At 42.8% G+C, this 144,179-nt stretch overlaps 1 protein-coding gene and 1 pseudogene across 5 annotated transcripts; one reads left to right on the top strand and one right to left on the bottom strand.

Annotated features, from left to right (window-relative positions):
- The first annotated feature begins 25,790 nt into the window (after window positions 1–25,790).
- EIF2AK3 (eukaryotic translation initiation factor 2 alpha kinase 3) lies at window positions 25,791–93,643 on the top strand. 4 transcript variants are annotated; one of them, XM_079940216.1, is made up of 17 exons: window positions 25,792–26,353; window positions 41,197–41,326; window positions 59,955–60,149; window positions 62,198–62,331; window positions 63,977–64,211; window positions 64,793–64,955; window positions 65,930–66,070; window positions 67,040–67,162; window positions 68,416–68,636; window positions 69,012–69,124; window positions 72,448–72,570; window positions 75,184–75,333; window positions 76,984–77,761; window positions 80,024–80,191; window positions 84,108–84,209; window positions 91,111–91,173; window positions 92,502–93,643. In XM_079940216.1, exons 1-17 carry the CDS (start codon window positions 26,025–26,027, stop codon window positions 92,700–92,702), a joined length of 3,369 nt encoding a protein of 1,122 aa, XP_079796342.1. In that variant the 5' UTR covers window positions 25,792–26,024; the 3' UTR covers window positions 92,703–93,643. The 4 variants fall into 4 exon arrangements, 3 of the variants coding, with proteins under 3 accessions (XP_079796344.1, XP_079796342.1, XP_079796343.1); XR_013830947.1 differs by lacking the exons at window positions 63,977–64,211; window positions 64,793–64,955; window positions 65,930–66,070; ... (8 more) ...; window positions 91,111–91,173; window positions 92,502–93,643 and adding an exon at window positions 61,037–61,124 and having other exon boundaries at window positions 62,198–62,237; XM_079940217.1 differs by lacking the exons at window positions 64,793–64,955; window positions 65,930–66,070; window positions 67,040–67,162; ... (7 more) ...; window positions 91,111–91,173; window positions 92,502–93,643 and having other exon boundaries at window positions 64,021–64,149.
- Window positions 93,644–122,526: 28,883 nt separating this feature from the next.
- LOC307196016 (small ribosomal subunit protein eS21-like) lies at window positions 122,527–122,779 on the bottom strand (annotated as a pseudogene). The gene has a single exon. The product of its transcript is annotated as a small ribosomal subunit protein eS21-like (transcript).
- Window positions 122,780–144,179: the final 21,400 nt, after the last annotated feature.

Genomic DNA, 144,179 nt, shown 5'->3' on the forward strand with positions numbered 1-144,179 from the left:
CCCTGCATCGGCAGGCGGACTCTCAACCACTGTGCCACCAGGGAGGCCCGCCTTCTCTCGCTTTTTATCTTGGTTGTGTCTTTTGGCTTGACACAGGTAATGACCATATTGAGATATCACTTCACACTTATTAAAACAGCTAAAATAAAAATGGGTGACAATACCAAATGATGGCAAGGATGTGGAGAAAGTGAATCTCTTACATTGCTGGTGGGAATGTAAAATGGTATACCCTCTGGAAAGCAGCTTGGCAAACTTACTTTAGTTAAAAAAACTAAACATGCAACTAAAATATGACCCAGCGATTGCACTCCTGGACATTTAGTTCAGAAAAATGGAAACCCACGATCACACAAAAACCTATGTGTGGCTGTGCATCAAAGCTTTATTTGTAATACTAAAAACTGGAAACTAAACTAAAATACTAAAAAACTAAAATACTAAAAACTGGAAACAACTAAAACGTCCTTCAGTGGGTGACTGGTTAAACAAATGTGACACATCGTTTCCATGGAACTTCACTCATCAATAAAAAAGAATGAACTATTGATACATACGACAACATGGATGGACCTCAGAGCATTACACTGAGTGAAAAAAAGCCAATCTCGAAAGGTCACATACTGTATGATTCCGATTCAATAACAGTTTCAAATGACATCATAGAGACGGAGAGCAGATTAACGGTTGCCGAGGTTTAGGAGTGGTGGGAGGGAGAGTTGTGAGTGCGTGTAGTGTAAGTAACTGACAATTATACGACTTTTTTGATTGTAAAATGTACGCGACTGACGTTAAGCTTTCGATTGCTGCGGCATCTACTTCAAAGTCATTCATCTTGAGCAAACACGCTGCTTATTACACAAGCAGTTAAGGAGCCAGGCTGCCCCAACCATGAAGTTCCCCTTTTGGAAAGGCCTGGCTGACCTCAACAACTGACCATTTGAGTGAGCGACCCCGTTTTCCCTTCCCACACTTTAATTCCGAAAAGAGTAAACCTGAGAAACCCTAGGCAACCCATCCTCGAGCCCAGTAAAGGCAGAACCCCAGGTCCGTACTCTCTTTCTCTCTCTCTCTCTCTCTCCCTGTGACCTTGCTGTGTGGCCCCAGACATGCCGTGTGCCTTCCAGGACTTGTGGGTAATAAACCTTGTTTTTACAAAGTTCCCTGATGGTTGTTGACAAGGTGTGTCTTGTCATCATAATAAGAACCACAAGGGCCGGTCCAGACACAACACTGGTTCCAAAAGGGGGAACGTCTGAGGGGGCTTGTCCAGAACATTATAGCCTTAGGATTTCTAGCCCACAGCATCACTACCTGTAGGCTGAGAGGTACACAAAACGGCATGATTTTCAGGGGTGTTTGTGGTGATGGAACAGTTCTGTCTCTTGATTGCAGTAGTGCTTACGTGAATTTTTACGTGATAAAATAAAAAGTGCACACACATGTACTGTAGCAATATCAATTTCCTGGCTTTGCTACTGTTACTGTAGTTAGGTAAGGTACAAAATGTTTGCAACTTCCTGTGAGTCTATAAGTATTACAACATAAAATGTTAAACAGATATAATATGTAAACTACACTACAATAAAGTTAATTTTTAAGTGATCTTTTAATTGTTTGGCAAAATGCAGTGTAACAGCCTGAATTCATGCTTTGGAGCCAGGAAGAATTGTGCTGTACCCATTATTTTCTTGTTTAATCTCGGAGTAATGTCTTAACCTCTCTGAGTATCCGTTTCATCACGTGTAAAATAGATATAATACTACCCATATTACAAGGTGGTTGTGAGGTGAAGAAATCTATATAGAATGTTTAGTTCACGTTCAGTATTCCACAGATTTTAGTTTTCTTTATCTTTTCCTTTATCCCATTATGAGATTTATTACATAAAAGAATTCAGAAATCATTAAAACATCTGTCAGGTTTCTCTATTTTAGTGGTTAGAAATATAGTCATAGCGTTGGGACTCGCCCAGCCCTTACCTTTCCTTCAGGAATTCTATGCCCAATAAATTCACTCAACCCAGAAATTGTGGTTTACCAGGGAACAATGCTAAGAGTTACCACCAGGTGGCAGACCATCCTCTCTACTGAAAGATCAATTTGGTCACCAGAGGTGATGGTAACTCACTATATTTCTACTATGAAGTCTTGTATTTACTGCTGTGAAGAATTTCTGGAACAGCCCAGTTTCTCCAGATTTTCTGGCCCTGAGATTTTGAATATGATCCAACCCTGTACTCAGTTAAACTTGGTTCAACAGTATATCAAATATTTATCAAGCTCATATGACAGATAATGTGCGAAGGGCTGAGGGACCAGAGCCGTAGGCTGTATGGCACTGTTGCTTTCAGATTGTGTGTGTGTGTGTGTTTATTGCAAGGTGGATTTCCATCAAATCCTCCTATATAAATCACACAAGGTATTGCAAAAAGCATTTATTCTACTTTGCACCCAAACTGCTGTGGCCTGGGCCAAGGTAGAAAGAATAAGACCAAGTGGGCAAAAGTGATTCAGTTGGATTTCAAACCAACTACTGTACCTTTTCAAAATATCTGGGGTCGTAAGGTAGACAATCTGTCCCAGTTTTCCCAGGACTTTCCCAGCTTTAGATCTGAAAATCCCACATCCCATGAAAGCCCTCAGTTCCAGGCAAAATGGAACGGGGTAGACAAGTGCGCACAGCCTGTACCTCAGGAATGGATACGCTGCAGTGACTGTGACGGGTTTTCAAGGGAAACAAGGCTCAGGGCTCTGTGGACAATTGCCTCTGTGGCTAGTGTGTTTGATCTCGCAGGGAACCAGAGCTGGAGCAGACAGGCATCCCGTGATGATGACTCACAGCACCTGAGAACGGCAGCACCTGGGGAGGGCGGGCAGCAACCATCCAGCCACCCTCAGGAGAACCTAAGTCTAGTCCGGGTGAATCACGAGGCACTGTCACCAGCGTCATGCCTTCCTCTAACCTCAGTGGGATGCAGTCATTTCCTGTGTCATACTTAGGCTCTGATAGAACAAATACAGGTGTTTATAAAGATAAGTCTTCCTTTGTCTACTCTTTGGTTAGCCTGAAGTAACGTTTGTATATGAAATGAAAGATAAATGACCGAATCCTCTTTTTTTATAGGTCACTGTCGCTTTCAACATGGTCCTAATTGACAATGCCCCATCCTGATACTTTTACCCTTGTATTTGGTCACCAATATATTTGCATTTCTCCCTCACTCAACTGCAAGCTTCCTGGGGGTAAGAGTGGTATCAGTCATCCCCAGAGATTCTAGTTCTCTACCTGACATATAATTGATGGCCAAGACTGTTTGTTGAATGAGTGAATGACTGTATTCTAGTCCAGGATTTTGTCTGTGTTTTTACCTTTATGCTGCTACCTCAGATACCTTCCAGGTGGGACTTCTCTCGTACTTCTCTGACCTTGAATTAGAGACAGAATGGAGCCTTCTTTTTTTTTTAAAGATCCGTTTTTTTAAAAATTTATTTATTTTACTTATTTATTTTTGGCTGCGTTGGGTCTTCGTTGCTGCACGCGGGCTTTCTCTAGTTGTGGCAAGCGGGGGCTACTCTTCATTGTGGTGCGTGGGCTTCTCATTGCGGTGGCTTCTCTTGTTGCAGAGCACAGGCTCTAGGCCTGCAAGCTTCAGTAGTCGTGGCACGCAGCTCAGTAGTTACGGCTCGCGGGCTCTAGAACACAGGCTCAGTAGTTGTGGCGCACAGGCTTAGTTGCTCCGTGGCATGTGGGATCTTCCTGGACCAGGGATCGAACCCGTGTCCCCTGCATTGGCAGGAGGATTCCTAACCACTGCACCACCAGGGAAGCCCTGGAGCCTTCTTAATAAAACCAAAACCCAGGTTCCAAACTGGATATAGACCAAGAATCTCCATGTGAAGTGCAGGCAGCTGGGCCCTGAGGTTGCACCCTTGTTCAGACTCCTTGGTCTTTTTCCTCGCTTGCCCAGCTGTGAAAAAACTCTTCCTATTAGACCTTCTGAAAGAGCTGTGAGCAAACAATCCCTACTTCAAGAAGGAGTGGGCAATGATATCAATACTTAAGTATGAGGGCTCTTTTTTTTAACTTATGTAAAAAAAAAAAAGCTTGTAGATCTCTACTAGTTAGCAGTTGTTTTTTCCAGTATTTGTGAACCAAATGAAACTCACAATGAAATATCTGCTATAAATTCTTCAGTGATTTTAAATATCTTTGAATTTTATTAAAGATGCCATTTCTACATTTATTGGATTGTCATATATGTGTGTGATACATTGTTTATTCTACCTACAGCCAAAGGCTTGGTGATGGCATGGGTTTTCAGAAGTCTGGCAGTAATTCCTTGGTTCCTAAGGTTGGGATCAACATGTGAAGAAAGAGGAGGTAGCTTGGATCCAAGTTACAGCTTGACCCCAAACTCAAGAGACTCCCCCATTCACATAGGATCCTGGGAAAATAAGGGAGTTTCCCCTTCTTAATCTCTTAATGCTTCCTTCGTTGATACCAGTTATGAGTCTCCCCACCCTTCTAGAAAGATGTTCCTTCAGGATCCCCCAAAGAAACATTTGATACCTCCAGGAGTTCTTAAGGGCTAGATGCCAGTTCAAAGGTCTTTGACTTTGAAAAACAAGAAACAAAAGGTGGGGGACTTTCACATATAGGGGAAGTCCATGTCCTTACAAGGATCCTGGATACCCATCGGGCCTGTGCATGGACGTCCTATGGCTCCGCCACTCGTCTCCTGCATCTGTTTTGACCCCACTTTGCCTGTGTTCCAGATGTTACCCTTGGCTCATTCAGTGTTACTGGTTTGCTATCTCTTATTATAATTTGGATACCTGGTGTCTGGGTCAAGGTGTAAGCTCAAAGAACAGAACTGGCTTATGCAAAAAGGATTTAATTTGGAATATTTTAAAGCCTACAGCATTGTTACAAGGCTTGAAGGCACAGGGTCTAGAAGGTTGGACTTTCAGGAACAGCTCCCAAATCCATGCTGAGGAAATGGACCACCAGAGACTCTGCCGCGTTGGTAGCCTTCCTCGCCCCCCTGCTCTAGAACACTTGCTACCATCCACAGAGCAAGATGGGTGCCTCTTATCTTGTCACCTCTCCCACTTAACTCAGTCCTGAGTTCAAATGTCACCTGAGTACTTAGGATCAGAGGAATGGGAATCAGATTCAGAGCCGTAGATGCAATGGGAAATGTGGTTTTTAGGTTTCTTGTCTCTACCATACAGGAAGGCACCCTAGAAGAGGCTGGAACTGTTGGGGAGGGACACAATTCACAGTACCCCCTGCACCTGGCCACACTTCATCTTGGCTTTTACCCCCATTGGAAATCTGATATCCCACCCAGATTCTCTGGGACCTTGTTTTATTTGTTTGTTTGTTTGTTTATTTATTTGGTTGTGCCGGGTCTTAGTTGCAGCAGGTGGGCTTCTTACTTGCTGTTCGCTGGCTCCTTAGTTGCGGCACGCAGGCTCCTTAGTTGTGGCATGTGAACTATTGGTTGCAGCATGCATGTGGGATCTAGTTCCCTGACCACGGATCGAACCCAGGCCCCCTGCATTGGGAGCACAGAGTCTTATCCACTGAGCCAGCAGGGAAGTCCCTGGGACCTTGTAAATCTAATGTGAGCTATGGACCAACATAATCAGCACCGCCTGTGAGCTTTTAGAAATGCAGACTCTCAGGTCTCACCCCTACTTAATTAGAATCTACATTTTAACAAGGTCCCTAGGTGGTTTGTATGAATATTAGAGCTTGAGAAGGACTGGTCAGACACTGGTTCTCAAATTTGACTTCATGTTGGAATTACGGAGGAAGATTTAAAAACTACCAGTGCCTGGGGTGCGGGAGGGCTGGATTGGGAGTTTGGGATTAGCAGTTGCAAACTATTATATACAGAATGGATAAACAACAGGTCCTACTGGCTAGCACAGGGAACCATATTCAATATCCTGTGATAAATCATAATGGAAAAGAATAGGAAAAAGAATGTGTGTGTATATATATATATGTATGTATAGAATGTGTGTATATATGTGTATAGAATGTGTGTATATGTGTATAGAATGTGTATATGTATAGAATGTGTAAATATATGTATACACGTATATAACTGCTGTACGTTACATATGAATGTTGCTAAGAGAGTAAACCCTAAATTCTCATCACAAGGAAAAGGTGTTTTCTACTTCTTTAATTTTGTCTCTGTATGAGATGATGGGTGTTCACTAAACTTACTGCGATCATCATCTCAAAATGTATGTAAGTCAAATCATGATGCTGTATTCCTAAACTTTCACAGTGCTATCTGTGAATTCTCTCTTAATAAAGCTAGAAGAAAGAAAGTGGTGTTCTGGGTTACAGGGTACATACATCAATACAGTGTCTTCTCCAGAAATGTTTGTACAACTGGTATTTCATTGAGAGCTGGACAGATCCCACCTGAAAAGACTTGAAGATGAACCACGTAAGTGAACAATGTTGTTCATTTCCCAAAGTGTAGCTACACCGCCCCTCCCCCACCTCCCTGGCATTAACCTCACCGTGGCCTTCTTTAGTCTATAGTGAGACCATGTTAAGTTAGATGATGTAAGATTTAAGTGGTCCCACCCTCCTTAATTCCCTGTATCTACGCTGTTAGTAACCAGAATTAGAAAAGTTAACATTTCACAATGGATCTATCATGCCTGAGCTAGTTCACTGTGTAAAATAAACAAGCAATTATCAAAATCAGTTTGGGTGACTAGTCACCAGGCACTATTTAGTGACAGAGGCCTGGCTTCCAAAAAAGTTCTAACATTGGCATCTCTGAAGAGGAAAGACTGAAAGAAAAAAAATGCAAGAAATAAAAAGAGAAAGAAAAGAAACGGGTAAGATTTTAGAATGGGAAGCGAGAAGTGAAATTTAGAGAATATTTAGTAGATTAAATCATGAAACTTCACCCCCAAAAATAGTTTGAATGGGGCTTCCCTGGTGGCGCACTGGCTGAGAGTCCGCCTGTCGATGCAGGGGACACGGGTTCGTGCCCCCGTCCGGGAGGATCCTGCATGCCGCGGAGCGGCTGGCCCCGTGAGCCATGGCCGCTGAGCCTGCGCGTCCGGAGCCTGTGCTCCGCAACCTGTGCTCCGCAACGGGAGAGGCCACAACAGTGAGAGGTCCGCGTACCGCAAAAAAAAAAAAAAAAAAAAATAGCTTGAATGAATCCGAGGTTAAGAGTCTAGGTAGGTCTAACCAAATCACTATGGCTGAAAATATTCTCTGTCACATTGGGACCCACAGAGCATCACACATGTTCCCTGGCTGTGTATGGCCTATTTTTTCCCATTATACATTGATGTCCCCAAAATCTCCTGTCATGCCCTGATCTCAGTTTTTTGAACATCAAGGCTGTTGGATGGTGTGGTTGTCTTCCTTTATTGTCTGGTAGTGAGAAACTTACTTTCCATTTCCATGTTGTCATTCTATTGAGTTTTTAAATAAATAAACATAAAGCTTTCAGTGTTTGAAGAATGAAGAAACTCTTTGGAAAAGGGGTTTTAATACAAAATTACAACAGATCATGCAAACCAAAGCTGGTTTGATGGGTTGAAGAGAAGGGCTCTGTCTACTTTATACACTACCTCGGCTGTACCTGAGTTAAGAGTTTAGTTGGGGTCTGGCCCCTTGGATGTCAGATGGCAGAGAGGGACAGGCAGCCCGAAAGTCACTGCAAGTGACCCAGGAGCCTGGCAGAGTGAACCCAACTCCACATCACAACTGATTGTGTTGGTTCACTTTGTGTGTCAACGGCTACGCCATTGTACCCAGGGTTTTTTTGTTTGTTTGTTTTGTCAAACACCAGTCGAGATATCACAGTGAAGGTATATTTTAGATGAAATTAATATTTAAATCAGTAGACTTTGAATAAAGCAGGTTACCCTCCATAATGCGGGTGGGCCTCATTCAATCAGTTGAAGGCCTTAAGAGAAAAGACTGAGGTCTCCAGAGGAAGAAGGAATTCTGCTTCCAAACTGCCTTTGGACTTGAGACTGCAACATCAAATCTTACCTGGGTCTCCAGCCTGCCATCCTACTCTGAAAATTTCAAACTTAGTCTCCCAAACCACATGAACCAATTCCTTCAAATAACTCTTTCTTGGGCTTCCCTGGTGGCGCAGTGGTTGAGAGTCCGCCTGCCGATGCAGGGGACACGGGTTCGTGCCCCGGTCTGGGAAGATCCCACATGCGGCGGAGCGGCTGGGCCCGTGAGCCATGGCCGCTGAGCCTGCGCGTCCGGAGCCTGTGCTCCGCAACGGGAGAGGCCACAGCAGTGAGAGGCCCACGTACTGCAAAAAAAAACAAAACAAAACAGGATGCTAGTGTGTTTAATGCTCTGAGAAGGGGAAAAGGTATAAAAAAGGGGAAAACTATGACCTGGGCACCCTGCAGTTCTCTTAGGAGCAACCCCTCTGAAATGAGCTTCCCTGATGGCCAGAAAGGAGACAAATATGACCAAGAGTCATCTATAAGGTCTCGTGAATGAGGGCAGGCAGCCTGCAGAGCGGGACCATGTGAGTTGGGCGTGGGTCTGAGCATGGTCCCTCTAGCCCTTTTGTTCTCCTAAAAGAGAGGAAAAGGAGCTTAACTAGAACCACAAACTGGCCAAGCCTAGGGAGCTCTGGGACTATACCTGTAAACATCCCAGGAATATTTGCATGGAAGAATCTCCAGAAACCCAAGATTCCTCTTAAGAGGCGCTGAGCATTGAGTTTTTAAAATATTACCATCATGGAACTTTATTTTGAGGTCACTTGCTGTAGGGTTTGAACATGTGAGTTATATTTGCCTGATACTAAATTGGTTGGACAATATTCTGGTACAGATAAAAAAAGCTACCTATAGATTCATTGCTGTGAGATGGACTCGAAAAATTGAATCAGTTTCTCATCCATATACTCCCCTTTTTTTTCTCTCCCCCTGGATTAAGCAGAATCCGATCAGTTTCTTGTGACATCTCAGAGACTTTAAAATAATTGTGCTTAATGAACCTCCAGGAGATTCCAGGACTAGAGTGGACTGGCTTTCGGAAACTTATTTATCTATGTGACCCTTTTTTTCAAGAAGCATTTCTTGAGATTAGTGTTTCATGGGACACATGAAATAACTATAAAGTAATCTTGTATAAAAGACGCTTTTCCTATGAATCCCCAGTTTTCTGTTCTTTTTGCTTGCAGAACAAAGCTCTCAGTCTGACATGAGAGGCCCTTCACGCTCTGTCCCCTGCTCTATAGCTGCATCTCCCACAATTTCTGATCAGTGATGCAGCCCAATTCACCACTCCTGGAACCCATCAAGTCCATGCCCATATTTTGTTCACGGAAGAAGGATTTATTTGGTTTGTATGACAAGAAAGGCATATGTACAAAGTCCTATCCTCGTATGTGGGCACAAAGGGCCTTTTGCATTTAAAAAAGAAATAAGTAAGGCTACCAGTTCCGTGAGGCCCTTACAGCTCTGGGAAACGTAATATGAACTAAGAACCAGGCATAAGAGCTGGGGTTTACATTCAAAGGGCTTTTCTGAAAGCTTCTGTCTTCGTGGTTTTGGTTATTTATATGCTTTGGTTTTGCAGAGGACCAATTAGAGTTTCCTCCTTTAACCATCACAGACAAGCAGAAGGAAAAAACAAAGTCTCTGGTGTTACCACAAGCTAAGAAATACACCCAAATGCCTGCAGAGTGATACCATACCGTAGTCAAGGCTGGACCAGAGTTGAGTAGGCGCCTGTAGACGCCCTTCCACGGCAGAAGTTTGCTGTGCTTGAAAAGTTTCCCTTCAGAGAGAAGATTCGCTCTCCCACCCTGAAAGAACCTTTAGTTGGGGGTTATCTCTGCTCCCCGCTGACCTGCTTATGGCTGGCTACCTGGTACACATTCAAGTTCATGACGTGCTTGGCCTTTTGACTTAGAGAAAATTCTGAGGAAATGTGGGAGGCCTGAGCTCTGTGTGGAAACCACCCTTCCTGCCTTCTTTTCAGAACTAAGATCAAGAACTTAGTCCCCCCCTTTCTTATGAAAGGGGGACTTCCCTTAACCTTCCCAGTGGTTAAGACTCCGTGCTTCCACTGCAGGGGGCATGGGTGAAGGTTTCGGGGAACTGAGATCCCACATGCCTCTCAGGCAAAAAAAAAAGAAAAAAGGTTTTCTTATGAAAGGGCAGTTTTCCCCCGATTTAGCAAAGAGGGAGATGGTCATCGGAGAGGTGGTCAAAGGGATAGGGTGGAGAGGACAGTCTTCCACCTTACAGCCTCTCTCTGATCTCCACTTTTTAGCTTCTGCCAATTCTACCAAAATAAACTGGCAAAGGAAGCACAGATCCTCCGCGCCCCACCCACTGGCAGCCTGGCCACAGCCCCATCTGCCTTGGGGTTTCAGAAAAACAGATCCATATCTGAGTCACTGTTGGCCTCTCTGAGTGAAACAGGGGCTGGCCTCCAGGGTCAGGTGATTGTCACACTACTGAAAACGTAATCACCGAGCCAATAGGAGGAGTTTATTACAAGCACACATTCCCTGCTTCTGGAGTTCAAGAGCTGCAAGGAAGCTGCTTTCAAAGTGAAAGGAGGATTCCAGGATGCTGCAGGCTGCTGGGAAAGGAAGAATATGGAAACATCTCCTTACCTCAAAGCACAGCTGCGAGAGAGGAAGCCTGAGTTTCTACAGATGGACAAGAAGAGCAGACTTAGCGGGCTGACAGCCATCCACTTTGCTCAGCCGTTGTTGATCATTTGTCTCAGAATGTGGTTGTGAGGGGAAGGCTGTAAGGTGCGGGGCAGTACTGGCTGTGACTCCTGTTCCTGGGGGCGGGGGGGTCTCTGAACTCAGCACTAAGGGAAGGGTGGGGGCCCCCACGGTCTCAATTCCAGAACAAGTGCAGGAAAACACCACTCTTTCTAGTCATTCATTTAATCATTGGTCATTTCACCAATATTTATCATTTATTTATTATATATATATTTATTTCTTTATTATTTTTGGCCGCGTTGGTTCTTTGTTGCTGTGCACAGCTCTCTCTGGTTGCGGCGAGCAGGGGCTTTGTTGTGGTGTGCAGGCTTCTCATCGCAGCAGTGTCTCTTGTGGAGCACGGGCTCTAGGCACGTGGGCTCAGTAGTTGTGTCACACAGGCTCAGTAGTTGTGGCGCATGGGTTCGTTGCTCCGTGGCATGCGGGATCTTCCCGGACCAGGGCTCGAACCCATGTCCCCTGCACTGGCAGGCAGATTCTTAACCACTGCGGCACCAGGGAAGCCCAGCCAAATACATTTTTAAAAATTTAAAAAAACCTGATGAATAAAGATAACAGCCACCCGTTCTTCAAATCTCAGCATCAAAGCTTTAGAAGGTGAAAGCCAAGAATTACACAACATGTGACAGAGGCATCAAAATTATAATTGAAAGACACATTCTAGTTTCTATTTTTACTTTTTGGCTCTTGAGAGAAAAAAAAGCCTTAGGACTGGAGGCACCCAGAAAAGACATCTTGAAGTTGATCTTTAGCTGCAAATTTATTGTATATTTACCGATATCTAAGGAAGAAAATGTCATTGCTTCCTGGATGAATCACTCTGGCGTTGAATAACTTCCTTAGCTTTCACCTACATCTAGTCTCCTGAGTTTATCTAAGACGCTCTGGTTTGGTGATCAGGAGTGTTATTATTCTACATTTTCACAATTCAACATCACCGTGCGACAACCCTCAACAAGCCATATAAGCCTCTCAAACGGGGGGATTTATGTGAGTCGGTGGGCTCAGGTGAACTGGGGGGACTGAAAACACAACCCTCGTCCACTGGGCCAATGGATGGAACCTTCTTTGTCGTGAGCAGGTAGCAGAGCTCTTGCCTTGAGCTACCATGAGTCACTGCATGTCCTCCTGTCCAGGAATCTTTCGTGTTGTTTATTCTCTGTTTTTACGTTGAAATCTGCTTTTTAATGTCCAGGTATTTATTATTTATTTATTTATTTATTTTAATTGAAGTACAATTGATTTACAATGTTGTGTTAGTTTTGAAATGGAGCAGGACCCTCTGGTCCTTGCCCCCAACGTCCTCAGTCTGCCTTTTGTCTATGGAAAAACTTTAGCCAAAGAATAAGTTTAGTCAGAGAAGTGAGAAAATGCAGAAGCAAAGAAAAGCAAACAGGACAAAATAATAATAGGTTAGTCAGTAAGCAAAGTCAAGGCCCTTTAGTTCCTTCTTAAGGGCTATAGATAATATTCTGAGCCATATCCTCTGAGCTGTCTTACAGGTACTACAACCCCCATCAGGTGGAAGAAGTTAACTACATGATGACCAGACTGTAGCCATGACACAAGCGGCCGCAATTCCGAGAATTGGCCTCAAGGAAATGGGAATAAACCGACCCCGGAACTGAAGATTAACCGTACTTAAAACAATCAAGAGAGGGCTTCCCTGGTGGCGCAGTGGTTGAGAGTCCGCCTGCCGATGCAGGGGACACGGGTTCGTGCCCCGGTCCGGGAAGATCCCACATGCCGCGGAGCGGCTGGGCCCGTGAGCCATGGCCGCTGAGCCTGCGCATCCGGAGCCTGTGCTCCGCAGCGGAAGAGGCCACGGCAGTGAGAGGCCCGCGTACCGCAAAACAATCAAGAGGATGCTGATCAGACCACCGCGTGGCCAACTTCAAGATGACTGTCAGAGCCGACTGACAGTCGGGTGGGGGGAGGAGTTGGCCTTTGGACAGGAGTCCGCCCTCCCCACCCCCTTCCCATGTTGCCAGCATCTAAAATAAAGCAAACCTTCCTTTCCACCAACCTTGCCTCTCTATTGGCTTTTGAGCAGCGAGCAGCCAGACCCAACTTTCGGTTACAGTTTCTGCTGTACAGCAAAGTAATTCAGTTACACACACACACACACACACACACACACATACATTCTTTTTCAGATTCTTTTCCATTATGGTGTATTATAGGACATTGAACATAGTTCCCTTTGTTATACAATAGTACTCTGTTGTTTATTTTATATATAGTAGTAGTTTGTATCTGCTAATCCCAATCTCCTAATTATCCCTCCCCCTCTTTCCTCTTTGGTAACCATATGTTTTTTTTCCATGTCTGTGAGTCTGTTTCTACTTCGTAAGTAAGTTCATTTGTATCATATTTTAGATTCCACATATAAGAGGTATCATATGCTATTTGTCTTTCTCTTTCTGATTTACTTAACTTAGTATGGTAACCTTTAGGCCCATCCATGTTGCTGCAAATAGCAGTATTTAATTCTTTTTTATGACTGAGTAGTATTCCGTTTTGTGTGTGTGTGTGTGTGTGTGTGTGTGTGCGTGTACACCACATCTTTTTTTAAAATAAATTTATTTATTTAATTTTTGGCAGCATTCGGTCTTCGTTGCTGCGCACAGGCTTTCTCTATTTGCAGCAAGCAGGGGCTACTCTTCGTTGCGATGCACGGGCTTCTCATTGCAGTGGCTTCTCTTTGCTGCAGAGCACGGGATCTAGGCACGGAGGCTGAGTAGTTGTGGCTCACGGGCTCTAGAGCACAGGCTCAGTAGTTGTGGCACACGGGCTTAGTTGCTCCAAGGCATGTGGGATCTTCCCAGAGTGGGGCTTGAATCTGCATACCCTGCATTGGCAGGCGGATTCTTAACCACTACACCACCAGGGAAGTCCCTATACTGCATCTTTTTTCTCCATTCGTCTGTACATGGAATGTCCAGGTAATTTTAAAACCTCCATTGAACAGGAAGAGGCAGGACAGTCATGGGGCCTCTGTTTCTCTAGTGCAGCTCTTGTTTCTCAGCCTTCACCAACGAAGAGAAAATCCAGGGCCCAAGTCATAACCCCAGAGATTAATCCTCTAAGGCCCACTAAGTCTTCCTGGAACTCTAGCTCCACGGTTGGCCATGCTAAGGCCCCACCCTAGAGTTCTTCCTCTCCTCAGTACTAGACGTTTGTTGTTTTTGTCTGCCCAGCCTCCATCCCCTCCTTGGCTGATAGAGGAACACTGATTTCCTGTAGGGTCATTCCCTTCCCCCAAATTACCATATGATCTAGCAATCCCGCTTCTGGGTCCATACACAAAAGCACTGAAAGCACCCATCTTCATAGCAGCATTATTTACAATTGTTAAAATGTGGAAGCAACCCAGGTGTCCATAAATGGATGAATGGATAAGCAAAATATGTTATATACATACAATGGAATATTACTTGGCTTAAAAAGGAAGGAAATTGTGAAGTATGCTACAACATGGTTGAACCTTGAGGATACTATGCTAGGTGAAATAAACCAGACCCAAAAAGAGAATATGGTATGAGTCCACTTATATGACGTACTTAGAATAGTCAAAATCTTGGAGACAGAAAGTAGAATGGTGGTTGCCAAGGTTATTGTTTAATGAGTGTAGGGTTTCAGTTTTACAAAATGAAAAGAAGTCTGGACATGAATGGTGGTGATGGCTACACAACATTATGAATATGTTTAATGACATTGAACTTCATCCTTAAAAATGGTTAGAACAGTAAATTTTATGTTATGTGTATTTTACCATAATAAACAAAATTGGGAAAAAATCTCTTGGGAGCTTTTAACCAGTCTGATGCCCAGGCTGCATCTCTGACTCATTAATTACGTTAGATTCTCTGATGGTGGGATCCAGGCACCTATATATATATTTTTAAAGCTCCCCTGGTAACCCAAAAGTGGTTAAAGTAGTATCCTAGTACACTAAAGGTAAAGTATACGTCACTTCTCCCTTCTCAAACTTTTCTGGAACAACACTGAGTGGAATATTCATTAGGACCACCTGTACATTAATAAAATATAAAAACCTATATTATTTACGGGGTTATTCTCTTGTATCATCTTTCTCCACCCCCTCCCACTCTTGCTTCTTTCCCTCTTTCCCTCTTTCCCTCTTGCTTCTTTCCCTCTTTCTCTTCCTTTCTGCCAAGTATAATTTGTGTAAATTCAGTGTTTATATGATGCTCTGTTCCTCCTCTATCAATTTGTCTTCCAAAACAGAGATTCACGCTTTCACTGCCTTCCCACCTCCAGTCTGTATCTTGTCTCAAGTTCTAGGTCTAGTTCCTAACTTCCTGCCCCCTCTCCTTTACCTTTCATTCCGGAGGAATAGAGCTCTCATCCAAATAATATGCCTGAGGACCTCCCTTGATTTCCAGTATTCCTGAGATGGCCGTGCCCACCAAGTCCTTCTGGAATCCTCATTTTCTCATATTTATTGCATAGTGTTGGGTACTCAGGGCTTAGTAAAACACGTCCATATGTAGGAGGCAAGTTCCCTGGGGATATGAGGGTGAAGACCTCTACACCAGGGCCTTGATCTTTTGAGGAGTTCCCCTCCATCCTCTCATTGTTGGCAACAAAGTTTACTCAACCAGTTGACGACAGGGAAGAAGTCTTCTTTGGGCTCTCTGTAAATGTGTGTGGGGTTAGTTGTTGCCTGGGCTCGGTGGGTGTTAAAGGCAGGACTATTAAGGGGGGTAGAAATGGGAAAGCTCCTTCTGTGCACCAGGCCCCATTAGAGGCCCTAGGGACCCAGTTTTGAAAGGCACAGTACCTGCTCTAAGGAAATCACAGTCTAAGGGGCAGGCAAGTAATTAGACAGGTGATTAAAATACCTTATAGTAAGTGCTGTGCTAGAAGTGAGCATGGGTATTATGGAAACTAATAGGGTTTTAAGGGTACCAAACCTACCATGGGAAATGAGGGAGTAGTCAAGGAAGGCTTCCTGTAGGAGGCACCATGAGGACGGTGTTTTATTTTTAACTTAAAAAATATAGAGGTAACATAGGTTCACTGTAGAAAATTAGAGTGAATTAAGAAAGGACACTGAAGATAATCATAAACACCTTTTTAAAAATGCTCTAACTTGGGCAAAGTTGAAGGGAGTTATGAGACTAAACTTGTGATCGCACATCCTGTCCTGGGATGCCATGCTTGGTGACAGGTGCCTGAAAATGCTGACAGAGTGCTGTGCTGAAATCGGTGCTCTGCAAAGAGGCAAGTTCCCTGGGGAGACGAGAGGGGCGAGATCTGGATCCCAGGCTGTGGTCTTTTGAGGAGTCCCCCTCCATCCTCTGACAACAAAAGTTACCAACCAGTGAAAATCCTGAGGGGTCCTTTGGCCTGAAGTGTGCCTTAGGCCTTATTTTATTTTATTTTTATTTTTTAACCAAGAAATGTAAAGTTCTTTTCAAGCCAACCTGAGGATTACAATCTGGGAGACAGTCTTTCAGAAAGCTCCGAGGACTGTTCCTGGGCACCTACTTTAACAGATACAAAAGGATAAACATTTTAAACTCTCCTTCCTGGTTGCACAACTCTGTCGATATATTCAACCATTGAATGCTACACTTTAAATAGGTGAATTGTATGTTATGTGAATTACATCTCGATAAAGCTGCTAAAAGAAGCAAACAGTCTTCCTCCTATCCTCCCACCCTGGTGCCTTGGCCAACCTGTTTGTTCTTCCAGAAGCAACCTTGGGACCTGTTTTCTTCTTCCAGAGAGATACAGATATAGATAGGTATAGAAATAGATATTTATTTATATAGAAATACATTTACATATATAGAATGAATATATCTATATCTATATATCTAGATAGATAGATAGATAATCACCCTCTTTTTAATACAAAATCCTAGGGCAGAGTCCTAAAAGAATTAGGGGCCATAGCCTAGGAGAGAGATTGGGTCCGACTACCGGGACAGAGAGTAACAGACGCTGTGGTCCCAGAAAGGAGGCGCAGGCAGGCAGGAGAGCTGTAAATTGGGTTATCAGACAGTGAGTGGAGTTGGGGCCGTGTTGAAAGGTGGGAAATACAGCAAAACAGAGACTACAAGGAAGCCTAGGGCTTATCTGTGACACACAGGATCTCTGGTCTTTTGCTGCCATAAAAGGGGACCAATATACCCTAGTTTGCCCAGAACTTTACCTGTTTTAAAACAGAAGATCCCGGAAAATCCCTCAATCACAGAACTGTTCAATCATCCTAGCGGGTTGATCCTCCCCCGCTCCCCACTAGGAGATGGTGAGTTTTATTTTATCTTGCCAGAATAGAGGTTTGATTTGCTCTCGAATGTTCCAGGGCAGAGAGAGACTAGGAGAATGCAGAGGATGTAGAGGTCTATTCGTTGTAATCATCGCCCTCATTTTCATGTTCACTATCAAAGGAGAGAGTAGCATGACTGCTTGCAGAACTGAACCTGAAGCCTGGATTTTCTTCAGGTTTCTTTGGCTCAGGCGCCTTTTTTACCATCCTTCCCACCTTACTCCTCTGGTCGTCTTTGTTCCCTCCCTGTACTGGATTAGGGCTGGAGTTGCCACGCTGACCTCTTGGGACGTTCACCCATCTATTTTCTTTTCACCTTCCCTGCGGGTCCTTCCTCAGATGGCTGAGCCGGAACTACTGTTGTTGCTCTATGTCTGAGCTCTGAGATCAGCTTCCCCCAAGCATTCTTCTTTGGTGGAGGGGCTGGCATTACCTTTGGAGGCTGCTCAGGTATGGGAGGCTTGGAAGTTGGAGAGCGACAATCTTCCTCCTTATTGAATGTTTCCTTTTCTAAAGACTTCTTTCCCTTTTCTTCGTGCGTTTCTACCAGATGCGGCTGAGGTCCGTCTGTGATGACTTACTTCCTCTCCTCAACCCTTCCCTTTCCTGAGTCTCTTTACTTGGGCAGCTTTTGTGTCTCTCCCGAGGTTGAAGTTCTAGTTTGGGGGAACGTGTCTAGCGACTGTGTCAGTTAGGCTTTGCCCCTCTACAGACAGAGGCTGCTCGTCTGGACTGCAAGATGCTAGCAGAGGAATCATCTTCCTTGGGAGTACCCTGAGGCTTTACATTCACGTTGGGTCTGTGGGTGGGAGGACCTCTATCATCATGCCTATTTTCATCTCGGGAGCTCCAGGACCGGTCATCTCGTCTGTCATAGTGGTCCCCTCTTTCTCTGTAGTTATCATCCCTATGGTGCATGACCAAATGGTCTTCCTGCCACTGCCTGTCCTGTAATCATAGCCTCTGTCAGAGTCTCTACTGCCTCAGTCATCATAGCAATCCCAGCCCCCATATCAATCCATATCCCAGTGTGAACCATCCTACTACTCATCCTGACACCCATCATGGTATCAGTGTGAATCACAATGATCTCAACATCTGTGTCCAAAGCTATCGTCACTTCTTCTGGGCAGGTAGTCATCAAAGCTGTCTGCAGCAGGATGGGCCCTACGGTGTATACATGTTTTGTCAGAATACCGATTTCTATCTTGGCCAAAAGAATGATCCTTCCTGTATTCATCCTGTACTTGATCAGCAATGTCCATTTGAAATCCCCTGTTCCCTAGAAACACTTCACTGTTGCTCAGCATACTGAGCAAGGAATCCAAACTCAGGTCCTCAAACTCAGTATAACCAAAACGTCTCAACCTCCTTGCTGGGTTCACGGGGTAAATGCATTGGACTTGGGGTGACAATGATGAATCAATGCAGGTTCATTGATTGTAGCAAATGTACCACTCTAGGAGGGTGCGGATTTTGATAGAGGGGGTGGTTGTGGGTATGTGGGGAGAGGAGGTATTTGGGAACTCTGTACTTTCTGCTCAGTTTTGCTGTAAACCTAGAGTACTAAAGTACTAAAGTCTACTTTTTAAAAATTTTAAGTCATTTTAAAAATCAGCTTTTCCAGATATAATTCTGATTACATCAGCTTTCTTTTTGCTACTGTTTGCATGTACAAGTTTTGCGTGTACACCTTACAGGTAAGGTGTGTCTCTTACCATTATCTAGTCTGATAAGCTTTGTGTTATAGCGGGAGGACTTATCCCATACATGTTTAATGTAGATACTGATATATGGGCATTTATAACTACCACTTACCGTTTTTTTTTCTCTACCTGTCCCACCTGTTTCCTGTCCTCTTTTTCCTATTTTCCTGCCCACTTTGGATAAATCACATATTTTTATTTATTCCATTTCCTCTCTCTGTTAGTTATACAACCTTTTTTATTCTTTAAGTGATAACCCTAAGATTGTAACATGCATCCTTGACCTAATACAGTATAACATAAATTAGTACTTTACTTTCCCAGACAATGCGAAGATCTTTGACTACATTAACTGCATTTGCTTACTCCCACATTTTGTGCTATTGTTAAGTATTTTATTTTATTTATTTATTTTTAATTTATTTATTTTACTTATTTTTATTTTTGGCTGTGTTGTGTCTTCGTTGCTGTGCACGGGGCTTTATCTAGTAGCAGCAAGCGGGGGCTACTCTTTGTTGTGGTGCACGGGCCTCTCATTGCGGTGGCTTCTCTTGTTGCAGAGCACGGGCTCTAGGGGCACAGGCTTCGGTAGTTGTGGCACGAAGGCTCAGTAGCTGTGGCTCACGGGCTCTAGAGCACAGGCTCAGTAGTTGTGCTGCACGGGCTTTGTTGCTCTGTGGCATGTGGGATCCTCCGGGACCAGAGCTCGAACCCATGTCCCCTGCATTGGCAGGCACATTCTTAACCACTGTGCCACCAGGGAAGCCCATGTATTTTAATATTATGTACATTTAAATTCTATGTAATACTTAAAGCTCCAAAAGGCATTAGCATTATTCTACAAAACAATAATTTTCATTTATATTTATCCCCAAATTTACCCTTTTCAATAATCATTAGTTCTTGTGCCCTTCATTTTCAGATTTCCATCTTGGATCATTTTCTCTCTATCTGAAAAACTCCCTTCAGTATTTATTTTACTCTAAGTTTGCTGACAGCCAGGTCCTTTTATTGTTTTTAAAGTTTTTGTATTGCTTTCATTTTTTAAAAGACGTTTTCACTGAGTACAGTATTATAAGTTGTCAGTTCATTTCTTACACCACTTTAACATTGTCATGTCTTCGTCTAAGTAATCTGTCAATCTTACTATTGTTCCTTTGAAGGCAATGTGTATTTTTTCCTATGGTTCTATTTTTTTTTTTTTTTTTGCTGTACGCGGGCCTCTCACTGTTGTGGCCTCTCCTGTTGCGGAGCACAGGCTCCAGACGCGCAGGCTCAGCGGCCATGGCTCATGGGCCCAGCCGCTCCGCGGCATGTGGGATCTTCCCGGACTGGGGCACGAACCCGTGTCCCCTGTATCGGCAGGCAGACTCTCAACCACTGCGCCACCAGGGAAGCCCCCCATTTGTTTATTTTTGTTTTTATTTCCATTATTCTGGGAGACAGATTGAAGAAGACATTGCTGAGATTTATGTCAAAGAGTGTTCTGCCTATGTTTTCCTCTAGGAGTTTTTTAGTGTCTGGTCTCACATTTAGGTCTTTAATCCATTTTGAGCTTATTTTTGTGTATGGTGTTAAAGAATGATCTAATTTCATTTTTTTTCTTTTTTTTTGTTGGTCCAGTTTGCCCAACACCATTTGTTGAAGAGACTGTCTTTCCACCATTGTGTAGTCTTGCCTCCTTTGTCATAGATTAATTGACCACAAGTGTGTGGGTTTACCTCTGGGCTTTCTATCCTGTTCCATTGATCTATATTTCTATTTTTGTGCCAGTACCATACTGTTTTGATGACTATAGCTTTGTAGTATAGTCTGAAGTCAGGGATCCTGCTTCCTCCAGCTCTGTTTTTTCTTTCTCAAGATTGTTTTGGCTATTTAGGGTCTTTTGTGTCTCCATACAAATTTTAAGATGTTTTTGTTCTAGTTCTGTGAAAAATGACATTGGTAATTTGATAGGGGTTGCATTGAACCTGTAGATTGCCTTGGGTACTATAGTCATTTTGATGATATTGATTCTTCCAATCCACGAACATGGTCTATCTTTCCATATGTTTGTATCTTCTTCAATTTTTTTCATCAGCATCTTATAGTCTTTGGAGTATATGTCTTTTGTCTCCTTAGGTAGGTTTATTCCTAGGTATTTTATTCTTTTTGATGTGGTGGTAAATGGGATTGTTTCTTGAATTTCTCCTTCTGATCTTTCATTGTTAGTGTATAGAAATGTGACAGATTTCTGTGTATTAATTTTGTAAACTGCAACTTTACCAGATTCACTGATGGGCTCTAGTAGTTTTCTGGTAGCATCTTTAGGATCTTCTATGTATAGTATCATGTCATCTGCAAACAGTGACAGTTTAACTTCTTCTTTTCCAATTTGGGTCCTTTTATTTCTTTTTCAGTACTCTGGTTCTGACTCCAGCCTGTAAGTTTCCACTCATCTTTCTTTGTGTTTCTGCCATTGCCATGAGAATAAAGTGTCTTGGCTACATCATTCAATCCTCAGGCACAGGGTGTGAAAGCGTAAATTTTTTTAAAGCCACTTCATTGTTGGGATGGCTCCTTATTATCATTATGGCAATAGCCCACGGACACAGCATATTTCACTGTATGGCAAACTCTGCTGGGTGCCTACCTATATAAATTCTTTCATTTATAAATGCTTTGAACAGATATTTCACAAAAGAAGATATATAAATGTCCAATAAGTACATTAAAAGATGTTCAAAATCATTCGTTATCAGGGAAATGCAAACCAAAACCACAATGAGATGCCATTGCATATCCACTAGAATAGCAGATGTTAAAAGACTGACAATATCACGTGTTGGTGAGGATTTGGAACAACTTGAACTCTCACACATGGCTAGTGGAGTGTAAAATGGTACGACCACTTTGGAAAACTATTTGGCAAATTGTCATAGAGTTAAAAATACATCAATCACATGAGCCAGTAAGTTTACTTCTAGGTATTTACTCAAGGGTTATAAAAACCTATGTTTCCACAAAAGAGTTGTACATGAAAGTTCATAGCAGCTTTATTTATTTATTTTTAATAATATTTATCTGGCTGTGCCGGGTCTTAGTTGCGGCACACGGGATCTTCTAGTGGCAGCATGCAGGTTCTTAGTTACACCATGTGGGATCTAGTTCCCTGACCAGGGATTGAACACGGGCCCCCTGCGTTGGGAGCGCAGAGCCTTAACCACTGGACCACCAGGGAAGTCCCAGTAGCTTTATTTGTAATAGCCAACAATTGGAAATATCCCGATGTACACCACTAGGTGAATGGATAAACAAACGTGGCCTAGATACAATAGAACACTCCTCGGCAGTAAAAATGAACAAAGTATGGCTGCATGCAACAACATGCATGAAGTTAAAAGTATAAGGAGTGAGAGAAGCCAGACACAAAAGAGTCTATACTGTATGATGACATTTATTAAAAATTCTAGAAAATCCATTGTGACTGAAAACAGATCAGTGATTACCTGGGGGCTGGGGAGTGAAAGGAGGGACTAACTGCAGAGGGATGTGAGGATGCCCTTGGGGGTGATGAAATATTCTGTTATCTTGACTGTGGTGTATGCATTTGTCGAAACTTATCCAAGCATGCGCTTTCAGTAGGAAGACTTTATCGTACATGTACTATACTTCGATAAAGCAGATTACAAATTCCCTCCTCATCATCACTAGCAGAACCCCAGTTTTGTTCAGAGTGGCAGTATGCTATCCTAGCAGACTATGTGACATAGTCTTGACCTTTGAATTGTAAGTGGAAGTCCTCTACTTGGGGCTTCCAGGGAAGTTCTTTAAAAGAGGGCAAATTCAGGTGGTAAATGTCTTCTGTTGTTCCCCTTTTCCTACCCATAGTAAAGAAATGATATTGGGCATGCCATCCTGAAATCATGAGATGACAAGCACGAGGAACAAAAGTCATACATGAAGAGTGGAAAAACAGAAGGAGCGTAAGACTAAATAAACCAATGTGGCACTGCCGTGTCACTAAGAAAAATAAATCCCTTCCTTGTTTCAGCCATTATGTGGCCTTTTTTTTTTTATTAATTACAACCAGATACAATCTCAACAGATACAGACATTCTCTGTTCATGGACTGAGCTTATGATACTAAAGCTCTAACCTGTTTTCCTGACCTTCTTGACCAAGCTGTTTTAGAATCTTAATTGTTCTGGGCAGCCCTGGCTCAGGGACGGAACCACCAGCTTCTTTTCCTGGCTCAGACTCATTGATCAGCATCACGCCTGGTCCCAACTTTTCATACACTTCCCTGAGGTGCTCAGACTCACTTTCCAGAGCTCCCATGCAGTCACTGCGGCTCTGCTCGCTGTTCTAAAACTGGCAGACTCTCTTTCCCCTCCCAGTTATTTTTTTCCCACTCGGATGACGATGACTCAGGACTTTCTTCTTTTTCCAAAATGGAAATATTTGCATGGTTTTTTTTTTTTTCTGAGTATGAAGCTTGACTCTCCTGACATTTTCCACCACTGCCCTTCTGCCTGTGCCCTTTTCATCATAGCACTTGTCTTGGTTTTAATAATATATTATTAGTGTCTGTCTCCCTAACTAGATAGATATTAAGCTTCAGAAGGGCAAGGACCATGCCTGTTTTGTTCACATCTTTATTCCCATTACATGCAGGTGGCTACATGGTACTCCCTAAATGGTAAGTGAACACATGAATGAACAAAACTTCCACATCATTTACAGGTGGCAAGCAGATCCCTAATTCATTAGCTCAGATTATTGCTCGTGACATGATCATTTTTTGAAAAAGTTACAAAACCGTGAGGACTAGGTCCACTAAAATATATATATCAATACTAGCTAATTTCAAATGAGCCATTACAAGTAGTCAACAATCATTTTTCACCTCAGGTTAATTTTCTGACACATCCCTCTTATAACCTCTTACTTAGGAGATCTTATCTCCTGTTTTGTTGAGTAGATAGTGATCAACTAGTTTGAGCTCTCTCATCTATTTTCTCTTCATTGCAAAGTAATTTATTCTCTAGGGGTACTCTCTAATCTCCACTTTCAACATGGAAGGCATAGCAGTCTCTGTTTTCCCCAGATACTCTGGGATCTTGCTTCCTTAATTGCCCCCTTCTATCTACAGCAACTATAATCTCTTCCATTTATCCCTTTCCCTTCTGTCCTCAGATATTCATTCATTCAAGAAATATTTATTAAACACTTACTAAACACTTTGTATTGTTTTTAGGCTCTTTGAATACATCAATGAGTAAATGTTCATGGAATTTATATAGGAGTGGAGGGAGACAGACAGTAAACACGTATGTAGAGTTTTTAAGATTTAAGGAGAGAAATAAAGCAGGGGAGGAGTTTAGGAAGGGTGGTCCTGAGAGTCTTCACTCGGAAGGTAACAGAGCCTTGAAGGAAGTGAGGGAACAAGTCTCACGAGTATCTGGGTGTTACGGGCTGAATTGTGTCCCCCCTCAAATTCATATGTTCAAGTCCTTACCCCCAGTACCTCCGAATGTAACCTTATTTGGAGAGAAGACTTTCAAAGAGATTAAGTTGAAATGGGGGTGGTAATGAGGGTTATGATTTGGCCCACGTGGAAGCAGGAAAACCAGTGAAAAGTGTTTTTATATAGGAAAGACTGATGTGCTGGGTTAACTATAGCTGATAAAATGAAGATGGAGAATTGTGTTTTGAATTTAGCAACGGTGGCCACAGCTAGAGCAGTTTGGTGGAGTTGTGTGCCCCAAAGCCCGACTGTAGTGTGTTTGACAGGAGAGAAGAGGAATTAAAGACAAAGAGTTCAGAGTTTCGCTGTACTGAGCAACAATGAAATGTGGGAGGTGGAAGGCGAAGTGGGGGGTTTTGCTTCTTTTGCTTTTGGACACAAGAAATTAAGAGCATGTCTGTATGCCGGTATCTTAAAAAAAAAAACTTCAGAATTCTGATGGGGTCATAGCCTCCCAGCTATAGCTGCCCAACCAGTCTTCTAATCTTTGGTGCTCTTCTTTTGAAAACACTGCTGAAGAATCCACGGAAGTTGGTTGTTCCTAAACCACAACTCTTATCACTTCACTCAAAAATCTTCACGGTGTCCTTAACTGCATGAAAAGTTCTAAAGCCTTAGCCGAACATTCAAATCTTCTCCAGTTTGGCCTTTTGCGGTTTTAACTCTTTCTTTGCTCTATAGTGAGGTACAAAGCATGGCAGACCAGGATCAGAAGGCTTGGATGAAAGTCACGGTTCTGTAAATAACTAGCTATGTGACTTTAGAAAAATGACGTAAGTGCACCGGCCCAGGGCTCCTTCTCCTTTATAATGAGGAAGGGGAGTGTCGGATAGACTGGATCACGTAGGTCACCGGCATCTCTAACCAGCCGTAAATCTCAACACCGTCGCGGAAAACGCAGGATCGTCTCCCCAACTCACGTTACCCCTTCCACTTTCAGGAACTACACGTTTTGTGCGGTCACTCATTTTTCCTGCTCTTCTTTTGCCTATCCAAAAGAACCAGGTTTTACAGCGGTAACCCCTTGAAGGTCGGCCGCCTCCCCGCCACCAGGGACTAGCCTCCCACACTCTTCCTTTCACTTGGGACTTTTCTCTCCACACTCAGAATCCGCCACGTATTAGGTGCCGCTTCCAACCAATCAAGAAGAAGTTTTCTCAGACTTTTGAGGGGCATCCGCTTCCACCACTGATCTTCAAGTGTTCTCTAGCGCCTCGCTTTGAGGGGCGAGGCCAACCAGCACAATGGCCAATCTGCTCTGGGGAAAGGTATTCTGGGAACTGCGGAGCTCATCAATCAGGTAAGAAGGTTGCCGGGAGGAGCGTTTCTCATTGGTAACCGCGTCCGGAAGAGGGCCGGGCCTCGGGCTAAGGAAGTACAATTTGATTGGCAGGCGTGCTGTTGACAACCAGGGAAAGCCCACCTTCTCCAACAGGACTAGCCTGGGAGCCCAGAGTGGCAGAGGCCGCAGCCAATCAAAGAGCAGATACGCGGAAAGTTTGCTCAATGGGCGATGTCCGAGGGAGGCTGTCACTCAGGTGGCGGTGGCTGAGGCCGGGCTAAGACGTGGCCTGAGAAACGCGGCTGGACGTCCTGACCGTCGGGGCGGCGGCTGGGGTCCCTAGCACGTCCTCGCCCTTGTCCGGGGCTCCGAGCGGCGGGAGAGGCGGGCGCCGGCGGCTGCACCTCCATGCCCGCGCGCGGGGCGGGCCGCTGATGGAGCGCGCCGCCCGCCCGGGGTCGCTGGCACGGGCGCTGCTGCTGCTGCTCCTGCTGCTGCTGCCACCACCGCTGCAGCTGGGGCTCGTGACGGGGACGGTGGCCGCGCGGCGCGCTTCCGACTTCCCCGCATCGACAGTGGAGGCGGCGTTCGGCCTGGGGGCCGCGGCCGCTCCAACTTCGGCCGTGCGGGTGCAGGCGGCGGGCGCCGTGACTGCGGCGGAGGTGACGGTGGAGGACGCCGAGGCGCTGCCGGCGGCCGCGGGGGAGCAGGAGCCGCGGGAGCCGGAACCGGACGACGAGGCCGATCTTCGGCCGTGTCGCAGGTGAGGGGCGCGGGCAGAGCACCCGGACCGCTGACCCCGGGAGTCTACTTGTTCATGCGCGTGCGCCGCGGAGGATCTGGTGGCCGCGGTCCCCCCTCGGCCACGGCCTCTCGCTGGCGGAGGACTGCTGCTGACCTGGGGGAGAACGCGCGGCCGCCTTGCCAGCCCCTGGACCGGAGACTGGCCTCGCTCCGCTCCCCGGCGCCCGATTCTAGCTCCCAGGCGCAAGCAGCATCCTCCAAGGTACCTGGAGGATGCTCGGAGAATGGAGGTCGAGGTGGGGGAGAAACGTCACTTTCCCTCTTGCATTGCTTTCGAGCTTTACTAGTACCCCAAGGGACTTACAGACCCCATTTGTTTTCTTTCGTGAATTACCTTATGTCTGTGCTGGTGTGACAGCTGTTTGGGGAAAGGACTTCACAAAGAGATTTCAACGTTTCCCTTTAAACATATCCCTGTAGTGCCCACGGACCAGGGTTGAGGTCAGTGTTTCTGTAATTGAGTTCTGCGGAACACCTGCATCAGAAGCACCTGGGGATGCTGGTTACCTGTACAGTTTTCTAAGTCCGACTCCAGATTTACTGAATTAGACTTTCTCAGGGTAAGAACCTGGAATCTGCAAATTTAACACGCACTCCAGACAATTCTTGAACACACTAAAGTTTAGGAGCTATGGGTGTGTTCTTGAATTTTGGTAGTTCTTTGATATTTATAGGGTTTACTATATAAACATTTAATATATAGGGCTGTCTTGGTTGAGTTGCTTCATCTCCTTAAAAACGTTATTTCAAGATACATGTTTTAAAGCACTTTTCAAAGTTTGGACACAAATGTAAGGCATTTTAATGGTAAAATATTTTGCAGATGACTAAGCTTAGCACACCCAGGGGGAAAGTGATTTAATAAATGGAATGATAACAGGAGCATTAGATAAATTAATCCAGAATCTGGATTAGAATGTATTGTAAATTTACAATGTGGTAATTACTAGATTATGACAAATGAGGTTTAATTTTTCAGTTAAATATCAGAACCTTGATATTTTGCCTGGAGACTACCATACCTAGGATACGTACTAAAATTCTAGAAGCACCCCTTGAATGTTTATATGTTGATGTTTTTAAAGTGGCAAACATCTGGCAAAATTTTCATAGGTTTTGCTAATGAGTTAGCTATCCAGAAAGAGTGTTTTTGTTTCTCTTAAAGAAACTCCTGAACCACTTGCTCAAAGTAAGTTACATGAAGTAGAGAAACATGTTTCATTTTTCTTAAAATACACATCCACTGCAGCAGGTATTTATTGGCACTTAAGAGGCCCCCAGGATGCCCTGGGGTTACAGAGGTTAGGCAGATAGCCCCTGTCCTCCAAGAGGAATTGCAGTTCAGCAGTGAGGATTAAATAAGGGGACCCGGGCTTCCCTGGTCGTGCAGTGGTTGAGAGTCCGCCTGCCGATGCAGGGGACACGGGTTTGTGCCCCGGTCCGGGAAGATCCCACATGCCGTGGAGCGGCTGGGCCCGTGAGCCATGGCCGCTGAGCCTGCGCGTCTGGAGCCTGTTGCTCTGCAGCGGGAGAGGCCACAGCAGTGAGAGGCCCGCGTACCGCAAAAAAAAAATAAATAAATAAATAAATAAATAAGGGGACCCATAATGACTGTACAGGGCAGAAGCCATGCAAATTACGTGCCATCAGTGTCCCAGGGTTTTTGTAGTGTTCAGTGGGTGGGGTACCCAGGTGAGGTAGAAGAGAAGATGAGAAAATGTTGTGGCAGAATGAGTTGTTTCCTGAAAAGTGGGTAGAACTGTGATGGGCAGAGGCTGGACTTGAGGAGACAGCAAGAGGTGCAAAAGCTGGGAAGTATGTTTAGGGAACATTATTTTGTTTGTATGCATCTCTGTGTGTGTGTGTGTGTGTGTGTGTGTGTGTGTGTGCGACCTGTGCGTACGAGAGAGATACAGACATGTGTGCTGGGCAGCGAGGGATAGAAGATAAGGCTAGAAAAATAGGTTGGGGCACATTGTATGTATACAGCCATATGCTAGTAACATCGTCATCACTTGGGAACATGTTAGAAAATCCAGAATCAGGCACCGCCCAGATCCACTGAAAGAGTATCTGCGTTTTAACAAGATCAGCGTCAATTCACATACACACTACAGTTTGAGAAGTCTTGGTGTAGAGTATCTCGAATGCCAGACCTGATTGAAGTTTGTGCTTAAGGAATATTTCTCCAGCAATGCTGTGTACTGAAAACTTGAGGAAAGGATACCAAAAGGAGCGTGTTATAGCGGTGCCGATGAGAGGTGTACTGTCCAGTGGATATAGAACAGAAGGGGTAGATTTGAGAGATCGGAAGCAGAACCTTGGTTCCTGGCAAATGAATTGATTCCTCCTCCCTGGGTACCGCCGTCTGAAGATGGAGAACGGGGTGGCTAAAAGGTGAGAGCACAGGTGGGAAAGTGGAAAGATTTAGGAGAGCAGGGAGGAAAAGGTAAGGGGTTTGGTGTTGGACGTGGTGACTTGGAGGTGCTGGCAGGACATCCAGAGGGAGAGATTAGGTAGGAATAGGAAACAAGCGACTGCAGTTGGAGAGATGTCAGGGCAAATGGTTGAAACGGTGTGAAGAGGAGACTGATGATAAAAATCTCAGGAAATGCCTTATGTTTTAGAGAAGATGAGCCAGCAAAGGAGACAAAGATACAGCTGGCTAGGCTGGAGGCGTAGGGTGAGGACTGAGAAGATGAGGGATTTGGCATGAGCACAGTTATAGGAGTTAAAGAGTCATCCTTTTGGGGAATTCCCTGGTGGTCCAGTGGTTACGACTCTGCGCTTCCACTGCCCAGGGAACTAAGATCCTCCAAGCCACGCTCTGCAGTAAAAAAAAAAAAAAAAAAGATTCATCCTTTTTGGCTCCACTTCCTTAGTCCCTCACTGTTAAACCTGATGGGACCTCTGCCTCTGATCTTTATACATTCAGAGGGTGGGAGCCTATACAGACAGGTTGAAAAAAGAAGGAATAGAAGAGGAGGCGAAGGTAGTTGGCAAGCAAGAGGACCACTTCTTTCTCAGAAAGAAGAGTGAAAATAGAGGAATTTTGCCTGCCAGAGAGTAAGTGATCTTTGGCAAACAGAATTGGCTGGGAAGAGATAGGCCAGGGTTTAAGGGTCTTCCTGGTAACTTAAGATAGTGTGGAAAGTTTGAGAAATCTTTTTTTTTTTTTTTTTGCGGTACGCGGGCCTCTCACTTCTGTGGCCTCTCCCGTTGCGGAGCACAGGCTCCGGACGCGCAGGCTCAGCGGCCATGGCTCACGGGCCCAGCCGCTCCGCGGCATGTGGGATCTTCCCGGACCGGGGCACGAACCCGTGTCCCCTGCATCGGCAGGCGGACTCTTTCACTGCACCACCAGGGAAGCCCGAGAAATCTTGAGTAAGTAGATTGGCAGAATCAACAAGAGATAAGTATGCAGTGTTTGTAAAACTTTTGTTTTTAAGTGCTCTTCAGAAAAAAGTAAAAAAAAGAGAATATCAGTTCTATAATAATAGACCAATATCCTGTTTATTTAAAGAAGGAAGATTAGGGGAACAAATTTGGATTAACCAAGCCTTTATTGCAAACAGCTGTGAAAAACCATGGTCCTTGCAAAACTTTTTAAAAGAGGGAGATGGGGAATGAAGGTCTTTGTTTTTGCATGTTGTCTTTTGATGCCAAGAAGCAGAATGAGTCTCGCTAGTTTATTTTTTTTTATCTTGATGAAATTTTGATTGGTTTCAGTCTAAATGCTTACTCTGCATCTCAAACATGTGAATGAGTGAGTAAACTACTTTTTTCCCCTTTAAAAAGTAGCTAAAATAAACTTGTTTTTCTGGTAGCAGTCTTGTCAGTGCTTGTCCTGTTAAATATTACATTTAGTTGAAATTTAAATGAGATGGTCAGTGCAGAAAATTGGGAAGAAAGTCAAAATCTCACCTCACTGTTTGGTTTTATGCACGCACATTGGCATAAGTTGTGAGTTACCAGTTTTCCGACTTCAGCACAAATAACAAGCTGCAAAGTGTCACTTGGGGTTCTTGTGATGGGATGAGCATCTTCATATTGACATCTGACAGCCCCGTAGTTGTAAAGCACTAGTTTTAACTATGACACTAATTTGTAAAATATGTGTTCCTTTTGCCTCTGAGTTCTCTCTAACAAAAGTATTACTAAATTTGACATTCATCTAATGGTGCTTCTTTAATTAGTGCACCTGTAAACTGAAATTTTTGGATTTAATGAGTTGTAACCTGAAAATACTTTGCAAATGTAAGATGATTTAATTTTATTTATTTATTTATTTTGGGGGGGTACGCGGGCCTCTCACTGCCGTGGCCTCTCCCGTTGCGGAGCACAGGCTCCGGACGCACAGGCTCAGCAGCCATGGCTCACGGGCCCAGCTGCTCCGTGGCATGTGGGATCTTCCCGGTCCGGGGCACGAACCCGCGTCCCCCGCATCAGCAGGCGGACTCTCAACCACTGCCCCACCAGGGAAGCCCCTTTATTTATTTTTTATACAGCAGGTTCTTATTAGTTATCTATATTATACATATTAGTGTATATATGTCAGTTCATCCCACCACCCGCCCCCGCCCCCTGCCACTTCCCCCCCTTGGTGTCCATACGTTTGTTCTCTACATCTGTGTCTCTATTTCTGCCTTGCAAACCAGTTCATCTGTACCATATTTCTAGATTCCACATATATGCGTTAATATATGATATTTGTTTTTCTCTTTCTGACTTACTTCACTCTGTATGACAGTCTCTAGGTGCATCCACGTCTCTACAAATGACCAAGTTTTGTTCCTTTTTATGTCTGAGTAATATTCCATTGTATATATGTACCACATCTTCTTTATTCATTAGTCTGTCGGTGGGCGTAGAGCTTGCTTCCATGACCTGGCTATTGTAAATAGTGCTGCAGTGAACATTGGGGCGCGTGTGTCTTTTTTTTTTTTTTTTTTTTTTTTTGTGGTACGCGGGCCTCTCACTGCTGTGGCCTCTCCCGTTGCGGAGCACAGGCTCTGGATGCGCAGGCTCAGCGGCCCTGGCTCACGGGCCCAGCCGCTCTGTGGCATGTGGGATTTTCCCAGACCGGGCCACAAACCCGTGTCCCCTGCATCGGCAGGCAGACTCTCAACCACTGCGCCACCAGGGAAGCCCTGCATGTGTCTTTTTGAACTATGATTTTCTCAGGGTATATGCCCAGTAGTGAGATTGCTGGGTCATATGGTAATTCTATTTTTAGTTTTTTAAGGAACCTCCATACTGTTCTCCATAGAATTCCCTTTTATTTCTTTCTCCTCTCTGTCCTTTTACAAATTGATCTGATCTGAATCAGTGGTACAGAAATCCGTGGTCTTCCTCAGATCTTCAGATTCATAATCAAGTCTTTTTTTTTCTAAACTAAAATGACTATTGAATAATAGAGTCTTAGGATACACTGTTGAAAGGGAACTCAGTTATCTGCTCACTTTTCTGACCCCAGACTTTTAAATTTGACTACAAATCACACTGAAGAAAGAATTTGTGCATAAGTATCAAGGCAGGCTGTAAGCCAAAATAAACATGCTTTAGGTGAGTAATGGATTAGCCTTCCTGTCTATAATTGTCTTTTTTAAAAAATTTTTTTTAAAATTTTTGGCTGCGTTGGGTCTCCATTGCTGTGCATGGGCTCTTCTCTAGTTGCTGCGAGTGGGGTCTACTCTTCGTTGCGGTGCCGTGGCTTCTCTTGTTGCGGAGCACGGGCTCTAGGTGCACGGGCTTCAGTAGTTGTGGCTTGCGGGCTCTAGAGCGCAGGCTCAGTAGTTGTGGCTCACGGGCTCTAGAGCGCAGGTTCAGTAGTTGTGGCACATGGGCTTAGCTGCTCCGCGGCATGTGGGCTCTTCCCGGACCAGGGATCCAACCCATGTCCCCTGCATTGGTAGGCAGATTCTTAACCACTGCGCCACCAGGGAAGCCCCTATAATTGTCTTTTTAGCTTAACTGACACCTGGACTCTGGATATGATATGTGACAGGATTGAGGAAACGGTTCTGTATTCACACTCCTGGGCGCAGAAGGCGACCTGTCTTTATCAGCTGCTTGAGCTGTGGCTTCCACATGTTCCTTCATTTCCTAAGTACTGCCTGGAAACTCCATCTGCTTTTTTTCCTTTTTTTGTAAGAGAGGAGCTGCCTGTACATTTTTATTACAAAACGTTTTAAAATACAGAAAGGAGAGCTGGTAGGTTTCAGAACTAAATGTGAGAGGGGAGATTAATTTTTAATTTTTTTCACGCTGCTCTGTCACTAACCATTTTATTTAAAAGGTTTCCTAGGATAAAGCAGAAAAGGTGCTTTGAAAAATGTTTTAATCTAACTGGAAAATGATATCTGCCGCTCTCATGTGGTTTATAACATTGAAAACATAGATTGTATTTCTTTAAGGTTTAGGTGATATGTCAAAGTTATATAGTTAGTAAGTTTCGGCACTATGTTTGGATTTGGGGCATGGCTAGTCTTGTGACAGGTTTAAATAAAGGAAGTTTGATTCGAAGATTTACTTAGTAGGTGAGGACTAAGAAGTAAAGTACAATTAGTACGTTTGTTTTTCAACAAGAATCTGTGCTTCCTTGAGTGACAGCATGTATTTTAGGAAGAGGATTCTTGGTTACATCAAAAGAGCAGATTTAACCCAATCACATTTTTAACTTTGTGACTTCTTTTTCCCCACAACAGGAAATGTACAATTTTAAAATAAGCAGTTGTTACTGTAGAAACCATTTAATTGATACAATGTTCTACTGTCACCTGCGTCTGTTTCACCTGGGAAATTTATACAGGCGTTAAGACCCCTTCAAAGTTACTGTATGAAGGAATTCAGCGTTTACTTATCAGACTCGGATAAACTTAATTGTAAATAGCCAGGTATTCTGGGTGACAGAAGTCAGAGCAAACAAAATTTTTTTAAAAATTGGGTATTCATTGTGGCCTAAGGTCATTTCTGCTCGGTTAAGGGCAAAATCAAAGCAGTAGCAGGATATGTGGCATCTTGATGAGACTCCTGGGAGGAATAAAAGCTGCACATTATAGTAATATAGGAGTTGCCACTTACGCAGACATATGGCTAACAGAACGATAGAGTTAAAAACCCTGAAGTTTAGGCTTCAGAATTCTGTCCAGAACCTCTTCTTCTGGTGCCTTAGGCAAGTGCATCTTTTCACATCTTTCTTAGCTTCTTTTTTGTTTTTGTTTTATGTGAATAGTAGTATCTGCCCTAGCAAGAGTTATTCATTCAACCAACATTTATTGCATTTGATTAGGGGCTCTGCACTGTTAGGTGCTGAGGGTAGATAAATGGGCCCCTGGGCTGTCCTGGAGTCCCAGGTCTGAGAGGGAGATGCATGTGTTAGAGAATTAGCTGTACTAGAATGGATGAAAAGTGACATAAGAAGAGTTTGAGAGTGAAGAGAATGGAGACGTCAAGTGAGTGAGTCCTTGAAAGTGAAGTGTCAAGGACAGTCTCAGCTGCAGGGATGACGTGAGCAAGGGCTCAGAGTAGTGGTTTCTGAGCCAGGGCTCCTAGACCCCTATGCACCTGCCTATGCGGGATCCATGAGATCGCCCTTATTTTCCAAATAACCTAATGGAAATTGGACATTCACTGAGGAGAAGGCTAATTAAAAAGTCAAGTTTCTCAGTTTTGAACTGGAATTATACCAAACTTAATTAGTAATTTTAGCTACTTCTTTCCAGAAGCCTTGAATATTTTGATTGGTACTTAAATAGTTCCTCTAAAGATGGGGGGAATTCATTAGAAGTGATGTTTTAGGGGCACCTGAAATCATTGAAGACATACGACAAAAACCAAATTAACAAGGGAACTTTGTTCAAAAGGTTAGAAACCTAGGTTATGCCAGATTACGTGCTATACCAGGCAGTGTGGCCTTTATTCACTGGGCACAGGGAACTTCGGAAGTTTATCAGATCTCTATTATAGAAACAAAACTGTTGGGAAAAAAACAAAAAAGCGGTCGGGAGAGCAAGGGGGACGAGACCAGGGGCAGAAAGTCTTTTTTTTTTTTTAATTAATTTATTTATTATTTTTGGCTGCATTGGGTCTTCATTGCTGCACGCGGGCTTTCTCTAGTTGCGGCGAGCGGGGGCTACTCTTTGTTACGGCGTGCAGGCTTCTCATTGTGGTGGCTTCTCTTGTTGTGGAGCATGGGCTCTAGAGCGCAGGCTTAGTAGTTGTGGCGCACGGGCTTAGTTGCTCTGCGGCACGTGGGATCTTCCCGGACCAGGGATCGAAACCGTGTCCCCTGCATTGGCAGGCGGATTCCCAACCACTGAGACACCAGGGAAGCCTGGCAGAAAGTCTTTCTGAAGATGTTCTAATGAGACATGTGAATCTGTTGTAGGACAAGGGCAGTGAGACTGAAGAAGAATGAAAAGATTTAAAGGAAACTATAGAAGTAGAGCCCAGAGTACATGACTGTTGTCTAAATGTAGAGCAAGGGTGGATCTGATTTCTGATTTAGATGTTCAGTGATGGGATGGATGCAGAAAGCTGGGAGAGGGAAGGGAAGTTTTCTGAAGGCTTTGTGGTGATGCCCTGCTGAAAATGCAGAGATAGTGTTCTTATATATACATAAGACATACGCATATTTTATTGTTGGATTTTTTCTTTGTTTTGAAAATGAAAGAAGTTGACTGTTCTTCTCTGTATATACCTCTAGCACAAGTTACGACATATTCAGAAAAAATACAGCTTTTGTATTTGGTTATAAGTAGCTGTCAGATTACACATAGAGTAAGCAGCGGGCTTTGGATAAAGCTGGAACTCCTCGGCCCGCTTGTTAGAGATTGAGAGCTGTCGGGATGGCAGGTGAGGAGGGGCGAGGACTGGGCCAGAATGGGAGGCAGCCAGTGTCCCAGCTGCCACTGCAGGGATGCCTGATGAGGGGATGAACCTGGCCATCGGATGAGGTCATTGCAAACCTTTCTTGAGAGGATCTTTGAAGAATGGGGTTATGGGTGAGAGAACGGTGCTTGCTGTTGAATCATCGAAACAAATGCCTTTGTAAACCGAAGCAATGTGTTAAGTGAGAGAAGTTTCAAAAGGGTTTGCTGACAGAGTTGATCAATAGACCGTCTTCATCCAGGTAATGGATTATTTTTTTTACTCCTAGGCAATAGCGCTTTGAGATAAATCACTCTTTGCCAGACTGACCTTATCCTGAGACTCACCTCAGGTACTTGTTAAGCTATCGTCTCCCAACCCTGTTCTGGGGAGGGGACCTGTGAACCTTTACTGGTTGTTTCTTTTTTGTTTTTTTTTTTGCGGTGTGCGGGCCTCTCACTGTTGTGGCCTCTCCCGTTGCGGAGCACAGGCTCCGGACGCGCAGGCTCAGCGGCCATGGCTCACGGGCCCAGCCGCTCTGCGGCAAGTGGGATCTTCCCAGACCGGGGCAGGAACCCGCGTCCCCTGCATCGGCAGGGGGACTCTCAACCACTGCGCCACCAGGGAAGCCCTACCTTTACTGGTTTTTAACAAGCACTCCAGATTATTTTGATAATCAGGCAAATTTGAGTTATGCTGAGCTGAGTGAAATAGTCCTGTTTTACCCATGAAAAAGCAATTCGAATGGAGCCGCGAGCAGAACAAGAGCAGAGCCATGGGGCTGGGCACACAGGGCTGACTTCAAAGCTCTGATTCTTTCCACAGGAAATGCTGCTTCTGCAGTTCCTTTGATCTTTAAATAAGTTAAGAGTTTTTCATCTTGCTCATAGAAACCTCCAAATAGGGCGAGTGGATCGTGGGGAGATAAAGGGCCTTAGATTCTCCCTGATTTTTGGTGGGGGGCGGTGGCAGGCTCATTATTCAGCTCTCACTGATGTTTGTTCTAAATGCCATATCTTATTGCTACCTCTGACTGTCCTGCATACACCCCGAGGACTTTGTTTTTCAGCAGAGCCTGTCTCCTGGTTGCTTCTCTCTCCAAGAATGTGATAAGGTCTGACAGTCTAAATCGTTACATATCTCCTTGGCCGAGTGGTGCTGCCCAGTTCCAGCCATGGCAGAGGGAGAAACTCCCTTCCAGGGATGTGCTTGGGACAGAACCCATAACTTGTAGCAGAGGAGAATGAAGAATTTTTTTTTTTGATACCTGACAGGGTTTGTTATGGGAGTTTCTGTTATTCCCATTAAGAGAGGTGAAAAGAATTATGGATGCGCCATTCAAATCAAAGAATCAGATTATACTAAATATCAATAGCAGTTAAGAGGGTGATGTACTTAATTGTTCCTGCCCACGTGTTTGTCTTTCTTTCAGTTATTGCTAGAATTCACGCATATTCTCTAAATATAGTAGTTCATCATCTGAAAATTTCTTGTTTATTTTAAAAAGCAGAATCTTTGACTCAGTTCAACGCACCTCACATTACAGGTTTTCAGTGATAGTTAGATATTAAACTCCAAATTACTTATTAAAATGTGTTTTATATATACATAAGACATATGCATACTTTATTGTTGGGTTTTTCTTTGTTTTGAAAATGAAAGTTAAAATTTTACCATTTTTCTCTGTATAAACCTCTAGCACAAATAACTACACATTCGGAAAAAGTGTAGCTTTTTCGTTGTTGTTAACAGTGGAATGCCTAGCATGATTAAATGAACAGCATTGGTTCTGAATTTTAAAGAAATAGCGTCTGAAGTGTTCCGGTGGTCTCCTTAATTCTTCATGGGTTACACTTTGCGTATACTAAGTTTTGTCTCAATTAGAGGGTTTTTCATTCTACCATTTATTTATGGTTAATGATTATTGAACAGAAAAATTGGATCTTTCTGCAGTAGGACTAGGAAAGAGTTGACTTGGCTCTGAACCCTTGATCTCTAACTGGATTAGAGTCTATTGCTTTTATTTGTAAATTGACACATCTAAGGTATGAGGTTTTTCTTTGGAAATTTTATTGAAGTGTAGTTGATATACAATGCTATATTAATTTCTTCTGTATACCAAAATGACTCAGATGTGTGTGTGTACATATATATATGTATATGTACACACACACACGTATATATTCTTTTCATATTCTTTTCCATTCTGGCTTGTCAGGTATGAATTTTTTATACCTTCATCATAACATAATTTTTTGGCTCATATTCTCCTCATCCAACTCCCAGTAGATCTCTTGAGAATGCAGGGTAATGCATGGGGAAAGGAGTTGAATTGTTACTTTTCTTTTGTTGTGTTATTGAAAATTACTAGTTTGTAGTGTGGCAAAAAATCTTTATTTTCACAGTTGAGACTGAGTTACCATTTGAAAAATTCAAAGTGAGAATTAGTGTATAGTTGGGGAACTAAATTAACACTTTTATTCACTTGATAAGTGTATTCATTTGCTAAACAATTAAGTTCTTTGAAAGGTTTCACATGAGTGTACTTGAACTGGTTTGTCTTAATCGACTTGTAGCTTTACTTTGAATTTGTATGTATTGTATATGAAGTAGGATAGATAAAAGTTACATTTTATAAGCTGAACCAGGAACATAACTATATGTGCTTGGAATTTGCATGGTCTTTCAGAAGCAGACTGGTATACCTAACAAATTCCTAGAACAATTATTCAACAAACCCTTTCATTCCACAAATATTTATTGAGAGCTTGTCGTGTATCTGGGGTATATGTTGCAGGATGCAAAGGAACAGTAGCTGCAAAGTCCCTGAGGAAAAATCATGCATGATGTGTTTGAGGAATTGGGGGTATCAGTCTGGGGATATTGATTTTGGATACGTGCACTTTGAGAAGCCTGTAGGACAATCTGAATCTGGCAGGCAGTGGGACTTCCCTGGTGGCACAGTGGTTAAGAATCTGCCTGTCAATGCAGGGGACATGGGTTCGAGCCCTGGTCCGTGAAGATCCCACATGCCGTGGAGCAGCTAAGCCCATGCGCCACAACTACTGAGCCCACGTGCCACAACTACTGAAGCCCGTGCGCCTAGAGCCCGTGCTCCACAACAAGAGAAGCCACCGCAATGAGAAGCCTGCACACTGCAACGAAGAGTAGCCCCGCTCGTCACAAATAGAGAAAGCCCGCGTGCAGCAACGAAGACCCAACAGAGCCAGAAATAAATAAATAAAATAAATAAATTTATTAGAAAAAAAAATCTGGCAGGCAGTTACATATGTATGCCCAGAGTTCAGGGAAGGGGCCTGGAACCAGAGATAGAAATTTGGAAGTTGCCTGTATATAGATGATATTTTCATCTATGAGACCACCACAGAAAAGTACGTGTAGGTAGAGAATATTTTCAGAGATAGGAGAGGTGAGGAGGGACCAGGAAATGAAACTGAGACAAGGAAGCACAGAACTAAGAACAATCAGGAGAAGATGGTGCCCTGGAAGCCGCATGAAGAGTGGTTGATAGAGGATAAACAACAAGGTCCTACTGTAGAGCACAGGGAACTATATTCAATATCCTGTAATAAACCATATTGGAAAAGAATATGAAAAAGAACATACACAGACACACACATATGTATAACTGAATCACTTTGGTGTACACTAGAGACTAACACAACACTGTAAATCAACTGTACTTAAATTAAAAAAAAAAAAAACTTAAGGGCTTCCCTGGTGGTGCAGTGGTTGAGAGTCCGCCTGCCGATGCAGGGGACGCGGGTTCGTGCCCCAGTCCGGGAAGATCCCACATGCCGCGGAGCGGCTGGGCCCGTGGGCCATGGCCGCTGAGCCTGCGCGTCCGGAGCCTGTGCTCCGCAACGGGAGAGGCCACAACAGTGAGAGGCCCGCGTACCGCAAAAAAAAAAAAAAAAAAACAAAAAACTTAAAAAACATCAATAAAATAGAAAAAAAAGAGTAGTTGATGGAGAGCAGGAGAAGTAGCTGATCACATGTCACTGGATGGTCAAGTGAATGGGATTTGTCAGTGTGAAGGTCAGTGGTGAGTATCACAGGAGCCTGTCCGTGAAGGGGTGGAGGGAAGAACTTGACTAGAAATAGTTCAGCACAGAAAGGGGGAGAGGATTTGGAGACCCAGACTACATAACAACTCTTTCAAGGAGTTTTGTTCCAAAGGGGGCCGAGAAATGGATTGGAAGCTGGAGCGGGGAGAATGGATCATTATATTTAATCTGGTTTGGTTTTTAAGTTGGGGGATATAATGGCAGGTTTGAAGGCCGAGAGGAATGCTGTGGTGGAGGGGGAATAACTGATGGGAGAGCAAGAGGAGAGGTTTTTGAGGAGTGAATCCCTATGTATGCACAGGGAGATACCTACTGCCTAAGGGGAGTGTTGGTAGTGGATGGAGTCCTGGACAATTCACCTGCAGTAAGAGGGGAGGTAGATTTCATGGGTCCGGGTGCTGTTACATGGAGAGATGGGATGGTGGGATCTCTTTTGATTATTTCTGTTTTCCTTAGTAAACACCTATCTAGGAAGCATAGTCCCTGAGATGCACGAGCTTGGAAGAGCTAGGGTAGGAAGTTTGAGGGCAAAGGCAAAATGAAATAGTTGACCTGGGACAGTGGGAGAGTGGATAGACTAGGGAAACGTGTCATGATTGTGGAGCATCATTCGAGCCCTTTAGATGATGATGGTCATGAGTAGAGTGACACCAGTCAGCATGGTTATATTTTTCTTCAGCCGCACAGATGCAAGATTGAGCGAAGGCAGAAAGTTTCATTGAACCAGGGTTGGAGTTCTGCTAGTTCAGTGTGAGATGTAAGAGAGCGGGTAGGGAGTTGAGGGCGTGAGCAAGGAAGTGCTTAAAATGAAGGACTATGGGAACTTCCCTGGTGGTCCAGCGGTTAACGCTCCGGGTTTCCACTGCAGGGGGCACGAGTTCGATCCCTGGTCGGGGAACTAAGATCCCGCATGCTGCACGGTGCAGCCAAAAAGTAAAAAAAAAAAAAAGGAGGACTATGGAATTTAAACTGGATAAGAAAGAAGTGAAGGCATAATGGTAGTCAAGTTCAGGGGAACAGCGGGAGGATCAGTGGCTGATAGGGTTCTGGTGGGGTCAGAGGTTTTTTGGAGTCAAGGAAGTAGAGGAGGTGAGCTGGAAAAGAGGGGTTGGTGACTGGGGTTGGAATGCTTGAAATTTCAGTGGGACAGGGAAGTTGTGGTTGGTAATGACGAGTGCTTAGGGACTGAGGTGAGATAGACAGATAATGAAAACCCACAGAACATGTTAATAGTGACAGTGAACCAGGAGCCAGAAACCTCAAGGGATGGGGCTAGTGACCCAAGGGTCAGTAGACAATTATTAGGAGGAGTAATGGATGGAATGACCTGAACCTGAGGGTTTTTAGAGCGGAGAGAAAGTAAATAGTTCAGAAATGGTAGCGAGGCGCAAGGAGTGTGCCTACACCATCACGGGGCCTGGTAAGGGTTATGGAGAAGAAAATTCTCATAGCTTCTGAAGCAGTGTGCTCAGGGAGAGCCAGGTTTCTGTCAGAGCAAGGAGGTAAGTGAACATTCAGGGGACGCCGTTTCAGGGCGAAGGCTTTAGGAGGTGGGGAAATGGAAGAGGACAGAGCAGGGCATGTCGAATTCCATGTGGGGATTAGAGTGTGGGAAGGAGGGGTGACCTCGGAGACTGGGGCTTTTCATAAGTGGAACAAACCCATAAAGGGCATAGTGCAGTTGTCTTGGAGGGCTCAAGACAGAGAGTGGCGGAAAGGCTACAGGTGTCGTGAGGAGGTGCTCACCCCCTCACAGATAGAGGCCTGGGGAGAGGCTGGTTCCTTTTGAGTGTATGTCTTCGATGTCTTTTTAACTCTGTCCTATTATTTTTTAAATTTACAGATCCTTAGTGATTATCAGCACTTTAGACGGCCGAATTGCTGCCCTGGATCCTGAGAACCATGGTCAAAAGCAGTGGGATTTGGACGTGGGGTCCGGTTCCTTGGTGTCGTCCAGCCTTAGCAAACCGGAGGTGAGAATTTTCTGTTATATGTTGACCGGAAAACTTAGTTAAAATCATCAGTTGCTGCTATTAATAGTAGGTATTTGCTTAGAGAGCTGTGGCTCAGGGTCCGATTGCCTAAGTGTAGGGCATGTCTGTCTCTGACAAGCTATGTCCCCTTGGGGCATTTACTTAGCTTTTCTATTCCTCAGTTTCCCTCCTGTAAAATGAGGTGGGTAATGTCACCTACTTCTTAGGATTGTTTTGGGCATGGAATGAGTTAATTATATAAATGAGTAATTGAGGATACTATCTGCTATATCAGTAAATCTCATTATCTGAGCTCTAACATGATCATAATTTCTTCGTCTTCCTATTATCATCATCATCATCATCACAGGGTCCCTAGACATCATAAAACAAATATAAATAACTGTGTTTTAATAGTTAGGGATGCATGCTGCAAAATCCCATAAATTATTCACTACATTTTCCCTCAGTTGTACATCCTAATCGTAGACATAATTCATCTGAAGTTTTCTTGGCGTGTAATTTTAGACAAAATGGATTATTTGCAAAAAAAAGAGACCTTGCTTCCAAAACTACTCTGACCTATGACTCCAAAACTTGGGCAGGTGACTTAGCCCCTCAGAGCTTTAGTGTCACCATCAGTAAAGTAAGGACACTGCCCACCTTGATGAGGGGCAGGTTGGGGGCTGTGTTTATTTATTTATTTTAAATTAATTAATTAATTTATTTTTGGCTGTGTTGGATCTTCGTTGCTGCGCACAGGCTTTCTCTAGTTGCAGAGAGCGGGGACCACTCTTTGCTGCGGTGCACAGGCTTCTCACTGCAGTGGCCTCTCTTTGTTGTGGAGCATGGGCTCTAGGCATGCGGGCTCCAGAGCGCAGGCTCAGTAGTTGTGGCGCACGGGCTTAGCTGCTCTGCTGCCTGTGGGATCTTCCCGGACCAGGGCTCAAACCCGCATCCCCTGCATTGGCAGGCGGATTCTTAACGACTGCGCCACCAGGGAAGCCTGGGGCTGTGTTTAAATGAGGGAAGTCTAGACTCCCCTCATTTAAGCACAGCCCCCAACCTGACCTTTTGTCTAGACTCTAATAGATTAAATCTCTCTCCTTTTCTGGAGCTTTACCCTCTTGTCTAAATCATTTAAAATAAGTCCCTCTTTAGAGTTACGACTGCTGACGTGGAAGCAGTCACCTGTTTTCCAGAATACCCTCAGCCTTCTACCATGTCCCTATGGGATACTCCCTAGGGTACTCTTTTTTTTTCCCTTTCATCATCAATCTTTCCCTTTCAAAAAGCTTCTTAGCTGGTATCAAGTTTGGAAAAGACAGAACCTAACACGAGGGGCTTGAGAATGACCTGATGAGTGGTGAAGAAATTTTCTGATGGGAAAACTGCTCCCAGTGACCCCGCTGCTCTCTAGAAAATCCAGCCTGGATTCCTTTCTGGGGCACCCGGGCAGGTACTTAGGGCGGTGGCACTGCCTAGCCTCCACACTCGCTGTGTGCTAAGCCTTGACTAGACTTTCAGAGTGCCTGTTGCTTACCGGACAGTATACCGGAAACATCTGTTGAGAATTGTGAACTTGTGAATTATTAATATAAATAACACTTTGATTGTAAATTGCCTTCAAAAGTTTGAATTGGATGTCATGGTCAAATGAATTACTACTCAGACCTGAATATTCGTTTATTTGTGTCCTCCTGAGGTTATGCTTGGCTATGCACATTGTGCTTTATTTTCAAACTAGACATGAAAGGTGATGAGCAAAATCAGAAGATTGTAAGCTGTTTACGTCTGAGGTAACATTATAGTGTGTTGTAGTGGTGCAAAGCATGTGTGTTTCTATAAACTAAAGTATGCACACTCACAAAATCATACACTGCATGATATGACAAGTAGTCGTAATAACCTGAGTGCCATTGAGCGTGTTTAAATTATAAGCAGCTAGTCGAGCTTGAAGATTTTCTTACAATAGCAATTACATTAGCTGTTTTTTAAACTACAGTTGAATATTCTCACCATCCCCAGTCCTTACCATTTTCTGTGGTTTGTTAGGTCTCTCTTGTTTTAAGTATCCTTCTTCCCACTCACCCCCAACCCTTGATCCTTTGGGTAGAATGCTTTGAAATGTTGAATTGCAAGCATATTTTAAAAGTTTGTGTCACCTTTACACAATAAATGCAAAGCTCACTGACCGCTTTCCATTTCAGGGAAAGAATTCTGAGACCTCTTTGCATTATCTAGGTTTTAATTTCCTACTTTACACACAAAAAAATTGACTAGATCACTACTGCCCTAAGTTCTTGGGACCATTTCTTGAGACTGTGTGTTTACTGTGTAGATATGCTAATGACAGCATTGTTCCCAGAGCTATAATATACACACAATGTACTTTACACACCGTGTAATCCTCACAGCCATCCTCCTGAGGTTGATATGCTGGTGTCAGTTTACAGAAGAGGAATACGAAGCTCAGGGAAGTTATTTGCTTGAAGTCACAGACCGACTACATGGCAGAGCTGGGATTAAACCAGGCTTGCCTGACTGTACTCCACTCCACCTGCTCTGGAGCTCTTTCTACATCTTGTATGTTCCTCCCCTTTACAACGCAGGCTGTTCATCCAGTGCAGTGGATCTCAAACTTTATGGTTTCAGGATCCTTTACATTCTTAAAAATTACGAAGAGATCCAAAGAGCTTTCTTCCCCATGGGTTATATCTATCTAAACTTAAGCCACATTAAAAACTAAAACAGGGCTTCCCTGGTGGCGCAGTGGTTGAGAGCCCGCCTGCCGATGCAGGGGACACGGGTTCGGGCCCCGGTCCGGGAAGATCCCACATGCTGTGGAGCGGCTGGGCCCGTGAGCCATGGCCACAGAGCCTGCGCGTCTGGAGCCTGTGCTCTGCAACGGGAGAGGCCACAACAGTGAGAGGCCCGAGTACTGCAAAAAAAACCCAAAAAAACAAAAGAACCCCATTGCATTGCACGTAGCATAAATAATATATTTTTATGAAGAACAAGTGGGGACTTCCTTGGCGGTCCAGTGGTTAAGAATTCACCTTCCAGTGTAGGGAGTGTGGGTTCGATCTCTGGTCAGGGAGCTAAGATCCTGCATGCCTTGGGGCCAGAAAACCAGAACAGAAGCAATATTGTAACAAATTCAATGAAGACTTTAAAAATGGTCCACATCAAAAAATCTTTAGAAACAAAAGAAAGAAAAAGTGTATTTCCCCAAAAAATAATTCAATGAGAAAAGTGGCATTGTTTTATATTTTTGCAAATCTCTTTAATTTCCAGTTTAATAGAAGACAACTTGATTTTCCTATATGCTTCTGCGTTCGATATGTTGTTTTGGTTGAACTGTATGAAGAATAAAATCCGTATGTAGGGGGAGAAAGGGAGTATTTTAGTAGCCTTTTCAGTTGATTGTGATCATTCTTTTTTGGTTCTACATGAGAACAAGTGGAAGTTTCTGAAAGGTTAGCTGCACCGCGGAATCTGAAACCATATCAATGAACTGTTGTACTCTGTACCAGTAACATCCATTGGTCTGTCTTGCCTTTTACTCGTGCATGATTTTCTAACATCATTTGGAAAATATTGATTCATTGAGTTACACAGATCTTCCAAATGTTGACATATTTCCTTATAGAATACTTTGTAAACTCAAATTTTTTACTGTCACCACTGATCTCATCAGAAAAGTCTTCCAGTACTGGAAAGCTGTCAAGCTCACATGGGTAGATACAGCTATTCCAAAATTCTAATTTTCGCTTGAAAACTTGGATTTTATCATTAACACAGTCAGTTGTTTTCCTTGAAGTGAGAGGTTCACTTTATTTTCGAGAAAGCGTCTGCCAAAGACCCAAGTCTCGTCACTGTAGCTTTTCTCTCAATTTTTCAAGTGCAAATGGAGCTTTGTGAGCAATGCCACTAGTTTCAGCTCAAAACTCAGTCACGCAAGTGCTTTTCCTCAAAACATGCTTCAGTTTGTGGCAGAAGTCCTTAACGCACACCTCCTGGTTAGTTGGGCAGAATAGTAAAAATATATGTTCTCAGGTCACAGTTTAATGAAATTAACTTTTATTGTTTCATCAGAACATTCTCGAGTGAAACTTTTTTCTTCTTTTTTTTTTGCTGCGAGTGTGTGACAGTGAAGATGCGAGGACTATGAGTCTGTTACCTTATTCATGCCTTAGTCACCGTTGCTTTTATACCATCAATGCAAATAGCACCCCAGGGAAAGGCAAATAGCACCTTCTTATGAAAACCATTTGACCCTCTGCACCTCAAACAGAATCCACAGACCGCATTTTGAGAACGACTGATCTAGTACATAATAGAAATATCACCATTATGAGAGTATTCATAAGGTTATAAACATTAACAAGGAGAGAGGACTGTATTTTGAGCTTGGGTGACCTGTTATTCAGCAAGGTGTGTATCGCTCAGTATCTAGAAGTTATGTTCAGAAGCTGGACAAAACACCACCAAAAGAGGAACAAAAACTGCTATTTGAAATGCCCCAGATTGGATGCAGTACCCTTCTAAATGCATCTGATAGGCAATTTTATGATGGTCCCTAACTTTTTGGGAGAAATAGTTAATTTTCTCTGTCTGAAGCTCAGCGTTTGCTAGGACAGGTAGTGTGCAGAGGAGAGCTGGGTACAGCAGGCAGGAACTGGTGGGGAGATGTAGCAGGAACCACCCAGGTGACAATTGGAGGCTCCGTTTGGAGACTCCTCTGTTAGAATGTCAGTTTCTCCACCCTTTCATCAAGAGTGGTACAAGGATGAAACCAATTAAACTCAGAAGGCCAGGGAAGATGTATTCTCTGTGCATTGATTCTTAAAGTGACTTATCTAATGAGAAGCTGAGAGCTAAAGGATTTGATAGACTGTATAATAATTTTTAAGTTATTAATGTTAGAGGAATTGGTTATGGATCACATGTACTTTTGCTAGAATAATAAAGCAAAAGCATCACAGGAACCTTGTAGGCCGTGTGGTGTGGAGGAGGCCTCGGGATTCGGAGGCTTCAGTTCTAGTATTGATGCTGCTGTTAACTGGCTCTGTGACCCGGCTAATTATTTCAGTAGAGCTTTAATCTCCTTCTCTGTAAAATTATGGATTGGACTAAATTTCTTCTTCTTTAAAATTTTTTGGCTGCGCTGTGCAGCATGTGGGATCTTAGTTCCTTGACCAGGGATCGAACCCACGCCCCCTACAGCGGAAGCACGGAGTTTTAATCACTGGACCACCAGGGACTAAATTTCTAAAGATTGTCCTAACGTCAGGACTCAGGTACCATCAAACACATGAAACACCCATATAAATTATCTAGAGGAATTTTTTAACTTCCCCTTTTACTACATTTAAGGATTCTTTTAAAAATGGCACAAATCCATTACCGTTAGGTACATATCTCATTGCCTGTCAGCCTGCTTTCATGATGTCCTTAACCTTTTCTGATCCAAAAGCATATAAAATAGTTTATTATTTTGCTTTAGTCATGTTTTGATTATGTTAAGGAAAAAAATAAGTTCCCAAAGGATAAGAGAGATTGACAGTTGCATTATGCGTTGTATGCTGCCGGAAGGTTGAGGCGCCATGGGACACAGATCTGACTTGCCACTCTGTCCTCTTGACTAGGTGTTTATAAGCTTCCTCAAAAGAATACTGAACAAACCGAGCTAAAACTGTGTGTGTGTGTGTGTGTGTGTGTGTGTGTGTGTGTGTTAGAGTAAATGATGAACCTAAGGTTTACTCTGCTACCTTTAACATGTGCCCCTAGGTTCTACATCTGATACTTTTGATCATAGCTAAGAATTTTGTTTTTAACTTTCAGAGGGACTACCTGAGGTAGAATCTGATTTGCTTTCCACTGTTAATCTATATGCAGATTCAGCCTTGAAAAAGCACTAAGGAGATTTGGCAGCGGTTCCTCATTGATTGTCTTAAAATTCTGTTTCGTGACATATCAGCATAGTTTTTCTTTGGGGTCTCTGGGTGGCATTTGTTTGTTTGTTTGTTTTGTTTTTGCGGTACGCGGGCCTCTCACCGTTGTGGGCTCTCCTGTTGCGGAGCACAGGCTCCGGACGGCGCAGGCCCAGCGGCCATGGCTCACGAGCGCAGCCGCTCCGCGGCATGTGGGATCCTCCCGAACCGGGGCACGAACCCGTGTCCCCTGCATCGGCAGGCGGACTCTCAACCACTGCGCCACCAGGGAAGCCCTCTGGGTGGCATTTGGATCACAGTTCACCAAATCTAAGTAGACATAATATCCTTGAACTGTCTACTTGTCTGTGTTTTGGAACACATTTGTAAATACAAAGACCTCCTTCCTTCTCTGTATTTAGAATGCATGTTATAATTGTGTATATGTAACTAGTCTGTCCTTAGACAATACCTTTACCTTTTCCTTATTTAGAGATACCATATTTGTTTTTTGTTTCAGTTTTCTGTTAAAATGTCCTTTTTTTTTTTTTTTTTTTCCTCTTAAAAAGAACAAACAACTCTCTTACAAGTCTATAGTTAGAGTTTGGGGTTTGGTTTTGTTTTATTTTAGGCATGTTTCTCCCCAAGGGACACACCGCCTTTCTGTTTCAGACAGGTGCAGAAACAGACAGCTATGATGCTGAAGCTTTCCAGCCTGTGCACTGCAGAGTCAGACTGCAGTCATGAAGAAGGGCCTTCACAGGTTGGGGAGGTCTTTTGAAAAGAGCACATTTTTAATGGCTACCTGATTTGTTCACCGAGGGTCCATCAGTAGACCGTTTTGAGTATTGCTTTATTAAAAGAGGATCTGTAATCTGTTTTAAAGATCGTCTGTACTGAAAGATGTCTGGTCATCTGGCAGTCTTTCATCTGTACATAAACTAGCACAATTTGAGCCTCAGATGAGCACCATCTCAGAGGGTGGTTTATTTGGAAAAGTCACTGTCAATCACGGAGCAAGCCAATATTTAAATAATTGCTTAGGTTAATTGCTTTTCTTTAATTATAGAAATGAAACCGTTATTTGATTTAATTTTGTTTTATTAATCCCTTAGCATGGCTGAAAACAGTGCTGTGAACGAAATCGATTTATTCCAGCACACATGTTGCCAAGTGAGACATTGAATTGACTCTGTTTTGTAGGAAATTGACTTCTTGTGCACATTATTTATCTCCTTTATGAGTGAATAATAATCGAAGTGAAGGCAAAGATAGGTACTTAAATCTGTATTTTTCACCGTGAATGCAAAAAGTATACTTCAAAAATTAACCTGGTTGTTTTCCTGGAGGTATTTTGTTTTGTAGGTTGACTATAGGTTAAGGAAAGAAAGAGTGAAATAATAACTATCTACTTGGTATCTCACTGCTCTTGGTCAATAATTCACAATCTTTGATGATCATAAATACCAACTCACTTCAGGATTTCTTTTTTCTTCTGCATTTTCTTTCTTTTTTTTAACCTACATTTCCTTTTAAGCATGTCACATGGGCTGCCTTCTTTGACTAATATCCAGATCTACTGAAAGATCTCATAATCCCTCACGTTTAGATCATGTAACTAGTTATAAACCATGATGCCTCCTCCTTAGTCTTTGAGGTATGATTCCTGGGAACACTTTACTTTCAGCAGATAAGCTTCCTTTACTTTCCCCGTCATGGTAATTTCAATGTTTTCCTTGAAATCTAGGGAAATGTTTAAAAAATTGTTTCCTCAACACAACAATGTTGGAACATCTTTTTTTTTTTTCTCATAAAGTCACAAATAGTCAATTTTGTCAACTACTAGTCTGGTCAGTTGTTCATTTTACTTTAAGAATTACCATTTTGTGTCCGATATATAGTGCAACATTTTTGAAGAATTAAAATATACAAAAATATGCCTGTTAACTTCTCTTTAATATTGTTTATCTTTTTGGCCAATAAAGTACTTTATGAACCTTCAGAACTTCTGTATTCAAAGGAGAATTTTAGGGCTGATAGAGATTTCTGGTGAGTCAAAGACTGGTCACAGTTTGATGTATTTAATTCTTATATCAAACTCATCTTTATATAGTTTTAAGACTTTGTTTTTAGATGGGTGTTGTGAATTCAGGATTGGGAAAGAGATACAGTTGGCTCTTGGACAACTTTGGGGATAGGGGTGCCAACCCTTCATGCAGTGGAAGATCCTACATAACTTCTCCGTGGGCCTCTGTATCCATGGTTCCATGTTCGCAAATTCAACCGTGGATCGTGGAGTACTGGAGTATGTACTTAGTGACGAAAATTCACTTGTAAGTGGATTCATGCAGTGCAAACGCACATTCAAGGGCCAACTGTTACTGACATGGCATAATTAAGCTTTCTGCTCTCTCCTTGAATTTACTTTTGGAGCGCGACTGTTTGAATTCTAAAAGCTTTTTTGCAATATGTGAAATTTAGTGTTAACGAACCATAGTCATTTCTGAAGTTTCCTTGTTGAGGATAAAAGAAGGCTCATGATGAATTTGTAGATAGTCAGATTAAGAGTTTGTATTTTCCTTTTTAACTTTTTTCTTTAACAAGTATACGTATATATGCACTCACACACGAATTACCTTAGAGGTTCAAAATAGCAGCCCTGGATCATTACATCTACTTGGCAAGTATTGCTTGAGTAGCACTTTATAGTTTGCAAAGTGACATCAAATCCATTCTTATTTATTCCTTAACATAGCCTTATAAAATACTCTTATTAACCCCCATTTTCCAGATGAGAAAATTGGGGCTCAAAATGGTTCAGAGGTTTGTCTGATGGAGTAAAATGGAGACTCAACCCTAGATCCTTGTGCTTATTTCTTGCCCCCTTTCCAGTATTTCATGCCTTTTGAAATGCCTCAATACTTACCAACGTGTTTGCATTTTCTGCTCTAATCATTATAATTCTTAATGTGCTTTATCAGGAATAATCACTCAAAGACCTCATATAGAGAGCAGACTTTAGCATGGCGCTCAGCACGTTGTGAGACTTAACTGCTTCTTAACCCTAGTGAGAGACTCAAAGGTACTTGAACTTACCACATCCAAAACTGAACTGGTGTTTAAGGGGACAGGGGATCCTGCAGGGCTGTGCGCTGGGGTACAACCATGCCCAGGACAGATGAGATCCTTGCCATCATGGAACTTACATGACACTCTGTGGAGCCGGATATGAAATGATTATAATGTCAGTATCATAATTGAGTTGTGGTAACTGTCACAAGGACAGGTAGAACTAAGAGAGACTTAGCAAGGATACCTGACCTCCCAGCTGGGAAGTCAGAGAAGTCAGAGAAGGCTTCTCAGAAGAAGTTATGTTTACGACTGAGATCCTATGAGGAGAAAGAGCTGCAAGAAATGGGTAGAGAGGCTGGGAAGGACTGCTGTGGGAGAGGGAACGGCTGGCATCAAGGCCTTGTAGCAGGAATGATCAATCTGGGAGAAAGCAGGTGAATCCCTAAAATCCTTCTAGAATCAATCTCTCCTGTAGTCTACTGACTACTGACCACTTCCATAGTCAGTCTCTACTGACCGTAGAGAATGGACTGGAAGAGGAAGAAGAGCAGAAGTGGGAAGACTAGTTAAGAGACCAGGTCTAGTACAGATGGGGATGATAAGGTGACCGGGGAAGTGAGGGAAGTGAAGTGATAGATTGAAGAGAAGTTTAAGGAGGGACGTCTTTATGAAATGAAAAGACCAAAGGAGAAATCAGTAGTAAATTAAGAACAGGTGGGGGAATTCTCTGGCAGTCCAGTGGTTAGGACTCCATGCTTTCATTGCCGAGGGCCCTGGGTTCAATCCCTGGTGAGGCAACTAAGATCCCACAAGCCGCTGGTGCGGCCAAAAATATATAAATAAATAAAAATAAAAGTGTCCTCCGAGACTGCTCCCCGGCCCCTTTAAAAAAAAGAAAAAAGAAAAGGAACAGATATAGAGAGGGAGAAAATAAATTTGTTTACATGCGTTGAGTGCCGAGTGACCTTGACCTTGAGTGACCTTAACAGAGATGTTAAGAAAGCCTGTGCATATGTGGGTCTGGTGCTCTCAGAGGAAAAGTCTGGGCTGAAGAGAAAAGTTAGAAGTGTTCGTGTCCTGGGAGCTGAGAGGAGCAATCACCTGGAAGGAGAGCAGGGTGAGGAGATGACCTCCAGCCAAATTTTCAGACTCCCTAACATTTAAAAAAAAATTTTTTAGAAGGATATTTATCTATCTGTCTATTTATTTATTTATGGCTGCGTTGGTTCTTGGTTGCCGCGTTGGCTTTCTCTAGTTGTGGTGAGCGGGGCTACTCTTCGTTGTGGTGCGCGGGCTTCTCATTGTGGTGGCTTCTCTTGTCGCAGAGCACGGGCTCTAGGCGCGCGGGCTTCAGTAGTTGTGGCGCACAGGCTTAGTTGCTCCGCAGCACGTGGGATCTTCCCAGATCAGGGCTTGAACCCATGTCTCCTGCATTGGCAGGCGGATTCTTGACCACTGCACCACCAGGGACGTCCCTCCGTAACATTTTAAAATTCAGGTAGAGAGTGATGAGTCAGAGAGAAGAAAGGGTTTCAAGGAGAGATTGGCTTTAGTAGGATGTTAGGGATTTTCCTGCCTTCTTCCACATTTCCCCAATGGTTAGTTGGTGTGAATTCTTTATAAATATTTACTAAACATAGATACTTAACAATGCAGATGCCTCATTAAGAGAACCCTGTGATTCATCAAAGTCTCAATGAAAGTCTTACAGCAAAAGAAAATGTTAAAAACCCTTTCTGTTTTGACTCTGGAAGAATTGAGGGGGACAGGGGAAGGAGTGAGGAAAGCAGGAGGCCTGTGGATCCCCAGAGTGGTAGAAACAGTCATTGGTAGTTTAGGGATCAGAAGACATACCTTTTCAAAAAGCTGTGGAGAGTGCTTTTGAGGCTCCAGTGCAGTAAGTTAATTTGAGGCATTTTGTAAAAGAGTAGAGTGTTAGTTTTTGTCCAAGGTCACATCAGTGAGTGGCTGGTGGAGTCAGGGATGGGGCTGGATGAGCCGCAGTCACCTCCCCGTGGACACGGTTCCATTTCCTACGTTGGGTGCCTGCTGTTGCCTCGCCCTACCTCGGTTTCTGAAACAGCTAGCATGGCAAGGAAAGTAATTGTTCTGGGCAAAGGGGATTTCCAGGTATCAAAAAAAAGTCAACAATTTAACACTTTCAATGAAATGTTTTTCATGTATTTTACATCTTCCCAATCTCGGTGACTTTTATCTTTTAACTAAGTCCTGAGCTCATCATTGGAAGCATCATTTGTTGTATTATACCAGGGATGCTTGGAGTTCCTGAGGTAGGAGGAAGAAAGGGTGTCCCTTTCATGAATATTCTAGAGTAGTTGGTTTTTTTCCATCCTTTTCCCAGATAGTCTATCTCCATTGTTCCTTATCTCTGTCTCACGAATCTGCATCTCTCCACATGCTTTTTCACTCGGTTTCTTCCCCCTTCCTCCCTTTTAACTCTTACTGCTGCTGAGCTTGTATTTGGGACTTGGCTTTTATAACCGTCAGGGCCAGTGTGATCGTTTTCCCTCTTTCTTGGTTAGGGTACACACTGGATACAACTTTGTGGATTGGAAAGTGTTTAATGTGAGTCATTACTTGAGAAAATGCTAGTGTATACAAATCCAGCTTCCACAGCCGAACGAGGAAAGTTCTTCTTCATAGAAAAATTCTAGCTAATAAATGTGGAAAGAATGATAGAATTAGAAGTCATTATTTTATTATTTTACTGAAGTAGTAGATCATCAATTGATACTAAAATGGTGAAAAGTTGGTGGGACACTTTAAAATGGAGGGGTCAGGCTGACTCCCTTAAAGCCACTGATTAATAGTAACAAATACGACAACTCGGGTTGGCAAACTTTTTCTGTAAAGGGCTAGATAGTAAATATCTTGGGCTTTGCAGGCCATACGGTCTCTGTAGTTGTAGTGGGAAAGCAGTCATAGACAATACAGAAATGAATGAGCATGCCTGTGTTCCAATAAAACTTTGCTTACAGAAACACGCACTGGGTCAGATTTGGCGTGTGAGCTGTCGTTTGCTGACCTCTGTTATAATAGGAAGTATATAGCACCACCTGTGAAGTAGTCTTGTCCAAAAAAATCAAACCTGTGTCAGATCAGAGCTCCAGTCCTAATTACACTTCTTTAGAAAATACAGGGAATAAAGGAACAAGTTAAGTGACATGCAAAATCCAAACTGTGGGACATTCTGTAGGGTGAATAATCTGGTTTCTCAAGTAAATCAATGCACGGAAAAAGGAATGAAAGGGGCCCTTATAGGGAGAAAAAAAGAATCAAATATAATATGTGGAGTTTAAGTCCCTTGTTGAAGCAAATCAATTATGTAGTATGTCTCGCAATATCAGGGAAATTTGAATATTAGATGATTTTAAGGAACTACTCTTATTTCTGCTAGATGTAACATTGGCATGGTAGTTGCTTCTCAGCAATGAATACTGAAGTATGTATAGGTGAAATGACATGATGCCTGTGATTGACTTTAAAATACTTTCATTAACAAATATATGTAGTGGATGGGTGGAGAGTAGCAAAATGTCGATGATGGTTGAAACTGGGTGACAGATACATGGGGGTTTATTATATGCATCTCTTTACATTTTATGTTTTAAAACTTTCATATTAAGTTAAAATAAAGTTGAATGTACCCCCAAAAGTGTATGTGTTGATGGTGGGAGGTTGCGGATGGGTGGGTGGGGAGGTAGTTGCATAGAAAAAGAAGGAAGAACTGAATGAAAATATATTTTTGCATGTTAGAAGAATTTTTGTTTTTATTGCTGGTTATATTCATTTTAGTAGTAGTACTTCCTTTATTTTCTCAGTTGAAGTTCCTTCTGCCACTTGAAAATAGAGTTCTTATCTCACATTCTGATTTCAAATAGAGTCCTTGATTACATGTGCCACTGGTATTCATTATGCCAGTTAGAGGTTGTTCAGAAAAGGTAATTGAATTACTTTACTAAACTGCTTTGTGATTGTGTGGTTGAAGACCTTGATTGGATCTTAGGTAGCGAGTTTGCCAGCTGATTTGACAAACCTTTTATTTTGAAATTATTAACAGGGAAAAACAAATAGAGGAAAAAACCCCAGATGACAAGCATTTGTATTTTTAAAAATGACTGAAGTGGGAAGCAAGTCACATAATTAGTTTGAGATGCAGAGCAGCGAATCAGAACAAATAGCTGCTTCCAGAGGCAAATCAGTGGAATGGGAAAATGCATCACCATAACCCACATTTTTTTATACCAAGAGATTTGCAGTTGACTCTCCGGGTGACTCATTCCTATGCTGGGAGGGTGAGGTAATGCTCTTCTGAGGGGTGATGTCATCTCTCTACCTGAACTGCAGGCATATATCTCTTCTTGTGGCTCTCAAGGAAAACACACCATCTGCTTTCACAGATGCAGCCTGAAAGACTTCACAGCGATTGGTGCAGAGGTTAGCAGCCGTGGGTATGAGTCATAAGCAGCCAATTAGTGAAGAGCAGCTATTTAAAAGTGAACTTTAAAATCACAGTCCAGCAATATGGCATGATTGAGTATTCAATCATAATGCTTTTCTGTTTTGGGTTTTGCACTCTTCTTTTAAAATAAGGCAGTTTTTCACAACATGGTCAATCACGTGAAATCTTCTAGGTTGTTTAAGCCATATTTTTAATTGCAAATAAGTTTGCTTTCTTTTACATTTGGAAGCAATGATGAATTTTAGCTCCTATTTGTTTGATGGATTTTCCGGTTTGTTTTTTTGTTGGGGGGATTGGGGGCGGTTGCACTTAGAAGCCACTGTGTTCCCTAAGGACCTGCTACTTCTTTAGGGGAAAAGAAGTTGTTTAATGGAAAAGGAAACAAGTAAAAATAAATGTTATTTGTTTACCAGAGACCCACTAACCCCTCTTCCTCTTTCTTGTAGTGACACACACCTGCTCTCCCTATTTGTACTCAACCAGTAGTACTGTTGACATTACCAGACAATACCTATTTTTTAATTTTATCACAGTTTGAATTTATTGTTCTAGTAAATGGAATAGAGAATGCCTAACATAATATGGGAGGTAGAGAACAGTAAACACTTGATTTTCTAACTGATATGTAACTTAAAATGGGAGATCACATTGGCTAAATACTACAAATGCTGTTACTGTAGGGTATATAAACGATGACCTAAATCTGTTCTTAATGACAGCCTCAAGTTGGACATTCTACAAAAGATAAAAATAAAAAGTTTTAATTTTTGAAAATATAATCTTTTATTTGTTGTTATCAAGAAATATAAGAAAGCAAAGAATAAAATAGTAATGTTAGAATTCTAAGATAATATGAGGTGGTATACATACATACTGATGTCATTTGAGAGCTTACTAAAAATCAAATGTTTTTTTAATAAAAGTAGTAGTTGGAGATCTTTAAATATCCAGAATTATGATGAGCCTTCAGTTTAATGGTCTAGCCTTCTGAGTTTAGTTACAGAGCCCCTTCAAGGCTCTTGAGTATCTTTCTTTTCTTTTTAACCTCTTATTTGTAAATAATTTCACACTACAAAAAGTTGCACTCTTTTTGGTATGAAAAAAACCCAACCCTTATATACCCAGATTTATCTGCTCAAAACGTGTTTGCTTTGTCATTTGAGTTGTGTCTCTCTCTTATCTCCAGATCCCCCATACATACTCTTTTTTTCTTGAAACATCTAAAGATAAATATCCATTGTAGCCCTTTACTCCTGAATGCTTCAGTGTGCATTTCCTAATAGAAATAGGAAATTTCTCTATTCTCTTACATAATCACAGTACAGTTATCAGCTTCATAAATTTTTTTTTTTTTTTTTGCGGTACGCGGGCCTCTCACTGTTGTGGCCTCTCCTGTTGCAGAGCACAGGCTCCATCCAGATGCACAGGCCCAGCGGCCATGGCTCACGGGCCCAGCCGCTTCGCAGCATGTGGGATCTTCCCGGACTGGGGCACGAACCCGTGTCCCCTGCATCGGCAGGCGGACTCTCAACCACTGCGCCACCAGGGAAGCCCTGTGGGAAGATACTTTAAGACAGTGCAGATATCCTGCTCCTTATCCAAATTTTCACCCAGATTTAACACCGTGGCTGATTTCTGCCTGTTGCAGTCTTTACCATGATGTCTGCAAGATGCTAATTTTTCCAACTCCAGTCCTCCCTTCATATTTACCAGTAGACATTTGGCATTTCATTGCAGTAAAAGCCGTCTCTTCTCCCCCATATGTTGTTTATTTTATCTATTTGTTTTCAGTGCGGATGCATAAATTCCTTATTTTGTTTTCAATGTTTTATAATTCAGTACTTAATCATTCTGGTGCTTAAATTCCAGATGTGGTCAGTGACATGTTTCCGTCTTTTTTTGTGCATATCTTTACTTTTTAGACTAATAAGATGTTAAAGGCTCATCTTGTACCTGCCCTGCCCCAGCCCTGGAGGCGGCCGATTCTCTCAGGAGCCTTTGTTCTTTCGGTGGGGAATGGAATTAGATAACAAAATCTGGGCACTAGGTTTGAGTGCATTACTTTTACAGCCACTGAATAAACATAAATGTATACACATTAGTATACCTGATAAATATTTGTTAGAGGTACAATAAACAATTTTTGAGACTGTAATGGTGTCTCAGTTTACAGTTACAGCAAAAAGTGCAGTATTAAGACTTTTGTCAGCGAACTTACGCTGCTACAATTTTCTTGGATTTCACAGCAAAAACATAAGTGATGCTAGCTTGAAGGCCAGATAGGGTTTCAGTGGGCAGGGTTGGTACAGGAGGATGTTCCAGGGAGAAGAAATGACATTGACAATGACATAACTGAACAATAACAGTAAAAACATTAAACATCCTGCTTAAGTAATGACACCTGATTTCCACCCACGTGGGGAGAAGTGAAAGACAACAAGGAAAAGGTTGTTTGAGGTCACGTTTAGAGGACTTTGAATGTATGTCAGAGTTAGGAATTGGGGTCTTTAGTAAGAAGATAATGGAGAGCTGTCCAGGATTTTTGAGTAGTGTCATAACAAGCTTAACTCTGATTCAGGGATTAATCTAGAAGATATGCAGAGATTAGATTGAGGGAATTTCCAGTTAAGAACTGTAAAGAGGCTGTTATAATAGTTCAGGCAGGAGATACGAGGATTTGAACTACAAAATGAAGGGAAGAAGTGGATTAGAGCCGTGTTTTTCAACCTGTCTTCTAGAACCCCAGGGGTGTGGGGCACAGCTGGGGTGGGGGGGGAGGGATATATTAGCTGAGCATCAACGGAGAACACTTTGTGACTGAAAAGGATCTCTTTAAAATATCCCCGTAAGTATCCCTTTAAAGAAAGGAATTCTGCTGCTTAAGGAACAAAGAAGTCCATAGAGAAATTTTGTTTAAAAAAGCAAATCGACATTTGTCTGGAGGTTTTCTGGTTTTTAAACTCCTGCTTCTTTCATAGTCTTTTTTTCCAGATTTTTGAGCCTTGACGATCAGGAAAATAATCGTGTCATTAGCTGAAATAAGTCAAGTTGTGTCTGTTTTGTTTTTTTGTGTTTTTTTGGCGCGCTGTGCGGCTTGCGGGATCTCAGTTCCTCGACCAGGGATTGAACCCGGGCCACCGCAGTGACAGTGCCGAGCCCTAACCACTGGATCACTAGGGAATTCCCGAGTTGTGTCTGTTTTGAAATGCCAGAAGGCCAGTGTCACAAAGTCATGTACTAATTTAACTCTCAAGAAACAAGATTTTCTTGGCCAAAATCTTTAGAGTCATCCTGAGCGCTTTTCTTCCGCTCATTCCGTACAGGGAATCCACCATGAAATCCTGTTGGCTTTACCTTCCAGTTATATCCCAAATCTAACCGCAGGCAACAGCTGCACTGTAGCCCACCACCAGCACCACCATTATCATCTCCGGCCTTCTGCTTGCTCTCCCCACCTCCATCCTTGCCTCTACAACCTGTTCCCTTTCCTCCTCACAGTGCACTTCCCCCTTAAGGCCTTTGCAAAGGCTGTTCCGCAGGTATCAGCAGGGTTAACGCTTATGTTTAGATTTTGCTCAAATATTACTTTCTCAATGGGGCCTACCCTGAACTTAACCGTTACTGACAAGTCCTGTCCCCTCCCATGCACACATTTATCCATTCCCCCTTTATCTTGTTCTATTTTTTTCACTATGGCATTTAACACCCAACATACTCTGTAATTATTTATTACGTTGTTTATCTCCCGATACCAGAGTTTGAGCTCCACAATGGCAGGGTTTGTTTTGTTTTTTTAATTTGTTTTGCTCCCTGGTGTATCCTAAGCAACAGAATAGTCCGTAGCATGTAGTAGGCCCTCAGTTAACATTGATAAAAGAAGGAAGGACAGCTAAGAGCATTAAATCAGTAAGCTTGGTTACCAGGCTTCTAGCTCATAGCAGATCTGAGAAAGTGAATAAAAGAAAGAATGGGATGCTGTGTAAATCAACCTGTGTTCCTTGGATCTGAACCTATGATGGTAATTGGCCTGGATACAATAGACTTGGAAAGTGCTGCATAAACTCTCCCTTTACTAGAAAATCATATTATATGTTAACATAGTAATCACTGTAAGAACTCCCACAGTAACCTCTTCTTTTTTTTTTTTTTGGTACACGGGCCTCTCACTGTTGTGGCCTCTCCCATTGCGGAGCACAGGCTCCGGATGTGCAGGCTCAGCGGCCATGGCTCACGGGCCCAGCCGCTCCGCGGCATGTGGGATCCTTCCAGACCGGGGCACGAACCCGTGTCCCCTGCATCGGCAGGCGGACTCTCAACCACTGCGCCACCAGGGAAGCCCAGTAGTAACCTCTTCTTGAACTCACTTGGTCACAGAACTCTCCTTAGTAATTCCCTTATTGTTATGGAACACGCTTGGCTCGTGGCAAACAGAGTTCGAGGAAAACCAGACTGGAGTGTACCTGTGGGTCCCAGGAGAGATGGGTGGTTCTTTTAAGTTGCTTTTGGTGGATGAACTGTGCCGTTTCGTATGCTGCTCAGGAGGCCTGAGTACCTCCGGTGAGAGACTACGGCTTTTAGTTCCTACTCTTACAGTTCAGATCCTTTTATTAATTTATTTTTTAAGATTTATTTTATTGAAGTACAGTTGATTTACAATGTTGTGTTAATTTCTACTATACAGCCAAGTGATTCAGTTATACATATATATATTCTTTTTCATATTCTCTTCCACTGTGGTTTATCACAGGATATTGAATATAGTTCCCTGTGTTATACAGTGGGACCTTGTTGTTTATCCATCCTATATATACTAGTTTGCATTTGCTAATTCCAAACTCCCAAAACCATTCCTCCCCACCCACTCTCCCCCTTGGCAACCACAAGTCTATTCTCTATGTCTGTGAGTCTGTTTCTGTTTCGTAGATAAGTTCATTTGTGTCGTGTTTTCGATTCCACATATAAGCGATATTATATGATATTTGTCTTTCTCTTTCTGTCTTACTTTGCTTAGTATGATAATCTCTAGTACGGCAGTATTTCATTCTTTTTATGGCTGAGTAGTATTCTATTGTTTACATGACCCACATCTTTTTTATCCATTCATAAAATCGTTTTAAAAGTTAGCTTTTTATTTTAGGTATTTGGGAATAAGATGATCATTCCTTCCCTGGATGGAGACCTCTTCCAGTGGGACCGGGACCGTGAGAGCATGGAAACAGTTCCGTTTACAGTTGAATCGCTTCTTGAATCTTCTTATAAATTTGGAGATGATGTTGTCTTGGTTGGAGGAAAGTCTCTCACTACATATGGACTCAGTGCATATAGCGGAAAGGTGAGTAAAGATGTTCAGTTTGTTTGGGGAGAAATCAAAATAACTAGGAATAGAAGAGATAATTTCTTAAACTATACTATTACTGGTTGAGCTTTGTAATAATTTTCCCCTGAGGATATCATTTCTTTTGATAAAAGAACTGTGAAGTAGAAAGGGGGAATATTATTAAGAGAAACTAAATTTATCCAAGATAACAGAATGAACAGCAGAGCCAGGAATAGCAGGGGGAAGAGAATGAATAACTGTGGTCTACTGTATGTCAGGTGCATTCTTCATGCCTTATTTTGAAATCATCACAATATTTCTAATGGTTACATTTTACAATTTTCATTTGGATAGATGAGGAACCCTCCAAAGAATAATAATAATCCTGATGATAAGAATAATTGCTGCTACTTATTTCTCTACTTATTTGAGCCTATCGTAAGAGGGTGCAAGAGGCAAGTTTGTACTCATTTTACAGATGAGAAAACCAGGACTTTCAAAAGTTCAGAAACTTCAAGGTCAGATTAGATCTGTGTGAAGAAAAAGTCATACTGTTAATGACCTAGACTTTCTCCATTATTGGCTCTTAGGAGATGATCTGCTTCTAAGATTGGGTCTTAAAACTTCATTTTGGGGAATAACTAATTAAAACTATGCCTTTTGGAAAGGTAAAAATCTCTTTTTAACCCCTTAATACGTTGATACTTGAATATTTGTATATAGACTTAAGACGAAAATAAGGAAGAATAGAAAAAAGATCCTTGGCCCTCAAGTTTTTCAAACTTTAAGGATCCCTTGTCTGAGTGTTAGGCCCATAGGCCCTTTGCAAGCTTCTCTGCCCTCTCCAGCCACCTGCATGTGTATTGTATTGAGGCGGCCTTGTGATCCTTTGTTTCCTTCAGTATTCTCATCTGTAAAACAATGGGATTGAACCCCGTCACCTGGGTCTCTGATTTGATGTGCTGCTCCAAAATTCTGGTATTCTAGCAGGTATGCTTCTTTCTGTGAGGATTTGGTCACATCATTCCAAAGAATCTTCCTTTTCCTTTGAGTGAAGTTTTCAAAGAAGTACTTGAGAATACTGCAGCTGTTAGAAAAGGTTCAGATTTTTAAAAACCAAATATTTCCCTCATATGGAAATTCCGAGGTGTTTTTTTTTTAATTCACCTAGAATTTTATTAATGATATTATTACTAAGAGATCACAACTAGTTATCCATTTCTTCCATGGAAATGCTCAAAGTAAGACTTATTCCCCGAAATAAATATTCATTGGTACTTTTATGGTTCTAAATGTTTCATTTTTAGGAGTTGGTGGTAATCTAGCTGTTGCTTTTTTTTCTTTTTCAGGTTATTTATTTTAAAAAATTTCTTTGCAGTACAGTTGATTTACAATGTTTTGTTAGTTTCTGGTGTACAGCAAAGTGAATCAGTGATATATACACATATATCCACTCTTTTTTAGATTCTTTTCCCACATAGGCCATGACAGAGTATTGAGTGGCGTTCCCTGTGCTATATAGTATAGCTGTTGCTTCCTTTTTTTTTAACAGAAACTGTGTATTTTTTATTTTATTTTATTTTATTTATTTATTTTTTGCTGCATTGGGTCTTCGTTGCTGCACGTGGGCTTTCTCTAGTTGCAGCGAGCGGGGGCTGCTCTTTGTTGCAGTGCACGGGCTTCTCATTGCGGTGGCTTCTCTTGTTGTGGAGCACGGGCTCTAGGCACGTGGGCTTCAGTAGTTGCAGCACGCAGGCTCAGTAGTTGTGGCTCGCGGGCTCTAGAGCACGGGCTCAGTAGTTGTGGCTCACGGGCTTAGTTGCTCTGCGGCAAGTGGGATCTTCCCGGACCAGGGCTCCAACCCGTGTCCCCTGCATTGGCAGGTGGATTCTTAACCACTGAGCCACCAGGGAAGCCCCCTAGCTGTTGCTTCTTAATGCTTGGCTACTTTTTACACATTTCCTCAATTTCCTTTTACTTTTTATAAAACTGTTGAGAGTCTTTTACTGTCTCTGATCTCCTGTAACTTGTTCTCTTTACTAATTTTACATCTGTCTTTTCAGGTGAGGTACATCTGTTCAGCTTTGGGTTGTCGCCAATGGGATAATGATGAAATGGAACAAGAAGAAGATATCCTGCTTCTGCAGCGCACCCAGAAAACCGTTAGAGCCGTCGGCCCTCGTAGTGGCAGTGAGAAGTGTGTATTCAGATAACGTTGCTGTTGGTGTTTAGAAGTTCAACAAGACCAGAATTCATCAGCTTTTTCTTTGTGGAGATTTTCTGAACTATTTTGTTTCCCCAAAAGCATACTACTCTTTTAAGAGAAATGAAGCCCCTAAATTTAAAACAGCTTCGTGATTATTAACAGATCCTGAAGTGAACTTCTCACCATGTGCTTCAGGATATGGTAATGAAGAGGAGTCCCATACAGTGACTCTATATTAGCTTAGTCTTAGGTTAATGATATTTTTCATAGCAATCTCACTGATCCAAGTTCTTTGCAGAATGCAGAAAACTCTTAAGACAAAGCTGATGTGCTTTGGGTCTGTTTGACCCTGCAGTTCTCTCTAGTACGTAGTTTCATGGTTTGTGTGACCACCACCTCAATTATAAAATAATATTTTAGTGTATTTTCTTAAAGTGTCAAAGCCTAATTTATTTGGTCAAATACTGTTTTGTTTCCTTTTTCAAATAATGTAAATTTTTACATTTAAAGTAATGTGATTGAATTAGATATGCTGGTGGTAAATCACATGCTTGACTTTTCAAAACCTAATATTTAAATTTTAAATTGCTGCGCAGTAAAGAGAATTTGAGATCCCATCTTTATCTTTTGAAAGTGAACCAGACTTTCAGATGTTGTCTAATCTGATGCAGTCTAATTCAGTTTCCTTTCCTGAAAACTGTTTTCTCAAATTCAGTGAAGAATGTATTCTTTCTCCATTCCCTGGACTTTGTGTCTGCTGGCGACCCAACCTTCTTTATCCTGATGGGATTTTGTTTCCTTAAGTGTTTGAGTGCTTGCTGGGTGCTCAGCTGCCGTAGGAGCAGATGTTCAACTTAACAGAATTTGAGTTATCAGAATGGGAAGAGTCTGGTATCTAAGATCCATATTCCTTAAGTATCTATTTTTTAACAGATGTCGGAATTCTAGGGCCATTTTATATCTTAGTGTCAAGACCATTATAGTGTCAACAGATAAGTGATTTTCCTGTGTATTAGTTATAGAGGAAACATTGCTAATACCACTTTCTGGATATGGACACTGAAACTCAGAAAAGGTTAAATGACTGGCCAGATCTCAGTGAGTAGAGATTTGAGATTGAAGCTGAGGTGGTATGACCTTCAGGCTTGGTGTACTGGGTCACATTGCCTTTCGAGGCTGTATTGCCATAAAAATCTAAAATCAGTAGCTTTCGTCTTATCTTTTGCATTGGTTTGTTGGGATGTGTTCATTTCTCTGCACTTGAACAAAATGTGTCAGACTTTAATTAAGAAGTAAGGCAGACTGCAGGCTACCTTATTTTAGGGTGACTGATGTGTTTTGAGAAAATTACCCTGATTTAGAAATGTGAACATTTGTTAATTTCAAGAGAAAAATCTGTCCTGTAGCCGTTGTCAGGTCACAACTCTCAGAACCACTGTTTCTAAAGGGTCAGGACCAAGTTACGCCCTCTTGTGGCATAAATCAGCAAGCATGCTCCTTTCCAGAAGATTGTGTTGAGTTGTTCCTTTTCTCGTCACCACATGTTAGTGTTTGCTTCTTCACTCTAGAAGAGTTCTTAATTATTTGGTCCTTTATTTAAATGTAAATTTCTAAAACACACCTTTGTAAATTTAAGGTGGAATTTCAGTGTTGGCCACTTTGAACTTCGGTATATTCCAGACATGGAAACTAGAGCCGGATTTATTGAAAGCACCTTAAAGCCCAGTGGAAACAAAGAACAGTCTAAAATTATTTCAGACGTGGAAGAACAGGAAGCTGCCGTGATGGACACAGTGATAAAGGTCTCCGTTGCTGATTGGAAAGTTATGGCCTTTAGTAAGAAAGGAGGACATCTGGAGTGGGAATACCAGGTACCTAGAACCACTGAGAATTTATAAATATGTTTCTTTCCTTCTCACTTTGACCAAACACGTTGGGTAGAAGGAAGTGACTGCCATTTTGGATTTTCAGCTTGTTCTCTGTGCTCTAAGAAATTTGTGATTTTAGTGTTAGAATGACTATTAAGAAAAAGTCAAAAGGTTGGTGAAGATGTTGGTGAACAGTGTACAACAGTGTATCTTCGTGCAGTGTTGGCGAGAATGTAAATTGGCATAGATGTTATGGAAAACATCATGGAGTTTCCTCAGAATATTAAACAGAAATGAAGAGAATAGATCTTAAACGTTCTTAAAACACATACATACAAAATAACCGTGAGATGATGGATATATGAACTAGCCTGATTGTGCTGACTATTTCACAGTGTATACATATATCAAAATATCACACTGTACACCATAAATACATTTTTTATTCGTCAATTATACCTCAGTAAAGCTGCAAAAGTGAAAATTTGTAAAGAAATATGTGGTTTTAAAGGGTATTTCAGGAGTTGGGATACATAGAAATACTGCTTGAAATTGTTTAAAATTTCCTTTCCATTTTTGATTAGTTTTGTACTCCCATTGCATCTGCCTGGTTGCTTAAGGATGGCAAAGTCATTCCCATCAGTCTTTTTGATGATACAAGTTACACCACTAATGACGGAGTTTTAGAGGATGAAGAAGACATCGTAGAAGCCGCCCGAGGAGCCACAGAAAACAGTGTTTACTTGGGTGAGTGGATATCTCTTATCTAGCAGTAGTACATGTTGACATCTAGATTTTATTCCTACATTGTCTCTCCCTACTTCAGGTGTGTCTGTAGTAGTTTCAATTCCTAAGTACATTCTCTGGCCTTAAGATTTGTACTTTGATTTCTATTCCTGCAATTTTCTTTCACTTATCCAATTCTGAAACTTTTAGTTACTATAGCGGGTTCTTTTTCTCTGAGACCTATATTTGAAAGGCTTAAAAATGTTGCCATTACATAGCATGATTTCACATTGCTTATGTATCTTCAGAGTCTAAAACTTTCCACATTTGTATTTGCATCAGTTTGCTCCCCCTTAAAGGTATGTTTAATTTTTTCTGTGCATCTATACAACTTATCTGAAAAATTAAAACAAAATTCTGGTGTGCTGCTTGGCGGTTGAAAGCCTTCAATGTTCTACATTTTGAAAACCCTCAAATCTAATTATTTGAACTAGTTTTGTGGTCAGATACACATAAAATTCTTTAAGCTCTGTCAATGTGCTACCCGCCCCTCAATCTCAGTGAAATGCAAGAATTTGGAATAACATATCACACGTGTTATGATAGTATTTAACTGAATTGTTAGCAGTATCTCTTGAATGATAGGTGTTTAGGTTTTCTTAAGGAAAAGGTTACCTCATCTAAGCTGTTACTTTCATAAGAGTACAACGATTTCTTTTGTTTGAATTTTCCTACTGGAAGAGTTTTTCAGTAATTACCAAAAATTATATAGTGAGAAACATTGTAACTTGTGTGTAACTTTCCTTCCCTGTTGTTGAATAATCTTTGGGTCAAATTTGAGTGCTTCAGGCATGATTCTTTGAAAAGAGCTATGTAGCACATGAATAAATAACTGGAATTCATCTAATTTTATTAAATCAAAGTGAACCTTTTTTAAAAAAAAAATCATCAGTGCTTGATTCTAAACCTAACTGACAGTGTTCTGGTTGATTCAGGAATGTACAGAGGCCAGCTGTATCTGCAGTCATCAGTCAGAATTTCAGAAAAGTTTCCTACGAGTCCCAAGGCCTTGGAATCTGTCAACAGTGAAAATGCAATTATTCCTTTGCCAACAATCAAATGGAAACCCTTAATTCGTAAGTGAATTATGAACTTTTATAAATGTTATTAAGATGTTCAGAGGCCTAATCACAGGCTTTGCCCTAGTTTTGAATATCACAGAGATCACAACTATTATATACTCTATATTTTCTGATAAACCGGGAAGGTATTTCAGACGTTAATGAATTTTAATTATCCTTTAGAACATGATTTCACTGAAACAGCAGCTACTTCTATAGAAATCAATGTCAATAAAGTATTTCTCTAGACAGCTTAGAAAAACTCTTTAACCATTCTCTGACCACGCCTTGATATCATTTAGCTCTTAACATATTTATATTAAGAATATTTATGGGACTTCCCTGATGGCGCAGTGGTTAAGAATCTGCCTGCCAATTCAGGGGACACAGGTTTGAGCCCTGGTCTGGGAAGGTCCCACATGCCATGGAGCAACTAAGCCCATGAGTCACAACTACTGAGCCCACGTGCCGCAGCTATTGAAGCCTGCGCGCCTAGAGTCCATGCTCAGTAACAAGAGAAGCCACCACAATGAGAAGCTCGTGCACTGCAGTGAAGAGTAGCCCCCGCTCACCGCAACTAGAGAAAGCCTGCACGCAGCAATGGAGACCAAAAACAGCCTAAAATAAATAACTTTATTTAAAAAAAAAAAAGAGTATTTATGAAACATCTGGTTATCACATCATGTTCTTTGAGACACTCAAATTGAGTTGAAGTCAAATACTAAACCATCTATTTCCTTCAGCCATCTTTCTGTACCTTGTATATGTTTTTTATCACATATATCACATCATATTTTAATTACTCGTTTAAATGACTCATCTCTCTACAAGACTGTGCTTTTCAAGAGAAAGAACGTGGGGCCGTTTGTTTGACTTACATATTTGAACTGAGCTGTGCTATTTGAATATCTGTTTTTTGGATGAATGAGGCACACACATTTTCATTAAAGTCATAACAGTTAAGATTTTACCATTTTCTTTTAGATTCTCCTTCCAGAACTCCTGTCTTGGTGGGGTCTGATGAATTTGACAAATGTCTTAGTAATGATAAGTTTTCTCACGAAGAGTACAGTAATGGTGCACTTTCAATCTTGCAGTATCCATATGGTAAGTGTGATTCCACTTGGATTGAAAATGCTGTTTTTATTTTTCTGTTTATTTTAATTTATTAATTTGAAATTAATTAATAGAATTCAAATGCAAAGTAGCCAGTTGGAGGGTAGAAAATAAATATCTTGGGAGGCAGATATTGTGAATGGTGGCCAAGGGTACAAGGCTTCAAAAGACAGATTGCCAGGGTTTTGCCACATGCTAGGCTGGGCACACCTAACTTACCTGTGTCTCTGTTTCTTCATCTGTAAAACAAAGGTATAGTAATCCTAATATCTATTTATTGGGTTGTGGTAAGGTCTAAATGAGATAATGCACAGTCTTAATTAGCACCATGCCTGGCAAATAATAGTGTTCAATAAGCATTAGTTCTTGTTATTAGCTCTTATTTAGTTATGAGCTTATATAATATAGTCTATATAATATCAGTCTGCATGATGAAGAAGATAGGTGTTTCCCATAGAGCTATGTGAAAATGCTATAAAATGGGGTTATTTTAATTTTGTTTTCAGACGAGGAAAATTAGTACAAAAGTCAAGAATAGGTGACATTTGACGTGAAACACATTCCTGTGTATTTAAAGTTAGGATATATTCAGTTATGAAAATTTTTTGAACAGTCGGATATAAAAAAGAAAATTGCTCAGATCTGCATTAGGCAAAAACATGGACTCCTCATCAGTTACCCTAGATGATAAAGCTGGGAAATTACTGTAGAATTTAAATTGATTTAACGAAAATCAGAGAGCTCTGAACTACAGACAGCTGTCTATCTGATACTGATCAAAATACAAGGTAAAAGAGAATTGTGTAATCTGCCCATGTGGTATAAAATAGAAGGTGAAAAGGACAGGCTGCTTTCTAGGACAAATTCCTTTTGACAGCCTGAAAGGAACCAGAGAGGCATGGTGGAGATGTTTTCCTCGTCATGGTAAAATTTTGATATTTTGTTGATGCTAAATGAAAGTAAAGTTTCAAATCCTCAAAGGAGGTTTGAGTACTGTCTAATTTTTTTTTCTTTTTTGCATTTAAAGGATTGAATTATTAATGAGATAATGAACGGAGTAGCCCTTAAGGGTTGTTTTTAGTCTTATTATTCAATAGAAAGATGTGCTAAAGAGGAGATGAAACGTTAGAAAAAGGAATTAGTGTTAAAAGTCATAGGAAATTAGATAATTTTTAGCAATTGAAGGTGGAACTATATTGGTTTATCTTTTTTAAAAAAACCACTTTTAATGTTTGTTGTTGAAGATAATGGTTATTACCTGCCATACTACAAGAGGGAAAGGAACAAACGGAGCACACAGATCACAGTCCGATTTCTCGACAACCCAAATTACAGCAAGAGTGTCCGCAAAAAGGATCCCGTGCTCCTCTTACACTGGTGGAAAGAAATAGTTGGAACCATTCTGTTTTGTATCGTAGCAACAACTTTCATTGTGCGCAGACTCTTCCATCCTCATCCTCACAGAGTAAGACATCTTTTAGAATCTCATCCTTTTCAGAGTGTTGGGACTATAGAAAACTTAGGGGGGGGGTGCGCGTGTGCGTGTGTGCATGTGAGGAGCAAGGGGTCCATTTCCTTAAGTTTTACCCTAAAATCATTGTTGCCCATACTCTTGCCTCCACGTCCTTGTCCCCTTCACTCCTCAACCCATTGCAGTCTGGCTCCACCCTGATCATGCCCTTTCCCTTTGACAAAGGAAATGCTGTTGTTTTATGTTCTTATAATACATTTATTTTTCTCAGTATTATTTATTCTTCAGTGTTTTATAGCCTAATATTGTTAGCTAACTTCCATTCAGCTTTGTACTGAGAGTGATTTTTTTTCTCCCCCACCTTATCAGCAAAGGAAAGAATCTGAAACTCAGTGTCAAACTGAAAATAAATACGATTCTGTCAGTGGAGAAGCGAATGACAGTAGCTGGAATGACATAAAAAATTCTGGATACGTATCACGGTATGAGTCTTTTCATGAAATGTATGTGCGCTGTAGCTTCTGATGCTAACTGTTCAAATCCAGGAAGAAATGGCCTTAGATACAGAGAACGAATGGATGGTTCAGAAGGGAGAGGGGGAGTGGTGGGTGACATAGATGAGGAATAGAATAGTTGTTCGTTCAACATCTGCTTCTAAACCTCCAGTTATATGATAAATCACACGGATTGTAATATACAACATAAGGAATATGGTTAATAATATTGCAGTAACTTTCTGTGGGGACAGATGATTACTAGACTTGTGGTGATCATTTCATCATGTATACAAATGTCAAATCATTATGTAGTACACCTGAAACTTACATAATATTGTATGCCGACTGTATTTCACTTAAGAAAGAAGAAACAACCTCTAAACTAAGATATTGTTTAATTTTTTTTAAAAAAAATGTATGACTAGGTAAATAAAACAGACATATCCCTCAAGTTACTTAAACTGATTCAAGGTGGTATAGAAGAGGGATAGAAGTAGAGCATTATAAAAGTTTAGAATTATAGCCACCATGTATGTCAATTATTTCTCAATAAAACTGGAAGGAAAAGAAAAAAAAGAATTACAGCCACCGAATTGAGTTGTTATTCAGATGACATAGTTATTGAGGGTCTACCATGTACTGGGCTTGGCATTAATACCAAACAATAATTTTTATGTTATTGGAATATGGCATCAATCTCCTATGTTACTTAATCCTCAGTTATTTATTTCATCCTTATTCTGTCTAAAATAAGAAGCAGAAAACTGGGGAGAAATACACCAATAGAATAGATCATTTTTAAAAACAGAAGAGGGAGTTGGCTTACTTAAAAATCAGCCAATTCAAATAATTTGAAAGTAAAATAAAAGTAGAAAATCTGTAAGCAGATCTGTCAGGTGTACAGATTTTCATGCTTTGTGGGACAAGGAATGGTGCTGCGGTTCAATTTTCTTACATGGACTATTGCTACTTTCCCCCTTCGTTTTGATATCATGCTTATTAGCACTTTCATGATACAGGGACAAGGAGACGCTCTATATGAAACTTACTGCTTAATAAATATCTAGGGAAATGGCTTTATGACAGAAAAGATGGAAAATTACAGCTAAAATGTGGGTTATTTCGATTATCTATGGACTTAATCTAAGCTGCATTCGTACCGTCTTCTCAAAAGTTGAGAATTGGCTGTAATCCGTATGTTTTAGCAAAACGTACTAGGTGACTAGCAAGTGGTAAGGGCTTTAATACCCTTGCTAATAAAAATACTGACTTATAGTGAGGGAGAGGAGAGGGGCCCGTCAACTCCATGGGCAGTTCAGTACCCAAGCCATTCCTCGTTCATTCAGCATCTTTCTGAACAACTGTGTGCAGTATCTCAGGCTTTGGGAGAAATAAAAAGACTGGTCCTACCCCCTGGCGGAGCTTAAAGTCTACCGGGGAAGGTGATACTAGAGAAAACATAAACATATAAGGAAAAAAGCCGTGAGCTATAAGTAACTAACTCTGGCTGTGATGATTCAAGAGGGCGTCATAATAAATCATGAGTAAGAGACAGGTGGAGATGGGAGGGTGAGTGGGGTATGGTGATTAAGCATATATTTATAAGGCTGTTGTGAAGAGAATTGGAATAATGTACTCTAAAATTGAATTAGACTCAACTTTCCTTCCATTTTATTCACTATGAAGAGAACAGCTGATTGTTTTTAAAAATACAGGAGCTCTGTATGATACCTGATGTCTATTGAGTGCCTACTATGTTCTAGGCATTATTAAGAACATGCGCTCTGGATTCAGTCATGAATTTAAGTCCTAAGTTGGGACCTGAGGCAAGATGATATTATATTTATAAAAGCTGTAATCATATATAAGATGTTTCTCCTTTCCAAAGATATCTCCATTTTCATATGAGTGTTTTCTTTAATGTAGGAAGATAATTCAATTGGCTCTCCAGGAGTAGGACAAGAACTTCATGGGCTTTTGCAGTTGGGGAGATGGATTTGTACTCAAGTACCTTGCCTAGCTATTCTTAGGGATACAGATCATTACTCTTCATTCTCTGTGAAGGTAATTGGCCATGGAGGGTTGGGATCTATTGTCTCTCCTCCTTAACACCATGCTCTAAAGCTGAGCCAACCGCTAAATCAATATGAGTGTGCAAGTCATAAGGTAATAAAGTTAGCCTTATAAGGGACACCAAAGATCATCTAATTCAACTCCCCCTCACACGGCTGGAAGAATGTCTTCCACAGCACGCATGCGTGCATTCATTCATTTATTAATTCATGCACTATTCGATAGATATTTCTTAGACCTTCTATTTGCCAGGTGAGCCCAGGCTTTGGAAATACAAAGAGGAAAAGAATTCTCTCCTGCAGTCAAGGTCCCTACAATTCGGTAGTAGTGGAGAGAGAAAGCTGCTTATAAATAACTGCAAAATATTGAGACTAAGTTTAAACAGTTCCAAGTAGTATGTGTGAAGTGCTATAAGAACATTAAGATAGGCGTCTAGGAAGGCCTTATAGAGGTGGTGAGATGAGCAGAATGAAAGAAAAATAGAGTTTTTTTATTAAGTCCAGAGAAGTAGGGCATCCCACTGGAGCAAATAGCAGAAGCAAAAGCTCTGAAGTTGTGAGAGAGCCTGGTGCAAGTTGGCTGGAATATACAGAGCAGATCAGAGAGGTCAACAGGGGAAATAGGCTACAAAGTGGAGGTCCATCTGTAAGTGCCAGATGGGGAGTTAGCTTCTGTCCAAATACCTTTGGTTATGAGCACACTGACTCCTGAGGCACCCCAGCGAATTTCAGATAGCTTTGGTTCCTAGAGAAGGTTTCTGGCTAAAAACGTACATAAATGTAATGGGACTGATTAAATCTTTTCCATAAAATATACAGGCACTGGCATAAGATGAAAATACATTTTCTACTTGAATACAGAATGCCACAAGAGGTAAAAGGTTAGAGAATTAAGGATAAACTGTTTTGATGGATGATGGAAAGTATTGGATAGGACAGAACAGTACTAAAATTGCTGTAAGAATAAGTGATTAACAAGTGATTCCCCATTAAGCAGAAGTTTTAAAATTTTCTATAAAATTCCCAGGGGCAAAATTAAAATGTGTTTGCTTCATTTATACAGACAGGAAAGCAAAGAATGCTATTAGAATTTAAACTGCACTCTATTAAAATAAGTTCTAGGAAACTTAGTTTATACATTTTTACATATCACAAAATAAGATTGAACTATTAGTACAAAATTTAAAACTATTACAAACTTTTTAAAATTTACTTTTTTTTTTTTTTTTTTTTAAGCTATCTAACAGATTTCGAACCGATTCAGTGCATGGGTCGTGGAGGGTTTGGAGTTGTCTTTGAAGCTAGAAACAAAGTTGATGACTGCAATTATGCTATCAAGAGAATCCGTCTCCCAAACAGGTAATGGATGGTACTTTTAGTAAACTTGGAGTTAGGACTGTGTTATCTAATCTCATAGGCAAAATGTCCTTACTATACTCCATAGAGACTATAGAAAACAGAGTTTCTGACCTTTTGAATCTTATATTCTCAGTACTACCAGGTGACTAGCTATCTTTTAAAAATGTCATCTACTTTGACCGCTTTGTATCTACTTAAAAAATATGCCCTTGTTTTTGATTCTTAACAACTCAGGGCATTCCCATAGTGAATTTTAATAACTATAGACTTTAATACATAGCACCATTTAAAAATAATCTATATTTATTGTGGAAAATAAGGAATAGTATTAAAACAAAAAACAATCCGTGTCTACTCTACCTAGTAATAAACACTTTTAACATTTTAGGGTATTTTCTTTTGATTTTTTTTTTTTTTCTGGTCATAAATTTACCTAGTTCTTAGCACAGTTATCAGTACAATACAGTTTTATCTATTGCTTCCTTCATTGTATTCTCAGTGTTTTCCTTCCTATTAAGAGTATGTTATTGAAATGCTAAAATACACTGAAAGTGTTTTATGACTAGAAAATAGTCCAATTAATACTTGTGCCATGTCTCATTTAACCATTTCTTATTTTTAAATATTTAGGTTTCCAACTTGTTGCAATTAAAAATAACTTTTGGGATTTCCCTGGCAGTCCATTAGTTAGGACTCCATGCTGCCACTGCCGGGGGCATGGGTTTGATCCCTAGTCAGGGAACTAAGATCCCACATGCCTCTCGGCACGGCCAAAAAAAAAAAAAAACTTGGCATTGTTCATCTTTTATATAAGATTTTGATCACGTCTGTTTCCTTAGGATAGATTCCTAGAAGTGGAATTTGGGGCTCAGAACAGTGTGATCCTTAAGATGATGGGCTTTCAGTAACACCGTCCTTTTCATCTATTGTGGAAGCCTCCTGTGGATTCTTGATTAAATGTGCACTAATTTCTGGACTGTCTTCCTAATTAGCAGTTAAACATGCTGTCCAACAGATAGGGACATAGGAATGGGACAGTCTTACTATGGGACTAATTCTTTTCTTTGTTGTATAATTTTTGAGTAGTTGAAATGTACAAAGTACCACATAGGATATAAAATTAAGAAGGGCTTCTGCCCTCAAGAATCTATAACTATGTGAGACCTTTGTATATATACTCAAATAACTGCAAAGCCAGGAAGATTGTGACTTGTGGTTTAATTTAGTAAGTAGCTTCTCATGAAGAAAGTGCAGAGGTAGCCGAAGACAGTCAAGGAAAGCCAGCCTTGTGGTGGTAGTGTTGTCTGCGCCGTGTTCAGGGGTAACCTGTCCCTTGGTGGACACACATGTAGGGGAGGGATGGCCAAGTGCATGAAATGGCCTGAGCATAGGCTCTAGGCAAACATTTGCAGGGGATGTAGAGGTTAGTTGAGGATTCTGGCACAAGTGGAGCAAGGGTAAGAATGGAGGGGAGGGACTTCCCTGGCGGTCCAGTGGTTAAGACTGCCCTTCCAACACAGCGGGCATGGGTTCAGTCTCTGGTTAGGGAACTAAGATCCCACAAGCCACACTGTGCAGCCAAAAAAAAAAGAGAATGAAGGGGAGTATGGAAGAAAGATGGCAAAGATGGGTTCCAGCACCTTAAATGCCAAGCAGAGGAGTTTAGATTTTATTCCATAGACAGTTGTGCCTTTGAGCAGAAGAATGACGTGATCAAAGTGGAGGTGGTATGTAGTAAGAGACAAGCGTGCTCATTAGGAGACTTTTTTTTTTTTTTGCAGAAGTTCAGTCCTAAGATACAGAGCATTAGTGCAGCAGAAGTGGAGATGGATGAGGAAGGAATGAGTATCAGGAATTAAAAAGGAGGAGCTGATAGGATTTGGTCACTGAATATGGAAAATTCAGAAACCTACCAGGATTCTCAGGGTGGGGCCATTAACAGTCACGAAACACAGAGAGAAAAGTGGGAGTAGCTGACTGTCTCTTGGGGACGGAAGAGGATATAACTTCTATTTATTATGTTGTTTCAGGTGATGGTGGGATCCCTAGAATGTGAGTTTAGATCCATCAGAAAAGCTGTCAAGGCAGAAGATCAAATCCAGATGCTTTTCTGGTTAAACATCATTGCCTATGATATTCAGTAGTTGAGTTTAAACAGACAAAGGTGCTCGTACAAGCCTTTCGGATTGTTGTCTGTACCTTGTCGGGCTGGTCCTTCTCCATCCTCCGGAGCTGCCAGGCTGAGCTCTCTTTTCTGAATACTTCACTTCCACCTATTCATCCCCCTATTAATTAACAAGCATGAAGCAATTATCTTCAAGGGTCTTTAGTCACTCGTTTTGAGTCAGCTAAGAACTCTTTATTTGAATGGATAGATGTTACTTGTAAGCATTTATTTCTGGAAGAAAAAAGAAATAGTATAAATACATATTTTTTTCTAATAAAGACTTATTTACTCTTTGGCTTCTTAGAATTATGCCACTAGGCTGACTCGTCTGTTCCCCATTTTAGAACAAGGGAGAATTTTATTTTATTGTTTTGTACTGTCTTTGGTATGATGGCTTCTTCAGATCCGAGCAAACCTTCAGGGTCTTCATTGTTTCTCTGTTTCAGGGAATTGGCTCGGGAAAAGGTCATGCGAGAAGTTAAAGCCTTAGCCAAGCTTGAACACCCAGGAATTGTTAGATATTTCAATGCTTGGTTGGAAGCACCACCAGAGAAGTGGCAAGAAAAAATGGATGAAATTTGGCTGAAAGATGAAAGGTAACTTGGTTAGACATAGACTTCAAAACTAGTATTTATTTCAGGCTAGTTTTTGGCTTACATGAACAAAATATCCTTTCTATAACTTTAGAGATGATTTTTTTAAAAGAAAAATAACAGATTACTGTTTCTGTCATCGTGTTTTGGAACATTCTCTAGTCACTTGTTAAGTGAAAAGTTGATTTAGTTTTTAGAACATGAACTTTTTTTTCTTTTTTGTCCAGAACATGAATTTCTAAAATCATTGGTAGATAGAGCTCTATGACTTATAATTCACTGAAGGATTTACAGTAGCCTTTCTCAGTAAGAGATATTGTCTGCTTTTGTCTCCATTTTTGTTGTTGTTGTTGTTGTTGTTGCGGTACCCGGGCCTCTCTCTGTTGTGGCCTCTCCCGTTGCGGAGCGCAGGCTCAGCGGCCATGGCTCATGGGCCCAGCCGCTCTGCGGCATGTGGGATCTTCCCGGACCGGGGCACGAACCCGTGTCCCCTGCATCGGCAGGCGGACTCTCAACCAGTGCGCCACCAGGGAAGCCCTCCATTTTTTATTTTAAATTTTCATTTACTTTCTTAGTAGTTAGCAATTTCCAACTCCTTTCTAAAGTAGTTTTAAACTATTTGCAGTTAAAACCACAAGAACTTGGGACTTCCCTGGTGGTCCAGTGGTTAAGACTTTGCCTTCCAATGCAGGAGGTGTGGGTTCAATCCCTGGTCCGGGAACTAAGATTCCACATGCCTCGCAGTCAAAAAAAGAAACCCCAAAAAACATAAAACAGAGCAATATTGTAACAAATTCAATAAAGACTTTCAAAAATGGTCCACATCAAAAAAAAAAAAAATACATGAACTTATGGGAATTCCCTGGTGGTCCAGTGGTTAGGACTCCTCACTTTCACTGCCAAGGGCGCAGGTTCGATCCCTGGTCGGGAAACTAAGATCTCGCAAGCCGCACGGTGAGGCCAAAAACCAAAAAGCAAAAAAACCCATGAACTTGGGCAACCTGAAGATAATTCCCATGTTAAATATGCTATTCTCTAGGAAGGAAGGTGTTTTTAAAAACTACTCAATGAGAACAAAAAGGAAGCAGGCTACAAATAGACTATCTAGTAAAGAGCTGGAGTAAAATCCCTGCCTAAAAGTACCAAACACAGCCCTAGATCCACATGAGGTACCTAGTTACAGTGACACTTATATACACAGCCAGTAGCCAAACCACAGAAGGACCAGGTGAAGTGACCCTGTGTCTCAAGCCCTAATTGGGATGGGGGCCTCCGAATCACAGCCACCAAGGGGTCTGGCCTTGGTGCTCCTCTGTGCTTTGTGTTTTGCACATAGGCCTTGGCTGTTCTGGGCATGACAGTCCCAGAGAACTGTTTCCAGTTTAAAACCAAGATTTCCAGTTCAGGAATGGATGGGCTGTGATGTTCTTTGTCTCGTGTGGCATGTTTTCATTGAATTTCCATGTTGTCACTTGGTAACTGGCTTTATTATAGTTGAAGCTTTGGAGACAAAGCATGTAGTTACAACACTGTAAGTCAACTGTACTTCATTAAAAATACATTAGTCAATAAATAAGCAAACAAAGGATGTAGTTCACATAATTTAATCAACACGTATTCACTCTCATCCCTTTGTACTTCTCCCACTCTTAGCACAGACTGGCCGCTCACCTCTCCTAGTCCCGTGGATGCACCATCCGTTAAAATATGCAGAATGGATCCTTTCTCTACAAAGGAACGCGTTGAAATCATAGCCCCTTCTCCAAGAAGCAGTAGGTCTTTTTCGGTCGGGATTTCCTGTGGCCAGACAGGTTCATCCAAGAGCCAGTTCTCTCCACTGGAATTTTCCGGAATGGACCACAGAGACACGAGTGAGTCGGTGGACGCGGTGTGCAACCTCCAGGACAGCTGCCTTACAGACTGCAAGGGGGAAGACGGGACTAGGGATGGCAATGATGAGGGACACTCTTTTGAACTTTGTCCTTCTGAAGCTTCCCCTTATGTAAGGTCAAGGGAGCGAACCTCCTCTTCTATAGTATTTGAAGATTCCGGCTGTGATAACGCATCCAGCAAAGAGCCCAAAACGAACCGACCGCCTATTGGCAACCATTGTGCTGATAAACTAACTGCAGTCCAGCATTCCAGTAGCAAGTCTTCCTCGGAACCTACTTTGTCTATTTCTCCTTCAAGACCAACCACTTTAAGTTTAGATCTCACTAAAAACTCTGTAGAAAAACTCCAACCCAGTTCACCAAAGGTGTATCTTTACATCCAGATGCAACTGTGCAGAAAGGAAAACCTCAAAGACTGGCTGAACAGCCGCTGCACCATTGAGGAAAGAGAGAGGAGCGTGTGTCTGCACATCTTCCTGCAGATCGCGGAGGCGGTGGAGTTTCTGCACGGCAAAGGGCTCATGCACAGGGACCTCAAGGTCTGTTTTTGTGGAACATCACCCAAGGGTTTCAATGTGTTTTTTTCTTCTATTAAAGTCATTTATTTTATTTATTTACTTTTTATTGAAGTACAGTTGATTTACAATGTTGTGTTAGTTTCAGGTGAACAGCAAAGTGATTGAGTTTTTTATATATATACATATTCCCAGTTGAAAAGCTATGTACTGTGCTCATTCTGACCTATCATTGAGCCTAATGTTAAACGTTCTAGGCCCTCTAACCTTTTTGTATTTTGGTCACGTGTTTGTCACGTATCAGTCTCAGCATAGCTGCCAGAAGTTCTCAGGGCTCCATGTTTTAAGTCTTTGGGAGGTGTTGAGGAGAAAAGTATCACTTTCCCCTGCTATTGATCAGAAGTCCTGGGTTTTCTTTTTTTTTTTTCATTTAAATGAGCTTTTTTTTTAAATTAATTTTTATTGGAGTATAGTTGATTTACCTGGTTTTCTTCTAATCGATAAGCCAGGAACACATATGCGTCCCTAAACCAGTCGCCTGGCCAGGGGCTGGGATTATGCTGATTGGTGGATGCAAGTTCTGGATGCAACCTCCAGATAACATCCCATACGAGCCATGGACTTGCTGCCCAGAAGAAGAGAGTTCCCAAAGTCACATCAGGATACTTCTGGTGGAAGCATAGGGCAATGGAAAGATGCTGGAGAAGCAAAAAAAAAAAAAAAAAAAAAAAGTCTGTTAGTGTTGGGTAGATAACAGCTGACAGCAGAGCACGGAGAGGGGAGGAAAGATGAAATTTAAGGCAGTCTAATCCTGTCTCTCTTACAAGGTTATTTGAGGGAAAGTAGGAGGGTATCACCGTAGATGTTGGTTATATGCAATAACCTCATTGTTTCAAAGTCCATACTGTATGATGGTACTTTGGAGTTTTGCAATAAAATGTTTTTTGTCTGGCAGTATTTGAAGCCCAGTGAAAGTCAATTTTGTGAGCTCAATGGCTTCCTTTTCCCTTATTTCAAGGGCTATGAATGGTGGTCATGTGGGCTGAGAGTAGGCTCTAGGGAAAGACGATGTATTTCATGTAGGGGATTTTGGGTTTGAGGAGCCCGTGGTTAGATGTATCTTATGAACAGTTGCATATGAGAGTTTAGAACTCGGGACGGGGGTTGTGGGGTATATGGGAGCCTGTATTAGAAGAGGCAACACAAGATTGTAGTTAAGAGCTCTTATTCTCCTTGACAGCCTACATTCCCCTCCCAGACACAAGCCCGAAGATCAGTCTGTTTCGTTCATTCACCAAATAGTAGTGATTACTACAGCAGGGCAAGAATTGGACACATGGCCGTGGAGCAGAAGTCCTTTTCTCACAGAGCCAGACAGCCCGGGTTTGAATCCCTGCTCCACCCCTTACTAGCTGGGTAACCTTGGGCAACTTACTTAACTTCTCTGGGCCTCAGTTTTCACATCTGTGAAATGAGGGACCAATAGGACTAAAAGCATTGTATTACTTGAGTTAATAGTAATGAACTACTTAGATCAACTTCTGGCTCATTGCAAGTGCTATATATGCATTTGCTATTATTATTATTATTATTATCATGGCTTAGGTCATAAATGTAGAGGAGCTTGCCAAGGGAGAGTATATAGAATAATGAGATTGAGGTTTAAGTACCGTAGACCCTAGGGACTGTGAATCTCTAAGGATTTATTTAAATAGATGTTCAGGGACTCCCCTGGTGGCGCAGTGGTTAAGAATTCACCTGCCAATGCAGGGGACACGGCTTCGAGCCCTGGTCCGGGAAGATCCCACATGCTGTGGAGCAGCTAAGCCCGTGCGCCACAACTACTGAGCCTGCGCTTTAGATCCCGCGAGCCGCAGCTACTGAAGCCCTTGTGCCTAGAGCCTAGAGCCGCAACGAGAGAAGCCACCGCAGTGAGAAGCCCGGCACCACAACAAAGAGTAGCCCATGCTCACCGCAACTAGAGAATGCCCGTGCACAGCAACGAATACCCAACACAGCCAAAAAATTAATAAATAAAATTTAAATAAATAAATAGATGTTCAATAAATATTCACTCCCTTTGCTACCCTTGCCTCTTCTTTACTCACAGTACTTGTCTAGCATCGAAGGATTGTTTTTATTTTCATATTAGCCCATTGTAAAGAGAAACATGCTTGAGAATATCTAGTGTCTTGTATTTATTTTCTGTAGTCATTTAAATAATTCTCTTCACTTTCCTTCTCCATACGCACCCACCACGCTTTTGTCTGTTTCATTTTTTTCCAGCCTTCCAACATATTCTTTACAATGGATGATGTGGTCAAGGTTGGAGACTTTGGATTGGTGACTGCAATGGACCAGGATGAAGAAGACCAGCTGGTTCTGACCCCAATGCCAGGGTACGCCAGACACACAGGACAAGTGGGGACCAAGCTGTATATGAGCCCAGAACAGGTGAGCCTTTCGTTTTCCTTCTGAGGAATAAATAGATTCTTAATTAGGGTGGCAGTGAGCTAGATGTGCGCCATGATTCTCCATCCGTGCTGTGTTTAAAATACCCAATAAAATAAAAGCTGAAAATGATGAAAACTGGCAGAAGTGTTCCACAGGCAACACAGCTAGGGTACAATTCCACAACGTGAATGGGGGTGTGGAGGAAGAAAAATACTAAAAATGCATCAAATGTGCTCACCCTCTGAGCCGGAACCTGACAGCAACCAGAAACTTAGAATGAGATTTTGAATGTCCTCCTCCCAAACTTAATTGTCATTCACCCTGTGTGAACTATGCAGGAACTGTTTTCAGAGCCAGCTGGAGGTAGTGTTCTAAGCTATTCTCTACAATAATCCACAGGCAGCTTCCAGAACGTACCATGGCAGGAAATAAAGGTGGACAGGCTGAGCTATGTTGCCTTGTGGGATGCTTAGTCTTCCAAGGAAAAGCTCCATAAACTGAACAGAGACTGGAAGAGTGGTGGGAGCAAGGCATCCTGGGAGCTTCAGCACAGCATCCCTGGCCACCACTACGCTGATGGTATTCACAGGCTTACATATGCTTAGATCGGCGGTTCTCAGACTTTCTGATCAATGCCTGTTCATACTTGTAAACATGATAGAGAGCTCAAGAATTTTTCTTAAGGAATTTTATCCATCAGTATTTGACATATTAGAGATTAAAATAGAAATTTGTAAAATTTTTAATTCAGTTAAAAATGACAGTATTAAATCTATCACATCTTCAAGATATTTTCTGAAAAATAAATATTTTCCGAAAGAAAACTAGTGAGAAGAGTGGCATTTACTTACATTTTTGTAAAGCTCTTTACTGTCTGACTTAAAAGAGATTTCATATCTGCTTTTCCATTTAATCCCTTGCACTATGTTATTTTGGTTGAAGTATTTGAAGAAAATCTGACTTCGCATAGATAGGCAGTTGGAAAAGGAGGAATATTTTAATACCATTTTCAGGTAGTTGTGGGGATTCTTCTTTGACAGCATATCAAAATACAATGAGCAAAAGTTTCTGAAGAGTCATTTGCCCTGAATCTAAAACTATAGCAGTGAACATTTTGTATTCTGTTACTTTAACATCCGTTGGTCCACTTTGCACACTGAATGGACCTTTGACCCACGCATGATTTTATAAAATTGTGCATTGGTCATTTGGAAACTATTGGTTCCCTAAGTTACGCATCTTTTCCAAAAGTTGTCACAATTCATTATACAGTATTAAAAAAATCACTCTGGTTAATATCACCACCAGTCTCAACAGAAAAGGCTTTAAGTATTAGGAAGCTGTCAGGTTCCCAGTGATGGACAAAAATTTTCCAAAATTCTGACATTCACTTCCAAGTTTAACTTTTATTTTTGGCAACAAATGCTGTCAGTCTTCCTTGAAGTTCCATTCTCACTTTGTTCATCTTTAAGAAAATATCTGTCAGGTATCCAAGTATGAATAACCACAGTTTGTCTACCAGTTGTTCTTTCAAGTCAAAATGGAGCTCGATGAAAAGAGCATCTGGTTCATATAGTAACTCAAACAATTGCACAAATGCTTTCTCTTGAGACAACCATTGTACTTCGGTGTGGAGCAGAAATGCTTTATGAATACTGCCCATTTTGTCACACAGAATATTAAAGAAATGCATACCTAAGGGGGAAGATATAATAAAATTAATAATTTTTACTGCTTCAGCAAGGACATTTTAAGTGACACTGTCTTCCCTCCTCCCTTCCTTTTTCCCTTCCTTCCTGCCTCCCTCCCTCCCTCCCTTTCTTCCTTCCTTTCATTGAAGAACATAATTACTACTAGTATAGTTTGGTGCTGCTGCCTTGGTTCATGCTAAGGTTCAGCAGTGCAAATGTCAACACAGTGAAAAGACAGATCATGTCTTAGAATTATTGTGAAAACAGTCTTGACTTTGTAGACCTCCTGAAATGGTGTTGGAGTCCCCAGGGATCCATAGACCACACTTTGAGAACTGATGGATTAGTTTATCTTTGGAAGGTCATATCAGAGACCAGTCATAGGAACTGGCCTTTATTTTACTGTTGTACAGTATCCTTTTAGACTTCTTGAGTTGTTTGCATTATTCAAGTGTTTTCTTTTTTATGTGTAAATTTATTTTTTTTATTTAATTAAAGAAATTTTTTAATAGAACCCTATACTTAGACATCTGGAATTTCAAGATAAGGGGAAAATAGTGTAAGTATTTAGGTACGATAAAAAAGCACGTTACAGCTTAAAGAGCTTGTTTTCTATAACACTCAACCCTGGAGGACAATAAATCAACATTTACAGTTTGGATGAAAAATAGCTGTGACCCACAAATCATGTTTCTGGCCATAAAGTTATTCATATAAAAGAAATTAGGCATTTTTAGATAGGTAAGAGTTAAAGAATCTCCTAAGTGAAAAAAGCCAGGGGCAGAAATGTGTGTATAGTGTGTAAAGGGGGAAAAGATAGCTATATATTTGCTTATGTTTATATAAAGAGCTCTGGAAGGATGTACAGGAAACAAATAGTTTTGGGGGCGGTAGGTAGAGGGGAAGTGACTGGTGGGAACTGGGCAGATAAGGGATGGACAGGAGGGAAGCTTGACTGTATACTTCTTTTTGAATCATGTGAATGTGTTACCTATTAAAAGCGAGTTTAAGAAGGGAAACATTTGTTTTGGATGTTTTAGTGACTTAGACATTTTGCTGTTAGGAATATCACTGTGATAACCATCCCTGTGTACAAATCTCTGTCTGCATTTCCATCTACCCTGGGGTGGATGAAATTTAAATAGAACCATTAAGTGGTAGTAACCACTTATTGCCAGGTTGCTTTCATGAAGTTGTGTTAATTAATATTCTCCAGATAGTGTATGAGGTGTCCTTTTCACTGTACCCCTGTAAACTCTGTTTTGAACATATTTTCTTTGAATGCTTCCCAGACCCCAGTAACAGCTAAGGGAAGGGAGGAAGATGGTGTAGCCTGTTGCAGTCACTGGAACTTCCCACCTGATAGTCTATAAGCAGAAAGGCAGGCTGGGTCTCAGAAGGAACCAGGGAGACAGGTATCAAGTGTAGTTTAGAGAGGAGGTTGTAAAGGATTCCTCATCCCTGACAAATACCTTGTGATCCCCCAAAGGGAGGGCTTCCTTGGCCTTTGCCAAGTGTCGTTATGTGCCTAGAGTCATTTTCCCAAATAAAAGGGTTCTTCTGAGTCCACAGGAGGTCACTTTTAATTTGAATGAGGCTTTGTTTAATAGAGTAGTTGGGTTGTAATTCATTTGTTCATTTTAACAAGTAAGTATGTATTGAGGGCCTTCTCTGTACTTAGCCCAGTGCTGGATGGTGAGAATTCAAAAGAAGCAGTTCCCTTCCCTCCAGGACTTTATAATCTAGTTGTGAAGAATAAGAAATAACACACATGAAAAATACAACCAAGAATGCAGTGAAGTCCATAATTAAGTGCCGTAATGAGGGCTAACCACGGTTGATTAGTGGTTTGGAGTAATGAAGATTTTCTCATAAAAATAGGTGAGGACTAAGATGGTTAGAAATGAGAGATTCGCTTTAGATAGTGCTTGCTTTGAAAAGCTTCACCCCAGGGGAAGGGGGAGCAGCTCTTCCGGGCTCCTGGCTCCAGGTTTCCGCTGGGCCTATTTTACTGATGCATATCTCAGAGCTATACCTGGGCTTCCTTCTGTAATGCTGAGTACTTTAATTACTCTTGCTGTGGTGAATTGAAGAAAAGAGGCTTGAGAGGTGATTAACTCTTTGCTAACATTTCTACGTACACTTAGATTCACTGATGCCGTATTATCCGTTGTACTATCTCCGTGAATGTTTTCCTAATATTTCTTCTTTATTTGGGATTTCAGATTCATGGCAACAACTACTCTCATAAAGTGGACATCTTTTCTTTAGGCCTCATTCTATTTGAATTGCTGTACCCGTTCGGCACTCATATGGAGAGGGTCAGGGTAAGTGTTCCCCCCTCAAAAAAGGTAGAAAAAGAAAATATTAAATCTTAAATTCACAAAAGAAAGGTTTTAGAAGAAGAGTAACTTACTCCTAATACCAGCAGACTGGTTGACGTAGAAGAGGTCACGTGAGTGACGCAGAAAGGATTTGTAGACTATTTGCGTCCACAGAAAGCTCAGTCTTCAACAATTGTTGAGTCGAGTTGTCTGTTCCTTGTTGTTGCTTAAATTTGTAATAAGTGCAAAGCACAGGGTAAGCGAGGGAGGGTGACGGTGTTGGTTGGTTACAGAAGAATTTTCCAGAGGACAAGTGGCCATACACTCACATACTTAAAAGGTGGCAAACTAAAGCATGATTAGGTTTTTTTTTTTCCCCTCTCAAAATAAACCAAGATGATGGCATTTAAGGAAAACAGTACTGAAAGTCTTTTAAAAGTAGACCTCTGTCACATTCTTCCCCGTACTTCATAAGTGGTTACCCTCCACTTTTCCAGCTGTTGTCCCTGTACTTACTTCTGTATTTCCAAAGTTTATGTCCTTATCACCATTTCTTAATTTATCAGTGTTAGACCTTATCTGTTGACTCCTGGCCAGGGTAGAACAGGATGTAGTTCTCACATAGAACCAAAAGGACCTACCAAGTGTTCTATACAATAAATAGGAAAAAAAGAAAATAATTTAAAAATCAAAGTGGCTAAATTTCAGAATACCAGAGGTAAAGGCACTAAAAGCTTCCAGAAAGGAAAATAAAACAGGCCCAATGTATGTTAAAGGATCAGGAATCATATGGCATCAAAATTTAAGTAGTTATGGGGAATTCCCTGGTGGTCCAGTGGTTAGGACTCCGTACTTCCACTGCAGGGGACACGGGTTCGATTTCGATCCCTGGTCAGGGAACTGAGATCCCACATGCCTCACGGTGTGGCCAAAAATAAATAAAATAAATTTAAAAAAACAAAGTATTTTTTAAAAAATTTGTGTAGCTGTAAGGACATCAAAAGACACTATCAAGAAAGTGAAAATAGGGTTGCCCTGGTGGTGCAGTGGTTAAGAAACCGCCTGCCAAAAAAAAAAAAAGAATCCGCCTGCCAATGCAGGGGACATGGGTTCGAGCCCTGGTCTGGGAAGATCCCACATGCCACGGAGCAGCTAAGCCCATGTGCCACAACTACTGAGCCTGCACTCTAGAGCCCGCGAGCCACAACTACTGAAGCCTGTGCGCCTAGAGCCCATGCTCCACAACAAGAGAAGCCACTGCAATGAGAAGCCCGCACACCGGAACAAAGAGTAGCCCCCGCTCACCACAATTAGAGAAAGACCGCACTCAGCAGCGAAGACCCAACGCAGCCAAAAATAAATAATTAAAATAAATATATTTATTTAAAAAAAGAAAGTGAAAATACAACCCACAGAAAATATTTGTGAATCATGTATCTGATAAGGTTCTAGTATCCAGAATATATACAGAACTGTTGCAGTTCAACAACAAAAAGACAACCCCATTAAAAAAATGGGCAAAGGACTTGAACAGACATTTCTCTGCAGAAGATTACAAATGACCAGTAAGCACAACACCATTATTCATCAGGGAAATGCCAATCAAAATCACAGTGAGATACCACTTCACACCATCTAGGATGGCTAGAATAAAACAAAACAAAACAAAAACGGAAAAGAAGTGTTGGCGAGGAGATGGAGAAATTAGAACCCTCATGCATTGCTGGTAAGAATGTAAAATGATGCAGCCACTGTGGAAAACAGTTTGACAGTTCCTCAAAAAGTTAAACATGGAATTACCATATGACCCAGCAGTTCTACTCCTAGGTATATACCCAAGAGAAATGAAAACATAGGTCCACACAAAAACTTGTACACAAATGTTCATAGTAGCATTTTCATAATAGCCAGAAAGTAGAAACAACCGAAATGTCAATCAGCTGATGAATGGCAAAGCAAATGTGGTTTACCCATACAGTGAAATATTATTCAGCCATGAAAAAGGAATGAAATACTGATACATACTACAGCACAGGTGAACCTTGGAAACATCACACTAAGTGAAAGAAGCAGACATAAAAGACCACATACTGTATGATTCCATTTATGCAAAATGTCCGGAATAGGCAAATGCATAGAGACAAGGTAGATTAGTAGTTGCCAGGAGCCGGGGGTAGAAGGGGATGGAGAGTGATTGCTTGATGAGTACAAGGTTTTTCTTCGGGTGATGAAAATGTTCCGGAATTAGAGAGTGGTGATGGTTGTACAACATTGTGAATAGAATAAAAATCACAGACTCATACACTTTAAAATGGTCAAAATGGTGAATTTTATTTATGTGAATTTTATTTCAATAAACACATTTTCGAAAATATGTAGTTATATAAAAATTTTTTGGTTAAATTAAGCCATGCAAATATTGTTCTATGCTAGACCAAATAATGTACCCTGACTTTCTTTTTTTTCTGATACAATCCTTTTTTTCAGAATTGCCTTTTCTCAATTGCTTAGTTTTCTATGAACCTTTGACGTAATTTTTAACAAATGTGCAAAAGTCTGTCAAATATCAAACAATATTTTCTCTGTGCTTCAGTATAGCTTATCTAGATAGGTAGATAGATAGATAGATAGATAGATAGATAGATAGATAGATAGATTTAATTTGTTTTCCCCTGGAGTCTTTCTTCTCAAAGCTTTGTTCTCCAGTCTGGACCAGTTGCCCCCTAGACCTTCTGTGAGCTGTCATCCAAGGATGCACTTCCCTACTCTCCTGGCTTGGATCCCTTGTTTCCTAGCTTCCATGTTTTGCTTTGTTTTATTTTCTTGCACTATTCTTTTATTTTGCTGGAGCACATTCTGCAGTAAATTCCTCAGAAACAATGTATGAGAAAGAAATTTTTAGAGTCCTCAGGTATCTGAAAATGTACCTTTTTTTCCATTTTCATACGTAACTGATAAATTGGCCAGGTTCCAATTCTAGATGGAAAATAACTTTCCTTCAGAACCTTGAGAGCATTGCCCCATTTCCGTACAGCTTCCAGCGCTGCTGTTGAAAAGCAGATACCATTCTGATGCCTGATTTTTTAATATAGGGTATCTTGGACCTGTTACATTTTCGTTTCTGGAATCTTTAGGGCTTTAGTTTTATCAGTGCTCAGTAGTTGTGGCTTGCGGGTTCTAGAGCGCAGGCTCAGTAGTTGTGGCGCACGGGCTTAGTTGCTCCGTGGCATGTGGGATCTTCCCGGACCAGGGCTTGAACCCGTGTCCCCTGCATTGGCAGGTGGATTCTTAATCACTGCGCCACCAAGGAAGCACTGTACTGTTTTTTGCAGGAGTTCCTTAACTTGTTATTCTGACTTTCCTAAGTCCTTTATTTTGACAATCCAATTTTTATTGTCCAAGATTGTACCGTTTTTATAGTATTTCGCTCTGTTTACATGAATTCAGTATCTTCACATTGCTGAGAATCTCAATTACATGTATGTATATATTTTAAGTTTTCTTCCCCCTACATTGTCTCTTTCCTCTGGGTATATTTTTTTTAACTTTCTGTTTTGAAATTATTATAGATCCACAGGAAGTTGCAAAGACAGAGAGATACCCTCCACCCACTTTCTGCTGACAGTTACATTAGACATAATTACAGTACAACACAAACTTGACATTGGTACAGTGTATGTATGTAGTTCCATGTTATTTTATTTCAGTACAGGTTTGTGTAACCACCACTGCAGTCCAGATACAGAACTGTCACATCAACACAGAAAACTCCGTCTTGCTACCCCCTTATAGTCACACTTACTTCCCTCCCTACCAGCATCTCTGAGTCTTTTAATGATTCGTGTGTGTGTGTTTCTCATGCTGGTAATCCTTAGCTGTCCATTCATATTTAAGAATAGGGCTCTTGGAGAATTCCCTCGTGGTCCAGTGGTTAGGACTCGGCTCTTTCCCTCCCGGGTCCCGGGTTCGATCCCTGGTCCGGGAACCAAGATTCCTGCAAGCCGTGCAGCACAGCCAAAAAGAACAGAAAAAAAAAAAAAAAATGGAAGAAGAATAGGGCTCTAAAATGGTGACTAGAAGTGGACATCACTTGGGGGTAACGATCCAGTTCTTACTTTGGGGTGCGGGGTGCCGAACTCCCACATGTCAGCATCTATAGGCCTTTCCTCATTTTCTCCAGAGAAGCAGCTCTCATTCTCCTGCCTGAGAAAGAGTCGGGATGGGGTGTGGAGAGTTCTTACTGTTCCACATGCAGATCTTCACTGCATCCTTCTGTGTTCCATGCCCACCCCCGACTCATCCTCGTTCTGTCAACCCTAAGTCTGGAATGCCTGGGTTCCGTTTCTCCAGAGAGCAGACCTTATGTGGGGATATATATATCTGGGGATATATCACTCCGTCCGTATACAGACCTTTCGACGGCTCTCCTGCTGCCATCCTTGAGCCTCACCCCCATGCCCAGCAGGTTCTGCTCAGCTAATCAGTTCCCTCTTTGTTGGCTTTATCCCTCACAGGCAGCCTGGTTTACCTTCCTCTGTTCTGCTAAAGAAGCTGCTATGCTTCCACTGCTTTCTCTCTTTCAAAAGTGTAATCTATTCTTCCACTGCAGTCATCCTTATAGACTTTACAGTACATTTTACCTTCCTTGGCACTTGTTTTAGTGAAAATGCTTACTAGAAATATAGTAGAAAATCTGCCATGTTTAGCCAGAACCCCTCTGAAATTCCATTAGTAAATGTAAAAGAGACTATTCAATGATTTGACCAAGATCTTTTTTTTAAATTAATTGTATTGAGACATAATTTACATACATACAACATACCCACTTTGTACATTTTTATGAGTTTTGACACATTTATACATCCACATAATCACCACTACATTCAAAATATAGAACATTTGTATCACCCCAGAAAGTTGCCTTTTGGCTCCTTCCCAGTCAGTCCCCTGTCTTTCCAGGCTCCACCTGGATCCCAGGCAACTGCTGATCTGTTTTCTGTCTTTTCTAAAGTTTCGTATAAATTGAATCATACATGTCTATCCTCTTTTGTGTCTGCCTTCTTTGACTCACTATAAAGTCAGTAGTTCCTTCCTTTTTATTAATATTCCATGGTATATATACCGCAGTTCATGTGTCCAGTTACCTGTTGAGAAACATTTACGACTAAAGTTGCTGTGAACATTTGTGAACAAGTCTCTTTGTAGACATACATATGTATCCTTAGTCTCGGGTAATTACGAGGTAGGATTGATAAGCTCTGTGGTAAGTGGTTTAACTTTATAAGAAAGTGTCATTTCATATCCTCACCAGCAGCGTAGGAGAGACCTAGGTCCTCCACATACTCCACACTTATGTTTCTGTCTTTACATTTTTAGACATTCTGATAGGGGTATAATGAAGTCATACTGTGGTTTAAGTTTGCATTTCTCTGATAACTAATGACCTTGACAGTCTTTTCAAGTCTTTTGCCAAGTATATGTATTGTGACTAGTTTATTCCAGTCTGTGGCTTGCCGTTTCATTTTCTGAATGGTGTCTTTCGCAGGGTAGCAGATTTTAATTTTAAAGTCCAGCCTCCCATTCTTTTCTTTTATGCTTATGCTTTCTGTTGAAAAGACTCTCTGTTTCCCCATTGAGTTATGGCCAAGGTCTCTTTTAAATTCTAAGTTATAAAATAAAAACTTTAAGAATGTTATGTGATTAAAAATTAATTCCATGAGTCCAGACTCAAGCATTTATCTACACTTAGTTTGGTACGACCTACCTATTAGCAGGTGAAACCCTCCCTTCTAGGGCCTGCAGCATAGATTCTTCTAGTGAAGTATCTGTTTCCCTTTAGTGGGAAGTGACAAATGCCAACCCAGTTCATATTTTTGTTCAAGTACACTCCAGCTTATTTCTCAAGAAATACGAAGACATATTTAATTTATTTCATTTCTCAAAACTGGTTTTTATCATCATTACAAAAGGAACATCAGGCACTGTGCTAAGTAGTTTGCCTGAATTACCTCATTTAAGTCTCAGAGCAATCACACACGGTGGGCCCTGTTATCCTGTTTGTATGAAAATTTCTCAAATAACTAGTTTAATTTTATATTCAGAATTTAGCGTAATTGACTTGGTTTTCTTCACTAAAAAAAAAAAAAAAAAAAAGAGGGCTTCCCTGGTGGCGCAGTGGTTGAGAGTCTGCCTGCCGATGCAGGGGACACGGGTTCGTGCCCCGGTCCGGGAAGATCCCACATGCCGCAGAGCGGCTGGGCCCGTGAGCCATGGCCGCTGAGCCTGCACGTCCGGAGCCTGTGCTCTGCAACGGGAGGGGCCCCAACAGTGATAGGCCCGCGTACCGCAAAAAAAAAAAAAGACTATGTCTTTTTATATCAAATACAAGAGGTTAGTGACTAGTAGAAAAAGTTACCCGCTTAAGAACACAAATGTGGGCTTCCCTGGTGGCAGAGGTTAAGAATCCACCTGCCAGTGCAGGGGACCCGGGCTTGAGCCCTGGTCCAGGAAGATCCCACATGCTGCAGAGCAACTAAGCCCGTGCACCGCAACTACTGAGCCTGCGCTCTAGAGCCCGTGAGCCACAACTACTGAGCCCGTGTGCCACAACTACTGAAGCCCACGTTCCTAGAGCCCGTGCTCCGCAACAAGAGAAGCCACTGCAGTGAGCAGCCCGCGCACCGCAACAAAGAGTAGCCCCCACTCGCCGCAACTAGAGAAAGACAGCACGCAGCAACGAAGAGTACTGCTCGCCACAACTAGAGAAAGCCCGTGAGCAGCAAATAAGACCCAACACAGCCAAAAATAAATAAAATAAATAAATTTAAAAAAAACTCTCTATGTTTAAATAGATTCACATATCAAAATAGACTTAAAGATAAGTAACACTTTTCTTTCTTTTCAGATCTTAACTGATGTAAGAGATCTCAAATTTCCACCACTATTTACTCAGAAATATCCTTGTGAGGTTGGTATTAATTCTCATCTTTTATTTTCTTTAGAATCTTACTTAGAACGTGAAGCGTCCTTAGCAGTCAGCTCATCAGTTTCCCCGTTTTACAGATGAGGAAGCCTAAGGTCTAGAGAGGAAAGGGACCTGATCCGAAGAACACACAACTTGTTAAAACCAAAGGCTGTGACTCGGTCCCAGGTCCTGGGCCCAGTGCCCTGTGCTCCAAGCTGCATGACACCCCATCTGGGAACTGTAGCAACCTTGTGTTTCGATAAGGCTGAGCTCCTAGCTCACCCTCACAGCCGTAGAGTTGCCATTATGATCATGCCATTAATTTCTTTATCTTAGTGAATTTGGGAGAGATCTTAAAAACTGGCTTCTTTTTTTAAAAAAGTCACTAATTTCCACTGATTTTGTGTGTTGGAGTTATGCCCCTCAGGGTGACACAGTAAATGGTCCAGAAGAAGTGGGAAGGGAAAATTCAGCTGGTCTTGATGGTGAAGACTGTGTGTAATGAATTTTTCAAGTTTCTTTTTGCAACTTTTGTTTATTTCATTATATGTCCACAAACATATCACTTTAAATTTATGTGTTGATAAATCTTGAATTTTCTTAGTAAATGAAGTTTAGGTAAATTAGACTGTGTGGCTAGTCATCAAGTTGGAAAAAGTCTAATTGATCTTTCAGTATTATAAGTATAACGAAGGGTTGCATTAAAAATGAACTTTATAACAATATAGAGATATACCGGCCTAAAGTGAAATCTATTTTACAAAAACTATTCTGTTGTGTATTTTGCAAAGTCGATGATTCAATCCCGGGGCGGGGGGGGGGGGGGGGGCTCATCAGAATCCATGTTATATTAAAGGGGTTCAAAAAATCAGTAAAAAGGGCTAGGTACTGATCACTGGCATGGTTATTTTTTAATTGAAATCTTTGAGATAATTGTACATTCACATACAATTGTAAGATGAATTTATTTTAAAAGTCAGAGTATGCCTGCGTTTCAAAGATGTGACTGAAGACCTTTTATTATATGTTAGAAAACAACCAATTACCCCAAAATGGTCCATGTGTATTTGGAGCAGGGGTTGGGCAAACTATGACCCACAGACCAAATCCAGCCTGCTGCCTATTTTGGTAATAAAGTTTTATGGGAACACAGCCAGGCCCACCTGTTTATATAGGGTCTGTGGCTGCTTTTGTATTTCAGTAGCAGAGTTGAGAAGTTGTGTCAGAAACTGGCTCGCAAACTTAGTATAGTTATAGAAACATCTGGCTGACTTCTGAATTAGGCAGCTGGTTAGTGGCCCTTTTATTACAAAACAGTTTTTATCTTTCAGTATGTAATGGTGCAAGACATGCTCTCCCCATCCCCTACGGAACGGCCTGAAGCTGCAAACATTATTGAAAATGCTATATTCGAGGACTTGGAGTTTCCAGGAAAAACAGTTCTCAGACAGAGGTCTCGCTCCATGAGCTCATCAGGAACAAAACAGTCAAGACACTCCAGCAGCTCCCACAGCCCTTTGCCAAGCAATTAGCCTTAAGCTCTGCTCGCCTCCCTAACAGGTGACACGGAATAGCCCACTTCGAAGGAATGTTGATTTTTCCAAAATCGTGACCTTGAAAATTTTGTTCTTTGCTCGATTTCATTTTGGACTACTTTTTCTAAATCAAATTTAAACTGGATTTTGGAGCTCAAACCTTTGAGCCAACTCTTTGATTTTTGCTCTGCTCAAGGAGAGGGCTGTCACTAGATCACACATGGTCCTTTTCCTTCGTTGGTCTCTTGAAATCGGCCGGCCAAGCATCCTAGCCCTCACGTTTTGTCTAAGGAGGTGGAAGCAACCCCTAAAATGTATAGAGAAAATTATAAAATGGAAATATTTTTGTAGTACAGAAAAATGAAAGTCCCTACATGTAGTAACTATACTGTTCTAGAAATACACTTTCTAGAGATGACAGTGGTGATTTTGAAACTGATTTCCAAAAAAGCTGACTCCGTTTTTGTCCCTGGTGGGTAAAAGGAATCTGCATTATTTTGGAGGACAAGTGGCACAAATTGTACAGTGGTTTATGTCCATAGCTAGTTTTCTAGTGACGTTTGTAGCATTAAATAGCTTTATTCCTTAGATGGTTCTAGGGAGCGTTCAAGAGCTTTTTGTACTTTTACCTCCAGTAAAGGGAAAATGAAGCTTTTTGTGTAAATTGGTCAAAAGTTCTGGTTTGGGGAGGAGAAAAGCCGTAGTAAGAAATGAATCATATATTACAACTAACTTCTTCAATTATGGACTTCTAAAATCTAACGAAATCTTAAGTGTCTTAAATATAATACTGTAGGTTGGTTTTCTCCCAAAACTGACTGTAGATAACAGTTTAATCATCTAACTTGCTAACATGTTTTTATTTTCCACTGTAAATATGTTTATTTTTTATTTATAAAAATTCTGAACTCAATCCATTTGGGTTGGTGGTGTATAGAACGCACTTAAGTGTGTTAACTATTGTGACTTCTTTCAAGTCTAAATGATTTAATAAAACTTTAAAAAATGATTTATGGTTGATTGTTATTTTGGGGGGAACTAGCCCTGAAATGGTAGTTTTTCAAATTTATAAAATGGGATCATAGGTCTAAGAACAGTCATAACCCTACTCTCAAGAAAGCTTACTCCTAACCTGTTCTAAACAGGCATCTTCTTGTCATTTCCCAAGGACTTGACAGGACCAAGTCCTTTTCACAGTTCACTGGACTCATAATCCAGAGACATTAGCTCAGTTCCTACTCAGTGCCAGGGGCATAAAGAGCACCCTGCCCTAAAGGGAGACCTCGAAGAGCAAAGGCTCTGGCGATGCCAGTTGTGTTGGGATCACAGTGTGTCTGACGTGTACCATGAGGAGGCGTGTGTCATGAGGGCACAAACCAGCTAGACACAACCTTTAAGGGTCAAATGCATGATTATTTCCATCTTACAGGTACGTAATGTCTGACCCACAAAGTTTGAGCCATTTTTAAGCTGGACACGCATGTCGCAGATCTTTGTGTGCTCTGTCCTCACTCTCACTTCGCGGTGAGTCTCTAACTTTGTCTTTCTTCCCCATCCTGCTTGGCTCCTGGCCAGCCCATCTCTCTGCTTCATCTCTTGGTCGGCCTGCTTCAGTTACCTTTTTCCTCTTCACCCCAGCGAGGGATCCTGTTGATTTCTTCCCAGTCTGCCCACTCAGTCCCAGCTGTGGACCTTGGACCCTCACGACCACCCTGAGAGCTAGCTATGAAAATGTTATAATAACTCCGTCATGGGTGTTATTGTTGCCGTTCTTATGGTGAAACTCGGGTCCAGAAAGGTGTAATTTGCCCAAGATCACAAAGCCAATCAGAGCGGAACTGGGATCAGATCCCAGGAATTCCAGTTCCTAGTCAGGGTTTTGTCTATTCCCTTGCACCAAGTTGTCCAAAGGTTTGCAAATATCTTACATGATATAATCAGGCCTTCTTTCATTTTAATTCTGCCTGTGCCTTTGCTGGCCACTAGGATGAAAGCAGCCATGGGAAGTTAAGGGGCTGGGCTAGCAGGGCCTAGCAACTCCTCAGTGGTAGCCGGCACGGAGTCTCCTGCGTTCTCACCCAGGGCCCTTTCTCCCGACTCCAAACCCTACCTCCCTTCAAGTTGTTGCTTTTCTGGCATCTTTCCAAGTCCCCTCCCTCCACACTTGCCTCTCCCTTTAACACTTTGTACTTAATAACACTTAACCATTGTCAGTCCTCAGATGCACCTATAACTGGTGCAAATCAATCTCCTAAATAGCTGAGGTCCCAGAGGGTAGGGACACACCTTCTTGTAAGCCCAGTAACATCTATCATAATGTCTGGTACTTGATTACGTATTTGTCGAATTGAATTTGGAAAACATAACGTGTAACTCACATAGCTGCAGCCCTCAGGAAATAGCCAAGTAAGGAGGAAAAGAAATGCACCGGTCACTGCAATAAGTATTTGGCAAAGTGAAGGAGAAAAGATGGCTGAACAATCCTGATGTTAAAAACATAAATTATTATGAACTTTCATCAAATCTTTAACCGTGGCCGCTTTTAAGTCTTCTGTCATTTACAGGCAGTTCTGGGTGTACTCTGATGCTTTTGCAAAAATGTTCCTATAAAAGGGTTTCATCTTCAAGGAATTCATGGAAAAGACTCTGACAAGCACGGGTTTCTGGTAACTGACTATACTGCTGAACTGAATGAATAAGCATTTTCAGAACTCTAATGGAAAACTGATGAATTCATAAAAGTGCTAACAAAAGATCAAGATGAAAAAAAATTACATGGGACTGAGTGAACAGATGAGGATGATTATAATTTTTGTGACTTTGAGTTTTAAAAAAAATTTTTTAAAAAAACATAAAAATCTCAAATCCTGGAAGTTTTCTAAAGGAACGGGACCTTAGGGTTTAATTTAAATGAGAGGAGAAGTGGGCTGGGACACTAGCATCCATGTGGCTCTGTCTGATGCTGTCTGCTTTAGCCTACCTCCCTCTCCATCTTTTACTGGAGTGCGTTACATCCCCGGCCGCCAGCCTGGCCTGCAGGGGAGAGATCCCGATGGGGGAGCCACGGGAGCCCGCAGCGCTTCTAGTTTCCAGGTTCCCTCATTCAGGAAGGCAGCAGCACGGGAGTGCTGGTCCAGAGGTCAGTAACCAAGCCTGCCCTTTGCCTCCTAGGAGAACAGCAGACATTTAGGATGTTCGGACAGTTTTCTTTTCCCAGATTGTTTCTCAGTGATACTTTGGATGCATTTACACCGAAAGTGATTCTATTTCTCCAAGTAAATGGGGACCGAACAAGCTTTCAATCCAACCACCGGCCATAGAGCGACTCAGTCTTACTCCTGGAGTAAGTCAAGGGCGAAGCAGGAACTCTGGACGTTTTCTGGCTTATGTCTGGTGACGTTTACTCTTTCTAGAACTAGATTTGCACGGGACTGCTTAAGGAGACTTCCCGCTTCAGGTTCTAGCCCTGCAACTACTGCAGCTGCCACCAGGGGGCTCCTTTTCACCTTTTCCCCTAGAAGTAAATACGGAAGTTCCCCACCTATGATTTTCCAAATTTACAGTGGTGCAAAAGTGATACACATTTGGTAGAAACTGTACGTCGAATTTTAAATTTTGATCTTTTCCAGGGCGAGTGGTAGATAAACTATCATGATGCTGGACAGAAGTCAGCCAGCCAATCAGGAAGGGAAACGATGATACACTTACAACAGTGCTGTACCCAGACAGCCATCCTGTTTTTCACTTCAGTACTGTATTCAATAAATTACATGTGGGACTTACCTGGTGGCGCAGTGGTTAAGAGTCCGCCTGCCAATGCAGGGGACACGGGTTCGAGCCCCGGTCTGGAAAGATCCCACATACCGCGGAGCGGCTGGGCCCGTGAGCCATGGCCGCTGAGCCTGCACGTCCGGAGCCTGTGCTCTGCAATGGGAGAGGCCACGACAGTGAGAGGCCCGCGTACCGCAAAAAAAACAACAAAAAAACCCAATAAACCTAGGGCATTATGCGCCTGGCTACTTCCAACAGCCTTAGCATCCCTCATCCCTGGCTCAGCGCCGCTTCTTAGAGCAGCAGAGTAGCTTCCTTCTCTGATTCCCCTGCACGGGCTGGTGCACTAAGAAAAGATGGACTTGTAAACCCTTTGGAGGTCATGAGGAATATTTTCATCAACCACATCATAATCTCTAGTGGAATAAAATAAGACTGTTTTAGTTCTTCTTTGCAATTTCCTGCAGTTAAATTAATTGGATCCATGTGTTTCTGTAATAGCAAATATTAAGGCATTGACAGCATGGACCAAAAGTAGTTCTATAGATGTATGTCTTGCTATTTACTGTCAGACAATATGGCTCAACATTCATCTGGTGAAAAAATAAAATTATCTTCGACAGACAAAAAAGACAAAGATGGGAAAGACAGTGGGAACAGCCCTAGCGAAGGCTTGGTGGGGAAGGGTAGGAATGAGAAAGAGCTGTCGGTAGTGGGAGTGGAGAGAATTAGAGCAACTTGAGAAGTATTTTTGAGGCAGGAAGGCCAGGACACTGGAATTAAGTGAATAATAGGTAAAGGAGAAGATAGCTCTTGAATTTCTGGTGTGGAAACTTCCATAGAATCTAGAAGAAGGAGGGTGTGGTTTGGGGACAGATGTTAACCTTCAAAAATGATGAATTTCCTAGGTCTCTGTGGTTAAAAAACTGGGGCTTTAGTCGGGAGAACATGGGAAGCCATTGAAAGTTTCTGAGCCGGGGAAGGATGTCATGAGGTTTTAGGATCTCTGCAGCGAGTGAGGCAGAGGTGGCTGGAGATAGAGAGGGCTTCACCCGGCAGAGGGGCAGAGGGCCTGAGCCTGGTCAGTGGGGGCCAGAAAACACCCCCTGTCCAGCGACTAAAGCTGTGCTGGTCCCCAGGAGCTCTCTTGAGTGTTGAGTTTGGAAGGATTTCTTCAGGGGCTGCTGCAGTGCGAGCCTCCCCGTCTCCTACCTCCTGAAAAGACGGGAGCTTTTAGAGCTCGCCTAGAGAGCACGTCAAGAAAGATGACAGTGACGTTGGGATCAGCCCATCTCTTGCTAGCAGCCAGAATGTGGGCAAGGAAGAGGAACCCAGACAATGCAGAGTTCGCTGGCCCAGAGTTCAGACGCCTCCAGTAAGAGCCTGAGGGAATTTGCCCTTCCCAGAAAGGTCACAAATGTGTCCAGAGGCAGGGAAAGGCTTTGATACTGAGAAGTAATGAAGGGGAAAGGGTGTTCTCTCTCCAAAAGGAGCTTTTGAAGAAATACTCACAGTAATGGCTGAATAGATAAATGGCTGGATATTATGCAAATGAGTCAGCAGCCTCATGGAATGATTAAAATGTCTATTCAGCAGATAAATGACACATTTGCAAGTTGCAGAGGAGTAGGAATAGTATGATTGCAAACAAATGTAATGGCTTCTATATCTGTTTATTTTTATTTTTTGCTGCACCCCACACCTTGAGGGATCTTAGTTCCCCGATCAGGGATTGAACCCACACCCTCGGCAGTAAAGCACAAAGTCCTAACCACAGGACAGCCAGGGAATTCCCTGTATCTGTTTAAATATTTTCATGGGCATAAAGTTTAGGAATATCCACACCAATTACCTTAGGAGAGAGGAGTGGGAGAGGAGGACCGAGGGAGATTTTTTTTTCCCCATAAATTATTTATTTTTGGCTGCGTTGGGTCTCCATTGCTGCATGCGGGCTTTCTCTAGTTGCGGCGAGCGGGGGCTACTCTTTGTTGCGGTGCGCGGGCTTCTCATTGCGGTGGCTTCTCTTGTTGCGGAGCACGGGCTCTAGGCGCATGGGCTTCAGTAGTTGTGGCTCGCAGGCTCAGTAGTTGTGGCTCACGGGCTCTAGAGCGCAGGCTCAGTAGTCGGGGCGCACGGGCTTAGTTGCTCTGAAGCATGTGGGATCTTCCCGGACCAGAGCTCGACCCCGTGTCCCCTGCGTTGGCAGGCAGATTCTTAATCACTGTGCCACCAGGGAAGCCCAAGGGAGATTATTAACTCCAACCTGCATCTCACTATGGTTTGACCTCTTCCAACTACTGATGCACTACTCTCAGGATTAATAATATTAAATTAATAAAACAAGAAAAAGGAAACCAATAAACCATATTTACAACATTTTAATTGATCTCATCTTTGTATCCTGCTCTATAGTTTAGAAGGCTGTAATGTGGTCTGCAACTTGGATATTTTCATATCTGTAATATCTGCTGTTTTATCTGTAAGCAAACAACACAATTATTAAAATAACACAGTAACATAACAGGAAGCTCGTAATAATCCACTTATCATCCCACCACCATTTTAACATAACAATTTCACGTCTCTGAATTCTCTTCAATCCAGAGGGCATTTTGAGGAGTGATGTGTGACAAGACCCTGCGCTTTGGAATCACAATCGGCTGTATTACTCTTTACTTGTTTATAATTTTCTTTGAGCCCTCTCATCTGTTTCCTCAACTGCAAGTAACCCGTTGTGAAGGTTAAGGGATAATAACATTTAGCGTAGAATCCCGTAAGTAGTAAGCATTCAATAAACAGAGGCTTAAAATGAAAGCATAACCTCAGTTTCCTCAACTCTAATGTGGGCATAATTTGTCGCAGAGTCCTTGTGAGGATTAACGGACATAATTTGGGTTAAAGAGTCATACAAATATGTGCATATATGCAAATCTACGATTACACGATGGGGGGGTGGGGAGGTACAGAAAGAACCCCTGGCTGCTACTGTCCTTAAGGAGTAGAAAGGAAGGAAACAGTAGGTGAAGGAAGAAGGAAAGATCACATAGCAAAATATGTAGCTTATAAAACTTTATAATGTTTCGGCAAAAATACAGACATTGAATATGCACGTGACAAGGACCAGAGGCTGACAGTTGATTATATGAGGGTAACGTGTTAGGTTAAGATGAAAGTATGATTATTATTAAGGCAATCAAGAGACGTCTTTTGTTAGCTGAGGGGTGTAGTGTAGGGCCGGGCAGGTGGGGGTGATGCTGAGAATCCCCTTTCTTTCAGGACTTTGACGCTAAGCTGCGGGTCAACAGGGTAGCCTGCGAGTCTCCCCCCCGCCCCTCCCCGTTTGACTCGGCGGGGAGCCGGGGCTCAGGGTGGCCAGAGGGTTTGGAGATCAAAGATATGTGGATGAGACATCATTCTCTGGCCCGGGGCCGGATGTCTGGCTCGGGCGAAGCCGGGAGCGGCGCCAGGAATTATTGATGCAAAGACCGGTCTGGGAGAAAGAAGAGCTCCGACTGGCCACGTGGGGGCGACAAGACACCGAGGGAAGGCGGGGGGCTCCAAGGGCCTTGGGGTTTGCCTGGGTGTCGTCGAGAGGGTCCAGTGGCCCGTCCCTTAATGGGGCGGATGCAGGAGGACGGACTGGGCAGCGGGCACCTCGGCTGCGCGGGTGTGAGGCGGCCCGGATGCTGCGCGCGGGGAGCCGGGCCACCACCCGTTGTGAATTACCAGGCACCGCCCGCCCACCTTCCCTGGGGTTAAATGGACCCGCCTTAGCAAGTTTCAAAGGCAAACATTTCTGGAACGCCTGCTGTATACCAAGTCCTCTCCTAGGCACTGTATATTCGTGAAATCTCATCTAATCTTCACAACCACCTTGGGGAATATTATCGCCTCCATTTTATAGAGGAGGAAACTGAAACTTACTAAGTCGGAGGATTTAGCCCTAATAGGTATAATCAGGCAAGCAAGGAGAATTGTAAATCTTTTCATTTATTTATTTTACTTATTTTATTTTTGTCTGCACGTGGGCTTTCTCTAGCTGTGGCGAGCAGGAGCTACCCTTTGTTGCGGTGCGTGGGCTTCCCATTGCAGTGGCTTCACTTGTTTCGGAGCACGGGCTCCAGACGCGGAGTCTTCAGTAGTTGTGTCACGTTGGCTTCAGTAGTTGTGGCTCGCGGGCTCTAGAGCGCAGGCTCAGTAGTTGTGGCGCAAGGGCTTAGTCGCTCCGCGGCATGTGGGATCTTCCCGGACCAGGACTCGAACCAGTGTCCCCTGCATTGGCAGATGGGTTCTTAACCACTGTGCCACCAGGGAAACCCTGTAAATCTTTTAAAGTAAATATATGAATGAAAAGAACTCAACCTCGCTGCTCATCAGGGAAATGCAAATGAGAGCAACAACGGGGATCCCATTTTTTCACTACTAGATGGCAAGAATTTGAAAGATTTACCTGTGTGGGTGCAAGTGTAATAAAAAAGAATTCTCCTCTACACAGTTAGGAATGCAAAGAGGAATGCATTTCAGTGAATGTTTGGTATCTGTCAAAATTTGCAAGCAAATTCCTCCTGATACAGAAATCTCCCTTGTGGAATCTATTTTACAGAAATAACCACACAAGTATATTCGTCTTAGTGGGAAAGGCAAATAAAGCTTTTTTGTTTGTTTTGTTTTGTTTTTTTTAAGTGATTTACCTGCTATTATGCAGCTATTGGCTGAGCCTGGGGGTCCAATCCCACGCTATCTGATTCCGATAATCTCTGCCTTTGGGCAACATCGGAGGCGGGGTGAGGGGAGGGTTCCAGTTTGAGCATTGCTCACGGCAGCGGAATCTCTAGGGATGCTTGCTAAAATGCACATTTCTTTGGAGGCCTTTTCCCAGATTTAAAGAAACAAAAGCTTTAGGAGTGGTTATCCTAGAACCTACATTTTAAAAAAAACAACTCCCTGGGTGATTTTGAAAGCTCTGCTCTCTCCCTCTTTGCAGTAGGTTAGAATACTGGGACCTTTAAAAATACCAATATCCAGACCACACTCTAGCCCTATAAAACCACACCCTCTGTCTGTGAGGCCCAGGCATCACGGTTTTTTTTTTAAAGCTCCCAGGTAATTCCCAGATACAGCCAAGGCAGAGAACAGCAGGCCTTGCCACTCATAGTATAGCTGCTGGCCCGGGAGTATTGGCAGAACTGCAGAATCTCAGATTCAACACCTCAGGCCGGCTGGATCAGAATCCACATTTTAACGGGAGCCCCCAGTGATTCATACGCAAATTAATGTTTGAGGTAGACGTGGGTGAGCGTTTTTCTATTTAATTAATTTTTATTGGAGTATGGTTGCTTTGGGGTGAGGTTTTAGATTTATTTCAACATTCCTCCTGTAGCCTGACGTCATTCTGATAGCTTGGAGAGCAGATTGGAACTCTGGGCTGCCACCTACGAGATCAAAAGCAGCTGGGCCGTGGTTAATCCTGCCAACATCTCCTGATCAACTCCTCAGGGGAAAGGCAGTTCTGGAGGGAGCTATACCTCTTTGTGCAGATCCCTGAAATCTGGACAAGCAGAGGCTGAGGGAGGGCTGGCCTGGAAGCAGTGTAAGTGCAGACAATCCGAACCCCAGGTGGATTAAAAGCATAAAGTAAATCAACCATGGGAGGCATCTAGTGAAACTTCAGATTCAAGTCTCCGTCATTCATTGGTCTCCATCACCTCTCACCAGATCCCCAAATCGGTCTCCCCACCTCCAATCTTGAAGCAATTCACGATGACACGACAGAGAATGTTCTACAGCACGAATCTGCCTATGCTATTTATTCCCTGCTTACCATCCTTGACAGGTTTGGGGCATCCTCACATTAAAAGTCAGACTCATGATCTTGGCATACTAAGCCCTCCACCAACTGACCCGGCTAAGCCTCGACTCTGGAGAACCGCCATGTGCCAACTCTGTTCAGGAATAATGACTGAACCACTGGGCTTCCCTCAAGCTGCTGTGTGCCCAGCTTCTGTATTAGTCACCCCCCACACACTTCCTTCGCCCACACTGCCCTCAGCCCCTGGAAAGTCTTCCTCCCAGATTAAGTCTCAGGATTTCAGTCTATGACTCTGCTCCTAATCAGTCCTCATCCCAGAGAAGAGCTGAACATGATGTCATTAGGAGGAGTGTCACCTGATTTCGGATTTGAAGGCCTGTCCAATGAGAGCAGTGGGACCGTCTTACAGACACAGCTTTCAAGAGCCAACCCTCCTTGGACATATCAGCATAGAGGTGCAGGTGTGTGTCACACAGACCCAGATCAACAGAAAACAAGGGTTCTCAACTTCGGCTGGGGAGCTCTTTGAAATGTCGAAAGCTCAGGGTACACCCCAGACCAATTACATCAGAAATTGAGGAAGAGGGGGCAGTCATCAGTATTTTTATAAAGCCCCCCACCTTTTTTTTTTTTTTGCCGTACGCGGGCCTCTCACTGTTGTGGCCTCTCCCGTCGCGAAGCACAGGCTCCGGACGCGCAGGCTCAGCGGCCACGGCTCACGGGCCCAGCCGCTCCACGGCATGTGGGATCCTCCCCGACCGGGGCACGAACCCGTGTCCTCTGCATCGGCAGGCAGACTCTCAACCACAGCGCCACCAGGGAAGCCCAGCCCCCCACCTTTGATTCTAATGTGCAACCGAGGTGGAGAACCATTGGTGATTTATTTCTCTCCCATGAGACATTCCAGAGCCGATGTGACCACTGTGTACCACTCAGGAATCCAGCCTCCTTCTCATCCCACCCACGTGGTCCAACTGGCTCAGTTTGTCCAAACTACAGGGTGAGGAGGGGAAGATGCACACATCACTTCTGGGTATGGCCCATTGGCTGGATGTAGTCAGAGGGCCACGTTTTATCCAAGGGAAGCTGGGAAATGTAGTCTTTATTCCAGGTGGCTGTGGCCCAGCTAGAAAACTTGGGGGCTCTGTTAATACAGAGGAGAAAATGGCTATTGGAGGAAATCAACCCAAGGAAGGATTTCCTAAAGAACAGAACGGTTGCATAATGGAAGAGGCAGTGTGCTCCCTGCCACCTGAGGAAGGAATCACACCAGTGGAAAAGTGCTGCTCTAGAGTGACCAGATACTCCGTCTGTCCCTTAATTATTCATTCTCAGCCACCACACTCACACTGGCCTTCTTCCTGTTCCATGAGTGCACCCATCTGTCTTCCCCATCAGACGGCCTTGAGTTTGCCATGCGTCTCTCCTGTCCTTTGAGTCTCAGAGGGGTCCACTCTGAGCACCAGACCCAGAGGTGTGCTCCCACTACCCCCGCCCCTGTCAGTCCACATACTTTCTATTTCATCATGTTTATAACCTTAAGAGTTAGACTGCTGGGTTTAGTCCCAACTCAGCCCCTCACTGGCTGTGTGACTTTTCTGTGTCTCTGTTTTCTCATCTATAAAATGGGGATAAGAATAGTGCCTAGGGCTTCCCTGGTGGCACAGTGGTTGAGAATCTGCCTGCCTATGCAGGGGACACGGATTCGAGCCCTGGTCCGGGAAGATCGCACATGCCCTGGAGCAACTAGGCCCGTGAGCCACAACTACTGAGCCTGTGCATCTGGAGCCTGTGCTCCGCAACAAAGAGAGGCTGCGATAGTGAGAGGCCCGCGCAGCGTGATGAAGAGTGGCTCCCGCTTGCCACACTAGAGAAAGACCTCGCACAGAAACGAAGACCCAACACAGCCAAAAATAAATATAAAAATAAATAAATAAATATTTTTAGAAAAGGACCTAAAGAAGAAATACATGGCGAATATCTTTAAAAAAAAGAATAGTGCCTATCATTATAAGGTTGTTACGCGCATAAGTTATTTCTGTAAAATAGTTAATATTAGCTGTTGTATCACTGTATCAGGTGTCTCTTCTTACGGGCAGGGAAGCCCCCTGAGATCTTTTTGCCTTCTTGCCTGTCTGTTCACTGTGGGGAAAACAGCCCCCAGAACAGTGCTTGACACTTGTAAGGCCCTCAGTTTCTTCAGGGAATTGTACACTGTGGTGGGTCCACTGCCCACTGCATTCTCCTGCCTGTGTTTCAGAACAGCCTGAGGAGTGTAACCCAGATCCCCAGATACTGACTCTGCACATCAGTTCTGCATCTTAACAAGCCCCTAGGTGATCTGGATACAGCCCAGCCATGGATGGGGTGGGGGAACAGGGGGAGGGGGAACCACTGGGGTAGATGACCTGAAAGCCCCTTCCAAATCTACCTGATGTGACCCCACTGTGTACATTTTTATTTTAAATTTAATTCTTAAGGCAGTACCTGTGTGCGGTTAAAATTTCCAACACTGCAAAAGGATAAGAAGTCCTTATGGATGGGAGGAGATGATACGCGCTCACTTTCCTGTTTCCTAGTCCGCCGCAGCTTGTGTTCCATTGATGGCCAGTTGGTGGACATTTGGATTTCTTCCAGGGCTTTGCTATTCTAAATAATAATGCTGTGATTATGCCTGTACATAATCACTGAGACCCATCTGTCCATTGGGACAAATTCCTAGGAGCAGAATTACTGGGTTGAAGTCTAAGTTTACTGAACAGAAAGGCTGCACTAATACCAAGTCCTAACAGCGATGGGTGACAGTTGGCTTCTCTGGGTTTCCACAGTGTAGTATCAATGTTTAATCTCTCCTGATCTGATACATGTAAAAAGAATTCCCCCCCCCCCCGTTGTTTGTATTTTGTTTTTTGCCACATGGCTTGCGGGATCTTAGTTCCCCAACCAGGAATCAAACCTGGGTCCTCGGCAGTGAGACTGTGGAGTCCTTACCACTGGACCACCAGGGAATTCCCTCTGTTGTTTGATTATGAAGTTCAGTATCTTTCCATTGTTTAAAAGCCATGCATATTTCTTTTTCTGTGAACTTTCCATGTCTTTGCCCATCTCCCTCCCCCCCCATTTCTTCTGCCTCATTCCCACTTGCCCACCCTCTCTTCTCCCCCATTCACGCCCAGGCTCCTTGCCAGGTCACCATAACCTTGTGACTGCGCCCAGAGTTTCGTCCTCAGGCCTCATGCTTCCAGGCCCAGCGGCGGCATCTGGCCCAGCCGGTCCACTGAGAGCTCCCTCCTCCCTGACACCTCTCTTCTTGGGGTTTCCAGAACGCCCACTCCCCTGGTTTTCCTCCCGCCTCCCAGCGCCTCCCCGCGCCTCCCCATCTCTGTGACTTCTCAGCCTGGACCTAGACCTCAGTCCCTGGGCTACTTCCATGCCTTGCCAATGGGGTCAGGTGCCCTGGTTTGCAGTACCATCCATAGGCTCTTAACTGCCACGTTTCTGTCTCCAGCCGCCCCTGACCTCTGTGCCGACCTCTCCCCCAGCGTAGCCAACCACCTCCTCAAATCCACAATCGGATGTCCTCCTGGAGTTTCAGACTTAACATTTCCAAAGCCAAACTGGTCTTCCCTCCCAACCCATTCTGACTGTTGTCCTCTCCAACTCAATGAGCAGCCGCTCAACTTTCCAGTTTGCTGCCTCTCCTGCTCTCACACGCCCTCCGCACCCCCGATCTGTTGGAAATCCCATTGGCTGGACCTTCACACGCCCCCAAGACCCACCTCTTCCCACCAACCCCACCTCGCAACTGCCACTCTGGTCCAAGTCGCCACCAACTCTTGTCTGGATTATCTTAATCGACTTCTCGGCTTCTGCCTTTGCCCTCCCAGGGTTTTCCCAACCCAGCGGCCGAAGTCATCCTTTTATTTTTTATTTTTATTTTTTTGGCCGCTCTGTGCCGGCATGCGGGATGCGGGATCTTAGTTCCCCAACTGGGGATCGAACCGTGCCCCTTGCATCGGGAGTGCGGAGTCTTAACCACCGGACCACCAGGGAAGCCCCTAAAGTCATCCTTTTAAAACAGAAGTCGGGTTATGTCATCCCTTTGCTCGTTACTTCCCTGTGGCCCCCCGGCTCGTTTGGAATAAGGCTCGGAGCCTTTGCAACGACTCAGCGGTCTGTGGACAGTCCTACGTGTCTTCTCTGACCTCATTCTGCTGCCCTGACGGGCCTCCCAGGCCCGTCCCCCTCAGGGCCTTGGCCTGGTCAGTAGGTCCCACTCATCCCGTGGGAAGGTCTCTGTCCTCTTTCCTGCTTTGCTCAAAAGTTGCCTTCTCAGTGAGCTCTGCTCTGACGAACCTATTTAGGCTGTGCCCAGGTCGCAGCCCTCCTACCCTCTGTGCTTGCTTTATTTTTCTCCAGGTCACTTGTTACTTTCCAACATATTATCTACTTCCCTTATTTAGTTTATTGTCATTTTTCCCATCTGGTATGGAATCTCTTTGTCTTATTATTATTTTTATTGTTGCTGTATTCCCAGCATTTAGACGTGTGCCTAGCATATACTGTTAAAAAATATTTGTTAAATAAGTAAATCTTTGATTTCAAAAATAATTTTTCTCCAGATATCATATATTAACGCATACATGTGGAACCTAGAAAAATGGTACAGATGAACCGGTCTGCAGGGCAGAAATAGAGACACAGATGTAGAGAACATGCCTATGGACACCAAGGGGGGAAAGCCACGGGGTGTGTGTGTGGAATGAATTGGGAGATTGGGATTGACATGTAGACACTAATATGTATAAAATGGATAACCCATAAGAACCTGCTGTATAAAAACTAAATTAATAATAATAATTTTTCTCCTGCATTGTTGGCCTTTTTCTTCTTGGTGTGTAAGGGACTCGGATGCTTTTGTCATTTGTGTTACAAATATTTTCCCAGTTTGTTCTTTGCCTTTTGATTTTGTTTATGGTATTTTTCCCATGCAGAAATTTGAATTATTATGTAGGCAATGTGCTAATGTTTTAAATTTATAGTTTCCAGGTTTTAGTCACAGCTTCCCTTTCATATATATTGATATATATATATGTGTATATATATAGTGTGTGTGTGATGAAATATACACATAACATAAAATTTACCATTTCACCCACTTTTAAGTGTATAGTTCGGTAGCATTAAGTATATTCACATTTTGTGCAAACATCACCTCCATGCATCTCTCGAACTTTTTTTTTTTTTTTTTTTTGGCGGTACGCGGGCCTCTCACTGTTGTGGCCTCTCCCGTTGTGGAGCACAGGCTCCGGACGCGCAGGCTCAGCGGCCATGGCCCACGGGCGCAGCCGCCCCGCGGCATGTGGGATTTTCTCGAACCGGGGCGCGAACCCGTGTCCCCTGCATCGGCAGGCGGACTCCCAACCACTGCGCCACCAGGGAAGGCCCAATCTCTCGAACTGTTTCATCATCACCTTCCCCCCTTCTCCCAGCCCTGGGCAACCGCCATACTGCTTTCCGTCTCTATGAGTCTAACTACACTAAGTACTTCTTATAAGTGAAATACACATATTTTTTGACGTTTGGAAATTAATGCACGCTTTCTGGCTTGTTGCTTAGCCAAGACACTCTCGAGATATTTAAATAGGTGCTGGAATTCCCTGGCAGTCCAGTGGTTAGGACTTGGCGTTTTCACTGCCAAGGGCCCGGGTTCAATCCCTGGTGGCGGAACAAAGATCCCACAAGCCTGGCAGTGCAGCAAAAAAAAATAGATGTTGCTCTGATCCCCCCCCCCCCAACTCCATGCCAACCCCTGCACATCCACTTCGTAATTTATCTCCAGCAGAGATTTACTACTGTCTGCCACTGAGACTTCCAGGAACTCTGCAGCCTCTTCTGCTGCTTCTCAGAGCACCAGCGACCCAACCTCCAGGTGAACTGGATAAAAATGCAGATGCTTGGAGTTTGCTCCAGACCTAGTGACCCTCCGTCCACACCTGGTGGGGCTGAGGAATCGGCATTTTATCAAGGTGCTCAGATGTGATCGCCTGCTAGGCACGTCTTCAGAGTTCACGATCAGCAGTGGGTGGCCACTTGATCCAGAAGAGGGCACACTGCAATATAAGCCTGGGCTCTGCATCCCCACCTGGCCTTCGTTACTTATCCTTCTGTGAAATGAGGGTAAGGACTCCTGGAGATGAAATGAGCATCGCAGGAGATAGCATCTGCGGCTGTGTTTTGTAAACTCTGAAGAATATACACATGTAAGGGCTGTTAGCATTATCTCGGAGCCTCCCAGTTCTGCTTCTGCAGTCTCATCATGGGGCCCCTCCCCAGGCCAAGGAATGACAAAAACATCCCATCAGGTTGACGTCATGGTGGGGATGGGGGACACAGGGCCGGGCAGTGGCAAGTCTTCAAGCAAGTGCAGCAAAACGCTTTATTAACTTTTACCAAAAAATTTTAAAAGTCCATTCGTATACATTCTTTTTTTTTTTTCTCTTAAGTACACCCGCTTATTTATTTATTTTTTTGCGGTAGGCAGGCCTCTCACCGTTGTGGCCTCTCCCGTTGCGGAGCACAGGCTCCGGATGCGCAGGCTCAGCGGCCATGGCTCACGGGCCCAGCCGCTCCGCGGCATGTGGGATCCTCCCGGACCAGGGCACGAACCCGTGTCCCCTGCATCGGCAGGCGGACTCTCAACCACTGCGCCGCCAGGGAAGCCCTATTTTTTTTTTTAATTGAGATATAGCTGACTTACAATGTTGTGTTAGTTTCAGGTGTACAGCAAAGTGATTCAGTTATACATACATATATATATATATTCTTTTTCAGATTCTTTTCCCTTATAAATTATAGCAAGACATTGAGTATAGTTCCCTGTGCTATCATGTACATTCTTGTTTGTATCTTGTAAGGTGGGTGTAATTATCCTCATTTTACTGATGAGAAAACTGAAGGTTTTCATGGAAGTGAGAGTTCACGGAAGAAAGAAGCCAAGCTTCAAGTCCTGTGACATTTGGCCAAATCACCTGATCCCTCAGTTTCCTCGTCTCTAAAGTGGGGTCACAGCTGGACTATCTCAATGGTTATGATGGGTATTTGCTAAGATAGGGCATGTGCCTGGCTTGACACTGGGTGCACCTCCACAGCCCCTGCTCCAGGTTCTGTGCTCTACCCTTATGCTCAGGGACCTCAGGGAGCTCTAAAAACGCAGATGGATGAAGACAGATGGGGTGACTGCTGGCATCCAGGCATGTTCTGCCCCAGGAATAACTAGGCAAGGAGCTAAGAGTCTTCTGCTGAGAATATTGAAATATCTGTTGACCCGTAGCAGGCTTCTCCTGGGTCCGTTGGTCAGACAGTCCAGGGTAGCTTCAGGACTGGGAAGGCACGGGGCGGGGGCGGAGGGGGGCACCAAACCCAGTCTGGAGTTCCCACCACCTGCTCTTCCCAAAGATGACTCCGATTGGTAGAGAGTAGAATTCAGTGGGCAAAGTTGTGGGCCATCCTTGGGAACGTCTGCCCAGGTAACTTCACCTGACACGGCCAGGGGCAGAGAGCTTCCCTGGCTGAAGGTGGACGCACAAAGTCGCCTGGAGCCTGACACTGCTGGAGGCCAGAGGTTGGTGAGCAGCTGCTGAAATGCCCGGAGGTCAGGCCCGGGGCCACCTCACTCCTGTGCCTCCCCTTGGAAAACCCCGTCTCCACCATTCATCCCTTCAATGTTTATCGAGCACCTGCTATGTGCCAGGTGCCAGGAGCCACCAAGCTAAGTAAAATACTCTCGGGGATAAATAAGACAGTAACAATTGTAAAGAGAATAAAAATGAAAAATGTCTTACAATTACTGAGACTTCGCTGTTTGCCAGGCTCTAGGAGTTCACTCATGTAATCCTCACAGCACTTCTCTAAGGGATGGAGGAATGAAGGGACTTGGGAACCCAAACTGATGGGGACAGGAGATTATCAAGACAGGCTTTTTTGGAAGAGACAGAAATGCAGCTGGGGGAAACAGAAGGGCTTTCTAGCAGACAGACAGCAAGTGAAGAGGCACAGAGGTGGGAAGTGTGTGTGTGTGTGTGTGTGTGTTGGAAAGGTTGATGCCACATACGAAGGGCCTTTGCAGTGGCAACCCCATAGGGGCGGTTATGCAGGGAGATGAGAAATAATCTGTCGTGTGTTCTGATTCCTCTGGGTGGAATACGGGGAGGACCTGCAGGGGGCGCTCCTGGGTGCTAGCTGGATGCTTCTGCAGTGGCCTCTGGACAGAGGGCCAATTCAGAGATTTATGAGGCAGGATCTTGGGACTCTGGTGGCTGTTGCCGAGACAGAGACCAGTTTATCAGCCTTCGGGCCTCTCTGTGGGCAAGCACCTCAAATGCAGCCTGTTGGGGTCTCATCCTTGTCTCTTGAGCAGATCCCTCCTGGGCTCCCCTCCACTGTCCTCTCCTGCTCCAAGGGACCCAGGGCCCAGCTAACCTTCTTGCCCTCTCCACTCCCATGGTGCTGTCCAGGCATGTCTGGGTGATCCATTTTCTATCTTAAGCGCAGCCACTCACACCCCTTGTAAGGCTGAGATAAAGGCTATGACCTCCTGAACACCTCGGATTAAGAGCTCCTGAAAGACCCCTCGCATTGGCCCATCTTATTGGTCCAGGCAGTTTTTCACACCAATGGGTGGTTTATCAAGGAAATTTGGACATCAAGGAGCAAAACAACGATGGTATTAAGGGGCTTTCCATCATTTATTCAGAAAAAAGAGAAGGACACATGACATTCCCAAAGTGAAACCTTGGGGTTGGACTCAGATAAATCTGGGATTCACATTCTGGCTTTGCCATGTGTGGCCTTGGGCCGGGCACTTAACCTACTTCCCTGAACCTTTGTTTCTTTATTTGTGTGTGAGGATGAAATAATGCCCGTGATGTGTGCAACACAGAGCCTGGCGTATGATAAGTGATCGATGAAGGGTAGCTATTGTTATTAACGTTTGTACCTCAACTAAGTCATTTTGTGGAAGTAACTATGTTTCAAAATGGTCAGCTGATCTACCTGACTCAACACTGGAAAGAAAATATTATTTATTAGCAAGTATTGAGAAGTAGTGAAATTTCATTCACAGATACTTTTTTTCTGGACATCTTGGAAGGCACCATGGATAAAAGAGATTCACTAAGGGACCTCTCTGGTGACACAGTGGTAAGAATCCGCCTGCCAATGCAGGGGACAGGGGTTTGAGCTCTGGTCCAGGAAGATCCCACATGCTGTGGACCAACTAAGCCCGTGCGTCACAACTACTGAGCCTGTGCTCTGGAGCCTGCAAGCCACAACTACTGAGCTCGCATGCCACAGCTACTGAAGCCCAGGCATCTAGAGCCTGTGCTCCACAACAAGAGAAGCCACCAGAATGAGAAGTCCGCACACTGCAACGAAGAGTAATCCCCACTCGCCGCAACTAGAGAAAGCCTGTGCAGGGCAATGAAGGTACATCACAGCCAAAAAAATTTAAAATATAAATAAATAAATTTATTAAAAAAAAAACAGCATAGTTTAAAAAAAAAAGGAGATCCACTAAGGATTGTAACAGATAAAGGAGATGGGAACACACAGGCAAGAAAGCATTTTACAACTGATGAAGAGATAGATAAAGATCTGTAAGTCTGTTTGTGTTCTTATATTCACGCATTTGTATATTTTTTAGATTCCACATATAAGTGATAACATACGGTATTTGTTTTTCTCTGTCTGACTTATTTCACTAAGCATAATACCCTCCAGGTCCATCCATGTTGTTGCAAATGGCAAATTTCATTCTTTTTTACGGCTGAGTAATATTCCATTGTATCCATATACACACACACCACACAGACATAGGGAACAAACTAGTGGCTACCCGTGGGGAGAGGACGGGGGGAGTGGCAAGAGGCAGAAGTAAGGGATTAAGAGGTACAAACTGTTATGTATAAAATAAATGAGCTACAAGGATGTAATGTACAGCACAAGGAGTATAGCCAACATTGTATAATAACTTTAAATGGAGCCTAATTTATAAAAATATTGAATCACTATGCTGTACACCTGAAATCAACGATAATATTGTAGATCAACTGTACTTCAATAAAGAGATAAAGATCATTTGCAAAATTGTTCAACCTCACCATAGATCAAAAAGGCTATACTATCAAACTAACAGACTTTTTTCTCATTCTTTCTTTCAGTCTTCCTCTCTCTTTCCTTCCTCCCTTCCTTCTTTTCTTTTCCTTTCTTCCTTCCTCTTTCTTTTTCTCTCTTTTATTCTTTCTTTCATTCTTTTTTTCATTCTTTCTTTTTCTTTCTTAATCAGGATAGTGAGGATGACAAGAATATCATGAATTAGACACACTTATAAATGGCTAGGGGTAGTCAAAAGGAGTGCATCCCTCTTTTTTCCTTCTTTCCTTTCTTTTCTTCCTTTTCCTCCACCTTCCCTCCCTTCCTTTCTGATCTAATGTTTTATAGTGGAAAATTTCAAACATACACAAAAGTAGAGAGAGTAGGATAATGGACTTCCACACAACCATCACCCAGGTCAACTTTTACTTTGTCACTAAAATTGTTTCACTGGTTATTCTTCATCCTACTAATGCTGTTTCTTTTGCTAGAGCATTTTAAAGTAAATTTTAGATATCATCTCTCCTGTAAATATTTCAAAATGAAGTATCTCTAACATAATCAAAATGCCATGATCACACCTAACAAAATTAGTAATGATCCCTTAATATTAAAAATACACCTTTTTAGACATAGAGAACAAACTTGTGGTTGTCAAGAGGTTGGGGGAGTGGGGAGGGATGGATTGGGAGTTTGGGATTAGCAGTGCAAACTATTATATATAGGATGGATAAACAACAAGTTCCTACTGTAGAGCACAGGGAACTATATTCAGTATCCTGTGATAAACCATAATGGAAAAGAATATGAAAAAAGATGTATATATATGTATAATGGAATCACTTTGCTGTACAGCAGAAATTAACACAACATTGTAATCAACTATACTTCAATAAAATTTCAAAAATACACCTGTTTAGAAAGCGGTTCGGTAATATGTATCAAGAACCTATTCATACACTTTGACCCAGTAGCTTTATCTCTCTCTTTTTATACCTAATTGGAGAAAAAAGTTTATTCTGCAGCCTTATTTGTAAGAGAAAATACATCATTGGAAACTCAGATGTTGAACAACAGTAATTATGGTATGTTCATTCAATAATATTTATAAGGTTTTAAGGTTGAGTAGCACTGTTTATAGTTAATGCAACAATTACGTATTCAGTGTATGATTTGTAAATATGCCTGTAAATAAGTAAAATATACATATAAAAGATCTCACAGAGCACGAACTATATCATAGACGCTGTGTTCACTCAAAGATATGACCATTATTAATACTTCTTACAGACGAGGAAAATTGCTGTTCAGAGAGATGAAATAACTTTCTAGAATCCCCTTCACCTGGTAAGTTGTAAATGTAGGTGTGGGTGGAACTCCAGTTTTGTCTGACTCCACAGCCCAAAGATTTAACTGTTACCCTGCCACCCTGGGCGTCAAAATGTCAACAGAAGTTGTCACTGACTGAGCAGTGTGATTATACGCAGTTTCTTTTTCTTCTTCAAACCTTTCTTCACGTTACAACATTCTCTAATGCAAGTATTATGAATTTTATATTAGAGAAAAATACATTCAGGTTACACACTTAAATGTTTATATTTAAAACTCGAGAGAGAACGTATTTGAAGCATGTGCTAGGTAAAGCTCCGTAAATTGATGAGAAAAAAGATAACTCAAGGGAGAAAGATCCAATAGCTAATGATATAAAAAAGATCCTTGGGCTTCCCTGGTGGCGCAGTGGTTGAGAGTCCACCTGCCGATGCGGGGGACGCGGGTTCGTGCCCCGGTATGGGAGGATCCCACATGCCGCGGAGCGGCTGGGCCCGTGGGCCATGGCCGCTGAGCCTGCGCATCCGGAACCTGTGCTCCGCAACGGGAGAGGCCACAACAGGGAGAGGCCCACGTACCGCAAAAAAAAAAAAAAAAAAAAGATCCTTCACCTCACTAGTAGCCAAATTAAAACCATGATGAGATACCATTTTCCACCTTATCAAATTGGCAAAAATTTTAAAGATCCCTATGCTGGTGAGGAGATGGGAAAAGAGGCACTCATACTCACTGCTGATAGGAAGGGGGCTGTTCTGGTGGTATCTATTAACACGACATACCCATAGGGTTTGACCCAGAAATTCCACTTGTATGATTCTGCCTTACAGAAATCAAAGCATCATTTGTAAAGATACATGTTCATGAATAGTTATTGCAGCATTATTTGTTGGGAGGACATTGGAAAAGCGTGACTATCCACCAATAAGGAAATAGTTTAGTAAATATAATCCATCAATTCAATGGAATATCAGGCAGTCATTAAAAATAATTAGATCTATAAGTAAAGATGTGTGGAAAGGAAGATGCAGAGTATTGCGTATAGCGTCAGTCCTCAAGCGTGAACTCTCTCCTAGCAGCACTGGCTTCACCTGGGAGCTTGCTGGAAACGCAGGTCTCCTCCCCATCCTTGACCCAACCAGAATCTGCATTGTAACATGATTCCCTATGAAAGCACTGGTGTTTAGCGTGATCCTATAAAGGGAAAGCCTTCTCATGTATCGTGGCAAAAATGGTAATCATCGGGTTTCCCTGGTGGCGCAGTGGTTGAGAGTCCGCCTGCCGAGGCAGGGGACAGGGGTTCGTGCCCCGGTCCGGGAAGATCCCACATGCCGCGGAGCGGCTGGGCCTGTGAGCTATGGCCGCTGAGCCTGCGTGTCTGGAGCCTGTGCTCCGCAACGGGAGGGGCTGCAACAGTGAGAGGCCCGTGTACCGCAAAAAAAAAAAAAAAAAAAAAAAAAAAAAAAAAAGCACACACAAATAGATTATCTGGACAGGATTCAATAAATAGTGTATACAGAGCACAGGGCACACCAAAGGCTCTCAAAAAATCCTTGCCTCCTTCCTCCGTGAGGATATTCACCTCTACATCTTTATTTCCCTTTCTTTCTTTCTTTTTTTTTTCTGAAGTATAGTTGATTTACAATATTTCAGGTGTACAGCAAAGTGATTCAGTTATACACACACACACACACACACACACACACATATTCTTTTTAAGATTCTTTTCCATTTTAGGTTATTACAAGATATTGAATATAGTTCCCTGTGCTATACAGTAGGTCCTTGTTGTTTATTATATATATATTTAGTAGTGTGTATCTGTTCATCCCAAATTCCCAATTCATCCCCCCCGCCCTTTCCCTTGGGTAACCGTGAATTGTTTTCTGTGTCTGTGAGTCTATTTCTGTTCTGTAAAGTTCATTTGTATCTTTTCTTTTTTTCGATTCCACGTATAAGTGATATCATATGATATTCGTCTTTCTCTGTCGGACTTACTTTGCTTAGTATGATAATCTCTAGGTCCATCCATGTTGCTGCAAGTCGTCTTTATTTCCTTACTGATAAAATACATATTCACAGACTGGATGGGAAACGAAAGGAGAAAGACACGCACAGTGCTCTGGTATGTTGTAGGAGCTTAATTATTGCAACCTTCATTCATCCGAGAGAAACTCCTCTTGGCTTTCCCTGAAGGGAAAGCTGAGCCCCAAGTTTCTGTCTATGCAAATTCTGCATGTTAATATTGTGAAATCACAGGAGGAAATTCTTCTCCCAACCCAGAAGCCCTCGAGTTCCTCCAGGCTGATATTAAAGGGATTACAATCCATTTCCTTCCTAATTCGGCTAATGCGCTCTGGGAAGCCCTCAGGCCGAGGATTAAAGCATTTACGCCTTTAATTAGGAGCAAACCTTCCCCGAGCGCCTGAAGCACAAACAGCAAGTCGACACTACAAAGGCCTCCTCCTAGAGCGGTGGGGACATTGATCCCCCTCCGGGAGCCAGGAGCCTCGGAGGGCTTAGCAAACGCTGCTTTTCCCAAACGGGGTATCTGAGCCGGGAAGGCCCTCAGCAGAAATAGAAACCCCTGCGCGCAAAGAACAAACAAACAAACAAAAGCAGATCCGCGGAGCCCATCGGAATCGGAAGCATCTTCGGGAGGTGGGGGGACGCTGGAGGCTCTTCTAGATTTTCCCTGTGCGCTCACAACCGGGTCATTAGCTTTCAAGTGGACGGCTCTGAAAATTAAGTCGTGTTTGTGCATCAGAGAGGTCTGTCCCCACATGGATGCCTTCACCAGCCCTCCAACCAGGGTCTCCAAGGGCAGTGCGGTGACCGTCTGCTTCAGAGTCCCCTGGGATGCGCATTAAAACCCAGATTTCTGCTGCCACCTTCTGTGTCAGAATCTCTGGGAGAGGGAGCTAACCTGGGAATCTGCCTTTTAGCAAGCTTCATGGGTAATTCTTAGGATTCTCATGCTCCTCTGGAAGGAAATCCTGGCTGGGCTACCCCCCAGCTCTTTGTAGAGGAGAGAGCTGAGGCCCAGAGGCTTCCAGGGACTCGTACAAGGGCAGACGGCCAATCGGCCGGCCTGGGATTGGTACGCAGTGGTGGATGTGCACAGTACCTGAGTAAAGAAGCCAAAAGAGCCAGGAAAATTGTTAAACTGGGCTAAGAATGCAGGACCTTTGGCTTCATACACGACTGCCTTAGGTGAGCGAGGCATGAGTTAGACGCTGTGTGTGTGTTGTGTGTATAGTAGTAGGAAGGGCGTGTTGTTGGAGTGATGATAAAAGATGACAAACACAAGGTTCCTGCCGTCTAGCACTTTATAACCTGGTCAGGGGAGGAAGGAGGAAGAATGAACCAGCACATGTAGGGGTTCAGAGGCAGGACCATCTGGTACAGAGCGGGGCCTGAAGACATGGCAGAGATGTGGCCATGCATGGGACCCAGTCTTAAATGAAGAGCCTCCTTTTGCCCAAATCTGGCTTTTCTCTGAAGATTCAGCCACTCTCTGACCTCTGGTGGGAACCACTTCCTGTCCGCTCGTGCTTGCCCACATCCCTTTTCTCTGAACGTTTATGACATTCCAGCAGACATCTGTCACTTAATTGATACCATTTCCATTAGTCATGCTTTTTTTTTTTTTTTTTTTTTTTTTGCGGTACGCGGGCCTCTCACTGCTGTGGCCTCTCCCGTTGCGGAGCACAGGCTCCGGACGCGCAGGCTCAGCGGCCATGGCTCAAAGGCCCAGCCGCTCCGCGGCATATGGGATCTTCCCGGACCGGCGCACGAACCGCGTCCCCTGAATCGGCAGGCGGACTCTCAACCACTGCGCCACCAGGGAAGCCCAGTTATGCATTATTTACTTCCTCAAAAGGTTTGAACTGCCTTTTGCCTCTCGACGTTCTCTCAGCCTTCCAGACCAGACCTGTGGATGCTGGATCCTCCACAACGCTCTTTGGTTGTTTGGGGGATTTTTCAAGGTCAAGCTGGAAGAGCAGGCTGGGGCAGGACACTGAAGGCCCACAACGCTAAAGAGTGTGGACTTTCAGACGGGAGGCCAAGTGCAAAGAGTTTAAAGGTCAGATGACTTCGCATTTGATCCCAGCTCTACCACTTACTGGCCTTGTGTCCTTGGGTAAGTTCCTTATATCCTCGAGTGGTCAGCTGAGGGTTGAAAATGCCTGGCTGGCGGGAGAAAGGAGTAAAATGCTGTGCTGGGTCCGCTCAGCGCGATGCCTGACGCATAGTACAAACAGGGATGTACTCAATGAATGAGAGTGAGCGTGGAACCCGCCACTCAACAGTAACACGATGAAAGGGACTTTTTAAGGAGACCAGCGTGGACGCGCGCGCAGCCCAGACAGGGAATGGGACACAGCACTAGAAATGACAACAGCTGGAGGCTCTACAGTCAGCCAGGCTGGACAGAGAATTGGCTGGACAGTTGGGGATGCTGGTAACAACAGAGCACGTCCTCTGTGCTGGTTACTGTCCTGACAGCATCACCATAACCCTACAACACAGATCCTTTTTATTCCCCGCCCCCATTCTGTAAATGAGGAAAATGAGGCGCAGAAGGGTTAAGTGACTTGCTTAGGGTCTCACGTGGCTAATAAGTGGCAGAGGCAGGATTCCAGCCCCAGCTGCCTGGGACCAGAGTCCACATTCTCCATTACAGGGCCGTATGGCCTCTCCACACCTGAAGAGAAAGAGAATGGGGTTCTAAAGAGGGCAACCTCTATGCTGCAGTTCAGGAGATGGTATTCTTTTCAATGTCCTGAAATTGCCTGAGAAAGTGAAAAGCGGCCCCTGGTCTGGGGGCTGGCACCCACGGCTGGGCTGTGGTGTCCTCCTGTTAAACATGAATAGTTTCACACAACACACACATCGGACAAGACTCCTGTGACCACAATGGATCAAGACAGAAACAAGACCACTCTGTCATTATGTTTCAACACAGACAAAGCAAGAACACTGTCCAGGACACAAAAATGACCAAACATCTCCATCCTGGCTAATGAGTGACTCCTGTCTTTTAGTCTCAACTTAATCCTCCTGCCTGATAGACAAGAATTATCAAGATACCCAATCATAGAGTTACACCTGCTTCCTGACAGTGTCCAATCTGGAGCAAAGCTCCGCTTCCTTGGACCCTCCCTCAAATCACCTAACACAAGCCCAAATTCTATGATCAATACTTCCCGACACCCCATTCTGACAGCAACCCCTTGTGTGTCTTCTCGCTCTTTGCAACTGGACACAAACCCAATTTGTCCAATCCCAAGAGGGTTCCTGATGGTCTTTGGATGGAAGTCACTGACAAGTCATTGGAAATCCCAGTGTTGCAGTATCCAAGCTGTTTCCCAGACGGCCTCTCCCAGTCAGAAGCGGGATCTTGGTCAGGCTGTACCATGGTTGGGATTCTCAGAAAGAATCACTATAACCGTCTTTGTGTTTCCCTAATCTCCTCGGTAGAAAAGGGAAAGAATTCTCCGTTAAAGTGAGGGTGAAATGTTCAGATCAACATCAATGAATTGTTAGGGAGCATCAATACTAGAACATGCAGCAATGTCTAGCATGGTGACTAGCAGAAAGAGCTCAGACTGCAATTCTTTTTTTTTTTTTTTTTTTTTGCGGTACGCGGGCCTCTCACTGTTGCGGCCTCTGCGGTTGCTGAGCACAGGCTCCGGACGCGCAGGCTCAGCGGCCATGGCTCACGGGCCCAGCCGCTCCGCGGCATGTGGGATCTTCCCCGACCGGGGCACGAACCCGCGTCCCCTGCATCGGCAGGCGGACTCTCAACCACTGCGCCACCAGGGAAACCCTGCAATTCTTAATTTGTTTAATTTATTGTTATTTCAGCAGTGCTCAAATCATTTAAAAAAATTCATCCAGATGATTGGCTTCTATTCTATTAAAATAAGACTCAAATTATGGGATATAGGTGAAAAATGAGGTATTCAGTGCGCTCATAGCATACATTTTCCCCAGTAATGAAGCTTACTATTCTAAGAATTAAATATTATAAAAATCAACCTGTGTAATATTTTTAAATTTTTTCTTATGTTTAACACAGGATTAGGTATTTCTCAGAATACCAATACACAAATGACTAATAAACACATCACTGCAAATCAGAGGAGTGCAAATAAACATGAAGTTTCCTACCTATCAGAGTGCCAGAAGAAGTTTTAAGTATAATCTCCAGTAGTGGCATGAGGAAACAGGTACTTCTTCATACACCATCGTCATGAGTATAAACTACCATAACTTTTTCGAAGACTATTAGAGGTACCTCCCAGAAGTTTAAATGGCCATACCCTTTGACCTAGCAATTACACTTCTAGATGTTGATCTCACATCAATGATCGCTCAGATATGCCAAGATAGGCATGGCTTGGTTCATTATGGAATTGCTTGAAATGGCAAAAAACCTGCAACAAATGAAATCTACATTGGCAGGGACTGATTAAATAAATATGGATAAATCCACATTGGAGTACTAGTACGTCTTTAAAGGAAGTACGACAGACCTTCAGATGAATTGAAATGGAAGGACGTTCATGTCTATGAGAAGGAGATATCATTTCTGTGCAGATACTAAAGAATAATTTTGATACCCTTAGAGATGGCTCGATAAAATCCTTTTGCCCAAAGGCCTGGAAATGCAATGGAAAATTATACCTCTCAGGGTCTCTTTCCCATAATACATCTAAGACGTATCTTACGAGGGCTTAGTAACTATTGATTATTGTGATGTTGATGATGATGGTGAAGATAGAAATGGTGACGATTCTATGCCCCCAAAGAATTAGAAGACTATTATCCCTAAAAGATCTTACTTTGCCTAACAGTTACTTCTGTGAGGCAACAAATTAGCAGTGCTTATTTTGTTTCCTTGTACCTCTGTCAACTTTCCTAAATTCCTTCAAATGCTTTTTGGGCCATGGGTCTGGGGTCAGTGGTGGGTCGGGCCATTAGATGTTGAAAGGGCAAGGTGATCAGTAAGTCACACTCCCATCCCCTCCCTGCCTGACCTGGCACTGGCGGCGTAATCTGTGAGAGGATCTGCCTTTGTGCCATCACATTGGAATGAGGTGCCGAGCGGAGCATCTTCCCAAGGAATTGTGTTGACAGATTAGTCAGTCACCTTGAGGTCAGCCCCCTCATACTTCATAACGCAAACCTGGCAGCGAGAGGTTGGGGAAAAGACTGACTTTTTTGATCACAGACACTTTCAAGATAAGTTGGTGCATCTTAAAGTGTGGTCCTTGGACTGTCACAAGTAATTGCTAAGAATACAGTCTCAAGACCCCATTCCCTACCTCCAAATCAGAATTTGATGGGGGAAGCTGGAGTCAGGCATGGGAGCCAGCATGTTAAACAAGCACTCAAGAAGATTCCTTTGTGCCCTGAAGCTTGGGGACAACTGAGGAAGACCTTGGTGATATTTTAGGCAAGTCTTTCAAGATCCCATGATGACTGATTATATCTTTGCGTGAAGCATTTTTGCAACGTCAAGTAAACTTATGTCTCCATGACTCTGGTGTAGAGAATAATTAGAAATAAATGAAGCTTTCTTCTGGCAACATCAGACAGAAGACAACTCCAAACACAACATTAGGAAGAGAAATAAGAAAATTTCGGGCTTCCCTGGTGGCGCAGTGGTTGAGAGTCCGCCTGCCGATGCAGGGGACACAGGTTCATGCCCTGGTCCGGGAAGATCCCACATGCCGCAGAGCAGCTGGGCCCGTGAGCCATGACCGCTGAGCCTGCGCGTCTGGAGCCTGTGCTCCGCAACGGGAGAGGCCACAACAGTGAGAGGCCCGCGTACCGCAAAAAAAAAAAAAAAAAAAAAAAGAAAATTTCAAGGCGTAGTGTGTAGATACATGCCATTTACTGATAGTTAGCAAACATTTATTAAACAGCTCAGATATATAGATAAATATATAAGAATTTATCCAAAAAAATTTTAAAACTTGAAAAAAATTACCCTTAGTTCCGAGATTTCCTCTCTATTTATATTTATTTGTAACATATCATAGACACAGCCTCCAAGCCCTCAGTGATGACTTTTCATTCTTCCAGGCTTCACGTACCAGAAAGCCCCAGGCAGGGAAGGCCTTCTCCCAGCACCAGAATAGCGTGTCTGAAGCATCCGTCGACTGCCCGTGTAGACGGCCCCTGCTCATTGAGGTCAGTAGCACCTGGCTCTACCTCTCAAAGCCCCAGTGTGCCTGAGACACCCGCCCAGCTCCTGACTTCCATCAGACTTGAGCACAGGTTTTCCTCTCTGTCCCTCTCCATCCGAGTCAGGCATGATTCTAGGTCCCTGCAAGGTCCGTCCCACAGCCCAGCCTCAGCATTGTACCAGCCCCTCCACAGTGACGTCCTCCTCTCCTCCGCGTCAGCTTCAAGGTTCCATCTGTCTTCTCTCACCCCTTTGAAACCTTAAACACCGGTACTGCACCCCAACCATGAACTCAATGCCTTCAGGCTTTCTCCTCCTTTGAAAACCACTGCACTTTCCGTCAATTCCACGGCAGTCCTCACCCATGTCATTTTCAGCCTCCTCCTGTTTCTGTCTCTCCCCTCCCGGCCTCACCCCCATGGCCCATCACTACAGCCACTCTCTTATGCTCTAGCTCCCTCACCACGGTCACCTATTGCAATGGCTCAACAAAATCCAATTATATTTATTTATTTATTACTATTTATTTATGACAAACATTCCACATCTGTGATCCTCTTCAGTCAGAAGTTCTTCGAGAGGATGCCTTTGGCCTTGGCCAGTTAAAGAATGGAGTCATCTGACTTCCCCCACCCTGTGAATGCCCACGCAGATAGTGTAGGTTTTAAACTGGCTGTTGAACCTGCTTGTCACCTTGTCAACCTCGGCCACGTTCACCTGGATGGACGCTTGGTCCTTGGCGCCGATGATGCAGTTGCTGGCAGAGCATTTTCGCTGCAGGTACAGATCCACAAACTCGCCGGTGTCCTTCTGCATGCTGACGGCGCATCTGGTGGCACCATGAGGACCGTGAGAGCAGAAACCAAAATCCAAATTTTAGATCTCCACACCCCCATCCAAGATTTCCGGGTGTCTCTGTTAGGATGTCCGGCAGACACCCCCAACTCAGCGTATCCACACCGAGAGTACTTCTCCATCAGCGATCCCACCCATAGCTAGTACCACTCTGGTATTAACAGCGGTAGTGATGACAACGATATTCACAGCTAAACGTATCTTGGATGCTACAACAGGCATTGTAACCCTATTAATAGCACTTTCACCCTTGCAATAAGCCCTCTCTTATAGATGAAATGACTGAGGCTCAGAGAATTTGTGTAATTTATCCAGACCTAAGTGGGTGACTCAAACCTAGACTCATCTGATCTCTACAAAATCGTCACCGGTCCCCTAAACCAGAAACCTGAGAGTTGGTTCAGTGCCTCTTCCTGCCTCTTCCCACATCCCTAGGTCCTACTGTTTCTACCTCATTCCTTCCTGCCCACCCCTCCATCTGCCCGTCTCTCTCCATCCTCATAATACTTCTTGGTCCTCATCATTAGCTCTTTACGTCTGGATTGCTGAAGAAACCTCTAGTTTCGATCTCTCAATCTACCCTCCGCTCCGCTGTCCCAGGACATTTCCTGAAGCCTAAATCTGTGCACTTTCCAACAGGCTTCTTGGCAAAGAGAAATCATGATAGGGCCAGCTCAGAGCTATGACACTCCAAGACACGTTGTCCACGTATAACCCCCCATACATGTTTACTTATTTATTATCAGTCGATGACTTGACAAATAGAGATGAAGAGACTATAAAGAGTCCAGCAGAAGCTGAGAATAAAACAGAGATGAAGACACAGTCCTTAAGAACTGCCTGGGGAACTTCACAGAAATTCTGGTGCCTGGACATCACTCACCCCCAGAGAATTTGATTCAGGGAGACTGGAGAAGGGCCAGGGGACTTGCACTTTGAACATTATTCTGTTGCAGGGGCTTCCCGAACTGCATTTAGTGAAACAGTGACACTGAAGAGGCACCTTCCAGAGGCAATGACAATGCGGGGAAATAAGGCCAACACAGGGCCCTTCGGGAACCCAGAGGAGGGACTCAGAACTCAGAATAAGTGTGCGAGGGGGATGGTGAGGGTGACAAAGTCTTCCTGGAGGAGCTGAGCCCTAGGATGGCGGGTGGGGTGTGGGAGCAGAAAGGGTCTCCCCTTCACACACACACACACATACACACCTCAGCAGGTAAGCTAGTCTTTGCTGAATCATCGCCCTTATTTGAGGCTGTCTTTGGTGTTCATCTGAGCCGAATTGAACTGATAAGGAAAAGTTGCGGGGTCTACATGGGGCCTATGGCTGGCCAAGACTGAACCTAGAATAGCTTAGCTTCTGACACTTGATGACGGGGTGGATGTTGTGGAAGGGAAGTGGACCAACTACCCAGACACTTGTTTTCTTGGCCTGTTTGCCACTGACTAGCTGTGTCACTCTGGGCAGCTCATTTAATCTTTCAGAGGGCAGGAGAGAGGTAGAAGCAACAGGACCTAGTGATGAGACAGGGAGAGAGAGAGACATCATTGGTACCTGGGACCTGTTTCCCCCATGACACAGACTTCTTAGAAGGCAAGAAGCCCTCATCCTTATATTCTTCATTATATCCCTAGGGTCAGACTATACTAGGTTTCCCCCCGCCCAAAAAAAAGCAAAAAACTAACATCAAAACAATAATATTAGGGCTTCCCTGGTGGCGCAGTGGTTGAGAGTCCGCCTGCCGATGCAGCGGACGCGGGTTCGTGCCCCGGTCCGGGAAGATCCCACGTGCTGCGGAGCGGCTGGGCCCGTGAGCCATGGCCGCTGAGCCTGCGCGTCCGGAGCCTGTGCTCCACAACGGGAGAGGCCACAGCAGTGAGAGGCCCGCGTACCGCAAAAAAAAAAAAATAATAATAAAATAAAATAATAATAATGTTAGGACCCGTGGTAAATTTCTCCCTCAATCCTCAGAATCAGGAATAACTTTCTTCAGGAAAACAAACCAGACTTGTTTTATTCTTATTATTTTTAAATTTATGTTATTGAAGTATAGTCGATTTCCAATGCTGTGTTAATTTCTACTGTACAGTAAAGTGACTCAGTTTTATATATATATATGTATTCTTTTCCATTATGGTCTATTACAGGATATTGAATATAGCTCCCTGTGCTCTACAGTAGGACCTTGCTGTTTATCCAAAACCAGACTTGTTTTACGTTTCACGGACACTGCAAACCCTGTGGCCGCGCTTAACTCTCGTTTTCTTCCTACCCCTTAGCACAACCTGAGATTACCTTTGCTGGAGTATTTATTTATTTGCTGGGCTTGGTGCCCCAGTGCCCGGCTCAGAGATAAGGAGAGACTGTGCCTCTTTTCTTCTCGCACATGTTGCATGGCTGCCAGCTCTGCATCCCATCCGCAGGGTGGGGGCCATCTCTACCCTGGCTTCATCATTTCCTATTCTTATTTTCCCTACTTAGTATTTTGTATCTTGTTGTGTTGTCTGTGTTTTTGCAAATCACCCTGAATCCTTCTGGAATAAGGCCAGGTACAGACAAGTATATTATTAATGATGAGCTTTCTTTCTCAGAGACCAATGAACTCCTTTATTCAAGTCATTCCTTTGTTAGTGTCTGTTACATACGGCTCACCCTGCTAGGGGGTGGGCGACAGACACTAAATGAGCAAAGAAAGACAACTGTTACCAGGTAGAATTAGTGCGAGGGAGGATATAAGCAGGAAAACAGGGAAGGAGGGCAGTGTTTTTACAGGAAGGTACAGGCAAGGCCTCTGAGGAGGGGACGCTTAAGCAGGGATCCGGAGGACAAGACGATGTCGGGGAGGTCATCCCAGGTGAGCAGCACAGAGAAACAAGCTGTGTGGGTTTTGGGAGGGACAGAAGGATGGTGTGTGCGAGGGAGGGGAAAGGTAGCAAGGGAAGGCAGGGGAAAGGCAGCAGGCCGGCCAGGCGGGGACGGCCTTGCCAGCCAGGAACGCAGATGTTGGTCTCGGTGCAACGGGAAAGCCCTGCTTGTACCTGGAAGTGACAGGTTCTGTTTCTAAAAGGTTACATCAATACCATGGAATACCACTCAGAATACGAAGGAACAACTATTCATACACGCAATGACTTGGATGGATCCCAAGGGTATTATGCTGAGTGAAAGAGGAAAGCTGATCTCGAAGGGTCACATACGGCATGATTCCATTCATAGAACATTATCAAAATGACAACGTGATAGAGGTGGAGTTATAGACAATTACAGAGGGGTTGCCAGGGGTTAGGGGGAGAAGACTGGGTGTGACGATAAAGCACAGCACAAGGAAGATCTTGTGGTGATGGACCTGTTCTGTATCTTAATACAGATACAGGTGGTGGTTACATGAATCTACACGTGGTAGAGTTACACCCACCCACCCACTCACACACACGTCCCACACTCAGATGAGTGCCGGTCTGGGACTTCCCTGGCAGTCACTTCAGGAGGCCCGGGTTCGATGCCTTGTTGGGGAACTAAGATCCCACATGCCGTGCGGAGAGGCCAAAAATTTTAAAAATAATGATAAAAGAAAATTAAAAAAAAAACCAAATGAGTGCAGGCCAAACTAGTGAAATCTTGATAAACTCCCTGGATGACATCCATGTCAATTTCCTGGTATTGATCGCACAATAGGTTACACAAGATGTTAACACTGAGGCAACTGGATGAAGGGTACTCAAGAGAACTCTCTGTACTATTTTTGCAACTTCCTGTGACTCTGCAATCATTTCAGATAAACAGTTTTTTAAAAAAGTTTATGGTCTTTGTGTGGGAAGAAAGAGTGGATGTAAGTGGTCCAGCTATCCCTAAAGACTTGACGGAGGTGGGACAGAGTAGTGACGGGGGAGGTATGGGGCTTGGAGGGAAGGGAGAGAACGTTTGAGGCTGCTGATGGAATGGGTCTAGGGGTGGAGGAAAGGGAGGAAAAGAGAGTCAAGAATAACCCTCAGGTCTTGGACCTCGGTAACTGGATGGATGGTGATACCAGCAATTACTGAAACGGTGGAAAAAGGAGGAAGACTCGGCTGTGCGTGTAGCGCAGCTTTTTCCTTAGTTCATTGTGAAAAAGTTCACATAAAGAAAAATGCTTAAAATGTACACAGACAATTTAACAAATTATTCTAACATATGTATGTAATCTCTACCCAGATCAAGAAATAGAACCCTGCAGACGACTCACCCCACCAACGTTCTTCCTGATCAGATACCCCTCCCCACAGAGGTAACTGATATCCTGATTTTTAGAGTATTGCCCCCTTGATTTTCTTTCCAGTTTATCCCCCGCAGTACACATCAGCCAAGTTCCGTTTGAATTGCCATGAGAATGTCTGAATACAAAGAACTCTCAACTTCTAACGCCTTCGGAGGGCCTTGGAATGTGGCCAAGTCTTCACATCCTTTAAAGCTATTTCCTTTTTGAGGCTGGAAGGAGGAGAGCCATCCATGACAACATCATGTATGCTTCAAAATTATAAATACTTAAAGAAGATGGTGAGATGGGAGCTCCCTGGTGGTCTAGTGGTTAGGACATGGTGCTTTCACTGCCGTGGCTCCGAGTTCAATCCCTGGTCAGGGAAGTAAGATGCTGCAAGCCACGCAGCGTGGCCATAAAAATAATAAAGATGGTGAGAGTTTCAGGGCTTGCTGCAACGCTATTTCCTTTGCTACTTGTGAAGTCTTAAATGTCAAGTTAATTTCCAGAAAAATAACATGACTCAATAGATCAGAGGGTGTGCAAAGATCTGTTTCTGCAGAAGTGTGAGTTCTTTTAGTTCTCAGGACCAGGAGATGTGAACAGCTAGAATTACATGCTCTCCTCCCCTGACTGCCCTGGGACAGTTCTGACAGCATTGATCTCATTGGAATGACAAGGCCCACCCATGTGGCCAAACGAAGGGCTCTGCCTAGGTAAGGCATTTACACTGATATTGCCACTAATAACCATAAAGATAGGGTTATTGGGCTGCTGGTGTCACAAAGCCCAGGTCCCCTAGTGTTAACTCAGAGGACACTGTTGGGCCAGAGAGGCAAAGCAGGTTCTCTCTGGCTGCAGAACAGGGTGGGGAATCTAACCTGTAATTCTTTTTTTTTTTTTTTTAACATCTTTATTGGAGTATCATTGCTTTACAATGGTGTGTTAGTTTCTGCTGTATAACAAAGTGAATCAGCTATACATATACATATGTTCCCATATCCCCTCCCTCTTGCGTCTCCCTCCCACGCTCCCTATCCCACCCCTCTAGGTGGTCACAAAGCACCGAGCTGATCTCCCTGTGCTATGCGGCTGCTTCCCACTAGCTGTCTATTTTACGTTTGGTAGTGTATATATGTCCATGCCACTCTCTCACTTTGTCCCAGCTTCCCCTTCCCCCGCCCGATGACCTGTACTTCTGAGGCAACTCCTACAAAAGTTCCTTCAGACAGTGCCTTAGGCCAACCATACCCTGAAGTGAGGCCCTTACCTAAATGCAGCAGGTTATCTTTTTCCTCAAAGACTTTCTCACCGCAGCTGCTTAAAGCATCGCTCTTAGTTTCCTCCAAGCACGCTGCTTCTTGGAAGCCCTTCTGTGTTTATCATCCTTCATCAATGTTACTCTGCAGGATCCAGAGTCCCTTGTATTTATGTCTCACAGTCCACAGGCTTGAACCCACGTAGTAATACCAGAGCCCCCCAATAACTAGAAGCCAGACATTGAAGAATCTATTACTGTGCTGACGAATCATGACCTATGTGCACAAATATTTTTTTGAGCATAAATGTCTTGTGTACGTGTTTTTATGTGGCCACGCATAGAAGATGCTAAACAAACCTAAGATATCCCTGTTCTGTGTCCATTTTGCACATTTTGTGAGCTCTGAGTAATCTAGGGACAGATTCCTGGGTCAAGGGATTTGCTCTCTCTCCGCTTCCCGCCACGTTAAAAGCAGGGGGACTTGGGGACCCCAAGGCAAGTGGAGTGCACATAGGACTCTTTTGAGCCAACAGGGACCCGGACTGGGAGTGGAGTGGGTACACTGGGGATGCTCGGAGATGAATCTACCTCTCTCCTTCTCTAGCTATCTAAACTTGGACAGCTTTCTCAAACTTTCTGTGCCCAGATTCCTCATTTTGTAAAATAGCAATATAGTTACTAGCACCTAATTTACAGGTATTTTGTTTTTCTATTTTTTGGCCTTGCCACGCAGCTTGTGGGGTCTTCTTTCCCCAACCAGGGATTGAACCTGAGCCGTGGCAGTGAAAGTGCCAAGTCCTAACAACGGGACGGCCAGGGAATTCCCTATAGGTACTTTATAAGAGCTAATTCAGATAAAAAATTCAGCACAGGGCCAGACACGCAGTAAGCACTTCTTAACTCATGCCACGTAATATCTATCATTTACTTTGGGGTGCCAGACACTTTGCAAACACCCTGCAAGGCTCACTTCCTTTCGTCCGCACGACAGCCTTGGGAGGGAGCTCCCATTATCAAGCCCATCCTACAGAGGAGGACATGAAGGCTTAACTTGCCCTGGGAATTCTCTGGCTGTCCAGTGGTTAGGACTCTGCATTTTCATCGCGGTGGCCCGGATTCAATCCCAGGTCAGGGAACTAAGATCCCGCAAGCCGCGCAGCTCAGCCAAAAAAAAAAAAAAAAAAAGTAACTTGCCCTAAGTTGCACAGCTAAAGAACTGAGGCACTGAGTATCAAACCCAGGCTGACTTTGCCACTCTGCTTCGTGGCCTCCAGCACCACTACTGAATTCAGTTCAGTTACTGGCTTCTGGCAGGTGTTGTCGGTCCCAGCTCTGTGCTGGCCCGGGGCACTGCTCCAGCCCTCAGCTGAGAAAGCCAACAGTGAGGCTCATTTCCAAGAGTGCCGATGGCAGTGCCCATTCTAGCAAGGACATTTATATTTTACATACCACTGTTCTACCTAAAACAACTGGTAATGCCCAGCTCAATAGACCCTGGAGCTCAAGGGCAATATTAATGGGGAAATTCCTGGCCGCTTCTGCACATGGTTCTTCTCTCTCCTGCCCCACAGAGACCACAGCAGACATCTGTGAGCGTTTTTTTTCTGAGCCAGAAACCGTGTTAAGGATTGGGAATTTGGGGGACTTCCCTGGTGGTGCAGTAGTTAAGATTCCATGATCCCAATGCAGGGGGCCCGGGTTCGATCCCTGGTCGGGGAACTAAGATCCTGCATGCCACATGGCATGGCCAAAAAAAAAGATTGGGAGTTTGGGATTAGCAGATGCAAACTCGCAGTTATAGAATGGATAAACAACAAAGTCCTGTATAACACAGGGAACTATATTCCATACCCCGTGATAAACCATAATGGAAAAGAATATGAAAAAGATTATATGTATACATATATGTATAACTGAATCACTTTGCTGTACAGCAGAAATTAACACAATGTAAATCAACTATACTTCAATAAAATAATTTTTTAAAAAAAACCAAGAATCCACATGCACTGTCCATTTAATCCTCCCGGTGTTCTCATATGAAAACCAGCTATTATTATCCTAGTAAGGTCAAGTCCTGGTCCAGAATCACACAACGGTAACAGAGGCAGGATCTAAACCCGACTCTCTAGGTTTTGATCAGTGTGCTGTAGCATCACCTGAGAAAAGTGAGTTTGTTCCACATTTTATCACCTTACATGTCAGCAACAACACAAAGCACTTTTATGTTATTTTTTTTCTTTTTTCACTTACAACATGACATCCAATGGGTGGGTCAAAATGTGATATGAAAATAGAATTCTTATGATCTGAAATTTTACTGATTTTAAAATTAGGGTGCTCTGATGAACTCTAATGCAAGGATGATTAACAGTCAATTTTAACTACATTTCCCCTGAATAGGTAACAAAAACCTATGTGAATTTTTTTTTTTTTTTTTTTTTTTTTTTTAACGCCTGCGTTGGGTTTTCGTTGCTGTGTGCAGGCTTTCTCTAGTTGTGGTGAGGGGTGGGGGCTACTCTTCATTGCAGTGCGCGGGCTTCTCATTGCAGTGGTTTCTCTTGTTGTGGAGCACGGGCTGTAGGTGCACAGGCTTCAGTAGTTGTGGCACATGGGCTCAGTAGTTGTGGCTCACGGGCACTAGAGTGCAGGCTCAGTAGTTGTGGCGCACGGGTTTAGTCGCTCTGCGGCACGTGGGATCTTCTCAGACCAGGGCTCGAACCTGTGTCCTCTGCATTGGCAGGCAGATTCTTAAGCACTGCGCCACCAGGGAAGTCCCTGAAGTGTTTTTAAAAGTTCAATGTTTAATGCAACAGTCAGTGCCTCCACACCTTTTTTTTTTTTTTTTTTTGATAATCTGATGAAAGCCATGGACACTTTCTCCAGAAACGTGGATTTTACATGCCAAAAAAATCATATCTGTGCCGTCAAGGAGTTCTCAGAGCCCCTGAGGCTCATCCTTTCACCCCAATGATAAGAGTTGTTCTACAGGTTTACAAACGGGGAAATCCTTTGTGAAGCAAATGTTGTTCCTCTGACTTGCATTTTATAACTCTGTCTCTCTTTCTCTCTCTCTCTGTCTCTCCCTCTGTACACACACACATCACAGTATATTCACTCATGAACTGTCGACCATCATGTTTATTTATCATCAGAGTAGTTTTCCCTTTTTTATATTCTATGTTGCAAACAAATGTTACCATAACAAGCCCTTGAATCTCCCAAAACACGAATTAAGCAAAATTTTAGCTACATCATTTGGCTAAACTGATATTGCAACTAATGTGCAGATCTTTCATTTTCAACCTGATTTTGTCTTTGAATTGGTTTGTAGGTTTCTTGCAAAATGTCAATATGTTCAGTATTGCTATAGCCCTAGAACTATAGAACCAGATCGATTTGAGGGAGCAGTTGGGGGATAGTTTCCACCCTTGCTACAGAAGTAGCCCACTTGTTCACCTAAGAGATACGAACTGTTGACCATATAGTCATCTCTTTTGGTTACTACTTGCAGGGGACTTTGGGTTTAAAAGTTCTTCACACACTTCACTTACAGCATGATATTTAAGGGGTGGGTCCAAATTTGATGTGAGAGCACAACTCTTATGATCTCCAAATTTACCAGACTTGCATTTATAATTATGGTGCTAATTGATGAACTATAATATGGTATAATATGGTGTGACTCTGAGATTATGCTGTGGTTATAATCTTTACCCAAGGTCACTTAAAAAGCGATCGTGCACTGCCTATTCCATGTATATTATCGCTAATCCTCACAACGATCCTGTAATGGATCAGAATGCCAAATTTACAGATGAAGAAACTGAGGACCAGAGAATTTAAGGACCTTGCCCAAGATCACACAGCTAGGAAGCGACCCATGATTTGTTTGGCTTAAAAGCCCACTTTTTTTCAGCTACCACATTGCCTCTCTGGCTTCGGCTTCAATTTGGACCCGGACCCGTGTTTATAGGGTATCTCTCCTTGCAAGTAGAAATGTTCTTTTTATCCTTAAACAGGGCTGCCTTTACTGAAACTCCTTATGTCCCTAAAACTTGAAGTTGACACAAAGGGGATCCTCCAGGGGAACTAGCAGAGAATTTTTTAGGTTGATGTCTTTAACATTGCCACACTATCTGTTTATTTTTAGAGTAAGCAAAGAATTTGGCAATTTAACTTAGAGCATTTTGTTTTTAACCTAAGCACATGCATGGCTAGAATCAGATTCTAAATTGAAAGCGTAGAACCTACATTCCATATATGCCTAAAAATTTTTTTGTCCATAAGAATCATTCCAAAATGGATAATTAAGTCCAAGATTTTCTCCCATTGGCCCACTTTTGCTCTGTTAGGTAACATAAACCTGTGCCGGAAAATAAAAGCCCCCAGTACCAGACAACCACCTGCTTTCATTGATAGACAAGCAAAGCAAGACCTGGCCTTTCCCATCAGGAGATAATTAAGCAACTGGATGGTTTCAGTTTGTGTCAAGAGTCACCCTCTTCCTTTGATCTGTACTTCAGTTAAGGTGCATCACGGATCTTAGGGGTCATGGGAGAAGAGGGGCAGGGCAAGAGAGAAATTTCAGTCCACCTTGAAGTGTGAAGTGTTTGCTTTTCACCAGACATCTCATCTCACTTCCTCTCTAGTGAAAATCTACCCTCCATATTCCTTAATGAACCCACCCTGGCATTCTTCAGCTGCCTTTCCCAAAACTTTAGGAAGCTCCAAATGAAGTGATGTCTTTCTAAAATACCGTGAAATCTGTGTATTCTAAAACATGCTGGGAGTTTTTTGGAGGTTTTTCTGATTTTTTTTTTTTTTTTGTATGTGGAAAGTTTTTTGTTATCAATCTAGAGGCAGCATCTCTGTACTACTGAAAATCGTCTTCATTATAATTTAAGTAAAAGTCACAGCATTTTATTTAACCCCTCAATTACAACTCCCCTCTTTATCCCTTACTCCATGAAGATTACCACACATTGAGGGTCCTACAGATACACCTATGCAAAAAGAGGGCTTTTATCTGGCTTGGAGGCGGAGGGGAAATGTTAAAGGAGGTTTCCACTGACTATTTCTAGCCTTAAAACTTTCTTCTTATCTTTTCTGCCTCCTATGTTTTCATACCATTGACAGCGCAGTAAAATTTGAAATTCTCTCTTTGTGCATCTTTGTGTCACCCCCAACTGCAAGGCCCTGAGGCCCCATTAATTTCAAAGAGATTAGGCAGAGCAGAGATGAGGCACTAGGGAACCAGAGCCACTATCCCAGGAATCCTCATCCCCTATCTCAGGAATCCTGCCCCCACCCTTCTTAATTTGGTTGTCAAAAGTACTTGCCTCCTAATTTTAGAAATCAGAAATCCTAGAAAAGAGAAGAGATGTCACTAGTAGCTTTGTGGAAGTGGTAGCCCGTAGACAAAAACATGGGCTCTCTAGGACTCAAGGTTTCTATTTTTTACCCTGTACAACTGTGAAATAAAATATTTGCTGTTACAGCACTATTAAAATATGTATATATATATATATATTTGCTGTTACAATTTGAAGGTGACACTGATTCAAGTGATTAGCTACTCATTGTAGACTGAAACGTGGCGCTATTGCTTTCTGATGTGTAGATATGGTTTTCTGGGGACCTGAGAGTGTGATCCTTATGTCCCCCCCGTGCTCCCACCTCCTACCCATGTACCGCCAACAGGGCAATGTTTTTGCTCCAAGAGTTGAGACATTTCGTTTTTCAAGAGTAGAAGGTACCGTTTGGATGCCAGCTTCAACATCTCCTGGGCTGTGAGGGCTTGCCGACGTTCTTGGACCTCTCTGGACTTTAGCTGCTATCAATAAATGAGGGTGTGTCCAGGGGAGCTGTGTGAGATGTAAGAGAGTGGATGACAGATCTGGCTGCCTTGTCTCCACAACGGTCCCTGATGGGGAAGCAGCAGGGTTCCTCTGAAGGAAATTTGCTCTCCCTAAGGTCTCCCTCTGCCACTCACTTTATCCAGAAGTTGGAGGAAGTTTACCCGAGGAAGCAACTTGGTCGTGCCCTTATAGCGGGTCACCCTGTCATATGTTTGAGCTTTGACCATATACAGTTTTGTATTTTTTAATTTCTTTTTTTGTTTTTTTTTTGCAGTACGTGGGCCTCTCACTGTTGTGGCCTCTCCCATTGCGGAGCACAGGCTCCGGACGCGCAGGCTCAGCGGCCGTGGCTCACGGGCCCAGCCGCTCCGCGGCATGTGGGATCTTCCCGGACCGGGGCACGAACCCGTGTCCCCTGCATCGGCAGGTGGACTCTCAACCACTGCGCCACCAGGGAAGCCCTATACTCAATATTTTGTAACAACCTATAGGGGAAAAGAATCTGAAAAAGTAAACAAACAAACAAATATATATATATATAACTGAATCACTTTGCTGTACACCAAAAATTAACACAGCAGTGTAAATCAACTCTACTTCAATTAATAAATAAAAAATTAAAAACCCCCAAAAACTGTAGCACTATATCACAACAGGATACTGACATCCATAAGGTGAAGATACAGAAGTTTCCCACAAGTTCTTTTATAGTCACACTGACTTATGTCCCCAACTAACTTTTAATGCTGCTGTGATCTATCCAGGCCCGAACAGCGTCTACACAAAACAGAGAACAAGGTCAGGGGCTAGGAGGATAAATGCATAGGGATCTGCAGAGCCTCCAGTCTGGGTACCAGCCTTCACAAACTTTTTTTTTTTTTAAAGGAACTATTCACCGATGATCTGAATCAATGTTTAAAATACGCGAGCTCCATTCTCTCCAGCGCTCCTTTCGTAATCTCATTTTTCATTTCCACGAGGAGAATCCTAATATCAAGTATAGATTCAAATAACCACCAAGAGAAGTCCATTTTTATTGAATGTTGAGTGTCTCTACTCTTTGTGAGGTACACTGAACTACATGAGGACCCCAAAATTGGGCATAGTTTGAATGACAGCTGGGGAGATGCTTCCTAGTGGCACGTATTTTAGCGAGACCATTTGGAAAGTCTGATATTCCTATTTTCTCTTCCTGGGTTTGTTCCTGGATTTGAAACTCCCTGGGTTATATTTGATAGCCCATAAACATCTGCTCAAAGCAATACTTTGAAAAGATCTCTGCACTAGCGTTATTCACATAGAAAACTGAGCAGTCACAAGGGGGCAGAGAGATGGCGAGGAAAAGAACAAAGTTGAGAGAGTTATGAGAAGCACTGCCAGTTTGTTGCCTATTCTACCTGACGTTTTGCCTATGTCTCCTCTTCCATCACTGCAAGTTGTCAGGGTGTTTGTGGATAAACACAGCCCCTTCTCTGGGTGATCTATCTTCTTGCCCTGCTTGGTTTATGCACGGATCACTGCCTATCCTTGGTGAAATGGCCTAGAAACCTCAACAGGCATTAAAAAAAAAAAAAAAATCAAATGCTCACTTAATTGCTATACAAACGCAAGATATTGTTTCTGTATCTCTGTATGGCTCCCTTTAGACCCTGAGTGACTTGAAGAGTTCCCACTGCCAACCGGAAGCATCCTGGCTTCTTACAAATTATAAACTTGGGACAGGTAAGGCCCTCCTTGGTCTGGTCCCAATCAGCCTCTCACCTCTCCAACTTCATCTAGCTCTTCCATTCATCCCCCAAAACGACTCCTTTTCCTCACCAGCTGTCTCTTGCTTTTTTAAAAACCTCTGTGTTATTCATTTTGTCCCAAATGCCCATCCTTCCTTCTTTAGCGATTACCCAGCTCAAATGCCACCTTCCCCAGAAGCCTTCTCTAATTGCCCCGGATTTTCACCGCACCATCTGTTTATGTGCCTGACTCCTGTCCCAAATAGGCTGAGACTATATTTGAGAACTCCTGGTGTGGGAGATGCTGAATGATTCCTTGCTGCTGGAATGTTAAAGCTTATTGAATTTATTTACATATATATTTACCAGCACAAGGAAATTAAAAAAAAAAAAAACAACTTTAGTGCTCTGCATTTGGCAGTATTCTCTCCTTATACCTGTTGTTCCTTCTCAGTAGCTGCTCTGGCAGGTGGGATTTCCTATCCATCCTAGCATCCAAGGAACCAATACTGGAGAACTTAAAAAAATTTCTCCTCCTCATTTGACATCTGGTTTCTAAGACTGTTGATTTGTTATAATGTCATGGGCCCAGCAGCCCAACTAACTGAATATCAATTTACCAAATGACCAATTAGCTGAATCAACCCTATCTTTATAGTAAGTCTGGGAGGCAGAATTGTGAAAAAGGAGGTATTTAGGCTGGATCTCAAAGAATGGGCAGAATTCAGATGAGCCATGATAAGGGAGAAGAGAAAAGGGACATTCCAGAGGAAGGAACCAGCATATGAGCAAAAAAATTTCTAACAAAAGAAGCAGGGGGTTGGGGGGGAATAGTTTCAAAATAGATGGTTGGTGAATACAGTATACTTCCTGGTGGTTATATATGCTCTTATTGCTACAACTGAATAAATCGTCAAAACCTTCTGTCTTCGTTAGATTAAGATTTTGTTTAGTAGCTGCCTTCTTTTCTTCCATTTCTTGGTGACATAGGTTCTGCTAAAGGATGGAGATCTAGCCTGGAAGAACAAGTTTGCCTCCCTAAGACGTTCAACTTATGTCAATGGAAATTGGCTTGAGTTAAATGGAAGTTGGCTCATTCTGTCACACAGCTGGGTCTTGGAAGGCGAACCCTAGTATATTTGATCAATATTTTTGGTAACCTCAAAAGAAGAACAATAGATGATAGTACATTCAGTGGACCAGGCTGCTTTCCACAGTGTTCTTCCTCCAGCTGTGATCCGAGAATATCCTGCATGGGTGGTATGACCATGGTGATGACGGAGGGAGGGGCAGTGTGTGTCATAAAGTACAGGCTCCAGGACCAGACCCAGACCCATATCAGACCCTTCAGAAGTGGAGCCAAGAATTGAATTTAAAAACCTGGTGCTTTTTCATTCATTCAAGTTTGAGAACAAATGCAAATAAATAAATATGCCAAGAATGAAATATGGATCTTGAAAACATTTAATTTAATTTAATTTTATTTATTTATTTATTTTGCTGTAGTACACGGGTCTCTCATTGTTGTGGCCTCTCCCGTTGCAGAGCACAAGCTCCAGATGCGCAGGCTCAGCGGCCATGGCTCACGGGCGCAGCCGCCCCACGGCATGTGGGATCTTCCCAGACCGGGGCACGAACCCGTGTCCCCTGCATCGGCAGGCGGACTCTCAACCACTGCACCACCAGGGAAGCCCTGTAACATTTTATTTTTTTATGGTACTCAAGACCAGCCCTTCTGTTCAATATATGTATCTTGGTATTCCTTCTTTCAGGCAAAAGAGCTACTTTAAATGTCTGACATGTAAATATAGGATAAACATCTAAACATCACAATGAAAAGTCAGAAACTATCCGATTGAATAAAAAGCAGTTAGATGTTGCCTACAAGAAACCCACTTTAAATATAAAGATACAATCAATTAAAAATATGGAAAAATATATACCATGCTAACACTGAAATGAAAAGTTTGGTATGGTTATATTAATATCAGATAAAGAAGATTTCAGATTCCAGAGATAAAGAGAGTCACTTCATAATGATGAAAAGGTCAGTTCACCAAGAACACAGAACAATCCTAAATGTTTGTGCATCTAATATCAGCGCTTCAAAACTAAAAACTGAGAGAGCTTCCCTGGTGGCACAGGGGTTGGGGGTCCACCTGCTGATGCAGGGGACACGGGTTTGTGCCCCAGTCCGGGAAGATCCCACATGCCGCGGAGCGGCTGGGCCCGTGAGCCATGGCCGCTGGGCCTGCGCGTCCGGAGCCTGTGCTCCGCGGTGGGAGACGCCACAGCAGTGAGAGGCCTGCATACCGCAAAAAAAAAAAAAAAAAAAAAAAACTGAGAGAAATACGAGGAGAAATAGATGAACCTACAGTTAAAGTTGGAGATTTCAACACTCTGTCAATGTCTGATAGAACAAGGAGACTGAAAATCAGTAAGGACATAGAAGACTTGATCAATACAATCTACCAACTTGACCTACTTGACATTTATAGAACATTCCATCCAACAACAGCAAAATATACACTCTTTTCAAATTCACAGAGAACATTTATTAAGGTTGACTATGTTCTGGGCCATAACACAAGTCTTAAGAAATTTTAAATGATTTAAATCATACAAAACACGTTCTCAGACTACAGTGGAATTAAATTAGCTGAAATCAAATCAACTGTTTAAAAACTAAATAACACACTTCTAAATAACTCAAGAAGACATCAAAAAGTGAAATGAGATAGTATTTTTAAACTGAATGAAAATAAAAATGTAACATCAAAATTTGTATGATGCAGATAAAACTTAGAGAGAGATTTTTAACGTTAAGTACCTATAATAGAAATGAAGAAAGGTCTTAAGTTAGGGTTGCCAGACTTAGCAGATAAAAATACAGGATACCCAGTTGAATTTGAATTTCAGGTAAATAATAAAATTTAATTTAGTATAAGTATGTCCCATGCAATATTTAAGATAAATTAAAAAGTTATTTATTGTTTATCTAAAATTAAAATTTAACTGAGCATCCTGTATTCCATCAAGCAACCTAACTAAATCAATGCACTCAGCTTCCACCTTAAGAAAGTAGAAAAACAAGATCAAATCAAAGTCAAAGGAACCAGAGAAAAGGGAAAAAAAAAATTCAAAGCAAAAATAAACAAAAAAACAATAGAGAAAATCAATGAGACCAAAAATCATTCTTGGAGATTAATAAAATTAATAAATCTCTAGCCTAATTCATGAAAGATAAAAATTACAAATATCAGGAATGAGAGAAGGGGACCATCACTACAGATCCTAGAAACATTACAAGGATAATAAGAAAATATGAACAACTTCATGTCACAAAATTTAACAACTTAGGAGAAATAGACAAATTCCTTGAAAGATACAAACTACTAAAACCCACTTATGAAGAAACAATAATCTGAATAGCTTTATATTTATTAAAGAAATTGGATGTGTAACTGAAAACTTCCCACAAAGAAAACTCCAGGCTCAGATGGCTTCACTGGTGAATTCTACCAAACATTTAAGGAGAAAATATCAATTCCGTACAAACTCTTCCAGAAAATTGAAGAGGATGAAACATCTCCCAATTTATTTTGTGAGGTGACATAATCCTTATATCAAAACCGGATAAAGACCTTACAAGAAAAGAAAACATACAAATATCCCTCATGAACATAGCATAGACACAAAAATTCTCACCAAAATTTTAGAAAATCAAATCCAAAAATATGCTTCAAAAATGATAATACTTCAGGACTAGATGGGGTTTATTCTGGGAATGAAAAGTTTAACATTTGAAAATCAGTTAATAAATTCATCAAATTAACAGACTAAAGAAGAAAAAACATATCATCATTTCAATAGATGCAGAAAAAGCATTTACAAAATTAAACATGTATTCACAAAAACTCTCAGTAAACTAGAATTATAAGGGAACTTCCTCAACCAGAAAACATATAGCTAATACCATCCTCAGTGGTACAGGACTACATGCCTTCCCCTTAAGATTGGAAACAAGACAAGTGTGTCTACTCTCACCACTCCTATTCAAGGTCATATTGGAGTCCTAGCTAATGCAATAAGTCAAGAAAAAGAAATGTTTCCCAACATATTGGAAAAGAACAAATTAAACTGTCACTCTTTGCAAAGAACATAATTACCTATGTAGAAAATAAAAAAGAATATACAAAAGAGTTCCAAAACTAATAAGTTTAGCAAGATTACAGTATATAAGGTCAACAATAGAATCTCAGTCTATACCTTGCAAAAATTAACTCAGAATGAATCATGGACCTACATGTAAAATCTTACATTATAAAATTTCCAGAAAAAAATATAGAAGAAAATCTTTGTTACTTTGGGATAGGCAAAGATTTTTTGGATAAGACACTAAAAGCACTACCCATGAAGAAATTGGTTTTATTTCTGTGGTAGTGGTTACACCTCTATATGTGTTTGTCAAAACTCACAGAGCTGTACACTAAAAAAATGGTGAATTTAATGTATGTCAATTGTCACTTAATAAAAAAATCAAATGCAAACAAAAAGTCTGACATGTAAATACTAGAACTCTGTAAATGCAAAGTTTGTTAGGAACTAATCATCCTATAGGTGACAAATGCAGTGGCGTTGGCTGGGTTTGGAGGCAGAGACAACTAGGGAGAGTCTGAAAATGGTAAAAAACAAAGAAATCAGTAAAGAATTTGAAATAGTCAAAGTGGGAGCTGGAGAAGAGATGATCAAGCAAACAGAGAAGAGGAAAGCATGGACATGAGAACACAGGGGCTGCCCCACTGGCACCTTAATTACCCTTTGATCAACACAGCGGGAGGGCGATGGCTGATGTCTGGTTGTGGTAACAATGGAGGAGGACACAGGACAACCCTGGAGAGAGCAGCCCAGTGAATGGATCACTATGTACTGAGTTGAGCACGTCACCATGATGTCAGGATGCAATGGAAAGAATATGGAGCCAAGAGCTGGGATATCTGGGTTCCAGCCACAGCCCAACCAGGAATGGCCTGTGTGACGCCGGACGTCGCATCTGTCAGGAGGGTTTGGAATGATGGCTCTCAAGCCTCTTCCTCTAACAGTCTTCTGGTTACGTAATTTATACCCTGAGTCCTACTGAAATACACATTTACAAAGTCTTTACAGTTTATGAAGCACTGTTAGCACCAACCTCATTCACCCGCTGGAGGCCCTGTGGAGTGTATGTCGTTATTAGCCTTTTACACAGGAAACCGTTAAGCAGTCTCACTTAACGTCACGCCAAGTCCAATCTCTTTCGGTCATCCCACAGCAAGGGGCAGAGCAGCGGTGACTGGCTGGGGAGAAGGCTTTGGGCTGAGGGTCAGACAGAAAAGCTCGGTACCTCCAGTGAGCTACGGAGAGCACTCCAGGTGCGTAAACAACTCTTTGTCTACATATTAGCTATTGCTTCTGGAAGCCCTACTTCCAGTTCACAGGTTTGTAAATACGTGTGATAGTAGGTGCATAAGATGAATAATGACCCTGCAAAGATGCCAGGGCTCTAATTCCCAGAATATGACAATATATTACTTCACATGATAAGGAGATTTTGCAAATGTGATTAAATTAAGGATCTCAAGGTGAGAGATTATCCTGGATTATCCAGGTGGGCCCATTGTAATGACCAGGGTCCTTGTCAGAGGGATGCTGGAGGGTCCGAGTCAAAAAAAAAAAAACCCATGAAGATGGAAGCGGAGGTTGGAGTGATGTTCTTTGAAGATGGAGGGATGGGACCACAAGCCTAGGAATGCAAGCGACCTCTAGAAGCTGGAAAAGGCAAAGAAATGGATTCTCCCCTGAAAACACCAGGAGGAATGCAAGCCTAGTGACACCTTCGTTTTAGACTTCTGACCTCCAGCGTTGTAAGAGAAAAAATGTGTTGCTTTAAGTCACTAAATTTGTGGTAATTTATTACAGCATTAATAGGAGACATACAGTAGGGAAGGAGAACACTGATATTTTGGAATTAGATGTATTTATAAAATGTAAAGCCAGAGATTCTTTATTTTAATCATTGCCCCACATTTAAAACGAAGCAAAATGTGAACACACACACACACACACATCTCTGTCCGTGGCTTAATTAATATAGTCCATCCACCCTATAACAAAATGATCCTAATTTTTGCTATGTTTAGTAAATACTGTTTAGCACAAGAAATTGTTATACTGTTCCCTCCAGAACCCCAAATAAAGTAAGGACGAATAAACTTAGAATCCTTTTCTAGCCAGAACCGTGCTCAAACAAATGCTGGGGGTAACTTTTATTAATGCAAACTCACTTTAGAGCTTGAGTGGAGACAAATACATGGTTTAAAATTCAGTTGGAGGTTTTGATCATTTCTGTCCATAATTTTCTGCTCCCATTTTCAAATTTGCCACCCTTATCTCCCTAATGCTTTTAGACTTCTCAGGTAAGGATTATCGATTCAGAAAAATCACTTCTCTGAAAACAAGTACTGAACTATCTTAGAAGTTTACAAAAGGGTGTATGGAACTAATCTTGCTTTTTATTTTGAAAATTCATTTAACATTTGTTTGAACCGAGCTCTGGCTTTGAGAGTGATCTCCTGCTCTGTTGCCCTAAGCATGAGTTTCATGGTCATTCCAGTAATGTGTTAACAGACAGTGACATCATCTGGAGTCAAGAAATGGCTCTCAGGTTACCATATAAATTGACTTAAGCTCCGGAGAGGATTACAGGGCAGACCTTGGCTAAGTGTGGAGATGCCATTACAGCTAAATCAAAGGTAACTGTGAGGTCTGGCAGGCACCTGTCAACAGGTAAGGGAAGGAGGAGCCCGTAAAGGAACCTCGAGTCAGGATGACATTCTCCAAGCTTTATTTTTATTTCAGGTTAAAGGGTCAGACAGAAAAGCCATTCGCAGTGGTCTTTATTTATGGTTCTCAGAGGCCCAGTCGGTGAAGCATCCTGAAGAAGAAGGATGGCTCAGGTGGGATCCCCGTCTCCCCGCCCGGCTGATGACAGACTGAGGGCCTCGCACTCTGTGAAAGGCCAGCTTCTTATGAATGTGCATTAACGTTTTCAGGCACAACACGAGACCCATCCTCTCTGTTACCTCCAGTGCAGAGAGAGCTGTGTGTTTTCCCTCTGTCCTCCCTTCTCGGCCACCTGAAAAGATTCCTTCCCACCACCTGTGGTTGGTCTTTGAAGGCCAGATAAGAAGATATGAGCGTCCCTGGTTGGCCAGCTTGGCTAGGGAGAGCCTCACACCCTTCTCAGATGCTTGAAAATCAGTGCAGATGTTTTATTCACGCCTTCTCTTGGTACAATAATAAGCCTCCATTCTTTGAAAAGCTCATCTTCCCCAACCAGGAGCAGTGTTTAGGGAAAATGGCCGGAGAGCAGCAGAGAAGGAAGGAGACCTCTCACCTGTTCCTCTGGGCCCCCTCTACCTCCATCTCATCCTTTAACATTCAACTTGGATCCCACTTCCCCCCATCTGATTTCCTGGTCCTCTAATCTTTCATGTCCGGCTGACACAGTGAAGTGGCAGACAGAGAATGGCCAGGGTGGAGGGGGACAGGGTGGGGCTGAAGGTCTTCTTTGCCGACTGAAGGCGGCAGGACCTCAGCCTCTGGGAGCTGGATGCGTCCTCTGTGAAGTGGGATTGAGAATGTGGGGCTCCAAGGCAGTATGGTTGAAAAATACCTTTTCCCCAATTCATTGCCTAGCTGTTCCGTTCTCATTCTTCAGAGAGGCCTGCCCTTCACCTCCCTCCTGACCCACCCCCGGGCCAAAGTGAAGGGACCTCTTCTGTATGGTTCCATGAACCTGGCCCATAGAAGCAGCTCAAAAAATATTTGCTGAATGATGCGGGCTTAGCCAGCCTCACGGGCTGTATCATCCCAGACAGTCAAAGGGGCGCCCGTCACAGATCATGCAACCCTCCCATCCAACATATTTTACTAAGAAAAGAGAATTTGCCTTAATAGTCAATTAATGGCACTAAAGGGGTAGAGTGGCAGAAGGGTGATCTGGAATAAATCAAGTTTGGCAAAAATATGAGACGTTGTGTCTCAAGCATTCTCCTACTTTTCTCAAGAGGCCGAGAGCTCACGGGGCGGGAGTGGGGGTGGGTGATGCCTTGTTCACCCCTGTATTCCTGCACCTGGCAGAATACCTGTATCCAGGTAAGCAAAATGATGGGTAGATAAATGAACAAACTAATTTTTAAAATGTCCTTGCACGCACAGATAAACAAGAGAAACATT

This window comes from Stenella coeruleoalba, assembly GCF_951394435.1.
Source record: "Stenella coeruleoalba genome assembly, chromosome: 13".
Taxonomy (NCBI): domain Eukaryota; kingdom Metazoa; phylum Chordata; class Mammalia; order Artiodactyla; family Delphinidae; genus Stenella; species Stenella coeruleoalba.

Excerpts from the sequence above, each read along its gene's own strand:
- EIF2AK3 (XM_079940216.1), top strand. The coding sequence starts at position 26,025 with ATGGAGCGCGCCGCCCGCCCGGGGTCGCTGGCACGGGCGCTGCTGCTG. Across the intron at positions 75,334-76,983 it reads ATTTGGCTGAAAGATGAAAG|CACAGACTGGCCGCTCACCT; the intron begins GTAACTTGGTTA and ends TCCCACTCTTAG. Across the intron at positions 91,174-92,501 it reads CTCAGAAATATCCTTGTGAG|TATGTAATGGTGCAAGACAT; the intron begins GTTGGTATTAAT and ends TTTATCTTTCAG.